The sequence below is a fragment of the Rhinolophus hipposideros genome (genome assembly GCF_964194185.1).
Source record: "Rhinolophus hipposideros genome assembly, chromosome: 22".
Lineage (NCBI taxonomy): Eukaryota > Metazoa > Chordata > Mammalia > Chiroptera > Rhinolophidae > Rhinolophus > Rhinolophus hipposideros.
Genome location: NC_138068.1, coordinates 26852259 through 26974154, shown reverse-complemented (window position 1 = coordinate 26974154; position 121896 = coordinate 26852259). Strand labels below are relative to the sequence as shown.

The window sequence follows — 121896 nt, the reverse complement described above, 5'->3', positions numbered from 1 at the left end:
ATACCTAAAGTTTCCCCAAATCTAATTGAAGTGTTGCCAGCTTCTCTTGTTGTACTTCCCCAAACATGTGATGTAACCCTTTCTATGAATGTAATTTGGAGAACTGACGAAGTAGGAATTCCTGTGAGGCTTCCAATGACAGTTTCAGGGTACTTGGTGCCAGGAGATGTCGTTCTACCAACTGAGTCTCAAACAGGGGGTTCAGAACACAGCTGCAGAACAGAGCATCTGCTAGTGCAAGCCTGGACTGGTGAGTTATAGCCACAGGGAACATAGTCACTAATATTGTAATAACTATGTACAGTGCCAGGTGGGTACTAGATTTATTGGGGGACCACTTCGTAAGGTATATAAATGTCTAATTACTACATTTTACTCCTGAAACTAATATAATATTGTATGTCAACTGAAAAATAAAAAAAGAAATTATTCCCGGGTGAAGCCAGGGTAGGACAGGAGTGAGGGGCCAACTGTTCAAAGGGTGACAGAAGGTGCTGGCTGCAGGGAGGCAGAAAGCAAAAATAATGAGAGGAAGGAGGCCACTTGGGCAAAGGCTTCTTTTTCCTCTTCCACCACAAACTAACAAGGCCGCATGGCATCTGCCTAGCCTATCATAATTGAGCTTACGCATACTTTGGTGGGTGGAGCACATTTGTTTTCTCCTCACCTTTCACATTTGCAATCTGGTGGAGATGAAGAGACTTTATTTTTTTTTTAATTTGTGAATTTTAGCTGTTATTTTAGATGGTTCAAATGTTCCTTCCACACCCAGTTAATATTATAAAATAGGCAATTCTGGCTTTGGTGAGGCAAGGGTATGACTAAGACGTGATGCACTTTTTGGCACCGTATTTAAATCTTTATATTATTCTGGGACATATGTTCTCAATCACATGGTTGCAGTTTTACAACTTGGTATAATTCTTGTATTTGATTCAGCATAGGGCTTTGTTCCCTTTAAAAATTCACCTAATGGAGACTTGTTCTCTTAGGTCAAGTTTTCCTGGAAATGGACTCTGAGTCACAAATTCAGGTACAAGAGATTTATTAAAGAAAGGCTTCCAAGGGACACCAGTAGGAGGACCGGGAAAGGGAGGGAGTCAGCAGAGTGGGCTATCCTGCGAAGTCCCAGCCTCAGCCTAATTCAGAGGGGAGTTCTGGAGCATAAATTATGCCTCAGAGCATGTCTTTCCTTGAGACAAGGAAGCTAGGCTTTTGATTCCCAAACCCGTCAGTCATTGAGCTCAGGCCAAGGGGAATGGTGGGCAGGGTGGGAAGGAGCATGGCCTGGTGGCTATAAAGTTTCCGGACATTGATGGCTCTCTATATGGGCCGAACTTGCTCTAGTATTTGGTCACAGTACTTGGCCTTTGACTGTAGAGCACTTAGCTGGGGGCTGGGCACACAGAACTGACAAGAGAGACCTAAGGGGGCACCAACAGTGACACCCATGGGGCTAGCCTCCATACAGCTTGCTTTCACCACCAGACACCTGTTATGGGTCTTTCATCATGTTCTGCTGCAAGAGGAAATGAATAACATCTTTGGAAAGTCCTGGAGTTGGCGTCTCGTTATCCAAAGACTCACTTCCTTCTTCCAGTGGGTAGAAGTGGGTGTCCCTGGAATGCTTCTGTAAGACTGAGCAGCCATCCCGGTTGAAGATGACCTGGGCCATTTGAAAACTTCGAAGGGCATACTTCTGGCTCTCCTGGCCCTTCAGGTCATTGATTTTCTGAGACAGGCACTGGCAGACAGATGCGGAGAGTGGATTTCCAGAGGCAGGCTGTGGATGGCCAAACAGTTCATAGAATCTATCCAGCGATTTCTGGAGTCCGTCATCCTCTGTCTTGGTCTCTGGTTGGCCTTTCACAGAAGGGTCAAGGCAGAAATTCTCAGAGGTACAGGAATCTCTTTGTGCAATATTTAGGTTACTGGTGTCTGCAAGACAAAACACATCCCAATACTCGAACACATATTTGAAAATACCAGAAAGTCAACAAGAACAGATGATGTCTCTTTTCAATTCAACACACTTATTGGTCCTGGGTAACGGGCAATGGGTAGAATCAGATGATCTCAGAATTCATGCCCACCATCCTTATTCCTCTTGTTTGCTCAAAACAAGAACATTTTATTTGCCTATTACAGGGGTTCTTAACCTTGTATAGAAGTTTCAGGGTAACTGTGAACTTGGACAAGGAAACAAATCATGTCTTTATTTTCACTAACCTCTACCTGAAATTAAGCATTTCCTTCCATGATGAATATAGGCTATAAACCCATTAGCAGCAGTACCTGTGACTTTTCACCAATAGATCACACCTATTTTCAAACAATATTATGGTATGTTGAAGATAGTTTGAAATGTTATTTACGCCTATCACTATGCTATGGACTGAATTATATTCCTCCAAAATTCATATGTTGAAGCCCTAATCCCTAATGTGACTATTTGGAGATGGGGCTTTTAGGGGTTATAGTTAAATGAGATCATAAGGGTGGGGCCCTAATCTGATAGGATTGGTGGCCTTATAAGAAGAGCAAGAGAGAGCTCTCTTTCTCCATACACACACATCAAAGATAGGCCATCTGAGGACACAGAGAGAAGCCAGCTATCTGCGAGCCAGGACAAAAGACCTCACCAGAACCTGACCATGTTGATAGCCTGATGTCTAACTTCCAGCCTCCAGAACTATGAGAAAATAAATTTCTCTTAAGCCACGGGTTTATGGTATTTTGTTACGGCAGCCCACGTAAACTAAGACACACTACTTTGAAATCACCATAGTTATTAGTCCTGACACAAGATCTTATTATTTAAGCATTAATTTCAGAAAACATATATTCGTTACAATATCACACATTTGTTCTTTAAGTATTTTAATAACTACATTTCAATATTTTCCCTTAGTAATGCTGTGTGTTTTACTTTATACATTTAAAAACTTTATTCTGAGAAAGGGCTGATGGACTTCACCTGATTCCAAAGGGATCGATAGCACACAGTGAAGACCCCTAATGCAGACAATTCTGGGCATCTATGCAGTTCAGACATTTCTTTTTCTACTCCCTACAATAATCCTAGAGACTCTTTATCTCTAAATTGAAAGCACCACCTTGTGTTATTTATTTAAACAAACAAACTAAGTGATTTAATAATAAACAATAATAAACCAGAATTCGAGCCAAATCCTAGTTCTTGATCTAACTTTCTGTATCTCTCTGGGCACGACTAATTCTTAACACAGGAATCTCTTAGGTCTTATGAAACAAAGAACTTTCCTATAATTGTGTTCTAGAAAAGATTTTACACAAATAATTAACTTGTAACTTGCTGAATTCCTTATACAGCCACAAGTTTTATGCTTTAAATTTTTATACTTTAAATCAAAATAGTATATTTTCCTCTTTTTCACCTTGATATATGCTTTAATAAATTACTAGCTTTAATTCCACATACCCACTCCCAACCCCTGCTAACTCAATTACTAGTTATAATAAAAATATCTGTGGTTGTTAATGATGAAGAAAGCTGCATGATGGAGTGGGTGGAGTTTTAGAAAAGGAGCTGAGATTTGGGGTTTTGATTCTAGTTTTGCTAGTAGCTAGCTATGTCACCTTGAATGAGCCATACCACCTTTCTGAGCTTCAGCTTTCTCATCTATAAAACAAGAGTTCTACTAAACAATGTCTCTTCTATGGTAACACAGGGAACAGAAGAGCATATAATCCAAAGCATTAGGGCATCCCAAAAGAATGTGGATATATGCTCTCTGAGACACACAGACTCACACGTGGACTAGCATTCGTTAATCCAATACAAAATTAGCCCCAACAGCAAAGCACGGTGCTAGGAAACGACAAGATGAGCGCAGAACATCTTACTGTTCAAAAATGCTCAAAGAATGGTGGGGGCATGTCAAGCGAGGGGGTGGGGGCACAGAGACCAGTTTGAAAGGGATCCTGTGGCCAAATCTGAAACAACTTGGGCATCAAAATAAATAATGAGAGTAACATATTGCAAACCACTTATTAAACCACGAATCCACAAAATAATTGAAAGTTTGATGAGGAACAGGATATTTACAGTCTCAGAGCAATTCCCCATACAATACTTACTAATTAAAGAATAATGTTATAGAGGAGAAGCCTGGCAAATATCACCTTAATCAAGTGATCTAGGTGAACAGCACCAGTTAATGGGACAAAACAAAATCATGTGCCACCTGACCAGATGCAACAGGAAGACCCAGAATCACTTCTCTGATAGTACTAACAAAGATGTATCATCTGAACCCAACTATGAGGAAGTGTCAGACAATATCACATTGAAGGGCATTCTACAACATGACTGGCCTGTGCTCTTCAGAAGTGCCAACGTTATAAAAACAAAGGAAAGACTGAGCAACTGTTCCATACTGAAGGAGACTAAAGAGATAGGACAACTAAAGGTAACACATGATTTTCAACTGGATCTTTTTGCTGTAAAAAACATTATTGGGACTACTTGAATGGGGGCTGAGGATTAGATGGTAGTAATGTTATAACTATTAATTTCCTGATTTTGATGGTTGCATTGGGATTAGGTAGGAGAATGTCCTTGTTTGTGGGAAAATCAGGGGTGGTGGGCATCAGATTGGCAACTAACTCTCAAATAATTAATGAAAACAAGTTATTTGTATTGTATTTGCAAATTTTCTATGAGTTTCAGATTGTTTCAAGAAAAACATTAAAACAAATCTCTGGAGGAAGAATCTTTAAAACTTCCTGTGATGGCCTACTTTAATAAAAACAAAACCAAAAATAAAACAAAACAACAAGAAAAAACCTAGACGAGGGCTTGGCGAACATTATTTGCCTAACAAATGGTACTGCTGTTAGAGAGCTGAGAGGGGAAGGGAAGGGGACCTGAAATGGCAGGAGGAGGTGTCCCTTCCCACTCCCTTTCCCACAGATGATCTGGTCCTGAGGTGGTAAGGCAGGAAGATGGGGGCTGAGAAGAGTCAATGGGAAGAGTGGAAAAGCGAAGTGAGACGCTTGGCAGTAACACTGGGTACGGTGGAGAGGTCTTGAAACTGCCCACCCAAGGCAGCCATTTGTACAGAACATGCCAAGTAGCATAGCATGTACTTATTAAGTAACTGGTCAATAACTTTGATATGAAGGGTTTTGAATTTCCATCTGAGTTTAATTTTTATATTTAATTTTTGAAATTCAGTATCCTAAATTCAGTGTCCAAAGAAACCCTAAAAACTAGTGTGTCTCCTCTATTTTTCATGCAAATATCAAGCCAACTGCAACTCATCTTCAAAGAAACCCTCCTTGCCCTTTCCAGAAGAGCAATAACAATATGGGTTGAGTCATTCACTGCGTCAGTTCTTTGGCACTTCTCCAGTTCATTTCACTCTTTGATTTCCTTTTAAAATTTGCTTTACTACCAACTACAAAGCCATCTCTCTGAACACATGGTTGGTGTGGCCTTTTGGACATCACTGTTCCTTCACCAGCATATAAAACTAATTACTTCTCTTCCTGATGCACCTATGAAAGTCTCACAATTAAGTTCGTGAACTCATTCTTGAAAAAGTGCTACACATCTCACTGCTGAGTATCACTACGGTCACCTTCAAAATATTCCCCTTGGGAAGTTATGCACTGATGCTAGTGCCTAGTCAACCCTTCAAAGCAATTTTGGAACTCTTCTTCTGGAATGGCCACCAGAGCGGTCATCGTATTACCCTTGACGTCCTGAATGTCATCAAAATGTCTTCCTTTCAATATTTCCTTTATCTTCGGGTACAGAAAGAAGTCATTGGGGGCCAGATCAGGTGAGTAGGGAGGGTGTTCCAATACAGTTATTTGTTTACTGGCTAAAAACTCCTTCACAGACAGTACGTGTGAGCTGGTGCATTGTCGTGATGCAAGAGCCGTGAGTTGTTGGTGAAAAGTTCAAGTTGTCTAACTTTTTCATGCAGCCTTTTCAGCACTTCCAAATAGTAAACTTGGTTAACTGTTTGTCCAGTTGGTACAAATGCATAATGAATAATCCCTCTGATATCAAAAAAGTTGGCAACATCATTGCAATAAGTTCGTGAACTTAATTGTCAGACCTCATACATGTGGACAAAAGGATGACTCTTTGATAACTCAGCCAGTTCCTCTTAGTGGTGCACTCTCATAGCTATGTTCAAACCCCACCTTATTCTACCTGTTGATATAGCCCAGACTTGTAACTCGCACTAGAAGACAGTAATGTCTACTTTAGGGAGATGTTTTGTCAGTGATTGGAAAGTGCTATGTGCACTTAGTGAGCAGGGTCGAGGATGTAAATATCTTACAATGTAGAGAATAGTCCCATACAACAAAGAATCATCCTTCCCCAACATGTCAGTAGTGCCCCTTTCCCCTGCAGGAACTCTGGCTCAAAGAATGGATTCTGGAAGAAGTAAATGCTGAATCCCACTGCATTTTGATGTATTGATTTGTCTCAAGCTCCCCTTTGCAATCGATCCCTGTACCATGCTCTTGTTGCTGGCATCCATTGGTACTATGCATTCCTGCCTTCTCAGACCTCGTTATTTTCTCAGCAAGATCCCCGGTCCCAGTCCCAATTCTGGCATTATCTAAATTGGGTGGGACTTCCCTTTTTATTTCAATATGTTTTCTATCGTTAATAAAATTTCTTTAGGAATTGGCAAGAAGAAATGGAGGACAGAGCTTCCTGTGGTAATACTTTTGCATGCATTGTTTCAAGGTCCCCTATCTTCCAGAGCATCTGTTTGTTAAATTTTCTTTTGACCAAAGAGAGAAAACATAGAGATGTTTGAGATTCTTATAAACCTAAAAATGCTTCTATATCTTTAGGAGTTATAGATGGTAATTACCATCTAGAAATTACCATCCAGCCAATTAGCATGGAGCATTTGAGATTAATGGTTGTGTTCTGTGAGAGATGCTATTAGCCTTTAGAAACCCAGATATTTAATAGGGGTTTCTTCAGAGAATCTTCATGGCACTTCTGTGGTTGATAAGTGCACAGCAGGATTCTATCTCTGTGAAACATTTTAGCTTCAACTTTAACAAGTTTCCTCTAAATGGATTTGATATTTAGAATTCTGTCTCCTTTGTGCATCAAAGTCAATCACTGCCCACTCTGCCTTATTTGTCCAGAATTTCTTTTACTAGCAATTGCTAATTGGGAGGAGCTGTGGTTTCAAGGCTGTGCAGAGCTGAAAGAAATCTAAGATTTAATAAAAAAGAATATGGAGAATTATCAGGATTTAAGGAAAGAAAGAATATGTGTCTTTTACAGTCTCCTTCTACGTTGGTCAGAGGGGAAGTTGCCCCTTTATCTGGGCAACGCAAGGCACACTCCTAAGTGTGGCCCTGCTATCTTGGTTTATCTGTTGGAGGCTACCTGGGCCCCATGTGGCTCTAAAAAGTCATGGACATGAGAAGGACATGGTGAATGGGGTGCATGGCATATCCTGGTCATCAACGGTCACTTACTAGCGCAGTTTGGATGCACTGACTCATCTTTATGCCAGCAGTCAGACCTCAGAGGCCTCATATGTTCTCTACATGGGTGACTACCATTTTTAGTATATGAGGGGCAATGGCCCATGGATCTGGGGGCCCTGTTCTCCTAATTTGCATCTTCCTGCTCCAGATCTCACTTTCTTCTCCTTCATACCTTCTTCTCCTCTCACTCCTGTCACCCACTCCTGTGGAAGAGAAAAGGAGTGAATAGGATCACTGATTCGACAAGATTAAGCCCTATCTCCATCCCTTCGGGCTGTGTGGAAGTCAGACTGGGGCGAACACCTCTGCATTGTTGCCTTGAAAAATCTGACCTCTTTCTGAACCTGGATTGCATCAAGAAAGCTACCTCTTCAGAACCTTTGCACTTGCTGTTCCTCTGTGTGAAACATGCTTTCCCCACACAGCTGCATGACAGGTTCCCTCCCCTCCTTCAGGCCTCTGCTCAGATGTTACCTTCTCAGTGAGGCCTTCTGTATCTTCAGGATGGATTAGGTTACACAACCAGCAAGCCCCAAATCTCAGGGGTATAAAACAACAAAGGTTTAGTTCTCACTACTTCCAGCTCTGTGTTGTTATGTTACAAGCAGATTGTCATCATCCTTGTCTTCTTAACCTGGAACCCAGGCCAGTGGGGCAGCCACTATGTCAGTATTGCTTAGCGACTGCAGCAGAGGGAAGAGAGCATAGTGAAGTAGGCAGTGATGGGGAAAGCTCTGTCACTTCTGTTCACTTATCATTGGCCACCGTTAAATCATAGGACCACACCTGATTTCAAAAGAATGAGGATGAAAAATTCTCCTGTAGGGAGTGGTAGAGAATATTGGTGAACAATAATTCAGTCTACCATAACTGCCCTGAGCACACTACTTGAAATTGCATTTCCCTCACTTCCCTAGGCCCTGGCTATCCCTCTCTCTCATTTGTCCTACACTTCTGGGTAAACCTAACAGAATCTAATAATATATATGATTTGTTTGTTTACTATCTATCATCTCCTACTCAAGGTTTTGTCTCTCTTATAATCTGTGGTGGCCTCAGGGCCTAAAACAGTGCCTAGCACGTGGTAGATACATTTTTCAAATGGTGATATTTTATTTGATGAGTTTCATTTTCAAAGGCATAATAAATCTTTAATACACAAAGCTCTCCTTATTGTATGTTTAATAAATTCAGAACCCCATGCACTCAATACATTCGTGGAATGAACAAATGAGTGAATGAAATCAAGGTTAATAAGCTTTGGAATGAGACATGTAAGCAACGCAAGTATGAGTTAGCCAAATACCTATCTACTTCCAACACCCACACTACTCAGGGATATTTCCTAAAGACTGACAAAGTTTAAGGTCACTTAAAAAAACTGTATAGTAGTAAAAAGCAAGGAATTGCACACAGTATAACGAAAGGTGATCTGAGCAGCACATCCATCTAGATCTCTACTATCTAACACAGGGGCCACTGACCACATGCAGATATTGAGCACTTGAAATCAGGTTAGTCTGAATGGAGACGTAGGCATAAAATCACACCAGTATGAACAAATAATACAAATCTCACTAATAATTTAAAAATATTGACTACAGATTGTTGTCTGTTGTCTGTTGTCTGTAATAATATGTTGACTACATAAGGTTAAATAAAATATTTTATCACAACGAATCGTTTCTTTTGTGCTTTTTAAATGTAGCTACTAGACCATTTCAAGTGACTCCTATGGCTTGCATTATATTTTTATTGGCTAGCAGCTGGTCTAGTCTTTATAGCTATGATTTAAGAAAGCTTTGGCTCTACCGTTCTCTTCCTGAAGGCTCACATTGAAGCTCCTGGAGACCAGATAACATAGTGAAGGCAGCCGGGATGAAGATTTCCTGTACTATGATGCCCTACACTGGTTAGAGAAGCATAAGCTGTCCATACCCGGTTGGTCTGGTCGGGGCTGCGCTGTCTTGCCTCTGTCAGCTACCCTGGGGGGACCACTCCTACAAGGAAGCGAGGATGAGCACCCTAAAGTGGCCCAGTCGTTTCTACCTTCACACTAAGTCATTATGAACCATCTAATACCCAAGTCACAGGGTTCAGCCCAGTGCTAGACGGCCAAGGTCCAGGAGGCAAAAACTGAGTAAAACTGGGACGGCAGGTTATCCGTGGACTGGTGGACTGGGAAGATGGGTCCTCTCCAGACAGTTGAAGTGGAGGGAAAAAGCTATACCCATAGGGGAAGGCCTGGAGGCAGGAATGCCTGTGAGGGTAGTGTGGGGAGGTCCAAGGGTTGGGAATTCTTATGAGAGGAGAGGCCTTAGGTTGTAGAGGACGTGCGTGCCTGCGGAGAAGCCAGGCAAGCCCTTCTGAAAACCTCCAGCTTTGGACATTCCCTACTGTAAATGTGCACTATTACTAGGGTGACCAGTACTCCCTAGGGTAACTGGGAGGTTTGCCTAGGACAACCCTGGTTTATGCCTGCAGTCTCAATTCATTATTAATAGCACCCTCTTCTACTCTTAAATGGGTGCTGGGTCACAGGATTCATTACATGTATACATATATCATGAAACATTACATATATAACCTGATGCTGGAAACGTGGGGCAGATGTACCTGGGTCAACCGTGAGAAGTTCCTGCCCCATATCCCTATGTCCTGGGGGGTTGAGTTTTGATACCAAAAACATCCCTATCTGTGGTTGAAATAATAAGGTATCTACAGTCTTTTGTTTGCTTTGTTTTTTCCTGAACCTTCCATAGGTTTGTTCTACTGTCCTCCTCCTTTCCTTTCCCGTCTTTTACACATAAAAGTATTTCTCCTACCTCTTGCTGTCCGAGAACCTTTGGGTTTCTGTTCTGCAAGTAAAGGGCCTGGATTCGCTCTGTACCATCAGCAGCTCACTTTGATTCCTCTTTTTCTCACTTGCTCCCCCACAACCACCCCCACATAATAACACCAGCGTTGGAATTCTAAGGCATCTTCCTTCCTAATACCATAAAATTAATGAACAAAAAAATCAATAAGTGTAAGCTTCCTGCTGTCTTATAGCAACCCTGATAGTTTATACATTTTGGAATTTGCAACTGTTCCTTTAAAAGACAAAAATCCACACACTTACAAAGGGGGAAGGGAGCAGGGTGTGGATATCAAGATACTAATACTTCAAAAGGATGGATGGTCTGAGTTAGGTGCTTTTGAAACCTCAGTCCCTGTCCTTCCGTACTTGTTAACCTCTAAAGCTAAAACTGGGTGAATCACCCTGAGGGGAGGTGGGATATGCTGTCACCTTCATCCTAACGACAAAAAGACGCAATAGGCAGAGGAAAGGGTCTTCTGAAAAGGCAACAGTTGAGAAATAAAATGAATGCTGGAAAAAAAACAAAGGTATGTGTGATTGGAGAATCATCCTAAAATTAGGTACCCAGGACAATTATATTAGGCATATCTCTAGTGTGCGATTTGTAAGCCATCTTCCTTTTACCTTGGCATTTTATATTTTTCTTAAGAAATTAAAATGTTCTGAAATTTACAAGGAACTATAATACCCAAGTTCACGTCACTCCGAATCAACAATCAACGTTGTCATATTTGCTTCAAGTCTTTTTTCTTGTTAAAGAATTAACATTTCAATTAAAATTGACCATTTCTACATAGAAATTTATTCCTTCCAGCCCATTTTTATACCTTCCAGACAGATGTATCCATAAGCAATACAGGATGTTGCTTTGTGTGTGGTGGTCATTTTCATTGTAATTTCAATATACAAACTTTTGCTTTTTTTCACTCAACTTAATGATTTTTTTACTTCTAGCCACTGTTGATATGTATGAATCTACTTCATAGTATTCTAATGTAGGAACATACTGCATTATTTTTCATCCATTCTCTTGCTGATGGTATGTAGGTTGTGTCTAATTTTTCACTATCACAAAGACTCAGTGAGCTCCCTGGTACATGCCTCCTTATATACTTGTGTGAGGCTTTCTCTGGAAATACACCCAGAAGTGGAGTTGCTGAGTCAAAGGGAACACGCATTTTCAATGTCACTAGATTCTGAGGAATCACTCTACAAAGTAGCTGCAGCATTTACACTCCCATCAGCTGTGTCTGGGTTTTCCTGTTTCTCCGTGGCTTTGCCAAACCCCGATACTGTCAGATGTTTCAAATGGTATCTTCTTATCTAGGTTCTCATTTCCCTGATGACTTATACAGCTGAGCTGCTTTTCATACACTTGTCGGCCATTTGGGTTTCCTGTACTATGAACTGTCTACACATATTCTTTACCATTTTTTTTCTATTGGGTTTTGTATCTTTTCTCTTCTTTTTAATGGCACAAAATGAATTACAAAAAAACAATATCTTTTCTAACTTTTCTTCATTTCATCTCAGTCTGAAGGGGATTAAAAAGAATGTGAGAGTGAACAAAAGACTTCATCGGAAGCCTCATGGTTTGTTTGGAGTGGCAAATCTTCTCAAGCAAAACAACCCTCACAGTGTCAGTTTATCACTTCTAAAAAGTGATACTGTATTTCTACTCCATTTAGTAAAAAAGTCATGCACCAAGTTAGATCCAGGGGCAGGGAAAACATCCTGGTCCTATCCAGACTAGAAAATTGAGACCAAGTCTCCAGAATTACTTGATGAAGGGGTTGGCAAATAGAATCAGAAAAGGCTAATCTGCTCATTAATTTTCTTTAATAACATGATCTTCATTAATTTTCTTTAATAACATGATCTTCATCTGGCTATCACTTGCCATAATTAGGACCAGTGATGGCTCTGCATGTTGGGGATGAAGAGGTAGGCAGGGGAGTTCAGAGCCTCCCTACGAGATTCAGATAATGAAAGTTTAGGAACCAAAGGCTAGAATCCTGAAACTGCTTAACAGTTCTTTTCTTTGCTATGACTTTGAGGCTTAGCCTGAGGCTTGATTTAAATCATCTTGGTTTTGCATTTTGTTTAGTAACAAGTTAAAGGATCAGAACCTGACCCCTTTACAGGTAGGAAAGCCATGGGGGAATTATCTGATTCAACTCTCTCACGTTCTGGACCAGAACTTTACAGCTAGAGCTAGAACCAGAAGTAGGACCCCTGACCCCATCAATCCCTGGGAACGGTCGATGAGGCCAGGCTGTCAGACAAGGGAACTCAAGATAAAATCCCCTTCAGTAGCTGTTTGGAATTAGGAGCTTCACTGTTAACACCTGAAGCAACCATTTAAAAGATTTTCCCCAACATGGTTTTTTACATTTCATTTTACATGAGAGGTCTCAGCAGATTTGTTTCATATCCTGGCCTAGATAGTAAGGAACACTTGTGAGCAGAAAGAAAAAGCAAATGATTGGGATCTAGGTTGCTATGGCAACATTGCTTTTTTTTTTTTTGAATATGACTGTTTACTTCAGCAGAGTTAAGTTAAATGTGAGCAGCTAATTAAGGTGATGCTTGAATCTTTAACCTTAACCTCCACTATAAGAAAAAAGCAAGCACTTTAAAATGCTGCTTGTAGTGTTGCCGGAGATAGATGTAGCAGGAAGATCATACTCTGCTGGGGAAGTAAAAACCTCAGCCCTCTTCCTTGACAAGCATTGAGGGCCTGCTCACAATCTGGCCACATCCACAAGTCAGTATTCATCAATTTACGATTTAAAGAGGAACAGAACAGAATTCCTATCAAAACAAAGCCCGTTCCAGGGTTGACGTCAGCAATAAGACTTTCTGAGACTGTAATAGATAAGGAAAGTCTGACGTTTTTTTGCACACAGAATTTTTGTTAGATGCTTATTTGTGTCAACAGATTTCACTCCACATCAAATCGACGTTAAATACATTGTGATGTAGGGTCTCAGCTCCCACTCCCCACACAAGAACGCAGGATATGGTGAGGTCAAAAAGGAACAACAACGGAGCCATAGATAGGGGAGTCATACCACTATATTCTCGATGGCGGCTGGTCGAGACACAAAAAGTCGGATCAACATGATCCGCAATCCACAACCCGCTTGCTAACCACACTTACTAGCCGCAATCTGCGCTTGCTAGCGTAGCCACGGCAGTTATATTAGTGGCTAATGGCTAACTGGTTACAGCTGATGGCCATTTACTACTTGAGCCAGCACCTTTCCACGTGAGGTCGAGAGCCTGGAAACTGCTCTCTGGGACTTCATCCCTACATCTATGAAGTAACAGATTGAATTGTAAACCAATACACCAGAATGTAAATATATAGCTGAGTGCTCCCTCTTCAAAATAATCACTCCGGGGGCCAAGCTCTTATTTTTAAAATGCTGCCATTGCTGAGAGCATGTTGGAGCCTCTTTAGGAAGTACCTTCATGCCCTCTGGAAGCATTTTCTGGATGACCTCATTGGTGGCAAATCTCCTTTTTGGAAATTGTCAGGACACATTAGGAGTGAAATCTGATAAATAATGTAGGTGATCAAGCAGGGTAACATGGCATGGGGTAAAAAGCAAGATTTGGAATATAAATGTCTAACCATTATGCTATACATAAAAAAGTAATATAATATGGACTTTCAACTGTAATTAAAAACATTGTGGGGACAGAGCCCCAGAGAGCAGTTTCCAGGCTCTCGACCTCACGTGGAAAGGTGCTGGCTCTGGTAGTAGATGGCAGTCAACTGTGGCTAATTAACCATCAGCTGTTACCAGTTAGCCAATTAGCCATTGATACAACTGCCTTGGCTGCACTGCTTGGGGAGTCAGTTGGTTGGCAGGCAGAGAAGCGGACAGCAGGTTGCTGGTCGTGTGACTCTAGCCTCCAGTGAGACTATAGTGGTATAACTCCCCTATCTATGGCTCCGTGGGTGTTCCTTTTTGGCCTAGCCATATCCTGCATTCTTATGTGGGGAGCAGGACAGGAGGCCCCGCAGGCGGCCCCACAGGCCACCCCACACGACAAATGGCACAACGAGCAGGGTGCCCCCGCACGACAAACATTTTTTTAATTTTTAAATAAATAAAATAAGTTAAATAAAAACAAGGTTTATCTCCAAAAGGAGATTGCATTTCTTGTTTCATAAGCTGGTCCTGAAAGCAGTTCTCACAAAGGAGTTCCAAAACCAGTTCTGTGCTATAACAGGCAGCATGTTTTCGATGTGTATATATTTTCAAATTTGTGACTTTGAAGGACAGAACTAACATGGATATAAGTTCTCACCTTTGTAAAAAAGCTCTTAGCTGTAGATCAGCAAGCTGAATGTTTTTGTCCTGACAGATGAGATCCTTGCAGGCATGGACTTTTTGCCTTTAAGAAGGTTTGAGTTCGAGTCCTAGCTTGGCCACTTACTGGTTATTTGACCTTGGGCAAGTTACTTAATATCTCTGACTCTCCATGTCCTCACCTGTCAATGGGCTTAATAACAGCTCTTACTTCACAGGACTGTTGTTAGAATTAAATGATTTATTAGCATTAACGCCTAGCACATTGTCAGTGCTCAATAAATAAAGCTACTTAATAATGATTAGTATCACAGTGACAAGAGTAGTATCAACAGCAGAGTTGTTACATGTAGGTATTAAGGTATTTGTCATTTAACATCTGGGATTTTTAGAAGTGAGTTGTAAATGCTCTAATATGTCTCCTATACAGTGACAGATGCACAGCATAAGGAAAGTGCAGATGAACAAGCATTTATCCCTCACTAGAAGGAGAGCCACCTTTACCAAAAGCTACTGCCCCAACCTGGCATCAGAGTGGATGGGATGAATCATTGCACACATTACCCATTTCACAGCAGTAGGATTATGACTACAGAGAGGTCCCAAGTGCACGCTCTGCAAAGCAAACATGATCCCAGCGTGGGTGGAAACAGCAGGAGCCTCAGTGTGTGGGAGTGTCAAACACAGAAGCCCAGGCTGGTAGAGCCCTCCAGCTGGCCCCCAGCACATCTCCCCAGGGAAGACCAGCACCAGCGTGTAGGTGGGACTGAAATGACTCAATCTCCAGGAAGCCTGACTGCAGTGGTGGTTTTGGAAGTTGATGGAAACTATAAATCAAGCAAAGACCTTCAGGGTAAAGTTTGGGTGAATAAATATATTGAAGAAGAAGAAACAGGCTACATTAAAAAAACATAGGGAAAGTAGGCAGAAAAGATCTAGGGTTCACAAAATGACTTCTGGTTGAGTCAGAATTGTACTGCTGAGTTAAATTTAAAAAGGTAAGATGAGACCAGGAAATAAAATAAGAATACTTATAGGAGATAATTTTCAATCTCCTTCCCTCTCCCTCTCTTCTCCCAGTTACAGTTGGATCTGAAGAAGGGCAAAGATTTGCACCTTCTCTTCTGTAGCAACAAACTTCAGAGAACATGGAAAATTCAGAGAAACTGGGAAAAAATCCACAAACAAAATTTAAAATAGCATAATACAATCTATTCAGAAAAGGCCTATAACCAGCAGAGAAGTGAAAGCTGGGGCTGACTGAATTACAGAAAATATGGGACATGAGGGGTTTAGGATGTATTTGTGTTGAAAATGTTTCTAACACAGATTATTAAGAGCTAGAAGTGAGTGCAATTGTGGAATTTAATTTCCACTTTTACAAGGATACCTCTGGTAGGATCGCAGAGAAAAGAAAATGGTGGATAAGAGACTATGAAAACTCTCCTTGTTTGCAAACATCTAAAAATGCTGGGTAAAATATTTTTAAAAATTTTTTTAAATGCATGACTGAGTTGGAATAAAGTAAAGAAAGTCATAAGAGACCAAAAGTAAAATGAGAGTAGGTGTTCCAAGAGGTAAGTGAATCCCGAGCTGCTTTCTAGACATAGGACATCAGCCTTAATGGTCACACAGGCTCAGTCCATAAAGTCTAGGGTCACAGTAGGATGAGGTTCTTGAAAGGAGATCACTGCATAAAGCAGAGAGCCCTGAAGTTACTATACATGAACCAGATGAACTAGAAAAAAGAAATGCCTTGCGAAGAGTCAATGCCTTGCAAACAGTGCGAAAACTTGTTTGTCTTGGCTTTGGCTCTGCAGTGAAGAGAAAGAAAAAAAAGAAAGAAAGAAACATCTGTGCAGAGATTTAACCAAAAGCCAGACCTCACAAATGTTTGTGGCCTGAGTTGAGACTACTTTTGTGGTCTAAAAACCTCCAACCCAGGGGCGTCTGGATGGCTCAGTTGGTTAGAGTGCTAGCTCTGAACAACAGGGTTGCTGGTTTGATTCCCACATGGGCCAGTGAGCTGCGCCCTCCACAACTAGATTGAAGACAGTGAGCTGCCACTGAGCTGCCAGAGGGGCGACCAGATGGCTCAGTTAGTTAGAGCACGAGCTCTCAACAACAAGGTTGCTGGTTCAATTCCCGCATGGGATGGTGGGTTGCGCCCCCTGCAAGATTGAAAATGGTGACTGGACTTGGAACTGAGCTACACCCTCCACAACTAGATTGAGGGACAATGACTTGGAGCTGATGGGCCCTGGAGAAACACACTGTTCCCCAATATTCCCCAATAAAAAAATTCTTAAAAATAAAAAAAAATGAGAATCATATTTTAATATGGTTCTAGATTTATGTGTCCTCTTATGTTTAGAAAACCCAAATGCAAATCCTCTTTAGAGAAATGTACTCTTTAATCCAAACCTCAAAAGAAACCCTATACATAAAGTTCCATTGAACATGAAGTCACAATAAAAACAATATTCACAAAATACACACTGAAACAACACATCTTTATTGAAGAGTAAACAAAAAGAGCTAGCACCAAAACACGACTCACAGAAGCATTAAATATTGGAGTTAACGGACACATATAAAACAAATGTGCTTAATATGTTTAAAAAAATAAAATAGAAAATAGAAAGATTAAGTATGAATAAGAGACTACAAAAAATGAACAGGTAAATTAGAAAAAGAAACAAAAATAATTAGAAAAATGAAAAATTATAATAATAGATGGGTAAAACAGAAGATTAGACACCACTGGAAAGAGAATTAGAAAACAGAAATTAGATTTAAAGACATTGCTCAGAATTTAACACAGAGACACAAAGAGATATAGACAACAAAACAAAACAATTAAGAGATGTGAGAGATGTAAGTCAAAGTGAGATGGTCTATATGCATCTAACTGGAATTTCCGAAAGAGTTAATAGAATAGGAGAAAGGCAGTGCACAATGAATTCATGGGTAAGAACTTCCTAGAACTCATGAAAGCATAAATTCTCAAATTTAGCAATCACAGTATTTTACAAGGAGGATAAATAAAAAAACTCTATGGCGAAGCACAAGATACAACTGCAGACTATCAAAAGCAAAAATAAAAACCCTAAAACCACCCCCTCAAAAAAATACAGATTACCTATAAATGAATGATAATAAAGTTGACTACTCATATCTCAATAGTAGTGCGAGCAAGTAGGCAATAGAATAATATCTTCAAAGTTCTTAGAGAAAATAACTGCCAACCTAGGGCCACTCAGGAAATGATAAGGAAATTAAGACATCAGTCTCTTAACTTGCCAGATCAACAAAATGATAAATGTCATAGTCAGATTGCCCTCATATCCAAAGCTCATTCTTTAAGAATGCTTGTAATGGACAATATTCACCTAGCCTGACTTATAGAGATTTTGCCTGAAGGCAGAGGAATGACCTACATAGAATTTTCATGTGTTCTATCCCTTTGATGACGTGAGTCTGTTTAATTTACTAATATGGTCCAGCTATCCTTGAATCAGTATTCCAATGTTAGACTTTGATCCCAAATCCCATGTGATCATCTTAAAAGTATAGTTCGTGTCCACCCTTCATGTTGCTTCTGAAAGTTTCATTCCATAATAAGTCAATTATGCAAAATCATTCAACATCAAAGTTGTTCTAGTTGGTTTTATAAAAAATACAGATGCTGGTAATGTCTTACAGATGACATTTTCTTTCTCTGTAATCAACTATTTTTATTTACTTTTCACATAATTGTAAACTTTATCTTCCTAACTCAGCTCATGCCCGCTGTTCTAGTAGCTTCAGCATTGCAATACTAATTGTGCACCAATGGCCCACAGACCAAGAAATCTGCTCCAAATACTCTTTTTGGGAAAAAAAAAATGATTTTTACTCTCTCATGATATTCACTCTCTTTGAAAAGATCACACAAAAGTATAGTTTAGTTTTAAGAAAGTAGTTAAACTCTCTTTTAGCAAATAAACTATGCCACTTAAGAAGATAAATAGAGTCAAAGATTATGACTCACAAAGTTATTACTGGTAACATTTACTACCTTATTGATATTTTGGAATTTTCTGTTATCTCAAGTCCTCCTTAAATTCATCGCATTTCACATATAAATGAAACAGTTTTCTTGCAGAAACCTAGAAAGGAATACAAATTTTTAGGGGACTATAAAAAAGTAAAAAAGAGACAGATGATTGAATTTTACTTGTTATTTCAGATAACAATTTTTCTGACTTCTGAGTGGCAAAACCTTAAAAGCATTTGAAACTTTAGCCCTAAAAGTAACCCCCAAAACTCATGCACACAGTAAATCTTTCATGCACATCTGTTTTTTCTATGTCTTGATTTGGGTAGTGGTTAATCGAGTACATACGTATATAAAAATCCACCAAGCTGTAACACATAAAATTTGGGTACTTTACCATATGAAAATTGTATCTCAATTAAAAAAATACCTACACACACACACACACACACTTCCTATCTTCAATAAGTTGTGGATGTGGTATAGAAATTAAGTTTAAAAAAAAGATTCCAGATGGTTCTAATGTTCAGTTAGGTTGGTTAACACTACACTAAGGCAGTTGGAACAAGTCTTGATTAGAATAGACGTTCAGAAAATATTTGTTTCAATGAATGGATGAATGACTGAATTAATGAATCAATTAATGAACAAACAAGCTAATAAATATCTGTGTTATTCATGGTTGTAGGTATGCCATTGAGTAAAGCCCAAAAAAGCCCTAAGAATGTTTTTTATAAAGCATGCCAGATAATGTTTTAAGCAACTTAAATGCCTATTGTATTAACCCTCCCAACAACTCTATGAGGTAAGTTGGCTATTCTTGGTCTTCAGTTGCAGCCAGCATAAATCACTGTGGTTACTTTACGCAGAAAGAGAGGCATTAAGAAGTATAACATAGTTCACATCATTGTTGGGAGAGCTGCAGAAAGAGACTCGAGGCTGAGTTTTCAGGAAAAACTACTCAAATCAATAAGCAGACTTGCACAACCAAAGGGGCTACTGGCTCTATCACAATTAGGAACCTAAAGAATTAGGAAGCTGCTGCTCCAAGTTAACAGTTTCTGCTATAGTCTGGAAGCTGCCTGCTCAGAGGACATAAAGAGACATTTTTCTAAAGAGGACATACAGATGGCAAACAGACATATGAAAAAATGCTCAACCTCATGAATCATTAGAGAAAAAGAAATAAAAACCACAGTGAGATAACACCTCACTCCTGTCAGAATGGCTATCATCACTAAATCAATAAAAAAGTGCTGGTGAGGATGTGGAGAAAAGGGAACCTTTGTGCACTGTTGGTGGGATTGCAGATTGGTGCAGCCACTGTGGAAATCAGTATGGAGGTATCTCAAAAACTGGAAATGGAACTACCTTATGACCCAGCAATTCCACTCCTAGGTATCTACCCAGAGAAATCCAAAATGCTAATTCAAAAAACTTTATGCACCCCTATGTTTATTGCAGTGTTATTCACGATAGCCAAAAGTAAAGCTCAAAAAAGCTTGGGGAACAACCAAAATGCCCATCGGTAGACGACTGGATTAAGAAATTGTGGTACATTTATACACTGGAGTATTACTCGGCCATAAAGAAGAATGAAACCTTACCATTTGCAATGATATGGATGGACCTAGAGAACATCATGTTAAGTGAAATAAGTCAGACAGAGAAAGACAAATACTATATGATCTCACTTATATGTGGAATCTAAAGAAAAGAATAAATGAACAAACTAATCAGAAACAGTCTCAGAGATATAGGGAAAAACTGCGTGTTACTAGATGGGAGGGAGTGGGGATGAGGGAGAGGTGAAGGGAGTAGAAAGCACAAATTGGTAACCCCAAGATTGCCATGGGGACATGAAAGACAGTTTGGGGAATATAATCAGTAATGTAAGATTTTGTAGGGTATCCAATGGACACTTGTCTCATTAGGGAAACCACTTCAGAGACAGTTTAGATGCCTGACCACTGCACTGTACATCTGAAGCTAAAGCTGAATAATAATGAATGTCAAATATATAGTCACAGGATGTGCAGTACAGTGTAGGGAATAGAGTCAGTGGAACTGTAACAGCTATATACGATGTCAGAGGGGTAGTAGATTGGGGGGGTATCACTTTGTGAGGGGTATGAATGTCTAACTATTACATTGTTTTGTACACCTGAAACTAATTTTTAAAAAAAAACACACACCACACACACAAAAAGAAGCTGCCTGCTGAATCAGGAAGGTATCTATCACTATAGTCGCCAGTTCCAAAACCATGCTGCCTCTGCCATTATCCACACCAGCTAAAAATGAATATACCATGCCCCATTTCTCTTCCAACAGAATCTGGGTCTGAATTCAAAGGTTTATGGGAATGCATTTGATTACCAGGTCATACTTACATCCAGAACACTAGCTGCAAGAGATTCTGGAAATGGAAACTTCCACCCTCTGTGAGATAAGAAATAACGGAAGCAGGAGGTTGGAATAGGCATTGGGTGGGCTAATTGACAGACTCACAGATAATGAAACCGAGGCACAGAGATTAAGAAACTTGGTCAAAGACATACTGCTAGTAAGTGGCAGGGGCAGGATTCAAACTCAGGAAGAATGATCCAAAGACTCATAAGGCATATTAGAGAATAACAATAATACAGTATACAGGCAAGCTCATGGGCGTGAGGTCTGTAGTCCTGACATAGAAATTTCTGTGCTCACAAAGAGCTGCTTACTGTACTCATTAACCCTGACATCCCCTCTAGAATTAAGTCTCATAGTTCCTCATCTTCAAAATTCAAAAATAAATCATTAATTTACTTGACCATTTTGTTTTTGGTTTAGCAAGTGTTCTCAAGTGTTTGGGGTGGTAGAAGGATTGAAAAAATTTCTATGATTAAATAGTCACTGAAGACAGCCTTACCCAGACTTCGATAACCACCGTTCAGCTTCAGCTTCTCACGTTACTGCCATGGTACAAATTTAAACAATATTTAAAGGTATCCTCAAGTTATTTTAGGACTTTCTAATGGAACAGATTCCACTTTCATCAAAAAGTTTGGGAAACTGTGTTGGATGCAATAGAATGATGATTATTTAACTTCTGCTTGGAAAGCCGACCATGATATAACTCTTATGGACTGGAAACCTTGAAACTAAAGCTTGTATGTATCCTCTGTTATTTGAAACTGTATTTCCACACATTCTTAGTATAGTTTGGCCTGGCAGTTGGTCTGTCTATCTACCATCTATCTGTCTGTCTGTCTGTCTGTCATCTCCATCCATCCATCAATCTACCCCTCTCTCTATAAGAATGACTCAGATAGCAAAATAAAAACATTAACTACATCCAAAGTAAATATATCAATAAGTACAGACTAAGGTTGAAATGAGTGAGGAGGGTCAGTTCCAAATTATAGGATGGAAATGTTAAAAATTCCCCACAAAGGAGAATGTGTCAGCTATTTTTAAAAGACTGTAATTCTGAACAGAGATCCTTCTGGAGGAAGGGGAAAGAGAAAATGTTTCATTCGACATGACAAGTTATGAACTGTAAATCTGCCAGTTTGGGAAGGGTAAATATTTGCTGAAGATTAAGTAAATGGCAAAGGTACCTCATTAAATATAAAGTAATTAAAAAACTCAATTTAGTATCACGTGCATCTGCTCCATTTTTAACGAGCATACAGTCTGAACAAGCATGAGCCATAGTCCAATCTATCTCCATGGTGTAGAAGGAAATGATAAATGTCTTCAGCATGACTTCCAACAAAGTGAGTCTGACTTAATTACTCCGTGTGCAAGTGAAAATGGATTTGGTTAAACAAATGAGCTTGTCAACCAAGGACATCAGTCACATGCTGAACTAAATTTCATATTAATCAAATGTACATCAGACTTTATCAGTGACATGTGCACAGAAGAAGGGCTGCTTAAAACTGATATATTAATTCCCAATTTTTGTTTATCAAAGTAATATATGCTCATAGCTTTTAAAAGTCATCAGATGAGATTAAAAATATTACAATGAATAATAATTCCCTGGCTCCTCCATCCTCCTTCCCACTCCAGAGTCTATATTTCAATTTGCTGTTCCTTCTGATTTTAAAAATCTTGTATGTCTAATTAATATAATCACATATGATAATTTATCAGTTTGAGACATTATATGTTGATATCCTTAGGCCTTAGGCACACCCACGTACAGAGGCTTACCTTCCCCCATTCTCTAAATACGGTTATGTCGATTTTTTATTAAATAAATATTCAGTGTTTATATTACTATAATTATATAAAGTTGATCACTGCTAGATATACTAAGAATATGTTCCCTTTATTGTATGATATTACTGTTTTTGTGGTTAGTAGTTATGTTTGCTTGCTTTGCTTTGTAACTATCTTTAACTGTACCCACACCCTCTAAGAGCCTTTCAGAACAGTTTTCCATATCTCAAAATGACAGGATAATCTCAATTCCCCAGCCCTCCTGGTCACTTCCGTCTGAGAGCCCTCCACACTCTTGCTGCCGTCAACCTGGTTGCTCTCCAGGCCTGCTCCACAGCTGGTGACCTGGGTCTCCCCTCTGTTGCTCTCCTAAATTCCTTGTATTATTTCTGTGATTATTTCCTCTACCCCATTTGCTGTTTTGTTTTGTTTTTGTCGATTTCATCTGCTACATCATTATCTCTATTTCTTTCAAGTTCTTTCGTTTTTATTAGTCCTGGTCTCTATATTTTGTGATATAGGATTTTCCCAAATAGCTGGTGATCATTGGCTGTGAGTTCATAATTTAAAGGAGAGGCATTAAAGAGCTAATTGGAAACTCTTGCCGTGGGTAGGGCTTATAGACTGATAGACTTCATATAGAGTGACTGATATTCGTTCAGTTTTTCCAGCAATGGCTCCTCTCATCTCTGAACTGGCCAGAGAGTGATGGATGAAGATGCTGTTTTAGACAGGAAGGGATAGAAAGTCCTCTTTGAGGAGGTAGCATTTAACTGGAGCCCTAAATGCAGTGAGGAGGGAAGAAATGCAAATATCTGAGGCAGCCGGGTTCCAGACAAAGGAAAATGGCAAACGCAGAGTTCCTGAGCGTCTGACAGTTGAGCCACACGGTACAGTGACCACCCAACCATGACAGTATCTTAAAACCGAAAAACAATGCAGGCAACTCCATAGATTATAATCAAATTTATTGTAGGATAAATTACTTACAAAGGGTAGGACTGGAGCAGACAGGCTCTCCAAGAGTCTAAGTCTGAGCAATTAATCTCTGCCGTTTGGCCGGCGTTATAGTAATGTTTTGTAGTATAACTAAAGTACAAAGTGATTGACACGACAGAGACAAAGAATGCCGTACGTTCCAGGAACCATACGCTCTGGTGGTCTTATGATGGCTAATTGCTTACAATTGACACCAACACTTGGTTTGATGTTTATCTTGGTCGCTGTGTCACTCTGGCCATTACTGACAGGAATCTCTATGGTTACCTGGTGTAGCTTACCCCTCAAAGCTAATCATTAACTATACGGCTTTGGTGTGCTTGCTGGGAATAGTTCGATTAGTCAGAGTTCGTAGCATGAAAACTTAAACAGAAAAGAGATCAAGGGGGTACAAAGTTGGAGTCAGTCTTATTTACATCAACATCAGTGCACTGATGTGGGAACAGATTTAGTGAGTGAGAGCCCACCAGGAGACCACTGTGGCTGGAGCAGAGTAAGCAAGAAGGAGACAGAGGAACAATGCAATTTACAATTTATGGAAACAACTCTCACACAGACACTAAAACGCCAAATACTAAAACATTTAGACATAGTTTATCAAAATGATTCTGAATCATTGCTACAGTACTTGACAGTGACAAAACAAAAATCACTTGACTTGCCTTTGGTTAATCAGGCAGGCTAACAGTTACGTGAAATTATGGATCCCTGTTCAACCTCATGAAGACCTGAAAAATAAGAAAATCTGTACCTCATAAACATGTAGTCTAGAGACTCTCTAAATAAGATATAGACCTGTACACCTGAAACTAATAAAAAAGATACAGATTTGTACACTCTTCTGAGCTAAATTTTTTTTAAAAAGCAGCTCATGTTATTGAGAAAAATCAAAAGCTTTAAAAAAACCTAGTTGCCAAGGCAACAAGAAAAAAAATCATACCGAAAATAGTTTCCGTCTACAGCACTATCACCTTCAGAAGTTGTATTTAACCTTTATTCAGTCACTTCTGAAGATGGGGCAAGAACTGAGAGGCCACAGCACAGGGTCTTTGTCAGAGCTGGGCAGTGGGGCAGCTCGCTAGGAAAGAACCCTTTAAGAGAGTGAAGAAACCCTCTGGCTCACGGGCTAAGGCATAAGAACTATTTTTTTTTTTTTTTACTTGGTTTTATTCTGCACCTTTCCCCGTGTGACAGTTTTACAGACAACTTACACTTACGAGTTAGATACCAAGTGGTTAACTACTGTGAGATTAGAAGGTCAAATAACTTGCTGGAGGGTTTCCAAATCCTTCTCCTTAAATTTCTGTAATTTCAAAGAGTGACTCGGAGCTGACTTTAAACACCATCTGTGCTTCTCCACCAGTCACGCTGCCAAAAGCCATGTCATTTGCACACTGCCAAACACGTTCTTGACTCTCCCCTTACTGGCTTTCTCCACCGGGAGACTCCACTGCTCCTTGGGGATCTTGTGCCCATTTTCCTGCTTGATGAGACCTCCTCAGTTTGCCAGGTAGAGCTGGCTGGCTGTCCCCTACCCCAGATCCTGCAGCCCTCACATTCAGTGTACGGTATTCAGCAGCATCTCCATCCTACTAAAAGTTGGTACGTGGCTGTTTTCTTCTCTGACTGACTTCCTAGAGGCAGGGGCCCTGTCATCTATAGTGGGACACCAGTGCTTGGTACAATGCCGAGGTAACTGGTTTTAGTGAATGAGACAGGATGAATTAATGTACTGCTCTAGCTTTTAATGCTAAAGGACAATCCCAAGTCACCATCAACACAACTAATGGGAAGAATCTGGAAAACTGGTGGTGGGTTGAGGGAGGCAACTGTGTGTGGTCCTATCTCAGGCCCTAGATGCCTGTGAGATGACTAAAATTGCTCTCATTTTCCAAACTGTGTCCTGTAGATGGTAGCAGGTGTTCCATGAAATACAGCAACATCGTTAAGCAGAGGCCTAGAGATAATGTAAATGTCACATGGCCCCAACCACAGCAGAGCTGAACAAACAAAACAATGCACCCATTAAGGTATCTTAAAGGTCAAGAGAAAGTCTGTAAGTGTTACACTAGTGATTTTCCTTCTTACCAATGAATAATCTCATTTAAATGAATATCATTTAAATACTTCAGAAGTCTGAGGAGAAACTAGGGCCAAAGCTCAAAGTCGTCCTGAAGAAAAAAACTGAAAAACATCAGGAAAGAAGCATAGGAGTCTATTATAGGACTATTTTAGGTGGAAAAGCAAGAGTACAAACTCTGTGGTATGTGTACCAGGAAGTACGACAAATCTGCAGCTCCAGGTCATGACGAGGAAGATAGGCACATCAGCCACACAGCACTGGCGTAGGGAAGGTTTCAGAAACACAAAGAACAGTGCAGACTTGGATAACCGCCCAGAAATCTCTGCCTGGAGAAGCAAATCTTCAGTTAAAATTCTCAGGCAAAGAACTAGAAATAATGGGATTTTAAGGTTTAAAAGATGTTAATGTCTCCAAAAGATCTCATCCTGCTTTCAGGATGAGGTTCAGGAAAATAATATTAGTAAACAGAGTAGTCCTATCCTGGAAGAACTCTTGGCCCTATCCTGGAAGTACGATGTATACACCAGCAAAACTAATTGAAAAAAATGTAAGCAGTTAATTAGAGAAGCTTGAGTTACATATCATGTTAAACTATTCGATAGCAAGGCATGAAAGCTCGGCTCATATTCTAAGTTAACGCCTTCACACATGGATAGTAAGGAAAACCAAGGCAGTAATACATATGGTTTCTATTCTCCACAAGAATCCTTTACAAATATGGATTAGTTTCTCTGTTAGATTCACTTTCATTATTCTTAACAAATAAAAATAAAAAAACAGGAGACAGGAGAGAGGAGGACAGGGGGCATGAAAGCAATGGCATTACAGGAAAAGGAAAAGGAAAAATAGCAAAATAGTAAGAGTTTCTCTCTGAGTAGAAGGATTATGGGTGTTTCTCTTTTCCTTCTTTGTGCCTTTTCTTATTTCCTAATCTTCTACAATAAACCCACAAGAAAATTTTTAAAGTGAGGTGGAGAGAGAGAGAGAGAAAGAGAGAGAGAGAGAGAGAGAGAGAGAGAGAGAGAGAGAGAGAGAGCAAAGGATTAGAGAAATCAAACAGAAACAATTGAAAGGAAGCAACACAACTATTACCACTTCAAAGCAAATGCTTGCTCTGCCTCAGGCAGAGCATCTGTTCATTTCCTGTTTCTTCAAGGGCAATAGTCATTTGTCAAATATTTATTAAATGCCCACCAAATGCCTGACCCTGGATGGGGAATTGAAAGGTGGGGCTGTTGACCTTGATAACCTTGCAGTCAAGGAAGAACCAAAAGAATAAAACCCCTAGAGCATTATTAATCGCTAACCCACGTTCTTCTGACAATGGCTGTAAACAGAGCCTACAGACAGAGAACAGAGATCAGAGGTGCCAGAAGACGTTCACTGAACCGGGAAACCAGAGCTGACCCCTAAAGGAAATGGAGATTTGGATGAGCTCCCAGGGTTCTTCACAAAACGATCACAGCTAAATTGAGGTGTCTCAGTGGTTTCTTTTGGTAGATAACAGGATCTGCTTAAAGACAATGCAGTACTTGTGTGCCCTTTAACCTTTCATCAAAGTGTCACTGTTAACATCTTCCTTTTCTAATGAGTCTCCCTGGAAAATTATTGCAATGCTCTGTTTTTAAATTGATATATTTTAAACTTTTTATTAAATTGTAATATACACATATGAAAGTGCCTAAATCATAGCTCTGTCAATTTTCACAAAATGGAACATATTCAGTATAACCAGCACCGAGATCAAGAAACAAAGCAGCACCAGAACCCCAGGAGCCCTTCGAGTGTCCTCTTCCAGTTACTACCCTTCCAAGCGTTACTGTCATTTTGACTTCTAACACCTAGATTGCTTTGACATGTTTGTACTGAATACAAACGGAATTATACAGCAGGTACTCTTTGGTGTCTGGCTTCTTTGACTCAGCCTTGTGAGACTCATCCATTTTGTTATGTAGAGCAGTGGTTTGTTCATTTTCAATGATGTATGTACAATTCCACTGTATGAATAGACAAATCAACCGTTTATTTATCCATTCTCCTGCTAATGGGCATTTGGGTAGTTTCTAGTTATGGCTGTTACAATTGGAGCTGCTATGACTATCTCAGTGCATGTTTTTCCATGAAAATATGGATGCATTTCTCCTAGGTAGGTACCTGGGAGTGGAACTGCTCGGTTGCAGGGCATACAAATGTTCAGCTTTTAGAGATACTACAAATAGGTATAATAGCTTATCTGAGAATTAGGGTCCATTTCTGCTTTTGCCTGTTCCTAACTGTATTGGTGGCACCCTGCATCACACCTGGCTCGAATCTGATCTTCTGTTACCAAGATTGAGAGCCCCCAAACCATTCTATCTACCTTAAAAATATTATCTTCTTAGATATTGCCTATGTTTGGGGTTGTTTTTTTTTCCCTAAAGAAGAGGCTATTGACCAGAAGGACAGAAGAAATTATACTGTAGTTAAAGGCCAATTATATTATAAAGAACAAACTGTCTAGTATAACACACTTATAATTACAATTATCTTCCAAATATATCAAATTATCCATATAAACCCAACCACTCACTGGTAAATTAATGAAAAATATGACAATGTCGAGCTTCTAATTGCCTCTATTGCAAAACCCCCAAACTTAAACTTTGGTTATCAGGCAGAAAAGAGGCAATTAGTTTGCAACAGATGCAGCAGTAAAAACCTATTACAATTTGGGCCCAGAGTTAATATTCCCCATGTTTATGAAGTCCATCTGTCTAATTTTTTTCATGTTTTCATTTTAGACAATCCTACTCAGTCCTTCCAAACTAATTGCTTTTTATTGTTTTGTTGTTCTTGTTGGGTTTTTTGGGGGGGTGGAATGGGTGGGTCAGGATCTTTTTCTGATAACTTCAGTATGTTAGCTTCATAGGACCCCTGTTATCTCAAACCCCAACTTTAATTTCCTTTCCAAAACATTTTTTTCCAGAATATTAAACCTCAGAAAAAATGGCAGATGAAAAGATGATTGAGCAATGATAGGACTTAAATAAATTAAGGTTTCCAGACTGGGTTGCTATTTCCTGTTTCCAAAAAGTAAAATCTTTTTTGAGGATATTAAACATCCTTTGTGACCTTTAAACACAACCCCTGAAGTCATTCATTCATAATCAAATCTGGTTAGACTATCATAATAGTGAATAATATAAAATGATGCCAATTTTCAATTATAAGACTTCATACTGCCTATTACACATTTTCAAAATTATGCAATAGGTTTGAAATGGTCCAAATAACGATCAAATATATTTTGCTTGGCAGCATCAGATGAAGAAGCTACAAATAAACACAACTGGGGCCCAGAAGTGGGAAGTAGAATAATTTCAGAAAAATAATTACCCAAATATTATATGCCCTATGGAGACTGAAGGGGAATTTGGTCTTGGTACAAGACCTGCTCCCTTACAAGTGGAAAGGGGGGCTGCTCTGATGATGGAAGCGTGGGGTCATAAAGAAATGACCCCTTCAAGCAGTAAGGAATGACTTGAGGGGCATAGGAAAGAACATCATGGGCCCTTCCGTCGCACCTACAAGTCCCACTCTGCTGGCCTCCTGAGGTTATGACGTATCATGTAGCATTGTGAGCGACATATTTATTCATTCAAGAAATATTTCTGGAGGATCTGTTCTGTGCCACACACTGTTCCAAGGGCTGGAGCTTCGGTGATGAACATCACAGATACAGTCCCTGTTCTCATGGAGCTAAAGTTTCGAAGAGAAAGTAAAACAAGGAATAAATAACTGCATAGATAAATTCTAATAAGTGCCATATAGGGTGCTCCCAGAGAATATGATAGCAAGTAAATCTGGAGATGGGGAGGAGGAGTGTCAGAGAGTGACTTGGTTATGTACAACACGCAATATAGTTAATCAGTGTTACATAAATATGCTGAATCCATTATTCATAACTAACAGCATCTTTAGCCAGGTAAGTGATATTTATTGCACCTTTTCATTAGTCATTTCAACACATTTGGGGGGTGGGAACTTGTTTTTATTTCAACCACAAAGGAATGCAGAGATGGATATGGTGTCGTCTGTCCTCAGAGTGGATGGTCTGGCCTACAGAGGAAGCGGTCCCATGATTAACCCTCCAGACCACAACACGAAATGCAGCCTAATGAAGTACACGCACAGTCAGCTGTAAGGGAACCTAACTGCAGGCAGGGAAGACTGCAGAGAACAGGGTATTGGGGCTGGATTGTATGAGTATTAGCACTTCTCTCGGCTGAAAACGAGGGAAAGGAACTCCTAGGAAAGGGAGTGGGCATGAAAAGTTGAAAAGAGGTCATGAGGTGTTTGATGAGCAGCCTGTACACTGGCTGAACGGCTGGGGAGGAAACCAGAGCAGTGGGTATGGGGGCAGAGACAGAGGGGGCCTGTGGGTGGAGAGATGGCTGTGGACCACGCTACAAGGGGCGATGACTCAAGGCTGCATGGGGACTGCAGAGCAGGTACCACGGGGCACTGTGCAGACATTTTCCACCTACTCCCTGGACTAGATCCACGGGGCTCCACCCTGCTCTGTGCTGGGAGGCTGGCTAGATGGACAGCATGGGTGGGCACCCCAGCCCTCTGTCTTGGAGTTGGGAACCATGGAAACGCTGGCAGGAGATGCAAGGAGGGAGAAAGGTGAGGTTGGACTATTTTCTTCTCTGGCTCCCTTCCTGGGTAGTTGCCATTAGCAGGCTGCATGCCTCCACAAGCTCATAGCTCCCATCGGGCAGCCCACTCAGCACAGCTGCTGTGAGCACATGCTCTCAGGGTTTCTATGCCCAGGTACTGTGCTTCCCCTTGTGGTTTCCTCACAGCTGCTCACACCCTTGTACATAATCTCGTTATTAAGCGTTCCTCAAATTGCCTGGTTGGACTGTGTCATCTGTTCCCCACCAGGACCTGAACTAATCCAGTCATGCAGCAAGGAAATCAGGGGGGCTGTGAATGCATCGGAGGCAAATGCAGAGGGGGAGATGCCTATGGGAAAAGGAGGGAACTGGGGGCCGGAAGGTCATGATGATGGTGAAGAGCAGGGTGGTGGGGAAGGTGGAATGACAAACTAGCCACAGACCACAGCACTTATGTGAAACCTACCATGTGCTAGGCACTATTCCACAGGCTTTAACATGACTCATTTAACTCTTACACCTTCCTTATGAGACATTCTATTTATTAGGTGAGGAAACTGAGGCACATGGAGATCAGGTGATTTGCTCAAGGTCCCAAGCTACTGGAGTAAGTGGTGAAGCTTGGATTCAAATTCAAGGAAGTCTAGTGCCAGAGTTATATACTCAGCCTCTGTGCTAAACTGACCCCTCTGGCAGGGGCAAAGAAGGGGACTTCAGAATTCAAGATCTTGTCGGCGGCAAGGCACTGGTAATGAGAACTCTTGGGAAAACCATTTGTATAGATTGCTGAATTAAGGCTACTTGAAGAAAATCTTATTACCTTGTACAAACTCTGCCTCAATGACAATATACAATTTTGTACAGGTATCAGAATGGCAGAAATCCTCAAAAAAAAAAAAAAAAAAAAGAAAGAAAAAAAAAGAAAAAGAAAAAGAAAAAGAAAGAAAGAAATGATCACATCCAAATAAATATATTGGTTCTGCTATAAAACCATAATTATGTTCCTAAGAAACGTCACATCATCAAAAGAAATCATGTAGTTATTTCAATATGGGAAAAAGAGAATTGTGGTTACAGAGAATTGATAAAACTTGATAATTTTTCCAGTAGGACCTTAGACCATAGTTTAATTCTATTTTGTTACCATATAAAAATAATAAATGGCAGCACAGAAAAACAACGTGCAGCCAAGTGCATATCCACTGATGGTAAAGGAAAGCCCCTGAGGCCAGCTGGCCTCCGTGGCAGCGGCTTCCTTCCGCCAGGCCCAGGGCTCCTTCCAGTGATGCTCACATCACTACCCCCAGTGGTCCAGAAAAGGCAAACTGTGCTTCCCACATAGTCAGATGCATAACAACCAATTCTCAGAATGAAAATGTATACCGTCGGGGAAACATTGATCAATAACATTTGTTTAAGGTCTCTTGCAGCAGAGAAGATCGCGAAAACAACAGTGCTCTGAAAAATGAGGAGTGCTAGAGACATGGAACAAACAGCACGGCCCCTCCCGTTAGTTATTTTCAATGGCATCTCCCCATCTTAACTCAGGCTGTCTTCCTTTGGCCAGCAGAGCCCTGCCAACGTGTTCCTATTAATGTCGGAAATAACTTCCACAGCAATCACTTTCTTTCCTTAAGGAGAAAGAGGAAGGGAAAATGCTCCCTCGTCAGACTCATGTAGTTTTCATTGGCGCTGTGGGTTGCCCAGCGTGTCAGTCCAGCCGAAGTTATAATGAGGAATCCAGTAAGGAACTCTTAAGAAACGTTGGCTGGGGGTTGCAGCCACACGGTGGGCGTTGGATACTAGCTATGGGCGGTATTGACTGGCCTCTGCCTTACTGTTCGTAGCCTCATGCTGGGTCCCTGGACAGTTAAAGATGGGATTATAGCACATGGCTTGTTTCTGCAGTTGTTCACTCGAGATCAAAGACAGGTTGCTATGATTATATAATATGCACATTCTGCGTTTCCTTACAAGAAGGGATGGCCGGTGGATGACACTTGTTAATCAGTGATGTCCCATATATTCATATTAACAGAAGCCAATAAAAGCTGACACTATTGTGAATATTTATCCTTTCAGGTTCAAACTGCTAATTTGTCTTAGAAGAGTACACCCTCTCTTTGGGTATACCACAGGAGAGAGTTCATAAAGTACTTTGGAAGGGACATGGTTTAGCTAAATGTATTGACAATCTTTAAAACTTTGTATTTTCCTAGTGCGTCAACCTCCCCACAAACAGGCTATGAGCACCATTTCTAAGGAGAGAAAACAGTTGAGAGAATCTGATTTAGCAGCCAGGAAGGGGCAAAAAAGGGCAAATTTCTCAGGATTCAAGAGCAGGCAGAGAAAAACCACTAATCTTTTAACAATACTTGAAAAACTAAAAATACTTGACCTGTTCACTCTCAATTTTCCTGGTGTAGTCTTCCTACTCAGTGAGAAAAATACTAATGTCCCAATAGGGAAAATAGGCTAAGGACATTTCCAAAGAATTCATAGGTAAAAAAATGGGAATGGCCAATACATAGAAAAAAATACACATTGCATTTCATCCAGAAAGGCAGAAAGCAGCATGTTGGTTGCCAGGGGCTATGGGAAGAGGGGAGTGGGGAGTTAGTGTCTAAGGGGCACAGAGTTTCAGTTGGGAAAGATGAAAAAGTTCTGGAGATGGACAGTAAGTGACGGCTACATAACAATGTGAATGTACTTAATGCCACTAAACTGCATACTTTAAAAGGGTTAAAATGATAAAATTTATGTTATGTGTGTTTTACCAAAAATAAATTGTTTCATTGGCGAAGAGTGCAAGTTAACACAATGAGCTGATACTGGGAACCCATGCTGTATCCTCAGTGAGGACACACAGTGGGCAACAATACCTGTGGGATGAATGAATGTTACCTGTCTCGGGACCCTCTTAGGAGAAAATCAACTGCCATGTGTTGAGGACAGTAAGCAATCGTGTGGAAAGAGAGGCCCTTGTGGAGAAGAACTGAAGACTCCAGCTAAGAATCAACGAGTGAATATTCTTGGGAGCAGATCCGCTACCTTTAGTCAAGGCTTCAACTTGACGGCAACCTCCTGAGACTCTGAGCAAGAACCTCTAGCTAGGCCGCTCCCAGATTTCTGACCCCCCAAAACTGTAAGACAATGAAAACTTGTTTTAAGTCACTGAGTTTTGGGGCAATTGGTGGTTATTTCCAATAGACTTTTAAACTCCCTATCCCTCAATATCCAGCATGCTATAACAAAGTTTTTGCCAAACTATATTTTAGAGGTTAAAAAAATGTTGGTTATAGACTTCCACATAATCTTAAAGCCTCTTACTTAATATAGTTATAATTGATGGATCTATAATCTTTTATTTTTTTCAGTTGATTAAACTCAGATAGTAAAAGGTTTTTCAAAGAACTACAAATTGCTGTCATAACATTCAATACCCAAGCAAATTGTATATTTCAAAGAAGAACTGGGAAACCCTTTATTTTATGGGGCTTCAGGGGAGCTGTCTTCCCAGCAGGCACTCGCTGCATGGTCTGCTGAAATCCTCTGTGTAGCTCGAAGCCAGTTCCAAAACTAGGTCAACTCATCAGGCTCTTAGGTAGGGCCTGGCTGGCTTTGTCATCCCTGGCTTCTTTCTCCAGAGCACTGTAAATCAAGGGCCCAGGCTAAAGCTTAGATATCAAACCTGGAGATGAAAAGAAGCCGAGACCAAAGGAGACACAAATAAAACCTTTCTCTCGTGTGACAGTATGGCAGCGGGCTAAGCTATCATCTAATATGTCAGCCTGAAGTAACATTTTCTCTTCTTGATTTTGTGAACTTTACCTGGCCTTTCACAACTATTCTTTTTTAAACCTCCCCACGACAATCAACCTGAGTTTGCCTGGTAAAAATATCACTGTGGGAGAATGTCTTGTAATCTGAACATTTCAGAGGCCAGTTTCTTGGGTTTTCTATCACTGGATGGTAAATTCCAAGAGGGCAAAGATTGCATCTAGTTCATATTTCACCCCAGGAGCTAGCACAGTGCCTGGTACATAGTAGGTACTCACTGAATATTTGATGAACAAATGCATTGAATTTACTTTCCATCCTGAAGGTCTATCAATCAATCAAAGGGTATCTGTTGAGTGCATGTGGGTATAACATGGTGCAAGGAGTTGTAAGAGCCATGAAACTTAACATGGCATGTAGGTAGGTGAAGCACTTAAAAAGACTATCAAGTCCTCATCGTGTATCCATTGGAATCCAGTAGTTCTTTAGGCATAGACACAAAGGTGTGAGTGTCTTAGCACGTTACGTGATGTTTTAAATATTCTATGTAGTTTCTACGGTGTCGGAAATCAATCAGCATGCATTGAGTACTTACTATATATGAAAAAGGCAAAGCTGTTATAAAGGTGAGCATTACCATTAATAAGCAAAGCTTGGGATTGGAAATAACAGATAAGGGTAAGGGGTATAGATGATTTTTTTTCCTTCTAATCTTCCGTATTTTCAAATTCTCCTTCAGTGAGTATGCATTGGTTTTAAAGTCAGAAAAAAATAAATGGTACTCCTGAAGGGGTGGAATGAGGTGGGAAAAACATTAGGCAAGTCAACAAAAATGAGTCAGGAACAAGTAACCCCTGATGGGAAACCATAATGAAAGAGCACAAGCTTTGGAGTCTGCAGATCTGGGTCAAATCTCAGCACTGCTGAGATATTAGCTGTGTCTCTGGGTAGATGACTTTGCCTCTCTGAGCTTCAGTTTCCTGATCTGTAGAACAAGGATAATAGTGTGTTCTTTGATAGAGAAGGAAGTTAAATGAGATAATATACTGAAGGCTCTCAGCGCAGCGGTACGGGTGGAGTAAATGGTGGCTATTATTTCAGTACCATTATGGGTGACAGAGAGTGATACCTAATGCAGCTCCTGGGGTTATTATAGCTGCCCCAAATTTCTCTCCTAATATACAGCTGTAGAGCTTTCCCCTACCCCATTCTTCTATCACTTTTTTCACTGTCTTCTTTCTGGCTCCGTCGCTTTTGTCTCTGCCATTGATAACCGGTAACATCCACTGGTGTGCTGAGGTCTGCAGGCGGGATCTAGTTTAATGAAGCAAGAGCCAGATCATGGGATCCATGGTTCCTGCCATCCTACCAACTCAGTATGTGCTTTCAGGCTTCCTCCTCACTCCGGCGGCTCTGTGTCATCTAACCTATAAAATGGGGACAGGATCCCTGCCTTGACTTACTACAGAGAAATACTGGGAGAAAACCATCTAAATAAATAAGTCTCTGGCAATGACAAGGTAAGTGGAACCAGACTCACCCTTCTGCTGTACACGACATGAAACCAGACTAATGTATGAAACCACTTTTTCAGACACTAGACATAGGGAGTATAGGACTTTGATCCCTGGGAAAAGGGAAACAGGTAAGATGTCTGTGAATGCCAGCCCAGCTTTCTGCCTGGAGGTACTTTCTGGTCCACAGTGCAAGGAGGGGGGATCCAAGCAGAGGACAGCAGTCTCCTCACCAAGGAGACAGAGATTGGAGTTTGAGGTGCCTGGAATTTGTGAGGCAGAGTCCTGGAGAGGAAGGAGCTACACAGAGAAAGAGCTGCAGGCATTGGCATGGGGCGGGGCGGTGGGGGGACAGTTCTGTGCATTGTAGGATTCTTAGTGGCATCCCTGGCATCTGCCTCCTCGGTGCCAATAGCATACCCACTGTTGTGACAAGGAAAAATGTCTCCAAACATTGCCAAATGTCCCCTGGGGGGGGGGGCAAAACCACCCCTGGTTGAGAACCACTGGTGTAGAGTAAATACTTCAGTTCATTTACACAAATGAGGGAGGACGGAGGCAATTGTTGTAAGATATAAGATAACAGTAGTTAAAAGAAAAGTTGTCCTGGGCTGGAAATGGAGCTGCCCAGGGCCAACTGCACTGGGTCATTCTTGGTGGCAGAGTGACAGTCCCCCCAGGACTGAGTAAGCTGGGCTGTGGCACTGGGGCCCACCTCATGCAATCAGACAGCTTTCCCTACATGGACACTGCTAATCAGCCACCTGACCATAGGGATGTGCCCATAAAGGGAAATAAAGATTTAACCGTGTATTCAGAGCAAACGAATCTAATTCTAAGGATCTACGAGGAGAGTCATATCTGTTCATGGTCTCAAGATTTACTCTAAACAGTAATTATTCATGTCATGGAATTAAATTGGGTTGTCTACTTTGTGTAAACATGTACTTTCAGATCCTTTCTACTATTCAGTCATACGTCTAGTTCTTTCGTGATTTTTAAAAATCTGTCCTTTTAGTCACTTATGAACACAGTTTTAGAAAGAAAAATCCACCCCCAACATTTCTCACCTCCTCTTAATGAGAAATTATTCTTTTTAGTTCCACCTCTGGAAGTACATTCTAATGATGTCTGTGTCACAGTTCTGTATCTGCCATTATGGCAACTCATTAAAAATGCCACCCCCTTAAACTCCGTGTATACATTTGATGTTCTAAAACAAATATTTTACCATGAATTAACCCTTAGAAAAAAATTAAGATTAACCTAATTTAAAACTGGCTTCTATAACATTCCACCATCTGTAAATATGTTTCCTGTACACTTTAAAGAAAATCTTCTGTTACTTAGTCATTGGGCTTTGTTATAAATAGTCCATAACACTAAAAATACGGCAATATAATTCTCAAGATCTGATTCAACTAATGAGAATAGTCACCGAATACATCAGGTAAGACATGGACAAAGAGATCGACTACAAGATAGTTTGTGAGAGTAAAAAAGTGGCAACAATCTAAACATCCATCAATAAACATCATGTTGAATAAATTATGGTCCAGCTGTACAATGGAATACTATGCAGCCACTAAAAATATGAGAGAGCAACACGTACTAACTTAGCAAGATGCCTTGATACAGCATTAAGTTAAAAGAGTAAGATAAAAAATGATATGTATGGTAAAATGCCATTTGTATTTCTAAAACAATAGATATATGTGCTGTTTCTGTGTGTGTGATGTGTATATGTATATGTGTGTATATGTATGCATGTGTATGTATAGCTGTATGTATGTATACCTTTATAATTGCATAGAAAAATATCTGGTAAGATATACAAAAGTTATTTACAATGATTACCTCTACGGAGAAACATTAAGGAGACCCAGAGCTTCTACATTTCATTCTATACCCTTCTGTACTATTTATTTTATAGCTTTTTTTTTAAAGGAAAGGATGACTAATGCTTTCATTACAAGCATCGTAACTATCATACATGTACCAAAGTGGGACAATCCCCCCGAAGACTAGTAGCAGTAAGTCTACGATTAAAACAAAGATATATATTGGGTAACTCTACAGCTCATTTTCTGAAACCACCAGTGACTTCTAGGGAGCATGAATCCTGAGACTTAACAAAGAAAGATCATATCCTCAAAAAGGAAATCTAAGGAGTGTCTCTTTTCCAGCAATGTTAAAATAGTTCTAGGGTTTGGAGCTTGCCTATTCCACAGAAATAGGACTCTGGTACTTATGAAACTGCTTTGAATAACTGGGATGGATACTATTTTCAGAAATATTCTCAGAAGTTAGGAGTTTACACTGTATTTCTGGATTTTAATTTTTGTTTTTAAACCAAAGTGATATCACTGTGCCAATTTTGAATCACAATGCAAGCACAATCAAATGGCAGAGAGCTGCCCTAGGCCCAGCACGGGAGACGGACACAAGGCAAAGGCCGGTCGAGGAGAAACACTACTCTGCAGAGCTCCAGCTGAAAGCAGTGGGCGCTGTCCTGGCCCATGGCTGCTAGCCGACTGATTTCTAAGGCAGCATGTTCATGAACAAAATAAGAATTCAAGGCAGAAAATTGTAAGTAATGGTTATAAGACCACTCGCTTACTCTCAGGTGCTAAAAGCAAGTCTTGCAGTGGAAAGATGTAATACATGGCATTCTAGTGGAGACGGTGGTGACAGAGGGCTGGCAACCTTCACTGTCACTATTCTGCACCTTCCCCCACCCCAGGTTGCTCAGTTCACATCCCCTGGGTGCACAGAAATAAAAACATGGGATGTAAATAAGGAATGCTGGTATTATAACTGATCAGCATATCATGGACAGGCATGATGGCTAGGAAAGCCAAGTCTCCAGTCATTGTGCAGTGACATGGTGATGTTGAATGTATCTGTCCATGGCAGAAAGCCGATGCCAGTAACCTCACCAGCTCCTGGGACAAAGCCATGGGTCTCTGTTCCATTTGTATCAAAATTCAGTTGTTTGGTTTCTTTTAGGCCTCAACCTAATTCCTTCAGAATTTGGAAAAGAGTTTATCAAAACTGCATGCCTGACTGGTAAGAGTGGATATGGACACAAGGCATTTATAATTCGTTTCCTCACAGGAAATTCACTTCTTCACAGGAAAATGATCTGTGCTTCTTAAACATCACAAGGGATAAGGTAGATGACAGAAGAAAAAAAGACAAGCAAGTGTTCTAATTTTCAACAGGGAGAAGAAGATACAATCCATAAATCTATAAATTATAAACCATCAGGCTTGATGCTTAGACAAGAGGTAAAAGTGTGGGGGTGGAGACTGTCACTTATGACACCTGCTGTGTACAATTCCATTGGACAGGTATTATTATCCCCATAAAACAGACGAAAACACTAAGGCTCAGAGAAGTTCTTTAACTCATCTAAGGACACCAAGTAAAAAGTGACAAAGCCCCTCAAGTCCCAATGGCTGTACTTTCTCCCCATTCAACAGACAAATGAAGGCCACCAGGCCCAGCTATCAGCTCTACCACATTTTGCCCAGTTCTGTCTGATCACAAATTTAGCAGAGTGTTCAACCATTTATATTCCTATTTTGCTATCTGCCTCAAGTAATCTTTTTACCCTTTCTAAGAAATTGAAAAATATAGCACTTATATAAAGGCCTAATTTCTTAATTTAGAGAAACCAAAAGGGGGATTGGGGCACCTATTGATAAAGGAGAGTAAAAATAGAAACAATTATATCACTGCAAGTTCATGACAATTAAAGCATGAGTTGAGCATTAAGGTAGAGCTTTCCTGGGTCAAGACAATATTGTCTTCTGGAAGAAAAAAGGGGCATTTGGGGTTAGTGTTGTAGGATTTTTGTTTTGCCCTCAGGTGATGACTGTGGAATATTGCCAGGGTTCCTGCTGCCTGGACTCCACCAAGATTTCCTGAGTACTTCAATAGGACATTCTTGAAGGCTTTAAGACATTTGCTCTTCACCTTGTTTTTCTGCAGATCCCAAAGTCTGGTTTTCTTCTGTTACCATATATTTGACCCCATTTGTCCTCCCCCACCCCCTTTCCCTCTGGTAGCCACCACTCTGATGTTTGTACCTATGAGTTTATTTATGTTTTGTTTTATGAGTTCATTTGTTACTTTTTTGTTTTATATTCCACATATGAATGAAATCATATTGTTTTTGCCCATTCCGTCTCACTTATTTCACTCAGCCTAATACCCTCAGGATGTATCCAGGCTGTCACAAATAGCAATATTTCATCTTTTTCTTTATGGCTGAGTACTTCAATAGGACATTCTTGAAGGCTCTAAGACATTTGCTCTTCACCTTATTTGACTCCAGATCCCTTTGAGAATCTGATAGAAAGAGTGAAAGCTATGGGGAGAGGGGGGGGGGTGGGCTTCAAATGTAGTGTGTGGTTTCAGGAGACCCTCCCCCCCAGAATCCTAAACACTGAAGCTTTTATTTCACCACCAACATACAGCCTGCTTTTCAGTAAACAAAGTGTCAAGGAGTCTTTGAATGTATAGACTCTCTTGGGTTGTGTTTTTTTTTTTCCTACCCCTGCCTTCAAACACTTCAAGTTTTCCAAGTCAACAGGAAACATCTCCTGCAAATTTGAACAAGATCCTGCTTCTGAATTCAAGTTCCTGTTTGATGTACCAGCATGTTTCCAAGCCAGTCACAAAATGTAAAGTGGCACTGGTATACACACTTAGGTAACAGAAACAGCAGCTGGATATCTGCCAGTGCAACTTCTGTGATGGCATGCCTGGGGTACATCTTGGGTTAGGCCAGAATCGAAATGTTCTTCTATAGTCACAAATCCTTCTAAGACAAAGATCACAGGATGTGACAACAACTGAACAAACAAAACTGGCCTGCAGGTTGAAAGTCACGTTAAAAACATACAGGAAGCTGAGAAAAAGCTAGATTATTTTTTTCCTGCTCTATACTAATGTTTCGGGTTAATGTTATTGAGGCAGCCATAGGTGCAGGCAGCTTCCTCTTCGGAATGAGGAGGTGAGACAGTCTTCCAACACCCAAAGAGCAAGCACATCACCACCTCCTCTTATCATTCTTGTTTTATTCCTTTAAATGTTAAATTCAAGGTCAAAGTTTCACATTTGAAGCCCATGCCTCCCCACTTCCCTCCCCCACCCTTGCTCCCCCGTAGCTTTCATTCTATCAGATTCTCAAAGGGATCTGGAGTCAAACAAGGTGAAGAGCAAATGTCTTAGAGCCTTCAAGAATGTCCTATTGAAGTACTCAGCCATAAAGAAAAAGACGAAATATTGCTATTTGTGACAGCCTGGGTACATCCTGAGGATATTATGCTGAGTGAAATAAGTGAGACGGAATGGGCAAAAACAATATGATTTCATTCGTATGTGAAATATAAAACAAAAAAGTAACAAATGAGCTAACAAAACATAAATAAACGCATAGGTACAAACACCAGAGTGGTGGCTACCAGAGGGAAAGGGGGTGGGGGAGGGCAAATGGGTAAACGGGGGTCAAATATATGGTAACAGAAGGAAACTAGACTTTGGGTGGTGAGTGCATAATAGAATATACAGACATTGAATTATAATGTTGTATACCTGAAATGTATATAATGTTATTAACCGGTGTTACCGCAATAAAAAAAGAACCATCACCAGTGCCCCCAGAGCCCATCCCCCCGGAAAACCAATGTCCTATTGAAATACAATCCTCCTTGAATTGAGTGTTGTGGACTTATTCAGTGTATGCCAAGGACGAGAGTAAGCCCAGGACAGCGAGAAGGGAAGGCCAGGGCTGGCAATCAGCCAGATGGGAGCCAGAGCAAAATATAACCCATTTCACTTTGTCCTGGCACTGGTCCCAGCCCTGTAGTGTATGTGACAGAATTCTATGGTGTAACCATTAGAAGAAACCTCGAAAAGCATTGCTACATTACAAGGGTGCAGCTTGAAGAAACCCTTGGTTTAAGGGGCAGTATTGCCTATGGTGGTCACTGACAGAGCACTGCCTAGTTCCACCATAGCCTTGGCTAAATAACCAAGTTGGGCCTCAGTTTTCTCAACTGTAAAATGGGGATTAAAACAATATCTCTTTGTTTATTCAAGGATTACCTGGGGTAAACACTCAGAAAATGTCAGCTATCATGATTACTATTTGCAGGCAACTTTATGCTCCCCTTTGTAATCATTTTTGTGCATGACTTTTGAAGCTGATTTATTATGATCTTCGTAGTAATTCTTCCATTTAAAAATGTCTGGCTACATGTGCTTAAAGTATATTTTTAGCTTTGCAATCTAACTATTTCAGAACTTCTATCTTCAAAGGACCAAAGCATGTTTATCTCCTCATTTTTCTTATATCCTATTTCGTGGAGGTATCACATAAAGCCTACAATGATTTGCACATTTCTAAGCTCAACAGACATGATGACGAGGTGGGTTTTCCAATATCTGCCACTGATAACACTTACTGGCTAAAAATGTCTTGTATATGTATGATGTTTTGGCTTCTTTCATAACTACTCTTTATTTTATTTATGTGTTCCCTTATTGATTTATACACCTACCTTTCCATATCAAGGACTGAAGGTGGCTTTAATGACGCATAAAAATTGACAAGTTGGCATAAAATATAGAGTCAAAAAAGAAAGAAAACTAAAATCCCTGGGACTTGGAAAGAAAAAGGTATAATTCCTATTTCACACACAGGGAAACCAGGGCACAGAGCTGGTAAATGACTTTCTGAAGCTATGTGGGTTAAAAGCTAGAAATAACCTGAGACTAGGCCAGCCCTAAAATTGATATCCTGGGACTCTGGAGTATTGGGAAGTTGACTTCAAACACACTAATGTCAAAGAGACCACCATCCAGGTCAGCAAAGCTGAGCAGAGACATGGAGACTCCTCCCCAGAGAGTTCTGAGCTTGGAGGGAGGTAATGCTGACAGCTACAGTGATAACCGATACCACAGATCAGTTACTCAGAGGGCCAGGCACCCTTCTAAGAACATTCTAAGCATCACCTCATTTAATACCGTGGCACCTTATGGTATAGGTACTAGCACTGAGGAAAATGCACAAATGAGGAAAATGAGGCCCAGAAAGATGAAGTAATTTGCCCAAAGTCATAGAGTGAATGTGTGGCAGATTTGGACCCAGGCAATCGGACTCCAGAGCCTGTTCCTAACCTCTAGTGTCTCCAGAGACCCAGGGCAGAGGCTGCCAACAGGAAAGCTGGGCCTGGAAGACCAGCGACATCTTTTCACAAAGCTGAGAGGGTGAGAAGAGCAGGCATGGTGGGTGGCGTTAGGAAGTTGCAAGACAAAATAAGGACTCAGCTGAAAAACAAGGGAAGCCAGGATCTAAATCCCTAGGGCTTTTCTGTGGATGCTGGCGGCTTGCTGGGCAGGAAAAGTCCTCAAAGTGACCTCACAAGGGGTCAGGACACTGACTTGTTTCCAAAACCAACCTTAACTGTGAGGTAGGATAACAAGACGACGACGATGATGGTGATGATGATGTTGATGATGATAAAAATTATTTTTAAAAGTGTTTGCTTTTTCTTATGGTAAGGTTAGAGCCATCATTCAATTCAATGAGTATTTATAGAGCACATACTATGTAACCTGGCACGACACTAGGCACAATGATTTTGAACAGAGGACTTTATAGAGATGATTTTATAAATTTTCACAGCACATTACATGTTTAAACATTAAAAAATTGCTAAATTTTAAAATAGAGCATTACTAATTCTTCCATCTCTGGGATAGGTGGGCATCAATTTCCCAGGCTATCATGGTACTCTATTACTCTGTTTTGTGCACAGAGTCCCATCCTCCGTTTACCTTTAGAAGCTGCTTCCACCTTCCTCAGTTCTTCCCTGTGCTCACTTCGAGCTGTGCTCACTTCCTTCCATCAGACGTCGGTAAAGCTATACCGAGGTCTGACAATTAAGTTCGTAAACTCATCCTAGAAAAAGTGCTCCATACCCTCATTGCTGAATATCCCTACGGTCACCTTTGAAGTACTCCCGTTGGGAAGCTGTGTACCAACGCCAGCACCTAGTCCACCCGGCAAAGCAATTTTGGAACTCTTTTTCTGGAATGGCCATCAGCGCTGTCGTCGTATTGCCCTTGGTGTCCTGAATGTCACCAAAATGTCTTCCTTTCAATATTTCCTTTATTTTTGGGTAAACAAAGAAGTCATTGGGGGCCAGATGAGGTGAGTAGGGAGGGTGTTCCAATAGTTATTTGTTTACTGGCTTAAAACTCCCTCACAGACAGTGCGTGTGAGCTGGTGCATTGTCGTAATGCAAGAGCCATGAATTGTTGGTGAAAAGTTAGGTCGTCAAACTTTTTCATGCAGCCTTTTCAGCACTTCCAAATAGTAAACTTGACTGTTCAGTTGGTACAAATTCATGATGAATAATCCCTCTGACATCAAAAAAGTTTAGCAACATCATTGCAACAAGTTCACAAACTTAATTGTCAGACCTCATATGACAAATATTTCTAATTCTCCCCTCTCCAGGCTACTGACAGGTTTGTACCTCCTGGCTGCTTTATGGAAATGGGGTCATGTAAATAGTTCTGGGCAATGAGTTGTGAATGGAATTGATGTTTGGATGCTTGTCACTTCCAGGACTGGTCATTCAACTACTGATGCAAGACCCTCTGGAGTTCTCTTTTTTCCAACATTTGAGATGGTCCCTGAGAGACTACGCATCCTGACAGCCCAAAATGAACATGGAGGATGAGTAAAAACTAAACTGTATAGCTTTGAATCACTTAGTTTTAGGAGTTGTTCGTTACCACAGTATAACTTAGCCTCTTCTGACTGACAGCCTTCAGTGAGACTCAAAATTTCTGGTCCATAGTGATCACGCCTTTTTCTTTTCCAGGAGATATGGAGACAGAGATAGAGATACAGGGATAGAAATGGAGATGGAGATAGAGAATAAACATATATATAAACACAGATATAATTTTTCTAGTCATTCCTCAGAGTTTGAGGTGGGAGGAAAAAGGTGGAATGTGTGCCCTACCGGCCACCTTGCCAATCCATGTATATAAAAGTATTTAAATATGAAAGTAAATAGAAATGGCAGCCTTAAGAACTCCTAGAGAAATCTTAAAATTTAAATCTGGAAATATAAGGATAAACATTCTTTAATGATAAAAGGCACAAATGATGTTTCAGAGTATAAAAAAGCAACGTACTTTGTATGACCTAACAAGACACGATGGGACGAACCTTTGCTCTAGGGTTTCTCAACCTCAAAACTATTGGCATTTTGGGCCAGAATATTCTTTATTGTGGGGAAGGGCTATCCTGTGTATTGTACAATGTTTAGCATCATCTCTGCCCTAAACCCACTAGATGCCAGTAGCACTGGCTCCCTGCCCCAGTTGTAACATCCAAAAATGCCTCTTGGCATTGCCAAATATCATCTGAGGAACAAAGTTACCTTCAGTTGAGAACTGCTGCACTAGTTATAATCACAACTAGATTTAAACCTTCTCCTACAAAATTAGATAACTATTTTCTTTTATAAGCTTAGTCTCTTCCTGAAAGGAATTCAGAGAAGTGGAAGTCCAAAAACAACCCCGGTGGCAGTACTTGTTTTAACAGCAGCAGTAGTAATGATACCTAGCATTTATTAAGTGTAAGAAGCTCCAGGTGCCTCACTCAATTCTCATCACAACCAAAGAGCAGACAAGATTATCATTCTCATTGTACAGATAAGGAAGCTGAGCAAAGCAAAGTGTAGCAACTTGCCCAAGGTCAGAAAGCTAGTAGGTATAGAAAAAAACATGCCCCCCAAAATTACAATGTTTCTTTTCACTATAATCAGAGAAATGCAAATTGAAACAAGAAATGATTTTTTTCTATCTATATCATTAGCAAAATCTTAAAAAATTATAATACGAGTGTTGATAGAGTCTTGGAAAAAGTGGTTTTCATCCCTTTTCTGGACGACAAACTTGAATATGTACTAAATTACTGTATATAAAGGTCTAATCACTCTTTTGTACACCTGAAACTGATGTAATATTGTATGTCAACCGTAACTGAAAAATACATTTTTAAAAAGTTAAAAAAAAGAAAACATTTTCCATGAAACAAAAATTTTTTTTCATATGTGATAGAGCAATTTTTCTTATAGGAATTTAGCTTGAAAAATAATTTGCTACATACAACAGTTTAACCAGAAGGATGTTGGACACAGCCCTTTATAATAGTAAACATTAGAAACAATGAAAATTGATCAAAGAGAGGAAACTGTTTATTTGTATAACGATTTTTAAAGTTGTTTCAGAGAAAAATAAAACTATTGCAAAAAAATCATAAGGAACAGGAAAAAGATGATCTGGCAAGCATTTTAAAAGAAAAAAGGCCATTATTTATTGATGCCCAATGGATTTTTTTAATGGAAAGTTTTATTGAAATAATTAAAGATTCACATACAGAGCTAAGAAATAATTGGACAGATTACATGAAACTTTACCCATTTTCCCCCAATGTACTTCAAACTATAGTATATTGACACTTACATAATCCAACAATCTTATTTAGATTTCTCCAGTTTCACTGTACTCATTTGTGTCTATACAATGTTATCATATGTATAGTTTCACGCATCCATGACCACAGTCAAGATACAGAATATTTCCATCACTCTAGGCTCTCTCACGTTGCCCTTTTATAACTATACCCACCTCCCTCCTGCCCACCCAAAACACACCCTGACATCTGCTAATCAGTTCTCATATTTCTAAAAATTTTGTAATTTCAAAAATATTATACGAGTATAAATGGAGACATACAGTAAACAATCTTTTGGAATTGGCTTTTATCCCCCCATGCAGCATAATTCTCTGGAGATTCACCCAAGTGTTGCATGTATTGATAGTTCATTCCTCTTTATTACTGAGTGGTATTCCATGGTATAAATGCACCATCATTTGTTGGAGGATATCTGGGCTGTTTAACTTTGGGGCTATTAGGAATAAACCTGCTGGTACAGGTTTTTGCATGAACGATAAGTTTTCCTTTCTCTCAGATAAATGCCCAGGGGTGTAATTGCTGGGTCATATGGAAGTTGTATGTTTTGTTTTATATGCAACTGCCAAACTGTTTTCCAGAGTGGCTGTGCCATTTTATATTCCCACCAGCATTGTATGAATAACCAAGTTTCTCTACCTCCTCACCAGCATTTAGTGTTGTCATTATTCTTTATTCTAGCATTCTGATAAGTATCATTATGGTTTTAATTTGTATTTCCCTGAGACTAATGATGTTGAACATTTTCTGAATATCCTTTTCAGAAGAAATGTCTTTTCATGTCTTTTGACCATTTTCTAATTTATTTTATTGCATATTTATTGCATATTTTTATTAAAATATAGCTGACATACATTATATTCATTTCATGTGTACACCATAGTTATTCAATATTTATATACTTAAAGAAGTGATCACCATGATAAGTCCAGCAACCATCTGACACTGTACCACGCTATCACAATATTATTGACTATATTCCCTATGCTGTACTTTACATCTCCATGACTATTTTGTAACTACTAATTTGCACTTCTTAATCCCTTCACCTTTTTCACCCTGACCCCCAAGCCCCTCCCATCTATCACTCCAATAAATCTAGTACCCATCTGACACCATACATAGCTATTACAATATTATTGACTATATTCCTTATGCTATATCCTACATCCCCATGACCACTGTGTAACAACCAATCTGTACTTCTTAATTCCTTCCCCTTTTCCACCCACCCCACAGTCCCCTTCCCATCTGTCAACCATGAAAACATTCTCTGTGTCTATGAGTTTGTTTCTGTTTTGTTTATTTTGTCCTTTAGATTCTGCATATAAATGAAATCACTCTGCATCTGTCTTTCTCTGTCTGACATATTCTACTCAATACAATACCCTCCAGGTCTATCCATACAGCCGCAGATTGCGAGAACCCATTCCCTTCCATGGCCAAACAATATTCCATTATATATATGTACCACCTACTCTTTTTCCATTCATCTATTAATGGACACCCAGGCTGCCTCCACTTCTTGGCCACTGTAAACAATGCTGCAATGAATATATGCACATGTCCCCTTGAAGTAGTATTTTGGGTTTCTTCAAATAAATACTCAAAAGTGGGATGACTGGGTCCTTCTTTGTCTCTTGTTATATAGCATTTGTTTTAAAGTCTGTTTTGTCTGGTATAAGTATTGCTATCCCAGTGGTTTTTTTGTCTGTTTGTTTCCATTTTCATGAAATATCTTTTCCATCCCTTTACTTTTAGTCTGCTTGTGTATTTTGATCTGAGGTGAGTCTCTTATAGGCAGCATACGTAAGGGTCTTGTTTTCTTATCCAGTCAGCCCTCCTATCTTTTGACTGGAGCATTGAATCCATTTGCATTTAAAGTAATTGTTGATAGATATGTAGATGTAGTTATGGCCATTTCATTATTCTTGTTTATTTATTTATTTATTTATTTATTTATTTATTTATTTATTATTTATTGTCTTCAAGAAGTCCCTCTAAGATTCCTTGTTATATGGGTTTGGTGGTGATGAACTCCTTCAGTTTTTTCTTGTCTGGGAAGCTCTTTATCTGTCCTTCAATTTTAAATGATAGCTTTACTGGGTAGAGTAATCTTGGTTGTAGGTTCTTGGTTGTAGGTCCTTTCTTTTCATCACTTTGAATATTTCCTGCCAATTCCTTCTGGCCTGCAAAGTTTCTGTTGAGAAATTAGCTGACATTCTTATGGGAGCTCCCTTATAAGTTACTAGTTGCTTTTCTCTTGCTGCTTTTAGGATTCTCTCTCTGTCTTTAACCTTTGGCATTTTAATTATGGTGTGGGTCTCTTTGAGTTCATCTTGTTTGGGACTCTCTGTGTTTCCTAGGCAAATTTAAATCCTTTGGTCTTATCTTTGTTAAAAAAAAAAAAAAAAGCACAAATTTTACTTGGCAAATGCTCTTAAGAAAACTTTATTCCTATCACATTTTATAGCAGTGTGAGTTTTTTTTCTGCTTACAAAATAATAAAATTGAATGGAAATTTTAAATAAATTTAAAAAACAAACAAGAAAAATAAAAATAGTTTTATTTCTTCACAATACACTCAGTAAACACGTCCATATTTTTTTTTTTTTTTACAAAGAACTCTTGGAAAATATTAGGGAATGTTAGGCACAATATAGATTAAAAGATCATATAGACATCATTCTTTATGTCTGTATTCTAGCCTGCAATCAATCAAGCAAGTAAATTAAAAGGTGTCCTCAAGTTATAGAATGCATGTGCAATAACTAGACCTAACATTGCTGGCCTTAAGACAAGTTAGCTTCTCAGATTTCAAAAGAGTAAAATAATCTCTAACAACTTTAAGTCTGATCCTCAGTAGGCACAAAACTTCAAAGAACGCATTATAATACAAAGGCTTAACACATCTGGTACATTTAAAAAAAAAATTTTTTTGGTAGGGCCCAGGAATGTGTAAAAACTAGTCACTAGAGGGCAGTAGACTCAAACACTAATCCATAGCAGAAGCTTGCCAGGCATATCTCAGGCTCTAGACCCAAGATCCTGTTTATGTATTACTGCCTAAAAACATGGGATATTATTTTAACCCATGTTCTCCCAAAATCTACTTCAAAAATGGCATTAGCCCATGGGTAATTAGCACATGGGTAACTTCCCCATCTTTTTATTTACACTGTGTGTAATATTCCCTAATATTTTCCAAGAGTTCTTTGTTTTTTTTTTTTTTAAAAAAAATTCTAGACATAACTACTGAGTATATTGTGAAGAAATAGAACTAAATCTCTTTGTTTGTTTGTTTTTAAAATTGACTTAAATTTTCCACTCAATTTTATTATTTTGTAAGCAGGAAAAAAATCTCACAATTCTATAAAATGTATAGGAATACAGTTTTCTTAAGAGCATTGCTTTTAAGAAAAAGTTTTTAGGGGTATCCTTACAGCCACAATTATACATGATAGTTACAGAAATATTTGCTGAATAAATAAAGAAACAACTTAAATAGGAACATGCTTTCTTCATAATTGGGAAATGTAATGATAATTTTCTACTCTCAGTAGCATTATACCTCCTCACAGATGTTCATTTCTCTGATGTTTTTTTTTTATCAAGGAAAAAAGCCAGGGGTTTTGCAGAGAGACCAGTTTGGACGGGACTGAAGACTTTCTAAATGAGAGTTGAGCAAATCTGCAGTGTTTGCATAAGAGCATAAACTATTCAACTTAGATACTTTCTCATCCTATAGTACACATAAGATCAATCACAGTGTAAATGTGATAATAAAGTTATAAACTAATAATCAAGGTACTATGATACTTTGTATCTATTTTGAGATCTTATCAAGTTTCACTTATATGTGGTTTCATTTATTCATTCAATCAGCCTTTACTGAGCACTTACTGTGTACCAGGCACTGCACCCTTATTCTCTACTCACATGTCAGCGTCTCCATCTAGAAGGCAGCAGCTGCAGACACTGTGACTAGATGAGGCAGAGAACAGAACATGAACCCTGTCAGGCACACAGGAGGGACCCAATAATAAACTGAAAAGGATTTACCCTTAAAAGTTATGTTTTAATAAGCTACGTAACATCAAACCCGTTAGCAAAACTCAGCTCTATCAAAAACATCAGGGAGTTTGCTGGTCTGCAAAAAGCAGCCACTCAGCAGACAAAAAGCAAGATTTACAACTTCAAAGGGCAAAGAGCGAAGGATAAGAAGAGTTCCTGGCCAGATGAGAACATTTCTTCTAGATAGAAAAAGTTATCAAGGGTTTCATTCATTCCAGCAAACACAGTTAAAATTCCTGACTTGTGTTTTTCCCTTGATTTTAACATAAGAAGTTGGTGTGAAGGTGAGGGGATTAGAAAGCACAGATCGGTAACCACAAGATTGCCACAGGGATACAAAAGACAGTTTGGGGAAAATAATCAATAATGTTGTAACAATTTTGTAGGGTGTCAGATAGGCACTTGTCTTATTAGGAAGACCACCTCAGGGAAGATGTAGGTGCCTGACCACTGCGCTGTACACCTGAGGCTGAAGCTGAATAACAATAAATGTTAACTATAATTTAATATACACATGGTCACAGGATGTGGAGTACAGCATAGGGAATAGAGTCAGTGGAACTGTAATGTAACAGCTATACTCAATGTCAGAGGGGTAGTAGATTGGGGGAAGAGGATTATCACCTTGTGAGGGACGTAAATGTCTAGTACATTGTTTTGTACACCTGAAACTAATTTAAAAAAAGCAAAAAGAAGTTGGTGTGAGAAATTTAACTGAGAAGGCAATGCCCTCTCTCAGGTTAGTCTGTAGGTAGTTAGAGCTTATGCAGCAATGGAAAGACGAGGTTGAAAGGGGAACTCAGTGGGCAGTGGACACACACTGGTCAAGTGAACCAGAGTCCTGGTCGTCCCTGAGAAAGTCCTGATATTGAAGATATTCAGAGTTAGCAGAAAGAAGCTAGCAGAGACTGAAGGAGGTAACTGTAAATATTTAAGACTTAATACTTAACTGCTCAGGACTCACTCATACCTGGATGTTTGTATTTCTTTAAAGTTCTCCTTTGAAGCCAGCCTGACCCAGATTTGAGTCTTAGCTTACCCACTATTCTTTGGGTAACATATTCATATGTAACCTCTCTAAGGCTCTATTTCCTCACAGGTAACATGGAGATTATAATAGTAATTATTTATTGGGGGTAGAAGTGAGAATCAGAAGGAATAGTGCATATAAAATGCAAAGCCCAGTGCGTGGAATGTAAGTGGACAATAAATTATAAACTATTCATCTTCCTGTTTTCTCTCTTAATTGTGCGTAGTCTGCTTTGTCCTACAAATATTTAACAGTGAACGATACTAGTGATGGGTATGTTTGACTATGTTAATCCAGCTGTTTTCTCATATTTGAAGAAGACACAGCTGAGTGACAAATCGTGACTAAATGATCAGTGGGGGAAGCCCTTGAGGAGAGCTATCGGGTCAGACCATGTGGGCACCACTGTACACCTGAACTGAAAAGATAAATGCCAGGAGGTGTGGCTCTTGGCAGGAACACAGCCTGTTTTTCAACTCAGTTGGGATTTCTTTTCAAACCTGTCACTGCAGGCAAAGTACACAGAAGTACACAAGTCTCTTCTCCCCTAGCAGGTGCCCTTGAGATTCAAAAGTAAGGAATGATAAGAGACGTCACAGATGGCAAATAGCATTCTTGAGCCTTTAAAAATAATTCTACTCTTAAACTATGATCGTCTATAATGACTATTTACTGTTATCTACAGTCCAGAATGGAGAACTGCGTTTTTTTAATTTTTTTAAAGGGATAGAAAAGGCACAGTTAGGAGTAGTCCGTACAGAGGGTCACTTAGGAAATAGGAACCGCCAGGCTATTCTGTGACCTGCATGATTTTCTTCATTATCTTGGGGTTCAACTTTCTCTTGTAGAAAATGAGATGACTGGGTGAGCTTGGTGGTTTTCAAACTCTTTTTGGCCCTGACCTCCTTGTTTCCAATGAATGGTCATCTGAAAGCCCATAGGGTAAATAAGCTAATATGGATGAACAACAGTGGGGAGTCCAGGATCCCCATAAGCTCACTACTTCCTCCCAATCCTGACCCTGCAGCTCCTAAAGGGCTTCCTGGGGCAGTATGAAAACCACTGACCCAGAAGCTAACTCTGTGGGCCTTAGGCATATATTCTTCTAGTTTATCCTTCACTACTTGGGCCACACAATTAGGACACATTACTGCCTTCCAACAGTAGCAGACAAAGAGTTTAAAATCCCATTCTGGACCTGAAAATTAAGTCTAGGTAGCTGAATTTAGATAACTCAAGTCTGCATAATTCAATCCAGGATGTGGTAACAAATGAAGAGAGGCATTGCTACACAGAATACTGTAACTTTCCAAATAAAACCTATCAACCTGATATGTGATAGGAAGTACCAGATTTTGTTGTATGATTTCTCAGAGAATCGATTCATCAGATTCCTCCTTTCCCTTCCTCAGGATCTTAGGTCCAGTTTAGAGGGTGCTGGGTCATTAGCCAATAGGTTGGATATCATTTAATGCACCTTTTCAGATAAAGAAAATATCTTTAAAATTATTTGCATGTCTAAAATATACCCTGACTTTTATTTAAAACAGCAATAACATACCCAGAATTACATAAGTTCTACTTTGAGATTTTGGATTTAAGAGCTTATAATTTTTTATGAAAATAAAATTTTCTAGAATTACAAATTGATACCATATCAATCATTAAAAGGAAAAAAAGACGTATTTATCTACTCTTAAATATTACATTCCTTGGATGAAATACCTAAATACACAGGTTCTAAAATGGCCTTTGAAGATGAGAGTGTTGACAAATTATAAAAGAAAAATAAGAGGGCATTAAAGCACTGCTGCCTTTAAACTGATAGCAGTCTGTCAGCTCGGGCCTTCAATCATCAAAGACTTATTGTGTTTAACATTCAACTTGCTGTATACCTTCAACCAATTTCTTCAACAACTGATCCTAGAAGTTCAAGTTTGGGGAAAGGGCTGAGATTTTCCACCTCCATATTGTAACGTCTCAGCAGGAACTTCAGAGAAACTCTTTGTCCTGTATTAGAATGCATCTTGGGTGTCCAGGACAACGGTTTCAGAATGCCCTGATAAGAAGATATGCCACATGAGCTGCCCAAAATTTATCAAGCTATAGTAATGCACACAGGACTGGGCGCCTCCAGGAAACCTTTGTGACCTGGCTTTCAAGAGGCTTAATCTAGGACCATTTGCCAGTGTGTTCGGCACTTCCATCATTTTACTGTATGCTTTCCTTGTGCCTAGCAACAAAAGAGAAAGAAAACAAGTATCTTAGAGGCAGGGAGTTCAAAATCCCAAATGTCCATCAACAAGAACGTATTCAGCACTAAATGAAGGATTCAATTCAGGAGTCTCTGGAATGGACTGGAGTTGACCAGGACAAAGGGAGCACATTGCAAGTTGGGGAAAAATGCAGCTCATCGGATGCATTAAGGTCTGACTCAGCATAAAAGTGGGCTCAGCAGGAGAGGCAGGCCTTTATCAGACACCCACAGGGGGCTCTGTTCAGCTGACATGCACCTGTACAGCCTTGCCAGTCGTTAAAATATTGTAATACTGCTGAATTGGTTGTTAAATACCCCAGACACCAGATAACAGAGTCCTGAAAACAAGGCACAAGAGCTTTGACGAGAGTTGGCAGGAAAGTGGAAGCATACAATGAAATCTCAAAGACACTTAGAGGAATAGAATGGAAATGGTGTTTCAGGAAGACCTTTTTGGGGTGTGGGTCTCCTGCCTTATCTCACCAGGATAGGCAGAGGGAGGGCATTTTGTAATCCTGCACCTGGCTTAGGTGACAAGTTGTTTACTCCACTAGCACTTCATGAAAATTGGTTAGTGTCATTTCAGGACAGCTGAGCTCTGTTTATTTAGACAAATATAGCCTGGCCTCACCTACCTTTGGGTACCCAGACTGAAATGACTAAGGCTTCTGAGCTTTTTCTAATACTCTCAGATCCTTATCAACCCATTAGTTTCTTAGAAAGTACTCTTAAGTCCCATGTCCCTTGCCACTAATGTCCTCCTCCGGGGCATGAACAGTGATATGGCACTGAGCATGCAAGATAAGAGCAGAGAAGTGTCCATTAGGTTTAGCTCCTTGGGAAAGTCACTGGCAGCTGAGCAAGAGAAGGCTCAGCTTAGTGGGTAGTGGTGGTGGAGGTCTTGGGCTCGGGAATGAGGAACAATTGTGAGATGAAGGTGAATGAAGGCATGTAGGCAACACCCTCAAAAAACCTCGTGGGGAAGAGCAGGTCAGTGACAGGCCCATAGCCAGAGGCAACTACAAAGTAAAATGAGGAATCCTTTACAAAAGTGAGGTTTAAGCTGGGGCCCATGGCCTTCTACCCTGGCTTTTGCAGTGGTCACTGTTGCCACTATCAAATATATAGGGTGCCCGATGGCACTAGTTCTGCCAGGAAAATAAAGCTGGGGGAGGATACAATGAAGGAACATCAGTAGGTGCTGGCTCTTACACAGAAGGCGGGGTGGGCCTCCCTGAAGAATGGGCATCCAGGACAGAGCGACACTCTTGGTGTGGCAGAGGCCCCCCTCCAGGAAGGGCAGGGAGAACTATAGGACGTGAGATCGGAGCAGCAGCAGGCTCAGGGTCCAGAAGACATGGATGCCAGGTAAGTACTTTTGCTTTTGCTCTGAGTCATGCGAGGTTTTGTACCGAGGACTAACATAATCTGATTTATATTTTTAAAGGATCCTTCTGGTTGCTGTGCTGAGAAGAGATTGTAGGAGGATACGGGCAGGTGTGGAAAAAGCTAGTAAGGAGACTATAGAATAATCCAGAAGACAGATGATAGTGGCTTGGACCAGGGTGGCGGCAGTGGAAAAGGCAAAAGCTGTGTAGATTCTAGATTTATTTTGAAGGTAGAGTTGACAGGATTTGCTGATGGACTGGATGTGAGGTTTAAGAGAAAGCGAGAAGTTGAGGATGACTCCTAAGTTTATGCCTAAGTGAAAAGAGGATGCAAGGCTTGTTTAAGATGAGAAAGCTGGAGCTGGGTGATGGGGTAGGAGTATTAGGAATTTGGTTTAGGATGTGCCAAAAATGAGAAGTCTAATAGAAATTGACGTGATGATGTCAAGTACACAGATGGTCTAAGTGTTCAGCTGGAGAGAAAAATCTGGGGTTGAGCAAGGTTCTTAGGGCATTTAAGGTCCCAGACGGGATAAGATCATTGAGGAAGTGGGTAATAATAGAGAGAAGATCTGAGAACTCAGCCCCGGGGCCCTCAAACATTAAAAGGCCGGAGAGGCAAGAAGAAATCAGCAAAGGAGACTTGGAACAAATATTGACAGCAAAGTAAGAAGACAACCACGGTGGCTACCTCCCAGAAAGCCCAGTGAGGAAAGAATTCAAGAAGGAAAAGTCAACTATGCAAATGCTCCTGGTAGATCAAAAAGGATAAGGCTTGAGGACTGCCCATTGGATTTAAGAATGTGGAGGTCATCAGTGACCTTGCAAGAGCTATTTCCATGGAGTGAAAGAAGCCAGGTTGGAGGGATTTTAGGAGGAATTGGGAGGAGAGGAATTGGAGACAGCAGCTGTACATGACTCTTTTAAAGGTTTTTCTATAGGAAAGAACAGAGAAACAAGACCATAACTAGAGGACTTGGGGTCCAGAGTAGACTTTTTTTTTAAAGATGGGAGATATTACAGCATATTTTTATGATCATAAGAATGACCAGTAGAGGGGGGAACCAGTGATGCAGGAGAGTGCCAGAGTGACAACCTTGAGTAGGTGAGACAAGACAGGATCCAGTGCAGAAGTGAAGGGATAAGACAGGGATGGGAGGGAAGGAAGCTGGTGGATGTGGAATGTAAGTGGGTGATCCTCTTCTGATTGCTTCTGTTTTCTTAATCAGGTCATCCACTGAGAGAAAGGCTGAAGAAGGAAGTAATGGAGGTTTGTAAAGAGAGGAGACGATATGAAACAGTCATCCGGGAGGGCAGTCGAGTGAACACGCTAGGAAAATGGTGTGTGGTAGGTGGGCAGCACAAAGGGTCCACTTGAGGTGGGAGGTCATGAGTGTAAATGGAGCCTGGTCAGAGTGGTGGTGTGTTCTTGGCCCAGATGCTGAACTCATGAAGAGTTGGATTTGCATGACCTCACCATGTGCCGGGCACTATGCCTCACACACATTCATCCTCATGATGCCTCCACATAATGAGGTAGGTGTGATTATCTCTATTTTACAAATGAGGAACCAACACACAGAGGCCAAGTGACTTGTCCAAGGTCAAACTACAGGAAGAAGCAGAACCAGAAGTCAAGCCAGACAGTCTCACCCAGCCACCACCATGACCCATACCATGCAAAATGGTTGTCTTAGCAGTGTGCCTTCCTATGTTTAGACTTTTATAAGGATTTCCAAAAGAACCTTTTTGCATGAAATGTCTCGGTTTTCAACAAATACTCCAGTATAAATATTTCAACATGCTTCTCATTTTTAGAACTGTCAACCAAATGTGAAATAACAGTTGCTTTCCTATAGATTATTTACCCAATAGCCAATAAAAAAATAAAAACTGAATCCACACTGAATTCTCTGGAAGAATAGAGCCATTGCCACGAAGTATTTCAACAGAACAACACTTCTAAAGTTCGGTTCACCCATTCACTAGTTCCAGGAAATGCTGCAATAACCAGAGATGATGAACAAAATCAGTTTTAGGGATAGAAAGTAATACAGAGGCAGCAGGATTGGAGGGGGAAGAAGAAAGATTAAATGAACTAAGACTTTGAACCTAGAAAGAAAATAGATAAGGAATGATCTCTTCTTGGTCAGAAAGTAAATTAAATAGGAGGCTCACTGATCCTGAACAGAATCACAAGGGAGTTTACAAGCATTTTTTTGCCCATAGAATTCTTGAAGACAATGACAGGTACATACCCTACTTATTGCCAACACTAAATTCATCATCAAGGCCTACATAACTCTAGTACCTGAGTTAAAATATATATATTTGGGTTTCTTAATATTAATAAAAACAATAATAACAGCACAAAAATAATAATTGAGCACGAATGCATGGCAAACACCATGACAGGTACTTCATATTGTTCCTGGAATTAACCTAACTCCATGAGGCAAGCATTCCAATAGCCATTTTGTAGATGATTCTGGAGCTCAGAGGGGTTAAGAAACGTGCCTTGAGGCACACAGCCAGTAAGTGGCAGAGCCCTGAATCCAGGTCTGTGGACCTCTAGAAATGCTCACTATGTCAAAGAATTATCATAAAGCTTTAAAAAGAGAGGTTTTTTGGTAATTTAGTCATGGAAACTTGTAGAAAAGTTGTTACCTAAGCCTAGAATATATTTCCAAGAGGAAAACTAAAGTCTTTAGTATTCAGAATACTAAAGACTTTACCTGTGACACATAACTAGCCCACATTGCTATTTTCCGAAGTTTTAAAAGAACAACAAACAAAAAACCAATTCTACTTTCTTTTCCCTGTTAAACCAAGTGTTCCCCTGCCTCTGAATGCCTTTGGAGGGAGATCAGAAAGGGACTCAGACAAAAAAAAAAACACACACAAAAAAAAGTCTTTAGGAAACAGCTTCTTGTGGTGATTCTACCAGGGATACTGTCCTTTGAAGTCTCTCCCCACAGTTTTGTTTAGATAAGATGTTTTTCTGCCTGAGGCAATGAATCATTCCTCGGAGATCTGCTATTGGAAGAGCGAGAAACAAGCTATCACATACCTATATATGTTAAGGATTGTGTGTGTGTGTGTGTGTGTGTGTGTGTGTGTTAGTTTAGTTTAAACTCTGCTGCTTACCTGGATCCACATCAGAAGAGGAAGGAAGGGAAAAGGTTTCCACAGAACTAAAAGCCTCGCTATGGGCCTCCTGGCTGGGTCTTTGCATCACGTAATCTCTTATATCACAAGATGATGGCAGGTCCAAAGCATTGCTTTCCTCTGCCTGGCTGCCTGGCGGGACTTCCTGAGTCGCCATAGTCCTGCCACAGAAAAAAATAAAACAATTCAACACAAAAGACATTGCATAAGAGGAGCCACCATGACAGCCAATCTTGGCTTGAAAGACTGAAGTCCCAACATCTTAAAGGCCAAACCACAGTAGGACCAGGATAAATTCCTTTCCCATTGTTAATGGTCTTCCTTGTCTTTACTTTAGAGCCAGTATTTGTTTCTCATGTTTTCTTCATCATGAGAAACAAATACTCTCGTTACAAAAAGTAACCATTAATAGTATAATTTCAGCTAGAAAATAAGCTGAGTTTCTAATAAGGGTAAAATATTGTGCAGCACTACAAGTCAAGGACTATAAGAATGTTTAATGAGAAGGAAAACTGTTCATGAGGTATTCAATGGAAAAAGATTTCAAAACAATAGGCAGGATTTGATCCAAGTTTTATAAAATAAAATATTGTGTGTGTGTGTGTGTGTGTGTGTGTGTGTGTGTGAGAGAGAGAGAGAGAGAGAGAGAGAGAGAGAGAGAGAGAGAGAGGAAGAGAGAGAGAGAGAGAGAGAGAGAGAGAGAGAAATATATAGATCTATAGCTAGAAAAACCAAATTTGGAAGGGTATATCCAAAATTAATTTCAGTGGTAATTAATTCAGTGGTTTAATTTCTGGGTAGTTTCCTCTGTGGTCTACTCAGACATGCATTCAGGCAATTATTTAACATGCCAGCCTGGTGCCAGGCCCTGGGGATACAAAAGTGAATGTGATAAACCCTTCCTTCAAGTTGCTCACAGCTTGGGGTGATCCAAACACAGAGATATACCAGGTTAACACAATGGCAAAACAGAGCAAAACCCAGAAAGGGGCAGCAGGCTTTCTGGAGGAGGTTATCCCCAAGCATGGGGCAGGCTAGGCCATGGCCAGGGGACAGTGTGAATACCATGAGAACAAGTTTGGGCAACCACAAGTGGCATGGGGTGTCAGGAGTTTAAACTTAGCGTCAAGGAATGGTCACACTCTGGGTAACTGGGGAGGGTCAAACCCTGCGGTCTTGGCTGGGACCCTCTCCTTTTCCTGGCCATGTCTGGGAAGGACCAGCTTTCAAGGCCTGGCTGCTCACACACTCTCTAGCTGAGCTCCGAAGACCATGAAGCTGGCTTATTGAGTTTCATGTTTGGACATCTCTTGTTACAAATGAGGTGTTCCTGACCCGGTTCTATATTCACCCACAGGCTGGGTTTTTTAATGGGGGGCTCTTTGCAGTGCATCCAATCCTGCCCACCTTTCTGTAAAATAACTATGGGCCTGGGAGATCCTGGATCCTCTGCTACTCTCTGTTTCACAAACTGTTGTCATCAATAAATCTTATTATAGACAACACCACGTGTCATGCATTCCATCGGCCACCATGCGCCAGGCAGAGGACTTACACAGTCAGATCTGCAGATCTGACTGGTGGGTTTGCAGGATCTAAGCCCAGTGGCAGACAATTCCACAAGCAATGGGAATTGGTTCATCTGCAGTGATCCCGGCCAAAGAGGAAGAGTAAGTGAATGAGGGCAGGGCACTACCGGTCAAGAGCAGGGGGCATTGTAAGAACATATTTAGGAAGGAAAATCAGAGCAGAATTTAATAATTGAATGGATAACGAAGCTCAAGAGGAACTGAGAGGCAATAAGGAGTGGCAGCTTTGGTGGCTGGGTTGTATTATCAACTGAGTTAGAGAAGATGGAGAAGGAATGGGTTTGGGAGGAGGCTGTATTCCAAATAATAGAATACTATGCAGCTATTAAAATGACGTTCAGAACTTGAAAGATCTTAAAGCTGCATGTTTGAATGAAAAAAGCAATTTCAGAATAGCATGAACAGTATAATAACAAGAGTTGTTAACATTTATCGAGTGCTTGTTCTTAACCAAGCATTGTGCTAAGAACTTCATCTGCCACAGCCCTGTGAAGCAGGTAATCTTATCATTCCCCTTATTTATAGTCAGTCAGACCCAAACACAGAGAGAAGCAGGTAACTTGCCCAAGGAAACCCATCTAGAAAGTACCAAGCTAGGATGACCCGATCCAAGACCTCCCAGCCTCCTACGTCTGCGCAGTCTCTATGCTGTGACCTGATCAGGCAAAGCCAGGAGGTAGATGAAAACAAATCAACAGGGAGGCCTGGCAAGATCCTTCTTGTTTGAGGACACCCGGTCACATGCTGTTTTGAACATTCGGGTGGGCAGAGAGTGAGCCAAGACATCAGCTGATTGCTTCTGAAAGGAGTGGAGTGATCGGAGTTCCCAAAGAAGCAAGAACATCCTGTCTTTTCACATGTGCTATATTAGCCAACCAAGCCTGAAGTTTCAGCAAACACCTCTGCTGCAGGCATTGGTGACTCCTCCTTCTCCCCTCATGTTACCAAACACTGCTCTGGAGGCTTCTGGAAGGGAACAAACAGGTCAATGAATAACATGGCATGCACTACAAAGGTACCTTGACACCAACCATCAACCCAAAGTGTCATTAGGGATATGAAACAAAAGGAATCCTTTTTGAAAACAAATAGCATGTTGATGTGATAACTATCTTTTCTTTTAGAACCACTTATATTAAATGTCAAATACATTCCAAAGTAGGCATTTTAACAAAAAAAGGGGGGACAAAAAGCCTACTGACAGGCAGACTCCTTTTTATTATAAAATAAGTATCTGTGCAGGTAAAACACATTATTTGGGACTCAGTGAATTTGTACAGGAGAAAGCAAGTAATAGGGACAAACAAGACCCTTCTTATGGTTTGAAACCACCTACGCTGCAAATAGAATATAATGATTGTCTTTTGCTCCCAAATTTTTGACATGTGGTTCAACTTCCTTCTCCAGAAGTGTATAGTTTCCTCTCTTAAAAGTGCTTTAAATATAAAATCTATTCTTTTCCAGTACTGGAGAGAAGAAGATACCTGGGATTATAGACACAAGAAGTCTCTTAGTACATAAAAACCTGCTCACCATGAAAAGGCAGCCATTTTCCATTACTCTACAGATTCTTATACAAGTCAACCAGGGTCCAAGTAAAAGTGATTTAACATCATTTATTTTTTTCAATTAGGGTTCTTCTCTCCCAGTATTTTACATGAAATTTTTCAAGCACAAAGTAGAAAGAATTATCCAACGAACATCCACATACCTACTGCCCAGATTTCACAATTAACATTTCACTATGGTTTTCCTTATTATGTAACTATCCCTCTAACCAACTCTATTCATCCATCAATTTATTTTTTTTACACATATTTTTTTTACACATATTTCCACTTAAATTGCAATATAATAAAAGCTTCTGAGTTGGTGTGTGGTATAATCAATTTGCATTTTCAAACTTTGTTAGCTGAGTGAAGCAGGGAACACAGTTGGGAAACTCTGCAGAAATGTCCAGACATGTGCAGGGTCTCTGAAGTTGGAGAGACTCAGGGCTGAACCTGTGCTGTCAGTTTTCAGCTGTGTCACCTAACCTAAGTGGCCAAGTCACTTAACCTGTTTCCTCATCTATAAAAATGACTTGATGACTATGCTTGCTTACCTTATAGGGCTGTTGTAAGAATTATATTAAATTAATGCGTGTAAAATACTTATTATAGTATGCGTGCTCTGATGGCTAACTCCAATAAATGAAAAAGTAATAATTAGAAAAACAAATTACAGGCTTCTATCTTCCCAGCCTAACTCCAGTCCTTTTGCCCCTCTATTTCCCATCCAATAGCCATCTTGCTTCTTTCATCATTATTCAGTATCTTCTATGGTCCATAATCTGGTTAATACTCTAAACGTCCTTTCCCTGCCCATTCCATCTTTTCATCAAACCCTTTTGGCAAAACCCCAGCCCAGATGAACTCAACTATCTACCCAGCCTCAGTGTGCTGGTCATAAGAGTCACTAAATAGGATGGAACTGGCTTGCTCGAAATGAATGAGCACCAATCTGGAATGGGCTATCTGGCCAAAGGAATCCTGAGATGTTTATCTCATAACCCTCCCTTTCCCCTCCTTGATTCTTTCATGTTTTCTCCAGTCTTCTTCAACTCAGATCCTCCCTATCACTCACACACCTTCCTCCTTTTTTCAACAGAATGTCTCACTTCTTAGTTGACAAATGGAAGCCAGCAGAAAGGAACTTCTTCAACTCCCTTATCAAACACAAGGTTCCCACATCTGCACACTGTGTCACCTCTCTTCCCCTCTCCTTACAACAGGTTGCTGTCCCTCCTGTGGCAAAGGCCAACTCCTCTACCTGGGCCTTAGATTCCACTCTCTGGACCTGTCCATAAGCCTTCAATGATGACAATCCCTTCTCTTGCTTCTGTTCCACTGAATCTTCACTTATATTTTTCAACATGCCCAAATGGCTCCCATTTTTACCAAAACCTGGTGCATAAGGGAATGTCCCTATTCTTTGGAAATGCCTTTCAAATATATATTGGTACGCAGACATGATGTCTGCAACATACTCTCAAACGGTTCTAAAAAAGTGTGTGTGTGCGCGCGCACACACACACACATAAACAAAGAGGGGAAAACATTGAGCTAAGCCTCAAAAAAGTCCAGTTGGAGATGGAGGATGAGCTGCCGAGCTCATGTATTTCTATACATTTGCAATAAACAACCACACTGAAATTAAAAGAACATAATTCCATTGACAATAGCATCAAAAAATAAAGTATTTAAGAATATATTTAATTAAAAAATATGTAAGGCATGTACACTGAAAACTACAAAATAAATGTTGAAAGAAACTGGCGATCTAAATGAATGGAAAGACATACTATGTTCATGGAATGGAAGACTTAATATTTTATGATGGAAATATTGCCCAAATTGATCTACAGATCAATGCAATTCTTATTAAAATCTCAGTTGGCTTTCTTCTTTTTCGCAGACATTTGACAAAACTTTCAAAACTTCATATGGAAACGCCAGAGACCTATAATAGCCAAAACACTCTTGAAAAAGAACAAAGTTGAAAGACTCATACTTTCTAATTTTAAAACTTACTGCAAAGCCACAGTAATCAAAACTGTGTACTACTGGCAAAAGGTGGACATATGAATCAATGGACTAGAACTGAGTCCAGATGTAAAATTTTACTTTTATCGTCAATAGATTTTCTTTTTTTTAATGAAGTATAGTTGATATACAATATTATATTAGTTTCAGGTGTACAACATAGTGATTCAGTATTTATATACCTTATGAAATAATCACAATAAATCTAGTAACCATCTGTTACCATAGAGTTATTACCATATTATTGACTATATCCCCTATGCTTTCCTTACATTACATCCCTGTGACATATTTATTTTATAACTTATTTTATAACTGAAAGTTTGTATCTCTTAATCCTCTTCACCTATGCTTCCCATCCTCCCACTCCTCTCCCCTTTGGCAACCATCAGTTTGTTCTCTGTATCTATGAGTATGTTTCTGTTTTGTTTTGTTTTTCAGATTCCACATATAAGTGAAATCATATGGCACTTGTCTTTCTCTGACTTATTTCACTTAGCATAATACCCTCTAGGTCCATCCAAATGGCAAAATTTTGTTCTTTTTTATGGCTGAGTAATATTCCATTATATATATAACATGTTCTTTATCCATTCACCTATCAATGGACATTTAGGTTGCTTTCATATCTTGGCAATTATAAATAATGCTACAATGAACATAAGGTATATCTTTTCAAATTAATGTTTTCATTTTCTTCAGATAAATATCCAGAAGTACAATTGCTGGATTATATGGTACTTCTTTTTTTAATTTTTACAGAACCTCCATACTGTTTTCCACAGTGGCTACACTATTTTAAACTCCCACCAACAGTGTATGAGGGTTCCCTTTTCTCCACATCTTCACCAACCCTTGTTATTTATTGTCTTTTTGATAATAGCCATACTGACAGACATGAGATGATATCTTGGTTAGTGATGTTGAGCATCTTTTCATGTGTCTGTTGGCCATCTGTATTGTATGTCTTCTGTGGAAAAATGTCTTCATCAATTGATTTTCCACAGGATGCCAAGACAATTCTATGGGGAAAAGACTGGCTTTTCAACACTGAGATAACTAGACATCCACATACAAAAAAGTAAAATGAGGCAGGCACTTTGGAAAACAGTTTGGCAGTGTCCAAATGTTGGTCAGAGTTACACTTTGGGCAATTCCACTCTTACATATATGCTCAAGAAATAAAAACATGTTCACACAAACTTTACACAAATGTTTATAGCAGTTTTATTCATAATAGACAGAAAGTGAAAGCAATTCAAATGTCCATCAACTAATAAATCAATGGATAGAATGTGGTATATGCAGACATGGAATATTTTTCAGCAATAAAGGAATGAAGTTCTGATACATGCTACAAGGACAAATTTTGAAAACATTATAGTTAATGAATGAAACTAGTGTTAAACAAGACAACAGGCCCAAAATTGGGTCGCTATGCTAAGCCCTATGTCCTTAAACCTTTAAAATGACAAATTTTATTGTTTGTGAATCATATCCCAACAAATCTGTTTTAAAAAAGAAAAAGAACCTAAGCTCATCCAGACACGATGCTGCAAATTTTCAAGATTCTACAAAGACAAGGCTGTTGAGGCTGCAGAGGCCGCATGTTGGAGTGGAGGAGGGGGTGGATGGGCAGGAAATTGGAAGTGTGCCAGGGAAGCGGCCATAACTTCCCAATTGTGAGAGCAGGATCTTAAATGTTGAGAACACCCCTTCCCAGCTCCCAGTCCCAAAGCACTCGTAAGTGACAGAGACAACCCGCCCCAGAAAGTGGCCAGTTACACTCACCGCCCGGCAACAGCAGCACACCGGAATCCAGGAAGTGGAGGCGCCATATTTGTTATGGGAAAAGAGAAGTTTGAAAGGAAGTCACTGGAACCATCTTTGCTGAGGGCAAGCAAGGGCAATAGAAGGTAGCTGTGGCCATCTTGGCTGAGGGCATTCGCCCAGCCAATAAAGCTTTCCGCAGGCACATGGCTAGTTTGGGCAATTTCCAGAGAAGACTATTGATAACATCTGCTTGGTGGACTCTAAAGGGAACAGAAAACTATTTAAAATTTTTAGAAAGTGAATGTCTACATTAAAAAAACAAAAACATAAAAAGTAGAGAGAAATTAACAAACAGAATGAAAATATTTTAATATGTTGCATGCAGGTAGCTGGACACAACTGCCAGAACTGAAAGACCACACCGAAGGGACTGAGGCGTATTGTCCCATTTCACCAACTTCTTGAAAGAGTGTTGTACACTCACAGCTTGGGAAAGGACCTTTCACACCTACCTTGGGAAAGGACCTATAAATTAAGCGTCCTGCATTTCAGGCGAATATTTTTAAATAACAAAAGCGGAGGTTTTGCCAATCACATGTCAGATACTGTGAGTTTAAGACACTCTGGGAGAGGTCCAGACCTTCTGAAGACAAATTTAAAGATACAATGAGAAGTAAAACTAACTTTCCTTAACTTTCAAACAGACTTAACACAGCAACTGCAAATTTCATTTTATTTGTGCTGTGAACAAAAAAAGGGCCATATATTAAATGTGACAAGCTCGGGTGGGGGATGGCACATGAAAAGCCTTACAAACTCAGTGACTGAAAGAAACTACACAGGATGTCGGATCATAAATTCCTAACTGGGCAGACCATGGCGGAGAGTCACGTTCCAGGCCTACAGTTTCCTTAGCAAAAGTCAATCTTTAAGTGAGCTCTGTCCATTGTACTTACTCATCTAGACTAACATACCTTTAAAAGGTCAGCATAATTTTCTTTTCTAGACCCCTCGGAGGCACAGCTTCTGGCACCAGAGCCCATGACCATGAAACTCCTCATTTTTTCTTATTCCCTGGATACCATCACTATGTGCTGTAAATGTTAATTATTATGTTTTGCTCATCATTGTAAAAGAAGTATGTGTCTCTCCGTTTTGCTTTTTATTCAATCCTAGAGATTTCTGAGCTTTACTTCCTCCTGCCCCCTTAAACTACCACTAATGGATTTCATGGAACTCTCTTTATCTCTTCTCCTTTGAGTCTAATGTATAAAATAAGCTTCAAAACTGCCATGATCTGGAGCATTTTCTCAATCCATTGAGAATTTGCTTCTGAGCATGTCATCAAAATTTTGGCTCAAATAAACTTTTATAAAGGCTGGACATTTTTTTGTTACCAATGCACTAGCAATCAAAGTGTATAATTTTTTTTTTTATTGCTGTTTTGCTGGCATGGTACAGTCACTTTTTTTTCCCAAGGATTTTTATTGGGGCAGGGGAACAGGACTTTATTGGGGACAGTGTGTGCTTCCAGGCCTTTTTTTCCAAGTCAAGCTGTTGTCCTTTCAATCTTAGTTGTGGAGGGTGCCGTTCAGCTTCAAGTTGTTGTCCTTTCAATCTTAGTTATGGAGGGCGCAGCTCAGCTCCAGGTCCAGTTGCCATTTTCTAGTTGCAGGGGGCACAGCCCACCATCCCTTGCAGAGTCGAACCGGCAACCTTGTGGTTGAGAGGATGCGCTCCAACCAACTGAGCCATTCGGGAGGCAGCTCAGCTCAAGGTGCCGTGTTCAATCTTAGTTGCAGGGGGCGAAGCCCACCATCCCTTGCGGGAGTCAAGGAATCAAACCGGCAACCTTGTGGTTGAGAGCCCACTGGCCCATGTGGGAATCGAACTAGCAGTCTTCAGAGTTAGGAGCATGGAGTTCCAACCACCTGAGCCACCGGGCCAGCCCCAAAGTGTGTAATTTTGATTTTCACTTTTTACTATGTAACATATCATAAAAAACACTCTTCCAAAGTAACATAATGGGTTGTGCTTAGAAAAAGTCTAGAATGACATTGTTACTTTCCTGTTTCAGAAAATGACAAACTCAAATATAATTGAATGAAATTAGTAATCTGTATTGTTATGCAGCCATTAAAAATGGTAAAAGATGTAACAAAAGAAAATCCTGGATCATGCATTTCAAATGAGTTTTCATGTCCTTTAGACTTCTTTAATCTCTGTTTCTTAGTATCTTCTTTGTATTTCTCAACATTGGCATTTTTGAAAAGTACAGGTCAGTTATTTTGTAGAATGTCCCTCTATGTGAGTATGTCTGATGCCTCCACATGATTCTCAATGGTGTTGAATATTATTGAGCACTCCCTCCCTCTGGAAAGCTCTTGTCCCTGGGTTTCCCTGATACCACCTTCTTCTAATTTTTTCTTACCTGTCTCAAAAGTATATCTAAATCTCCTTCACAAGCTCTTCTTTCTCTTCAATGTCTCAGAGTCCTCCTATCTTGAATCTTCTCTTCTGCCTTTTATGCAGATGGTTCCCAAACCTCTAAGCCTAGTTTCCTTTCAGATTCAACTCAACGTATCCTCCAGCCACCTTTAATTCAACCCTCTCCCACCTTCTAATCAACCTGCTCCTACCTCAGTGTCTCCTGTCTCAATAAGTTGGCTCATTTAGTTGCCAAAGCCAGAAAATGTTTCTCTTCCTTTGTCACCATGTAGCATATCTATCAATAATCAAATTCTCTCCTGCTGTTTTTTTTCTCTTAAAGATCTATTGATTTATCTCTTAATTCTTTCCATCCTCACTGCAACTTTCTGAGTCCAGCCCATCATTATCTGGCACCTGGATGATGACAGCTTACCAAGTCCCCTGCATCCAGAATGTCTTAACCAAGTCCCCTGCATCCAACTTTTTTAAATGAAGATTGAGCACACAACTCCCTTGCCTTTGGGCTAATGCTCAAACTTCTTAACCAAACTTAAAATACCCCCACCCCTATCTCCTATCACTATCCTCTAGCCCTCTACCTATACACTATTTTACTTTCCTTAGAGACTCCATGCTTGCTTTCTCTTGCCTCTGAGCTTTTTACCTAAACAATTTTCTCCCTTGGGAACACTCTTCTTTCCTGTTCTTTGGTCACTCTCATTCTTATTAAGATCTCAACTTTAGGGACTTCTTCCAGGGAACTTTCTCTGACTTGTCAAAAAGAGTTAGTTGTCCCTCCCTCCTAGGAGTGCTCACATTCCTTCATTTACCCAAGTATCCTAATTCCTTTGCCCTTTCTGTTTCTCCCACTAGACTGTAAGTGCCTTGAGGACAAGCACCATATCTATTTCAAACTGGTAGTCAGAACCCAGCCCAGTAAAGAACATGTAAATGCTCAAAAAATGCTGTTATATGCATGAATGGATAAGTCTTTTCCCAGGTTTCCTCCATTCCCCACTCCATCTACACTCTCTAAGATGTCTCAAAAACCTGACTTCTGCCTGACTTATCAGAAACAACCATTGGAGTCTTTTGCCATTGTCACCCTTTCCTTGAAAACCAAGGCTGTTTGCTTATAAACTAATTCTCATTTGTTCCCCTGTGGCCTTTTTATAAGGTTTATCTTTCTGATGGGCTTCCTGGAACAAATTTCTGAAATCTGGAGTAACTTCTTTGCCATATAGCATGCCTCTGACCATCTTTCTTACCACTTTCAATTGGTCAGTACACCAGAAGTGAAAAGTAACTGAAGTCATTATCAAAACCAAAGAGTTAATAATTGGGACCTTAAATCTACAGAGCCCACAAAACAAAGAATTTGTTGTGTTTCAAAAGTGAAGTGTAAATTATTTTGAATCTCCTACTGTTTTGCCATTGATTATATAATGACTGTATAAATTGTATTATGTCACCATTTTATGAAACTCTTCTATTTCATGGTTGGTTTTTCTACCATCTGCTAAGCCAACTACGTCAGCCAATTTCTTTCAGCAGAAAGAAGTCACTTGAGGTGAAAGACCAAAATAGCACTTTTAAACTGGGGTGATGTTTGCAATCACCTTATCTCTCTTATCATTCTAAACTTTGATCTAATTGTTCTCCCATCTGGGGATTTAGCTTTAAGAAAGAAGAAAGAAAAATTTACAAAAAGTCAAGGGTTCAGTAACTGACAAGTCTCAAGATATCTTATTGCTTTTCATTCATGCAATGTTCTAAAACCAAGGGGAAAATATCAGATAAATTGGAAGCTCCCTCACTGGACAGAAGATCCATGAAGGTGGAGGTGTGGGTTTTATTTGCCAATGAATACCTAGCATCAAAACAGTAGCTCACTCAATAACTTCTAGTATATTATTAACATAAAAAATGTCTAAACCTGTAGAGAAATTTTTTAAAAGTTTATTTGAGCTAAACTGCTGATATGCCAGGAAATAAGATCTCAGAGTCTCTGGAGGAGGATAATTTTTTTCAGTTTCTTTTATACATTTGGAATTAAGGAGGGAACATAAGAAAGATTACATAAAGGTGGGAGAAAGCAAGGTGGGGATTGGATTACAAGATAGTTCTCCTGAGGATGGTTGTACTTCAGAGAGGTCAGAAAAAGCGTCATTTCAAAGGTGTGTTAGTCTATGTATATAAACAATGGACAGGGCTTGCTTAAGGTGAAGATAAACCTTTTATAGGCCAGGGACGTGACTACTCACCATGACCTGCCCAGTTAGGAATTTATGGTCAGATCACCATGTGAGGTTACCTTTTGTTAGATTTATCACAGAGTCCTCTTTTCATCCACAACATTTATTATGAACATAAACTTGGACCTTAAGATCTGAAATCAATACTAGCACAATGGTAAGCAAATGTTGAAGACCTTAAGAATACTGCTTGATGGACTTTCCATGATACTAGGGAGAATCATTCATTTCCTGCAACTCGAGCCTGTTTTCATGATGCTACAGACAGATATGTCTGACCTGTGGCCAAGAGTCACCCTGGATTTTTTATACTCAATGGTGGAGCAACAAGCACCCTGAATGTGGAGTTAAGAGACAATTTCAATTTTAGCTCTCTTACTAACCAATTTTATGACTGTAGCCATTTAACCTCTGTGACCCTTATTTTTCTCATCTGAAAATGCGAACAATAAATGCTTCCAGGACTACCAAAACAAACAAACAAACAAACAAACAAACAAAAAACTGCTTGATGGAGTAATTGACAGACTGATGGCCAGCAATTCTAAATTCACCTTCCTCACAAATTAATGAGGTGAATGCCAGATATAATGAAAATATTGCATGTCAACAGCAAACACATGCAACTTGAAGATGCTTTAGCTAAAGAAACTGATAATGCTTCTGAATACTAAAAAATAATTTAATTATTACACATTTATTGGAATGTGATATCTCAGCTCTTATGGGAATTACCACAAAGCTTAGAAATCAGCATGTACAATATGGCAATGAAGTTTTTATATGCTTCTACTCTGCCTACTTCTAAGAACTTAAATCAACAATAATCATTTGGTTTCCGCGGGTCAGTTATTATCTCATAGTTTCTGTGGATCGGTTATTAGGTAGTGGCTTGGCTAGACAGTTCTGGCTCAGTCTCTTTCATTAGGAGACGGACTGATATCAGCTGAGGCTACAATCCTCTGAGGACAACTTTCAGTCTTTACTTTCAAGGTGGCTCACTCATGGCTAGCAAGTTTGTGTTGCCTTGGGTGGGAGGCTTTAATTCCTCTCCATATTGACCTCTCCATAGGGCTATGTAGATGTTCTCTCAGCAAGGTGCCTAGATTCCTTAGAGCAAGGGTGGCAAACTTTTCTATAAAGGACCAAATAGTAAACATTTTAAGCCTTATGGGCCACCTCCAGTCTCTGTCACATATTCTTCTTTTTCTTTTTTTAAACCATATTTTTAAAATATAAAAACTGATCTTATCTTACAGGTCATACAAAAAGTGTCTGTGAGCTAGATTTTGCCCATGAGCCCTCATTTGCCATTCTCTGTCCTACAGTAAGCAATCCCAGAGACCAAGATGGAAGCTGCCATATCTAGCCTGAGACATCACACACTGTCCCTTCCACGGTATTCTATTGGGCACTTAGGGCTTGGTTTATTGTGGTAGAGGACTACACAGGATTTGAAGACTATGCCTAAGGCAAGGATCATCCTAGGCCACCTGAGGTTGACTGCTACATGGTGCCTTTGAAAATAATAGTAACGTCCAAGGAGCATCCCAATTGGTTAACATGACAGACCACAAAGAGAATTGTCCTTGCCATGAAATATTCTGCTCCCAATTGCTTGGTGTTCTTCTAAAGTTTTCCCTGAAAAGGTCTAGGAAATAGTAAAGAATATAAATAACTAAATTGTGAGTGAAGACTATCTTTTTTATTTTCAAAACCCCACAACTCCTAACAAAATTATTTTGAAACAGTAGGCATTAAATAAACATCATATATATATATATATATATATATATATATATATATATATATATGTCTTTTTTCACGTATGTAACATCACATATACATATATACATACATACATATATATATACATATAAATATGTATATATAATAGCCCTTCTTTTTCTCAATTGATCCATCCAATTATTTGGCACTCTGTAAGTCAAATATTAAAAATTATTTAATTATCTATTTTTCAGCCAGTGTACTGACTTAATGTAGACACGGTATGTGTTATCTGAGGAAAAAAGTGTAGAAAGAAATTAGTAATAGGATATTCATAGAAATACCTTACTGTTAAAAATTTAACAATCACTTTTTTTCTTTCAAATATCCACTTGTCTTTTTGACAAATACCTTTGTGTGATGTTCTCAGAGATAGTGTCTCAAGTATACATAACACTTAAAGGAATTTGCCAAAAACTACTTGCTTCTGCTAACTTTATCAGCAGCTTTTGAGTATCCAAATGATTTTGTTGTCATTATCTTTGACAATGACCTTCTAAAATAAGGAGATAAGGTAAAGCCATTTTCTTACACTCCATGCTGGTTAAACCATAGGTTTAACATGAAGCATCAAATTAATGACCTCCCCTCTACACCCACCATGACCTATAGGAAGTCTGTGAGATGCAATGAAGAGACCTGTGCAAGTTGTGAGGTGTCTTCATGCCTGCATTTCTCTTCATAAGCTGAAGGTAACACTTCCCATAACACCTAAAAGGGTTTCCATCATTTGAACTCCTCTAGTAAAAAGCACAATACACTTACAATAATGGATCACAAAGTTTAATGTACGTTCCAAAATTTCTCTTGAGTTGCACAAGTCTTCATTTTCTGATCCTGGGAGGTGTATTTCTAAATGCTAGTGATTGGGAAGGTCTCTCTAAGCATTATATAAAACCCAGTCGATGTAAGGAAGAGTGAGGATTTGACTACATACAAGTGTGAAAGCCACCCTAAACACATACTGGAGCCACATACAAATCAGACAAGGAGTTAATATCCATATTATGTAAAGAGGCGGCTCCAAGAGAACTTGCTCTGGAAGCATGTCCATGATCGGTTGTCAGATGGGACAAGGCAAAGTTCTGAGACAGTTTCATGAATGTGCATAAAAAAATTGGATAGACCGGTGACTTCATAGGAATGGTCGCAGTGGGGCACACTTTTTGAGTTCTCCTCCGGATCTTATCACAAACGGGACATCTATAACCCATCAAAGGACTCTCTGCTCATCACTCAGAACAGCTAAGAGACTGGTGCAAGGATTACCTGAAGGTAGGCAAATTGGGAGAGCAGGGGAAGAGGGAAGGGAGCGGAGTGAAGACGTGGCCGTATCCGCAGCTGCAGAGACGCAGGGGATCCCAGGACAGAACAAAGAACACAAAAGCCAGGAGGTGAGCTCTTTCCCTGCACCCCACAGATGATCTCTCCTGCCGAGGGGGCAGCATGTCCAGCATTTGAGGCAATAACCTCAGCTGAGACCTCCAGTTGGGCACTAGGCTGGACAAAGGACACAAACTCCATACCTGGTCCCCCCCCCCCCCCCGGCTCTTCCAATCCTACCACCGCCATTCCAGAGACTTAAACTGGCCTCTGAACTGAGGAGTAGTGTCAGATTACAGAGGAGCCTTAGTGCTCAGGCTCTGGGAAGACTGGCATGCAGTTCTGACCCAGGGAATAGGGTGGGAAGAATGTGATTTTTTTGCTGGGCTAGGAGAGAAGAAACTCCTCCACCTCCAGCCACCACCTTTTCTGGCCTGCGGGAAGAGTGTGACATGGCTGTGCTGGGAGAGAGAAGACCCCTCCATCCCCAGCCCCCACCCTTTCTGGCCTGCCTAGGGCAGGGCAACTACAACTGCAGAGGCACTTCCAGGGATCAGCAGTAAGCGGCAGATGCAGCTCTGGGCTTTCAGCAGCTCAGAAATCTCCCACCCGCCACACACACAAAAGAAGTGCCCTAAGACTCAGGAGAACTGGACACAGGGCTGGTGGTGCTACTCTCAGTGCACATATGTGCAGGCAAGTATAGAAACTGCACTGACTTTGTAGAAACTACCATCCAGACTCCTCAGCCCCACGCATCTGAATCTGCAGTCCCAACGTCACTCTGAGCACCAGGTGACCGGCTCTACCTGCGCAATACACAGAGGACTCTTTGGTACACAGCAGAGGACAACCTGAAGATTACTTGGTGGGCTTAAGCCAAGACTGGCGCTGCTTTTTTTGTTTTGTTTTGTCTTTATATCTTTGATATATTTCCCTGTGTTGAGTGTGGGTTATCAGTTGTTTTTACATGTGAATGTATTTGATTTTTTCTTCGTTGTTGTTGTTGTTCTTGGTGATTTGCTTTGTTCTGAAATTGCCCTACCAGGACCCAGCTTAAGAGGCACAAGATTCAAAACACCCAGAGGCCAGCTCCAGACCAAATCAGAGTACTACCGGGTTTGACCTACAAGTGACACACCCAGAGGGAATTCCCTACAGGCAGAAGAGCCCATAGAGGTCAAACCACATTTAAGTGGTCAACCCTCACACAACAGAACACTCTGCGGTGGGCAGAGCCAAGTCTCACAACTAGTCAGCCTAGGAGTTAACCTCACCTACTCACAAGCGAAAAGCAATTAAAGATTTTTAACAGGACAATATACACAATACAAAAGTCACCTTTGGAGCACATGCAGAGGAGAAAAACGAAGTAGTGCAAGTCAAATATGAAGGACACATACTACATAAGATAACCCAGCAAGAACTAAGAACTCTGGGGGATCCACCTAATACATCGAAGCAAACACAGAGAGTCAGCCAGAATGGGAAAACAAAGAAACATGTCCCAAACAAAAGAACAGAAGAAACCTCCAGAAATGGAACCAAATGAAACAGAGGTAACCAACCTATCAGAGACAGAGTTCAGAACACTGATGATAAGAATGTTTAAGGAGCTTAGAGACTACATAAAGAAGGATAGAGAAATCATAATGAACAACCAGTTAGAAATAAAGAACACAATTACTGAAATAAAGAACTCATTTGAAAAAATTAACAGCAGGTTAGATGAAGCAGAGGATCTAATCAGCAACTTAGAAGACAAATTAGCAGAGATCACCCAAACGGAACAACAGAAAGAAAAAAGAATAAAAAACAATGAAGATGGTTTAAGAGACCTCTGAAATAACCTCAAGTGCAACAACATGCACATCATAGGAATACCAAAAGGTGAAGAGAGGAAGCAAGGGATTGAGAACATATTTGAAGTAATAATGTCCAAAAACTTCCCTAACCTGATGAAGGAAACCAACATACAAGCCCAGGAAGTGCAGAGAATTCCAACCAGGATAAACCCAAACAGGTCCACACCCAGACACATTATAGTTAAAATGGCAAAGGTTAAAGACAAAGAGAGAATCCTAAAAGCAGCAAGAGAAAGACAGAGGGTTACATACAAGGGAACTCCCATAAGACTATCAAATGACTTTTCTACAGAAACATTGAAGGGCAGGAGGGAGTGGCAGGAGATACTCAAAGTGATGGAAAACAAAGGCCTACAACCTAGATTGCTTTATCCAACAAGGCTATCATTTAAAGTTGGTGGAGAGATAAAGAGCTTCCCAGAAAATAATAAGCTAAAGGAATTTATTACCGCCAAGCCAGCATTGCAAGAAATACTAAAAGGACTTCTGTAAATAAAAGAAAGATGAAAACAACTTAACTACAAATTTAAAAATGGCAATAACTATGTACATATCAATAATCACTTTAAATGTAAACGGATTAAATGCTCCAATCAAGAGACATATGGTGGCTGAGTGGATAAGAAAGCAAGACCCTTGTATATGCTGTATACAAGAGACTCACCTCAGATCAAAAGACACACACAGGCTGAAAGTGAAGGATTGGAGTAAGGTATTTCATGCAAATGAAATGAGAAAAAAGCTGGAGTTGCAATACTTATATCTGACAAAATAGACGTTAAAAGAAGAACGTATTAAAAGACAAAGATGGGCACTATATAATTATAAAGGGATTGATCCGACAAGAGGACATAACCCTAGTAAACATCTATGCACCCAACGTAGGAGCACCTAAATATATAAAACAGATATTGACTGACATAAAGATGGATATCAACAGTAACACTATCGTAGTAGGGGACTTCAACACAACTCTGACAACAAGGGACAGGTCTTCCAGACAGAAAATCAATATGGACACAACAGCCTTAAATGACACATTGGACCACTTGGATTTAATCAATATTTTCAGAGCATTTCACCCCAAAGCTGCAGAATACACGTTCTTCTCAAGTGCATATGGAACATTTTTCAAGATAGACCATATGTTAGGCCACGAAACAAGTCTTGATAAATTTAAGAAAATTGAAATAATACCAATTGTCTTCTCTGACCACAGTGCTATGAAATTAGAAATGAACTACAGGAAAAAAACTGGAAGACACACCAATTCATGGAGGCTGAATAACATGTTACTAAATAATGAATGGGTCAAGCAGGAGATCAAGGAAGAAATAAAAAAAATACCTCAAGACAAAAAAAAACGAAAACACAATGCCCCAAAATCTATGGATGCCGTGAAAGCAATCCTAAGAGGGAAATTCATAGCATTGCAGGTCTACCTAAAGAAACAAGAAACATCACTAATCAACAGTTTATCTTCACACTTAAGGGATCTGGAAAAAGAACAGCAAAATAAGCCCAAAGGAAGTACAAGGAAGGAGATAATAAAGATCAGAGCAGAAATAAATGAAACAGAAACCAGAAAAATAATACAAAAGATCAATGAATCCAAGAGTTGGTTCTTAGAGAAGATAAACAAAATTGACAAACCTTTAGCCAGACTCATTTGAAAAAAGAGAAAGAGGACCCAAGTTAATAAAATCAGAAATAAAAGAGGAGAAGTGACAACAGACACCACAGAAATACAAAAAAATTTTAAGAAATTATTATGAGCAACTAACTATATGCCAACAAATTTGACAATCTGGAAGAAATGGACAATTTTCTAGAGGCGTACAACCTTCCAAGGCTAACTCAAGAAGAAACAGAAAGCCTGAACAGTCAGATTACCACCAGGGAAATTGAATCAGTAATCAACAATCTCCCAACAAACAAAAGCCCTGGACCAGATGGCTTTACAGGTGAATTTTACAAAACGTTCAAAAAAGAATTATCACCTATTCTCCTCAAGCTCTTTCAAAAAATCCAGAAGGGAGAAAGACTCCCAAACACTTTTTACAAAGCCACTATCACCCTGACCCCAAAATCAGACAAAGACACCACACAAAAAAACAAAAAAAAAACTACAGGCCGATATCTCTAATGAACATAGATGCAAAAATCCTCAACAAAATATTAGCAAACAGAATTCAGCAATACATTAAAAAGATCATGCACCATGATCAAGTGGGATTCATCCCTGGTATGCAAGGGTGGTTCAACATCCGCAAATCAACTGATGTGATACACCACATTAACAAAATGAAAAATAAAAATAACATGATCATATCAATAGATGCAGAAAAAGCATTTGATAAAATCCACCAGCCATTTATAATAAAAACCTTTAAGAAAGTGGGAATAGAGGGATCATATCTCAACATAATAAACCCACAGCTAACATCATACTTAATGGGGAAAAACTAAAACCATTCCCCTTAAGATCAGGAACAAAGCAAAGTTGCCCACTTTCTCCACTTCTATTCAACATAGTACTAGAAGTTCTAGCCACAGCAATCAGACAAGAAAAAGAAATAAAAGGCCTCCAAATCAGTAGGGAGGAAGTAAAATTGTCATTATATGCAGATGACATGATACTATGTATAGAGAACCCTAAAGACTCCACCAAGAAACTATTAGAGCTGATAGATGAATTTAGTAAAGTAGCAGGATACAAAATTAACATTCAGAAATAAAGTTGCATTTGTATATACCAAGGAGAAATTAAAAAAAAAACAACACCCATTTACAATTGCTTCAAAGACTATAAAATACCTGGGAATAAATTTAACCAAAGAAGCGAAAGATCTGAACTCAGAAAATTATAAGACACTGGAGAAAGAAATGAAAGAAGATACAAATAGATGGAAACACATACCATGTTCATGGATAGGAAGAATAAATATCGTTAAATGTCCATACTGCCTAAGGCAATATACATATTCAACGCAATTCCTATCAAACTACCAACGACGTTTTTCACAGAAATAGAACACATAATCCTAAAATTTATATGGGACCATAAAAGACCCAGGATAGCCTCAGCAATCTTGAGAAATAAGAACAAAGTGGGAGGTATAACAATACCTGACATCAAATTATACTACAAGGCTACAGTAATCAAAACAGCATGGTACTGGCATAAAAACAGACACATAGATCAATGGAACAGAATAGAGAGTCCAGAAATAAATCCATGCCTATATGGCCATTTACTCTACGACAATGGAAGCAAGAATGTACGGTGGGGTAAAGACAGTCTATTCAATAAATGGTGCTGGGAAACCTGGACAAACACATGCAGAAAAATGAAGCTGGACCACCTCCTTACATCATATACAAAAGTAAATTCAAAATGGCTCAAAGACTTAAATGTAAGATCTGAAACCATAAAATTTCTAGAAGAAAATATAGGAAGAAACTTCACAGACATTACCTGGAGTAAGATTTTTACTGATATATCTGCTTGCTCGAGGGAAGTAAGAGAAATAATAAACATGTGGGATTACATCAAACTAAAAAGTTTTTTCACAGCAAAGGAAACCATCAATAAAACAAAAAGGTATCCTACTGAATGGGAAAAGATATTTGCCAATGATATATCTGATAAGGGTTTAATATCACAAATTTATAAAAAACTCATTCAACTCAACTCCAAAAAAAACAAACAAACCAATTGAAAAAGGGGCAGAGGACATGAAGACACATTTTTCTAAAAAGGACATACAGAGGGCAAACAGACATATGAAAAAATGCTCAACCTCACTAACCATCAGAGAAATGCAAATAGAAACCACAATGAAATACCACCTCACCCCAGTCAAAATGGCTATCATCAATAAATCAACAAACAACAAGTGCTGGCACGGATGTGGGGAAAAGGGAACGCTTGTGCACTGTTGGTGGGATTGCTGATTGGTGAAGCCACTATGGAAAACAGTATGGAGGTATCTCAAAAATCTGAAAATGGGACTACCTTATGATCCAGCAATTCCACTCCTAGGTATCTATCTGGAGAAATCCAAAATTCTAATTCAAAAATCTTTATGCACTCCTATGTTTATTGCAACATTACACACAATAGCCAAGACATGGAAACAACCAAAATGCCCATCGGTAGATGACTGGATTAAGAAATTGTGGTACATTTATGCAATGGAGTATTACGCAGCCATAAAGAAGAAAGAAATCTTACCATTTGCAACAACATGGATGGACCTAGAGAACATTATGTTAAGTGAAATAAGTCAGACAGAGAAAGACAAATACCATATGATCTCACTTATATGCGGAATCTAAAGAAAAGAGTAAGTGAATGAACTAATCAGAAACTGTTTTGGAAACATAGAGGAAAAACGGAGGGTTGCTAGATGGGAAGGGGGTGGGGATAAAGGGGAATGTGAGGGGATTAGAAAACAGTAAACACAAGATGGTCATGGGGTTTTGAAAATTAATTTGGGGAAAGTAATCAATAATGTAAAGATTTTGTAGGGTATCTGATGGACACTTGTCTCATTAAAGAGACCACCTCAGGGATGATGTAGATGCCTGATCACTGCACTGTACACCTGAAGCTGAAGCTGAACAATAATGAATGCCAACTATAATTATATATGTGTGTGTGTGTGTGTGTGTGTGTGTGTGTGTGTGTGTGTGTGTGTATGTATGTATATATATGTATGTATATACTTACAAGAAGTGGAGTACAGCATTAGGTATAGAGACAGTGGAAATGTAATTGCTCTGTGCGATGTCAGAGGGATAGTGGATGGGGGGGAGTGGGGTTCACACAGTGTGAGGGATATAAATGATAAACGTCTAAGTATTTTGTCTTGTGCACCTGAAACTAATAAAAAAAAAGTTTAAAAAAAATTGGATAAAAATACAGTGTCTATGTCTATGACTGGGAGGGGCTGGGTAAAGAATGGGCACTATCATCTATTACTTTATAAACCTCTATATTGTTTAGATCTTTTTTTCTTTTTACAACAGCACATATCACTTTTGTAATTCAAAACAATAATAATATGCTCATGATAGTGTGAAGGTCATTAATGCCATAGATTTCCTCATTTAATCTTTATAACAATTCTGTGAGAAAGGTACTATTGTTATGCCCATTTAACCAGTGAGGAAACCAAGGCACACAGAATGTAGATAACTTGTGGCAGAGCTCATAAGTGGCGGGCTAAAAAGATATGAAAATATATGAGCTGCAAAGTATGCTAGTATACTAAAAGGAATCACTGTTACTATTACCAGCTTTAGAAAATAATTTTAAAATAAATTTGAATTTTCAAAAATTGAAATCATAAACTATTTTTTAAACATTATTAAAATATATAGACCAGAGACAGCCCTGTACCAGATATATGTGACCCAAAGCCTTTGTGGATTTTGGAAGCAACCCTCCTGTGTGCTATAAAAAAACCCATATCATTAGCCTCATTGCTAAAGTGGCTTGTTTAAAGGCTCAGAGAAGGAAGAATCACTAACAAAAGCATAAATGAGGAGAAATGTGTGACTACAAAGCTCAAATGCTCCAGATTGCTATAGAAAATAAAAATGTGAAGGCATCTCTTTCATTGGGATTTAAGTTGGCTCCGTCCTTTGTTGTGGATGGCCGGACAGACTTGTGAGGGAGGCAGAGTGCTCACTTCATGTCCACGGTGACACTCTAGAAGTCAACAGTCTCACATTTCCTGGGATTCCTGCTGTTCTGGTTCTGTAAAAAGGAGGTAATGAAACCCCTCTCCCCCAAGCACCTGAGGGCATGCGAAAGATATTCTTCCTTTGCTATCAAAGTGACTGTCATGACTCATTCCTTTTTCTTTGATCGAAGCAATTACCTACTTACTATCTACTGATACAATCAAGTTATAAATACCCATTATCACTAAGTCCTCAGAGCTCCCTGAAATCCAGGGGAATCCCAGGAAGACAAAGAACCAGATGTTGCTGAAGTTCCAAAGGGCAGAACCAACCTCTCAGGAGGGTGAAGTGGGAGGCAACCTATTAGGTCATTTGAACAACACACAGTAGAGTATCCTGTGCCAAAGTATCTTTGTCACACTTTGTACTTGAAGTTTCACCATTAGAAATGTACTTCTTTGAATCACTGGCATCCTCCTTCAGAATGAAAACACATTCACGTCAGCTCTTCATATGGGCAGTGAATTCAAAGTTGAGCCATTGGGACTACAACCTAGAAGCCCCTACCTGCACCCCCACCCCTTGAGTCAGGGGATGTGAGGGGACTGGCCAGGAGACACAGACCTTCTTGCTTTGGACCAGCCCTAGGACTCTGAGGGCTCTAGACCTTCCTGGTTAGTATGTCTCACAAAACAAGGCCTGGCTTACAATCTACTTTCCAACTGCAAGGAAACCTCAAGCTTTGGCTGGGTTCCCTCTTGTGGATGAAAAAGGGGTTCTATGGAAAAGTAACCTCACAGGGTGATCTGATCATAAATTCCTAACTGGGCAGGTGGGTGGTCACTCCCCAGGCACATGACTTCTTAGCAAACGGCTTATCTTTGCCTTAAGCAAGCCCTGTCCACTGTCTCTGTGCATCTAGTTTAACACACCTTTGAAAGACTTCCTTTCAGACCCTTCCTTCTAAAGTGCACAATAATCTTGTTAACTATCCTGTAATCCTACCCTCTACGAGCTTTCTCCCACCTTCGCTGTAATCTTCCTTACATTCTCTCCTTATTTCAAATGCATAAAAGAAGTTGCAAATTGTCATTTCTTGGAAGAATTTTTCTCAGTCTGCTGAGACCTTGCTTCCAAGCACATCCTCTGTTTAGCTCAAATAAATTCATAAAAATTATCTACAGTTTTGGAAGATTCTTCTATGGGCAATTTGAAGTCACCTCCCTCCTAACCTGGGAACATCAGTTTCCCAGCAAACAGCAACCAAACAAAGCAAACAAGTGATGCATTCAGATTTCTCTTTTCTGGTTTGAAGCCCCATGGACCCATAGAGCTGTGCTCTGGCAATGCTTAGATGCAGACACGAGGTTTCCAGGCAGGACACCGGGAGACTTTTTCTTCCTTTTAACCCCGGAAGGCTGGCTTTTTTTACTTTTTCTTTGAAATTATATTGTCATTACAAAGTGTCTAATCTTTTCCATGGAGAATGAGTCACTATTCTGCTCTGATTAAGGACCCCATGGTCCTAAACAGGAACACCTTGTTCTCTGCGAAAAAAAGGACTCATATGTCCACGTTCTTTCTCTTATATAACCTACTATCCCCTAAGTTCCAACCACATTAAACCAAGGGTCATTCCCATCATCCCTGAGCATGAAGAAGTTTTCACACAGAAAACTATTAATGCATATTTAATCTACAAACTGCCTGGGGTTGGGAAGGAAGGATCAAGGAAGGAATTAGCAAATTGCAAATGCTTAGGCGTCAACCACATTCAGTCAGTAAGTCAGTTGAGAGGTAGACACACCCACATACCCGAGAATCATCTCAGAAGTTAATAGCATTAGGAAGCATTAGGACTTGGAGCTCTGAGCAAGGGATTATTCCCCCAACCATGTTACAAAAGACAGAGTATGTTCTGAATTAAGGTAATAAGATAAACTTATCACTAGCCTTCTAACAGTTGTCCCTAAAATTCCTCAGAAGCTTCTGTGTTTCTCTGCCTCTCTGTGTCTAACATAAATCCTGCCTGTTCTATTTGACAAACTTAACGAGTTGGACATAATATTTTTCTTATAAATTAAACTGCTTCTTGCTGACCATTCCTTCATTTTCTCCTCATCTTGGATCTGTAGGAAAAAAGTCCCCACAAAGATAGAGTTAAATTAGAAGGAACTTCTTTGCCCCTCTTCCCTGGAGAAGACAATAGAAAGTCAAACAACTCCGTTTTCAAGGACTGCCAGGAAAAGTCACTCATGGAGTCACAATGGTTCCTTTGTAAATTCACTCTTGCCAGCTGCAAGTCACTCAACAGGGTCGGGTCTTGCAGTGCCATTTCTCTGGTCAGTGCCGACTCCTCTCCTCCATCATGATTATTTCAAATTTTCCTCCTCTCCCTGTTGGCTGCTAACTTACTTCCTAATGCTGTCAAACATCCAACCCCATCCAGATCTGGACCCTGCTCCTCTTTCCCTCCATCTAACACAGAAGTTGCTGATAGTCCCTTTTTGTCTTTCTATGCCCTGTCCTCTCTCCCAGCATATTCACAGGACAGTGACACTATTGATCTTTCCTTCCCTTCTTTTCCCTTCCCTTCCCTTCTCTTCCCTTCCTTTCCCTTCCCTTCTCAAGCCAAGTGTTCCCTCTCAAATGGTTCTTTACATCAATATCCATAAATCCATTCCTTTTATGAGTAATACACCCACACACACCCACACACACATATTACATGTTGCAAATATTTCCAAGTTCGTCATTTGTCTTTTACTTTATGATTTTTTTGTTTGTTTGCTTGCTGTTGTGCCATGCAAATGTTTGCCACGCAAACATTTCTTCTTTTTAAATAATCACATTTACCAATCTTTTATTGTATCTAGATTTTTAATTAGAAATACCTTTCTCCACCCTCAAGAAATAAAGGAATTCACACATGTTTTCTTCTAGAACTAGTATGGTTTCATTTTCACATTTAGATATCCAATCCATTTGGAATTTATTCTTTTATATAATGTGAGTGTGGGTCCAATCATATAATTTATACATGGCTATTTAGGTATTCCAATACCATTTATTGAAAGGTCTTTGACCCAGAGTTTTGAGATGTGACCTTTATCATACTATAAATTTCCATGTGTATTTATGGATTTCTTGTCTGTTCTGTCCAGTCATTTGTCTGTCATTAAAAAAAAAAAATCTTTCCTCAACCCTACATCTTTCTCTAGTTTTTGCCCTAGTTCTCCCCTCTCCTACACAAACTTTTCAAAAAAGTTTTCCATACTCTTCCATTTTGTTACAATTTACTCTTCAATTTGATCCAGTCTGGCTCCTACCTTGATCATTCCATCAGAACATTTTTCAGTTTGAGTCATCGCCATGATACTACATTCCCTGGGCATTTTTCAGGCCTCATCTTATGTGTTCTCTCAGCAGCTTTTGACATTGTTGAACACTTTTTCTTTGAAATGCTCTCCTGATTGGCTTTCAGGTCTGTACCATCTCCTGGGTTTTTTTCTTTCTTCCTTAGCAAGTCTAGCCCAATTTCCTATGCAAGCTCATGCTATCCATCCTGGCCATTCAGCATTAATGAGTTGAAGGCTCATCACTTTTTACCGTTCTTTACACATTCTCTTTAGGTGCTCCCATTCCTGCCTATAGTTTCAGTTATAACCAACCCCCAGAAAACTCACAGACACCTATCTCCCACTTAGTTCTTACTTCTAAGTGAATCTAGACCCATTTTTCCCACCCCGTTTTTGACATTTTCATCTGAATATTTCAAAAGCATCTCAAAGACAGGATGTTGAAAACTGTACTCAAGAATAACTCATTTCATCTTACCCTCATCCCCAAATCTGGTTTGTCTTCTTCCTATATCACTGAATAATATGACCATCCATCAGGTGAAGAAACCCAGAAACCCAAGTGTCATCTTCAGCATCTTTTTCCTCACATCCCAGTTATGAACCTTTGCCAAGTCCTCCTAAAGACTTCTCCTATCAGTCTATTTCTACCCACAACCCACCCTAATCTGGGTTATCCTCACCTCATAGCTGGATTCCTGCCATAGCCACCAAACGGGTCTTCTTACTCCCACACTTACTTCTATCCCTTATGTCCACTCTTCACTCAGCAGCCAGATAATTCTATTTGAGATCAAACCACTTCACTTGCTGTCCATTGCTCTGAAGATGAGCTAGAATTGTAACATGGTCTAGCCCCTACTTACCTCTGCCCGCTCCTCTTACATCATACTCCTTTCTTCTTGCTTTCTGAGCTCTACTGAACAAGTTGACTTTCAGTGCCTCTGGTATTCTCCCCTATTGAGGAACTCTCCTTTACTAGGCTACCCTCAACCTCCCTTCCCGAGCCGAGCCTCTTCCACGCTCTCTCTAACTAGGACAAATGCTTCTGGGTATCATGTACCTCCTCTTGGAAATATTTTAATTACAGTTAGCATTTTATTTAGCATTTACATGGGAGATTTATTTTTAATATCTATGAGGACAGGACCACATCAGTCATTTGTTACCATCTATCCCAGCATGTACCTTTGTGCCTGACACGTGGTAAATAAATGAATATACTTAAATCAAAACCTTCTTCTTCTGAAGCCCTAATTTTCTACACTTCAAACTTTTAAATAAATAAGACTTTGTTTTTCAACAAAAGGTTTTTTTTGAAACAGGGGGTGACAGCCAAGTGTAGAATTTGATATCATGACTAGAATATTGGGAATCAGAAAATTAATTCTAACTTCAGTCTTATAAACTACAGTGATGAATTCAGAAAAAGGTTTTAAATGCTGCATAATTCCCCAAAGTCTAAAAAATATGGCTGCCTTGCTTCTATTTTGATTGTTAGTTGCTTTCATATTACTTTCTTCTGATGGATTGTAAAATTCTTGATGGAATACCCAATGCTCTACAGATTTTTGTGTCTCCATGATGTCTATCACTTCAAAGCACACAGAAAGTATTCAGTCAATGTCAAATAAGCGAATTAATAAATGTGTTACATATCATAACATGGTTATTAACAGCATTGTGAAAATAATTCAATACTAAAAATGATTGAAGAATTGAGATTGCCACTGCAATTTATTTATTTATTTGTTTAAAGATTTGTATTAAAATATAGCTAACATACAATATTGTATTAGTTTCAGTTGTTCACAATAGTAATTCAACATTTATACCTAAAGAGGTGATCACCATGATAAGACCAACAACCATCTGACACCATACCACGCTATCACAATATTATTGACTAGATTATTTATGCTGTACATTACATTCCCAGACCTTATTCGTTTTATACCTGGAAACTTGAACTTCTTATTCCCCTTCACCTTTCCCCCTCTTTTTAACTTTTCAATTACAGTTGACATTCAGTATTGTTTAATATTAATTTCAAGTATATAGTATAGCGGTTAGACATTTATATAATTTAAAAAGTGATCCCTTGACTAGTCTAATCCCCACATGGCACTATACATAGTTCTTACTATATTATTGACTATATTCCTTATGTTGTACTTTACATCCCCATGACTATTTTGTAACTACCAATTTGTATTTCTTAATCCCTTCACTTTTTTCACCCTGCCCCAACCCCCTCTCATCTATCACCGCAAAAAATCTAGTACTCATCTGACACCATACATAGTTATTACAATATTATTGACTATATTTCTTATGCTATACCCTACATCCCCATGACTGCTTTGTAACAACCAACTTGTTCTTCTTAATCCCTTCCCCTTTGTCACCCACCCCTCAAACCCTCTCCCATCTGTCAATCATCAAAATATTCTCTGTATTTATAAGTTTGTTTCTGTTTTGTTTGTTTGTTTTGTTCTTTAGATTCCACATATAAGCGAAATCACATTGCATCTGTCTTTCTTTGTCTGACATACTCTACTCAGCACAAGACCCTCCAGGTCTATCCATGCCACCAGGGATGGCAAGAACTCATTCCCATCCATGGCTAAGCAATATTCCATTGTATATATGTACTACCTCCTCCTTATCCATTCATCCATCAATGGACACCCAGGCTGCCTCCACATCTTGGCCACTGTAAATAATGCTGCAATGAACGTAGGGATGCGCACGTCCTCTTAAAGTGGCATTTTGGGTTTCTTTAGATAAATATCCAGAAGTGGGATTACTGGGTCCTTCTTGTCTCTTGTTTTAAAGTCTATTTTGTTGCTGTAAGTATTGCTACCCTAGCATTTTTTTGTTTCTGTTTTCATGAAATATCTTTTCCCCATCCCTTTACTTTCAGTCTGTGTGTTTTTTGATCAGAAATGAGTCTCCTGTAGGCAGTGTATGTAAGAGTCTTATTTTCTTATCCATTCAGCCACCCTGTCTTTTGCTTGGAGCATTTAATCCATTTACATTTAAAGTAATTGTTGTGTGCTCACTTCAGCAGCAAATATACTAAAGCAATTGTTGAGAGATAGGTGGTTATTGCCATTTTATTATTCATATGTTTCACCTTTTTTTTTTAATCTTAAAAAAGTCCCTCTTAGAGTCCTTGCAATACTGATTTGGTGCTGATGGACTCCTATAGCTTTTTTTTTTTTTTTTTAGTCTGGGAAGCTCTTCATCTGTCCTTTGATTCTAAATGATAGTTTTTCTGGGTAGAGTAATCTTGGTTGTAGATCCTTACTTTTCATCACCTTGAATATTTCTTGCCAATCCATTCTGGCCTGCAAAGTTTCTGTTGAGAAATCAGCTCACAGTCTTATGGGAGCTCCCTTGTAGGTAACTAACTGCTTTTCTCTTGCTGCTTTTAAGATTCTTTCTGTCTTTAAGCTTCGGCATTTTAATTATGCTGTCTCTTGGTGTGGGCTTTTTTGGGTTCCTCTTGTTTGGAACTTTCTGTGCTTCCTGGGCTTTTATGTCTATTTCCTTTGCCAGGTTAAAGAAGTTTTTTGTCATTATTTCTTCAAATAGGTTTTTAATTTCTAGCTCTCTTTCTTCTCCTTCTGGTATCCCTATGATGCAAATGTTGGTATGCTTGATGTTGTCCCAGAGGCCTCTTAAGCTTAAACTATACTCATTTGGGGGGGGGGGGGTTTCTTGTTGCTGTTCTGTGTGGGTGTTTTTTACTACCTTATCTTATAAATTGCTGATTTCATCCTCTGCTTCATCTAATCTACTATTGATTCCCTCTAATGTTGTCTTCATTTTAGTTATTGTATTCTTCATTTGTGACTAGTTCTTTTTCATGTTCCTATCTCCATTTTTGTTTCCTATCTCCTGTTGACGTTCTCTCTGGGATCATTGAGCATTGTTGTAATTAGTGTTTTGAACTCTGTGTCTGGTAGATTGCTTGTCTCCATTTTGTTTAGTTCTTTTCCTGGAGATATGTTTTGTTCTTTTAGTTGGGACATGTTTCTTTATCTCCCTGGTTTTCATATATTAGGTAGGGTAGTTATGCCTCCTGGCCTTATGTAGTAGGTGTCCTGTGAGGCCCAGTGTCACAGTCTCCCTGTTCACCTTAGCCACATGATCCAGGTGTGTCCTTTGTGCATGTTGTGTGCTCTCCTGTTGTAGTTAAGCCTTGGTTGCTGTTTGCACATCAATTGGAGGGATTGACCCTCTGGCTGGTTGGTTGTGAAGACTGGCCATTACTACAGTGGAGGAGCTGTTGTGGGGGGGTTGACCCTATGGTGGAGGATTCACTTTAGCAGAGCTCTGGTGCCTGCCAAGTCTGCCCTTTGGGTGTGTTGTGCTTGGAGTTTGCCAGGTGATGCTCTGGCTCAGATATGAAGCTGGCTACCAGGCATGCCAGCCCCGGGGCCTTTTGGGAGGGCCCCCACAGCTTGCCAAATTCAATCACAGGCCAAGTTTAGCTGCAGGCTGTGCCCTGCCTGGAGCCACGTGGCATGAACCACACAGCAATCCACAGATAGCCACCACCCATGCTGGGCTTGGAGGTGCCCTGAGAGGCCAAACCATGAACCAAGGCTGGCTGCTGCTAGTGCTGGGCTTAGGACTGTTCTACAAGAGGTATGGGACATCCTGAAGCCAAATTCTGCTTGTTTGTGTTTTGTGAAACTTTGAGAGATTTTTGGAAAGTCTGCAGCACAATCGAAGACAGGCTATTTGTATGGAAAAGCTACTGGAAGTAGGTTGGGTATTCCTAAAAGTTGCATGGGGCAGAGTCTCAGGGAATCACCAGGGAAGATCGAATGGTCTTAGCCAGGTTGATTGCAACTCAAATATGGCAGCCACGTGCATCTGCATGCTGGGAGGGGGTGGGTTCAATAAAGAAACACTCAGTTCTACTAGCACTTCTGTCTGGGAGAAAGCTGCCCCTCCAGCCCTTGCCCTGAAGCCAGACAACTCGGTTCCTCACCATATGTCCCTGGTACCTTTCGAGGTGCTGCCCCAGCACTGGAACTCAGAGTGAGTGAGTCTGTCTGCAGGTAAATTTGTGCATAGGCCCTTTAAGAGGAATGCTGGGACTCCAGAACCCTCAGTCTCACTCAACCACAATCTATGCTGGTTTTTACAGCCAGAAATTATGGGGAATTCGCTCTCTGGCATTGGAACCTTGGGCTGGGAACCTTGGTATAGGGCTGAGACCCCTCACTCCTCCAGGCAGAACCTCTGCAGTCGAGATATTTCTCCTGATTTTTAACAATCATGTGTGCATGTGGGACCAGCCCATTCCATGTCTCTGCCCCTCCTACCAGTCTTGAAGTGGCTTCTTTTGTATGTCCTTAGAGGTAGGAACTTGGTTCAGCTACACAGCATGCAATTCTCAATGATGGTTGTTCTGCAGGTTAGTTGTAATTTTGATGTGGTCATGAGAGGCAAGAGCAGCATTTATCTACTCTGCCATCTTGACTGGAAGAGATCCACTGCAATATAATCAGAAGTATAATATCCACAGCAGTGCTCCAAATATGAAAGCCTTTGGTCAGAGATTTGAACAAGTGGAGCTGATGTGAGGTCAAACCATGATGTAACTGTTCAAAAAGAGGTTAGAGGATACTTAAACAGGCAATTGAGGAAGACATAGGCATGTGGAATTGACAGAATATCAATATATGTGAGGCTCTCCAAGAGACCAGAGAGTATGGAAAGTTTAGAATTAGCTTCAGTTTTATATATATATATATATATATATATATATATATATATATATATATATATATATATATATATATATATATATATAACAGAAAATTTACTTAACCATGATAAATAATTGTTCTTTATGCAAATAAAGTCTAGAGGCATCTGGTCCAGGGTTGATATATTGGCTCCATTTATCTTGTTGTTTTGCCGTTTAAGCCTGTGGCATTTACCTCATGATCGAAAATAGTTTCTTGGGTTCAAGCCATTGCATTCCAGTCAGAAAGAAACAGGAAGAGAAAAAAATGGCCATACCCAGTCTTTTAAGAACATTTACTGGCACTCATATGTCATTGGTCAGAACCTAGTCACATTGCCACATCTAGCTGCAAGGGAAGGTTGGAAATGTAATCTTCACTTAGGAAGCCACATGCCCAGTTAAAAGTTAGGGAAAATGAATAATGGGAGTCAAATAACAGTCTTTGCCCACCATTTAGTCAGAAGAATTGAAAAAGAAGTTTGTGTTGTAAGGAATGAAATTTGGAGCAAATCCGTGGATTGAGTCAATCTTCACATTTCTAGTCCCTGTATACAGACTGCTGAGCCCTACACAACTGCGCAGGTAGTGGCCAAATGAGTGATCACCAAATCTCAGGTGGACCTCAGCACCCCAGTTAATCCTGCACTGGTGCCCAGTCAATACCTTCCCCTCCCACAGATCTTCACCACTCTTCTACAGCCACTGTCCTGGCCCCTGACTTTTGACAACCCAGAAGAAATGGATGCTTTCAAGCATCCCCATACCTACAGCCTTATTTCTATCATTCACCCTCACAACACGCATCCTCTAACTTTTTATTTTCTTTTTTGTTTGTTTGTTTTATGGTGCCCTTTTCCTGGTTAAAATAAATCCTGCTTCTCAGGAACCAAGCCCCAATGATTATTATGACTTTTCTTATCATTTTCTCTGTCCTAACACTTTCTAAACATTTTCAAGCCTCCCTTATTTAAAAGAAAAAATAAGGTTCAGATCTCCATTGGCCATGTGCTTTTATCTAGCTACCACCCACCCTCTCTCTATTTGCTTACACAACCCAAACTCTTAGGAAAAATGGTCTACTTCCCTACCTCCCACTTACTCTTTAACCCATTACAATAGAATTACATCCTATTGCAAACTGACTTCTGACCTCTGTTGTCTACTGAAACTGCTCTGGCCAAAATCCATAATGACCAACAAATTGCCAAATCCGATGTTCTCTTTTCAATTTTCATCTTTCCTAACACTTCTTGGCACAAGATCCTGTTGTAACTTTTCCTCTTCTGGAAATTTCTCTCATGGCCTTTACAGAGATCTGTGCCTATTCCTTTTTCATTTTACCTTCTGCCTCTCAATGGTGTTTCTGAGATTGCCCCAAGGCATCTCATCCCTTTCCACAACTTCAATTACTCCTTATGTGCTAATAATCCCCAAATCTTTATCTCCAGTTTCAGATCAAAAAGTTCAGTTAGCTCCTGGACATTTCCACAGGATATTGATTTTCTCACAATTCTGTGAGGAGCAATTTGGGCTGGACTCAGCTGAGCAGTTTTGCTGATCTCACTGGAGTTCATTTAAGCAGCTGAGTCATCTGGTGGTTCATCTGGGGCTCACTGGTTTAAAATGGCCTCACTCGCATATCTGGTGGTTGGTGCTGGCTCCTGGCTGGGGCACTTCAGTTCTCCTCTATATAGTTCACCAGGCTTATGCACAACATTGTCTTAGTGTTCCAACTGTGGCCAAAAGAGAACAAGCCTCAATGAGCAAGTGCTTTTCAGGGCTCTGCTTGAATCACCCTTGCTAATACTCCATTGGCCAAAGCAAGTCACACAGCCAAGCCCCAATTCAAAGAGTAGAGAAGTAAATTCTACTTCTTGATTGCAGGAGTAGCAGAGTTGCATAGCAAAGAGTCATGTATACAATGATGGATGGTATTATTGCAGTAGACAATCTACCACCATGTTCTTCCCATTCTAAACGTGTTTCTTCTCATGTCTTTCCTATCTGAGGGAATGGTGCCAGTGTCTCCCCATTCACTCAAGCCAGAATCATTCTAGTTTTTTCCTTCCTTCCTTGTAGATACTGTAAGTTGGAGCGCTTACTACCAACCCCCAACCTCTTTCTCTACTTGGGAGATATTGATGATAAACCTTCTGTCACACTATTTTGTAGCTACAAATGGTTATGAGACACATTTCTGACCAATAAATAGAAGTTTGCAAGTGGCTTTGCAAAAATTTTTACTTTCTTATTAAAAGGAACAGTCCCCGTCTTTCTTATTTCCTCCTACTGACCCTGAACACAGACAAGATACCTGAAGAAATGGCAGCCATTTTGTGACCATGAGGTGATAAATTTTAAGGAAAGACCAAGAGAATCACAGACACTAACCTTGATATTGTTGAATCACTGAATCAAAGGCAGCAGTTGTCTCAGTCTAGACTTCTTGTTATGGGATAAAAACAAACTCCTCTTTGTTTAAGCTCCTCTACATTAGGATTTTTTGTTACTTGCAGTTAAAAGAATTCCTGACACACCTTCATTCCCTAATCTAATCAGTCACATCCTGTACACTCTTCCTCCTGAGATCTTTTTCACATATACTTCCTTTATTCTATCTCTGTTGCCTCTGCCTTAGCTCACATCTCCACAAAGCTACCTCAATAATCTTTTCTCCAACCTAATCCTGTTTATTGCCAGAACTTGAATCATTCAGAGATTTCCAGTTTTCCGTCACATAAAGTCTTAATTACTTAGAATGGCCTCCAATATTTTATTGATCTGGCCTCTACATACTTCCCCATGATTTAACAGGTCAGGGGTAGGACCCAAGAATTTGCATTTCTAGCAAGCTCTCTGCTGATGCTGATGCTGCCAATAGTAGACAAACCACTTTTTGAATAGGATTGGTAAAGTTATTTTTTCATCAGCATGTTGGCCTCCACTTGTCGTAATAGATTACTTCATTCCTTAATTCAGTGGTTGTCAAACATCAGTGTGCAGCAGAATCCCCTGGAGGCTTGTTCAAACCCATAGTGCTGGCTTCTATCCCTAGAATTTCTGATTCAGTAGGTTTAGGGGAGGGCCTAAGAATTTAGGAGATACAGATGCTGCTTGTCAGGGACCACAATTTTAGAACCACTGGCTCAGTACAGGGTTGGCAGTATTGCCATCCTGGGCCAGATAATTTTTACTGAGGAGGGGTTGTTCTGCACATTATAGGATGTTTAACAGCATTTTTATCTTCTACTCAATAGATACCAGTAGCAACCCTGTCCATTGAAAAATGTCTCCAGAATTCCCAAATATCCCCTGGAAAGCAAAATGGCTCCTAGTTGAAAACCACTACCTTGGAGTGACTATTTGGTCTCTACCTATCATTTTCATTACTCTCTAAGTTTCATAAAAGCAGGAGGCTGTTTTTTGTATTCTTGAATCCTAATGTAGGCACTCAGATGTTTATTCAACAAATGAATCTAATTTCAACAGAGTCTAAGGTCCTTTAATGCTTCCTTCTCCAATCTCTTTCTTATATCTCCTCTCCAATCACCGGGAATCAGAAAAAGAAATCTTCCTCCTACCACCCTAACCTAAACAGTAATGACAGCCTTCTCAGTTTCTTTGACCAGGAATATATGGATTGAAGACACTCCCCAGTCTCAGGTATTTGTTTAAAAAGTCTGGTCTCTCAGGGGCATTATATCAGTTGTCACAGAGAAAGAGGTTTTATTTTTCCAAGATAAGGTGGAGGGTGATGTTGGATTCCTGATCCTGGCCACACTCATCCCACCTTCCCACTAGGAAAAGAAAAGGAGGTGGATCGAGTTCCTGCCCCAGCAATATTTCCTAGGAAGAGGCAGGACCTCAGCAGGAGAGGTCTGTGAATGAATGTCTATGGAGGTTGGAATGGCAGTGAGGATTTTGGTGACCTGGCAGTGAGGATTTCGGTGACCAAGCCTGAGGTCACTGAGCTGCTCGATGGCCCACCCAAAGTAGCAGAGCCCAGTTTCTTATGACTATGTTTCCAGTCTTTTTTCTCTACTTTTATATGTCTGTGCTTGCACAGTGACATCCTGGAAAGCATATCTTAACCAAACGCACAACTCAATAATGAGAATTTCATGAATTGAGGCAGGCTGGTTAAAAAAAGGGTACTTTTGGTCAGGGTGCTGCTGTGCCCCAGTAACAGAATCACATGAGAAGCTGCATATGAACATCCATACATTCAGGTGACCCAATAAAAACAGGGAAGTTGAAGATTCAGAACCCTGAAAGGCAGCAAGTAGGCATTGGGGAGCTTGCAGAATTGGTGTCACAGTCTGTTCCTGCTCATGCATATTTGACTTCCTCTGACTCCCTCCTATTGCCACATATCTTTAAATCTGGGGCAACTTGGTGACTTTACACTACTCCAGCTAGGGTAATTAGGGAATAAATTGTTCCATTCTGGGTTACCATAGACCACAAATACCTTGCTCTATGTGGCACCAGGTCTTCAGGTGAATGTCGGAGGGTAGCTGAAGATTTGTTCATTCACCTGTGGGGAAATTGATCATCATTGTGCTTTCAGGGCTGCAAGAAGGAAATTCTTACAGGGAGTATAGTGGAGCAGAAGTCTCTGGCTCACTGAGAGTGTGAGTGTAATTTTATGATGCTTTTCCGGATTAATTGACTCTTTGATATTATGTTATAGAAGTTACTAGAACTGGTTTGAGAGACAAGGGGGAATGCAAAATTCACAGGCCAAGAATTGGATGTAGGCGGGCTTTAGGAAGACAGGGAGCCTGGAACAGGAAGTCATCTCTCTGATTCTCTGGCCCATTCTCTCTCTCTCTCTCTCTCTCTCTCTCTCTCTCTCTCTCTCTCTCTCTCCTGCCCCACTCCTACCCACCTCCAGTGCCATCCTGCAGACTGGTTTTCTGTGCTTCTACACATGTGATACATTATGACCACACTGGTCAAAATCCTCTGTTCCATTACAGATTACAGGAAAGGGAATCTGATGGATGCAGTTTGGGTCCAGTCAGCCATGGTTGGTACAAGCAAGGCTGTAGAGGACTCTCCTGAAGATGGGGGCCTTTCTCAGATATCATGCTGTCTTAGATTAGATTTCCCCAGAACAGATCCTGAATCAAAGATTCAAAGGATTCGAGGAGAAGTTTATTTAAGAAGAAGCTGGAAGAACATACATATACTCCTACCTCACCCTTCTGTTTGGTCACCTGCATGGGCTCTGTGTTTGCCAAACTCTCAAGACAGAAGGCCAGGAAGCCCAGGGAGCCTACTCAATCAGCCCATGTTAGGCCAGCAACCCAGGGCACAGAGGAGGATGAAGAAGGGCAGCAAGTAAATCTGAAAGGGCAAATGAAGACATGATTCAGACATTTATCAAGAGAATCTTGTTATTTATACACCCTGACTCAGATATAAAAACAAAAATTATTCCATTTTTTAGTTATAGGTAATTGTAATATTTAAGTGTGCCCAACTCCACAATATGACTCATGAGATCTGAATAGTGTATCAACACTTGGCATTCATCATTCTTTTATACATCCTGGTATCAGAAGTGTCAGTAAATTCCTGGACTAATTTTAAGCATGCTTTGATTTACATAAATATAATCCATGCCTGTCATAACAAACCTAACCAGTTCAAGGGTCAAAGGCAACATGTTTATGTTATACTCCAGGAGTAGTTATGTTTAAGCAGAAAGAAATTTGACTTTAGAACAATAATCTTGGATTTTGATCTTCTCCATAGTTTCATGTGTTGCTCCAGAAGTCACTGTCCAGGGCTTCATTTAAACTACAGTCACGTTGATCCAACCTCAATCCATAAAGATTTATAGAAATTCTTTCCCAAACAGCTCTCGCCAAAAGCCTCGTATATTTTCTGAAGCAAACAACAGCAAAAAAAATTTGTTTGTATTAGTTTCCTATTGCCGCTATAACAAATTACCACAAATTTACTGGCTTAATAAAATAAATTTATTTTCTTATAATTTTGTATGTCAGAAATTTAAAATGTGTCAGCAGGACTGCATTCCTTCTGGAGGCTCTAGGGAAAAATCTGTTTCCTTGCCGTTTTCAGCTTCACAACGCTGCCTGCATTCCTTGGCTTGTGGCCTTTTCCTCCATCTTCAAATCATTGCAGCATAGCTTCCCTTCTTCTTCTTTCTTCTTCCTCCTCTTCTCCTCTTCCTCCTCCTCCTCCTCCTCCTCTTTCTCCTTCTTCTTCCTCCATCGTCATATCTCCTTCTCTGACTGACGTTCCTGCCTCCCTCTTATAATGACCCTTGCGATTACATTGGTACCCCTCAGACAATCCAGGATAACCTCTCTACTTCAAGATCTTTCATTGAATCACCTCTGCAAAGTGCCTTTTGCCATGTAAGAAAATGTATTCACAGATCCCAGGGTTAAGGACATAGATATATTTGAGGAGCCATAGTTCTGCCCACCACATTGATATTAGAGTCATTTCCTTGATACCACAAATTATAAACACCCAAACTAAAAAAAGAGGATATTTATTATTCTACACATTTTCATAGCAGACACTCTCTATAGTAGTCAAGTCTACCAGCAGAAATTTATAGAGATGGGGTGGAAGAGCACTCTCTCCCAGCAATTCACGAGAGGTGCTTGCCCTTTTGGAGTAAAGACTGAACTTGAGATAGAGCTGGGTGCCAGAGAAAGCAGGAGAAGAAAAAGGAGGAGGAGAAACTGGGGAAGAGAAATCTTTTTAGGCTAGCTGCAAAGAGTGGTTGCATTGAGTCTTCTAAACCCAAAATTTGGTTCTGGGAGAGGGAAAAAAGATGTTAGCCATTAGTGCTACATTAAACCCAAGAATTCATTTGTTAGTTTGAGGCTGATTCTCCAGGGAGACTTCCTGCTTCACTGATACTTGGCTTTGCCAAATGAGGTTTTTTTCCAAGCTTCTCCCCAAGGCTGCTGTTGGTCTGATCAAGCATCTTCTTCCACTCACTCTAACCCCTCTTTGTTTAGATTTAATGTATTCTTGAGGTTTCAAGGAGGACTCATTATCAAAGTATGTATACTTACCCATCATTCTCACTTGCTCTATCTTGGATCAGTGTTAATAAGCAATGGATTATTTTGCCTTCTCACCAGTCTATAGAGCAAAGGATATTAATTTATTTTGTTTAAACTAAGCAAACATATTCAAAGCCGAGAGATATTTTTATTTTCTACTCTGTCATATAAGAAAAACTAGAATGTATTTTATGCCCAATGTGGCACCTTGTATTTTCCAAAGATGGCCGCAGTAATCTCATTGCCTGCTCTTTACATACATATGTATACATATGTATACCTATATAAAATGTATTACATATGCCATGTTTGTAACTGGCATGGAGATATGTAGCCTGTGTTCCCTCCCCTTTAATCTGAGTGGGTTTGTAAATGATGCAAATGGTGTAAATGATACTATGTGACTTCCAAGGCTAGATCATAAAAGATAGCATAGCTTTGTCCAGATTCTCTTGGGATACTCACTGTTAAAACCCAGCATCCTTTCTGTGAGAAGCCCAAGCAGAGACAGGGAGAGGCCATGTGTTGGTGTTCCAGCTAATAACCAGCAAGCACTGCCAGACCTTTGAGTAAGCAAACCTTTGGATGATGTCATCTTCAAGCTGTCAATTCACTCTGCTGTTTGAGTCTTCCCAGATGAGGCCTCACGGAGCCTCACGGAGCAGAAACAGGATGTCCTCACAGTGCCCTTTCTAAATTTCTGACCCACAGGATCCATAGTCATAATAAAATGATCATTGTTTTATGCTACTAAGCTTGGTGCAGTTTGTGTTGCAGCCAATGCCAACTGAATACTCAGGTAGATAAAAATGTGGAAGCACACAGACATTCCTTCCAGGAAACACAATAATCTTAACAAGATGCCCGATTCTTGCCATTATTTCCCCAGCTAGTTTCTTATGAAGAACAAATGTCTCAACCCCATAAATCTAATCCAGAGCTGGTTTTCCCTTCCTCTTCCAATGCACTTCATCTTTTTCCAAGCAACTCATGTGTCCAGTGCTCAATGTTCTAGAGATTTCATGAAACATCATAGAACCTGGAAACAAATCCCACTTAAAAGGACAGACTTAGTCTTTTTCTTAAAATTTATTTTAAGAAAAATAAAATTCCACTCACTCTAACAAACCTCTTTTGGGGGGGCAGGGAGAGGAGATGGGCAAAACAAATTACAAAAGTGGAAAGGGAGGTCGCAAATGATTATACCCATTCGATAGAAAAAAATAAACCTTATTTTCACTTCTCTGAGATTTTTCCAACTTTAGAATATTGGTGATAATAGATCTATAGGAATGGATCCCTTTTCTGAGATAGTTTTCTGATCTATTTTACTAGATTAAATTCCCCTTCAACTCTGCCCACCCTTCAAAAATACCTAGATTCTGAGCTCAGGGAGTAATCATTTCCTGATAAAGTGTTTTGTGGGGTCAGTGATATGGAGGAAGTCATTTATTCTTTCATTCAGCTAATATTTGTTTTGGTTCTGTGGACAGGAGCAAAATAAAAAGAGATGATGGTTGAGATGGGCATTTGGGGTGCGGCAGACGAATGATTTAATAACTTAAAAACAAAACCCATGTGATTTAATTAAGTATCCAACGCTGACACCAAGGAATTTGCTCATTCCTCTGTATAGCCATTTAGAGAATGGGAAGTAGACAATTGACTTATTTTATAATATTTCTTGAATAATTCTATTAGATACTTATCCCTTTAAATGTCAGTTTCCTACTCTTGAATGTCATTGCTTTTTTGATGGATAGTTCAAGAAAACAATGGCTGGCTTACCTATGTGGATGGACAAATAGAGGCTGTGATTTTTATAACACTTTATTAATGTTTGACTTCACTTAAAAACACAACTTATGGAAAAAAGATAGATGGAGAAAGGATAGATGGAGAAAGCATAGATGACTGAAATCCTCTGACCTTCTCTGAAGCACTGTATTGGCACTGTACACTTCTTTCCCCCAGCCTTATGTGGCGGACAGCAATTTCCAAATAGATTGACTACTGTCTCACTAACTTCCTCTCCCTGAGCTGGTGGTGCTGTTAATCAGCAAGAAAGAGGTGATAACCATTTTGATGATGACTAGGGACAGAAATATTCATCCTCATAACACACTGATATCTCGAAGATGGTGTCTCATTGGCTCTATCCCAAGCAGGCATCAGAGCCTCAGAATAATTAACTCATTCAGTCATTGCAACAGTTATTAAGGGAAGATATTGCTATTAAATCCCCATTTTAAAAACAAGGAAATTGAGACACAGATAGGTTGAGTAACTTGTCCAAGGTTACAGTGAGTGGGAAAGTCAGATTTTGAACCCTGAATTCTGGCTCCAGAGTTCATGCTCTTTGCGTCAGACAATGATGCTATTGAGGGACGCTGTTTCTCTCTTTATTAAAAAAAGCAAAAACAAAAAAAACCCACAAACAAACAAAATGCTCAAAACAAAAATTCTAACAGGCTACATTGCTGGTGCATTATTGACTCTCCTATCCACTAATTGATATTTACAAACAATAATTCTAGTTTTTTTGCAGTTAATTGTGACCCCAAAAACATTAGGACGTATTGTTTTGGAGAACCTATTCTTGGAAAGGACATGTTTATGACCAGCAGACAGCAGGATCTGGTTTGCACAACATTTTCCAGTGAAGCAGTTGGATTTCAAAAGCTGTCAAGGCTTCTAAAACAAAACCTGGGACAATGTCCATACCAGAAATATAAAAGGGCAGAAAATATCTAACTTCTCACAATCTGCTGAGAGAAGCTAAGAGGACTTAACTGGTCACTTACATACTTTCTACCATTCCATCCTATCTCTATTTATAAGTTTACATACCACCATCTTTGTGGTTGTGCATTTATCGCTAAGGCCAAGTGGGAAATTCACGATAATTGAGGTAATTGTAAGGAATTTGGTTCATTTATATTGTCAACAGAAGTTGACTTGTCTACAGTACTTCCCTTGAAAATCTTCACCATCACGTCACCCTATACACACACCATGTGAGAGATTGGTGGGAAGCACAGTCTTGCTATATTGCTACTTCTCCCATCAAGAGACGGAATTAATATTTTTGGTGATTTAAATAAGGGCTTGGCTATGTAACTTGATTGTCCAATGCGACATTAGTAAATTGGAGACATACCAAGGCTTGAAAAATACATTACTTTGAGGCTCAACTCTAGTGCTGGAATCTTTTGTGCCATCATGTGAACAAGCCCAGGCAGGCTAGCCTGCTGGATGATGAATGACATGTGGCCAAATCATCCTGTCACCCTAACTGATATCAAACTAAGTGCCAGACATGTGAGCAAACTGTCTTCCCCTTCTCCCCACTCCCACCCAACCTATCAAGCTACCAACCACCAAACAATTGAGTGGGCCATTCTCAACCACCCAGCCCCAGCTTATCAGACCAGGCATATAAAATGCTCTTTGACCAGCAGAATTGTGAGCCAATGAAGTGGTTGCTGTTTGGGGTGGTTTACAATATAGTAAAAGTTAACTGATACACATCCTGACCTGCCCACATGCTATTTGGGAACCTGCTTTTTCTTACGTGATTCTCCTCTCCTCCCCTCATTCCTTATTCAGTCACAGTGATTGGCTCAGGGATAGTGATTGACCCAAGGTTGGCCAATCTGATTCCATTTCTGGGATTTTTTCAAACTGTACTTAAGAAAAAGAAGAACGTAGTCTCCCTCCAATAGTAGAATTTGTAAGATGTGAAAGTGGGAACCTCCCACCTGATCTTAGCAATAAACACACAACCACAAAGATGGTGGTATGTAAAGTTATAAACAAAGATCTGAATCAATGATAGAACGTATGTAAGTGATCAGGTAGACAAGTTAGACTGTAGTGAGTAGTAATGAAGTCAACATAGACAAGAAAATAGAAATGAGAGATGGAAAGAAAATGCATGTGGCATTTAAGTACTTATACCTCATCCCTGATACTTGCAGAGTTGGATGAGTTAACTCTTCCTAGGGTTTCATAAGCCAAAAATTTCCACCTTTTCCCTACGCAGTTTGAATTGGGTTTTTATCACTAGCTCCTAAAAGAATACTGATTGATATATCCTATTCATTTGCATACATAACTATTATTCATACAAGAAACATATCAGTGATTGTTCCCATCGTTATGTCCAGTATTACATTAGGGATTTCTCTGATTATCTCTTGCTATAGAACAAATTACCCCAAAATTAGCAGCTGAAAACAACAACCATTTTATTAACTCTCATGGATCTGTTGGTTGACTGGGATCAGTTGGGTGATTCTTCTGCTGGTTTCATTTGGGGACTGACATGTGACTATAGTTAGATGGTACCTGAGGCAGAATTATCTGGAGGCTGAAAGCTCACTTAGCTGGAACATCCAAAATGGCTTCTTTAGTTACGTATCTGGCATTTCAGGACTCCTCCTCCTGGCCTTTATCTCCATACGACAGCATATCGTCTAGGGCCTATCCATTGTTCCTCTCTTTCCAGCTTATATGGTGGCTCAGGGCTCCCCTGAGCTTCTTCTCAGAGATTAAACCTCCTTATGACCCAGGCTTGGGAGCCACACAGCATCACTTCTGCTGCATTCTATTGGTCAAGCCAGGCACAAGGTCATTCCAGTTCCCAAGAGAGGGAATAAAACTACTTCTTGATGATAAGAATGGCAAAGAAAATGCAGCCATTTTAACCTACCAGAATAGTTTTCTGATTTTAACAGGCATTATTTAAATTTCACCTTCAAGGTATGCCATATTTGGAGGTTCAACATATAAGAAAAATCTAAACTTGAAAATATGTTAAAAGCCAATAAAAATAATCTCTCTATAGCCTGGTAATTCCATGTCCAAAGGTTTTATTGTAGAACTGGCACCTACTGAAAAGATTATTCAGATCTTCTATTAAATATAACTTTCTCCATAGAGTGGGTTATTTGTGTAATCACATGTTTAAGTTGGCCTTCCTTACTAGACTAGGAAGTTTGAGAAAGCAAGTACCACAACCATTGACAATGTCCCCCCTTCTTCATGAAGCAAGGCATGGTGTCTGTACATGATGAATGCTCCTTAAATATCTCTTGAATGAATGAATGCAGCGATTTTAACCAAAGGTGATTTTGCCTCCAGAAGACAACTGAAAATGTCTGAAGAAGTTTTTGGTTATCACAGCTGGATAGGGTATTGCTACTAGTATCTTGAGGGTAGAGACCAGGGTGCTGCTAAACATTCTACAGTGCACAGGACAGCCCTCCACAGCAAAGAATTATCTAGCCTAAAACGTCAGCAGTGCTGAGTTTAAGAACCATGAATGAATGAATGAATGAATGAATGAGATGTGAAACTGATTGTGTTGTCATAACCTAGTCTATTGCGAGTCTACTGAGCCGTAGATTTCCCAATCTTGTCTTCATTATCCTAGTTGATTACCCCTGGTTTTTCTAGTCAACAACATTGGTTCCACAGTGGGAGAGGAACCAGGACTAGAAGCTTACGCCTAGCCCTTACATGCCAGCTCCTCCAACGGTCCTCACTGTCCTCCTTCTGCTCCAGCCTCAGAGTGTTATCCTGAGTTAGATGTGCAGATAACATGGTGTATTGGGTATCTGCCATTTGCCCCTACAGGTCCAATCTCGACCTTTCTTCATTCTGTTCTGTGCCCTGGAAGGCTGGCCTTTGTGGACTACTTCATTGGGCCCCTCCCCTCTGGCTTCCTTTTGGATTCAGCCAAGAAAGGTGATGGCAGAAGGAAAGTAAGGCTGGAGAATGTATTTTCCTGGATTCCTCCCTGGTTGCTATAGAAGGCTGCATCCTTCTGCTGAAAGCCAGAGCTTCTACCAACAGGCTTCAGCTCTCTTTAACTGTAACTTTTACTGCCTGTTGCCCCTTCAGCCTAAGGGTATGAGTGGCTTCCCACTCTTGCTAGCTTCATTTCACTGGACCATCCATTTTGGTTTCCCTTAACCCTCCCACAACTTTGTAAATAGTCTATGAAATTTTTTCAATTATCCCATTAATGTGTGACATCATTTTCCTTCTGCGAAACATACTGGGAATTACAAGGCTGCTTTATGCTTTATTTCAAGGAAACTTGCCTCTATAAAGACCTGCTGCCTTATCTCATCCATTGACTTTGATGACCTTGAATACGAACAACACTAAGCAAGCTGAGGCCACCATGCTCCTTTGGATAATGATTAGTTTATGGTGTTATTCCATCTTGAGTTGCATCCTACAATCAAGCCCCCCTCCTCTCCTTAATAGCCACTATGCATCTCAACACTCCAGGTCCCAGGATTAACCCAAACTAGGTTCTTCCCTTTACCCAAGTGCATCATGCTACTGAGGCTGGCAAGCACCAGGGACCTGCTGAGTTGTGACATGTTGGCCCCGAATGACTTATCCTTTCCTGACCCTTTGTCCAGCTCTGTACTCTGGGAACCTGCCTGTCAGCATGGAATCTGCTATAGTTATGTCAGCAATGACCCCTGCTTCCCTGCCTCTCTCTGTGGCATATATGTAACATAATATTTATTATAGTTACTTTCAAATTTGTTGTCCTTATAGATCCCCAACACTATCAGATGCTATTTCTGGCATCTTAATAAGTTATCCAGAGTAATCTAAGAAAGGGAAGAAGAAAATAATTCAATTCTATAGTTATGTGTCGCATTTTGTTTTAGCAATAATTATTGCTGCATAAAAAAGTATCTCAAAACTTAGCAGTTTAAAACAACCTTTTTTATTCTGTTTGCAGATAAAATTGCATGGGTCAGGATTTCAGGTGGAATGCGAGTGGTTTGTCTCAGCTTTATGATGTCTGGAGTCTCAGCTGGGAAGGCTGAAGACTGGTGATGCCTTGACAGCTGTTTGACTTCTGCATTGGGATTGTCAACTGGAGAGCTTACACGGGGCCTCGCTACGTGCTACACATGGCAGCCACAGTGTTGACAGACTTCTCACATGATAGCCTAGGGCTCCAAGACTGAATGTTCCAGTGAACAAGGCAGAGACTACGTGGCCCTTTATGAACCAGACTCAGAAGCCAAACAGTCTTTTTGGTTGTATGCCATTGGTTGGAGCTGTCACACACCTACCCAGATTCACAGGGAGGGGAATTAAGCTGCACCTTTTGATGAGGGAGTGGTGAGGTCACATAACAGAGAAATAAGTGAGATAGCAAATATTGTTCAGTCATCTTTGGAAAGTGCAATCTGCTCAAAGAGCCTTAAAAATAATTGTTTCTTTTAATTTCAACAACTTGTAGAGATAAGTGGTGGTTCTCCCATTTTACAAATGAGGAAACAGAGGCAAAGAGAGCAAGAAACTTGCCCAAAGAGAAAGTGGCAGACAGGAATTGATTCTGATCATTAAACTCTTGGGGTGGCCGGTTAGCTCAGTTAATTAGAGCGTGGTGCTAATAACACTAATGTTGCCGTTTGATCCCCACACGGGGCACTGTGAGCTGCGCCCTCCTTAAAAACAAAACAAAAAACTCTAAAGCCCACTATTTTAATATACCAAGATTATATATATACATATATATGTATATATGTATTACATAATATATGAATATGTGTTCAAATTAGGATGTCTCCTATAAAGCAGAAGCACTTATGTAATATTGAAATCATGTTTAGGTCTTTCTCCCTTTAAATATAGTGTTAAAGATCTGGATTCCATATTTCCCCTGGCTTCCTGAATAATGTTATAGCAAATTTGTATTTTCCAAAAGTGGCCAGAACAATATTGCCAGTCCCACATGCTCTTCTAGAACTTGCAACTTGGCCATCAAAAGGTAGATTCTATTTCCCCTCCGCTTAAACCTGGAGGGCTTGTGACTGTAGTGACCAATTGAGTACAGTAAGTCCTCACTTAACACTGACAGGTTCTGTGACTTTAAGTGAAACGACATGTAACAAAACCAATTTTACCATAGGCTGATTGATGTAAACAAGAGTTCAGTTCCTCTGGCATCTCATCAACGTGATAACAAAATGAGGTCTGTCAAGGACCTGCTGTACAGCGGCAGTGGTGCCATGTGACTTCCAAGACTAGGTCATAAAAACCCATTGCCTGGCTCTCTCTTTTGGGGTGGTTACTCTGAGGAATCCAGCCACCATGCTGTGAGGAAGGTCAAACTAGCCCAGTGCAGAGGGACAAGGGTTTCCAGGTGGGAATTCCCGCCCATTCTCAGGAACTTTTTTCACTTTCCAGTTCCCAAATCCCGAGATATAAACTGGTTTCTGTTCTCCACGATGAAGCGTTTCCACAAAGAGACGACCGATACTACCAACCACCTTGGTTCAAGGAGACAATTTTCCTGATTTCCCAACCAACTTTTCTCGGGATTCGGGAATGGAAACGCGAAAAAAAATTCCTGAGAATTGGTAGGAATTCCCGCCTGGAAACCCTAACAAGGACAACATGGAGAAGCCTATGTGGAAGAAACTGAGATCCCCTAGCCAGCAGCCAGCATCAAGCTGCAGAGATGTGAGTGAAGGAGACTTCAGGTGATTCTTGCTCTAGCCTTTGACTCTTCCTGCTGAGGCCCCAGACACTGTGGAGCCATCACATTCGGAATTCCTGTCTGAATTCCTGAGCATAAGAAATTGTTACTACCACTGAGTTTGGGGGTAATTTGTTACACAGCCATGATAGCTGGAACACTATATGACCCCCTAATAACTTGTACTCTATTGGCTTGGGCTGAGGTTTGGTATTGCCTCTTAAAAATCAATTGAATTCCCCAAAAATCATTAATAAAATGATTCTTAACTCTTACATTGATATAGGATATCGAGATATGGAAGACAGAAGATTGTGGATTAAGATTCATGACCAATATCAGGATATCCCTAAAACTTCTTTTTTTAAAAAATTTGAGATATAATTGACATATAACATTTTATTAGTTTCAGGTATACAACATAATAATTCAATATATGCCTATAGTGTGAAATGATCAGCACACTAAATCTAGTTAACACCCATCACCACATGTAGCTACAAAGATTTTTGTGATAAGATCTTTTAAGATCTACTCTCTTAGGAACTTTCAAATATACAATATTATTAACTATAGTCACCATGTTATACACTACATCCCTAGGACTTATTTTATTTTGACAACCTTCACCCATTTTGCCCATTCCGCACCCCCTGCCCCTGACAACCACCAATCCAATTCTGTGCATTTATGAGTTCTTTTTCAGAGGTAGATTCCATCTTTAAGTGAGGTCATGTGGTATTTCTCTTTCTCTGTCTGATTTATTTCACTTAGCATAATGCCCTCAAAGTCCTTATTGTTACAAATGGTAGGATTTGCTTCTTTTTTGTGGCTGAATAACATTCGTGTGTGTGTGTGTGTGTGTGTGTGTGTGTGCATGTGTGTGTAACATTTTCTTTATCCATTCACCCATCGATGAACATTTAGGTTGTTTCAATGTCTTGATTATTGTAAATAATGCTGCAATGAACATGGGGCTATAAGTACACTTTTGAGTTAATGTTTTCATTTCCTTCAGATAAATACCTGGAAGTGAAAATTGCTGGATTATATGGTAGTTCTATTCATAATTTTTTGAGGAACCTCCATATTATTTTCCACAATGGGTGCACCAATTTACATTCCCCCTAACAGTGCAGGAGGGTGTCCTTTCCCCCACATCCTTGCCAACACCCATGGTTATCTATTATCTTTTTTATAATAACCATTCTAACAGGTGTGAGGTGATATATCATTGTGCTTTTGATTTGCATTTCCCTGATGATTAGTGATGTTGAACACTTTTTAATGTGCTTGTTGGCCATTTGTTTGTCTTCTTTGGAAAAATGTCTATTCAGATCCTCTGCCTGTTTTTTATTCAGAGTGTTCAGGGTTTTTGCTATTGAGTTGTATGAGTTCTTTTATATGTATTGGATATTAACCCCTTATCAGAGATATGATTTGCAAATATTTTCTCCCATTCAGGAGGTTGCCTTTTCATTTTGTTGATGATTTCCTTTACTGTGAAGAAGATTTTAGTTTCCCTGGAGCTTCTTTATGACTGAAGGACAGAAATATCTGAATGGCAAGTTTGATTGGCAGGGTAGAAGCCAATAGCAGATTTAACCAACAGGTTCATATGTTGAAGCCCTAGCCCTGAGTGTGGTTATATTTGGAGATGGGGCCTTTAAGAAAGTAATCAAGGTTAAATGAGGTCTTGAGGGTTGGGGCCTGATCTGATAGGATTAGTGTCCTTATAAGAAGAGACACCAGAGCTTGGGTTCTCTCTCTCTCTCCGTCCCTCCCTCACTCTCTCCCTCCATGCACACTTACTGAGAAAAAGCTATGTCAGAACAAAGTGAGAAGGCAGTTATCTGTCAGTCAGGAAAAGAGCTCTCACCAGAAACTGAGTTGGTCAGAACCTTAATCTTGGCTTTCTAGTGTCCAGAACTGCAAGAAAATAAATTTCTGTTTTTTTAAGCCACACAGTCTATGGTATGTTGTTATGATAGCTGGAGCCAAAGTCCTGTGCTATCTTTCATTTTTAGTGATTGAGTGTGGGCCTTCAGGGCATTGCAGGTGGCTGGGGGTGGGAAGTCGTTTCAGTACATACAAAACTTTCCACTTTGGCTGCAGGTGGCTTCAGAGGGGAGCAAAGGAAACTTGTCAAGCCCATACAATGTCTGCTATACCATTGTTTCCAATCTTCGACTTTTACAAAAAAAAACAACACTCCTGCATTGACTATCCTTGTACATATGCCATTTTGTCCATGTTGACGAAGAAATTGGGGGTAAATTTGCTCTATCAAATAGCACATAAATTATAAATTGTGACAGATATGACCAAATTGTTCTTCTAAAGATTATGTTAATTTACATTATACCTGCAATGTCTGTTTCTCCATGACCTTTCTGACAGTTTATCAGACATTTTGATCTTGCCAGCCTAATAGGTAGAACATAGTGTCTCATTGTTATTTTTATTTGTGAATACCTGTTGAATAAATGTAATAGAGTGTGAGACAAAGGTGGAGAGGAGGAAGTTTTCCTGCTTCATTAGCAACCTTGGCTCATAGGTAAGTTCTTCATCAAGGTCATGGATACACTTAGCAGCCTCAATGTCATAGGTAGTATCTTTGGCCTGGCTGGGGCAGGAAGGAAATCCCCTTAAGTTTAATGTGGTCCAGATATCACTTGATCTTAGTGGTAGCCATGGTAACAATAGCAGCAGCAGCAGCAGCAGCAGAGGAAACAGAAGTAGTTTCAAAGCACCCAGGGCTTTGGAGAAGATTAAAGCTCAGTAAACCACAGTGAACATGGGGTTGGGGAGTGATAGTACATACTACATGTTAGCAATGTTTGTGAGCTAACCTAAGTTGCCTCTACCCACTCTCAGAAGAGGTGGGATCAGAGACAAAGAAAAGCCATGTGTGCTGTTACGGCATTCTTGTATTTTTATCTCCACCTTGGGTCAACAGTTACTTTGCTGGCCTTCATAAAAGAAACTATATGTCTCCAGAAGAGAGAAGGACCATAACATTCAAGTAGTTGAAAACATTTGCTGTCACCTCCACTATTTCTATAGACGAATCACAAATGGGATGACTGTGAAATGCTGGAGAGAAGTCACAAGGCCATGCTAGCCCTTTGGGGAGAGCTGACACACCAGATATCAGTGGCATTTCTGAGCCTGCTGCCTACTTATTCCTGGAAGTCTCTGCAGGGTTGCCAGCCAGAGGTATCTTTTTCTCTCTGTCCTCCCCTCTCTGATGCAGAGTCTTTGTTCCATGCTGATCACATTACTGGGGTGCTCTATTTTAGGTTAACCTTGAATGACTTGGGTTCTTTTGCTAATACAGAATCGAATAATTGGTTTGCTTACAGCAGGCCTTCTGATTTATCTGTTCCATCAGTGGGGCAGACTGTCAAAAGGATACCCACGGCATATGGTGAAAAAGCCAAAAGGCCCAGTTTTACACCCACGTCTGTGCACTACAGATGCCCACACCCCCAAAATCTATCTGCTTGTGCTGTGGTTTAAAATGACTGCACATTGCCTTTTTCAATTTTTTGAGTTGATTCCAAGCACATATCACCTGACTGGGAGTAACAGCAGTAGAGAAAGAAGTGAGTTACTCTTGCAGTTCAGCCACATAAGGGAGTAGACTTCTCCAGTTCATAAGCCTTCTAGAGCTTCCCTCAACAGCTTTAGGACAGTTGGCTTCTCAGTCGTTCCCGCCCTTCCCCCGCCCCTCCCCGCCCTTTGCCTATTCACCGCTGTGCTCTAAGCACTCTATGCATATGAGCAATCCACTTGCCCAAAGCCTTCTAACATCCCTGGACATCCCTATTTTTCTAAGCACAAGTTCTAACACTGAGGTTTAGGGATCCCTGTGAAATTGCAGCCTGAGAGGATGGTGGTGGGGTGATTTATTCAGCAACACTTCCTGTGTTGTTCCCTTTTCCCACTTAAGACCTTTAAAATCTTTCTGTTGGGGAAAAGATTTAGTCCCCAACTCTTTGGTCAGGATGAAGTCAACATTTTTCGAAAAATAGTTCAATGTTTTTTATTTGATTTAGGATACACTTAGATTTGTTTGTCTTTTCTAAGAATAATGGATTGAATTAATTACAATACATAAATCATTTTAGGATTCAAAGAAGAAAAGTTTTGTCAGTTAACGCGACATTGAATTTGTATCTCTGTTGTCACAGAATAGAGTTTGGATTTCCAAATTGTTAACAACAATAAATTGATTCAATCATACTCTGAATAAAATCTGTATTACAACTTTGTCATAACTGCTGTACAACTGCACATAGTAATAGTAATATAGTGTAATATTTATTATTACATATGGTAAATATGCAAATATAAGATAAAGTTGTCATGGGAGAATCAGAGCCCGTAGGTTATAAACCAATCATAGAAGAGAAAGCCAGAACTAAGGGAAGACAAGATGCCAAGGAGAAAAAAAGTCAAATGTGTCAATTCCTTAAACCTTCATATTTTTTAGGCTTCCTACGATGGTTCACCTGCAGAGGTGGATTAACCCACCGAGAATGTCCCAGCACAAATCGTTCTGCAGGCTTTCCAGCAAGGATGCAGCGACAACTGTAATGTCATCTTTGTTTCACCGATCAGGTAACTGATAGAGAGGAAGGCTGAGCAGATCACCTAAGGTTTTACACTGTGAGTCAGTAACAAAACCAGGATTCCAACCAAGTGGCATCTGACACTCAGTGGGATGTGCCAGGTATGTCTTCTGTGAATTGGCAGCCTTGCAATATTCTTATACTTTTTTAAATGCCTCAGTTTATCTTTTAACAGTTCTGACCTCCAGAACTATAAAACAAATTTGTGTTGTTTCAAGCCACTAAGCTTGTGGTAATTTGTCACAGCAGCCATAGGAAATAAATACAGAAAGGTACGTTAGGAATAAAAAGAGCAAACATATAATATTTCCTATGAGCCAACACTAAGCTTGTTAAGTATCTTAACTCCTTTAATCCTTAAGCCAACTGTAGGTGCATTTGCTCCATGGACTTTATCTCATTTTACCATATTAAATGTCCTTTTATACCACTTCTCTCTATAGCTTAATGATAAAAAGGTTTAAATTACGGTTTCCTTACGCATACAACCAATTCTCTTCTGGAAAAACATCTGATGGCAAAAGCTTCCTCTTCCTGCCAACAAAAGAGTGAAGGCTGACACCGGTTCCCTTGAAGCAGGTTGAATGAAAATTGGCGTCGGCCCCTTTAATTCCCTCTGATTACAAATGGGCGCTTTTTATCCTTTTCAGTTTGCTCTGGCTTAGTACAGTCATTATTCAAGGGAAGACTCCATAGTATTTTCACTGTAGAACTTGCAGCTTAGACTAAAATCTTACTTCCATCGTCTCCAATGATGAAGTTTCCAGACCGAAGTAATGGAAACCTCAGTGGTGTGACATTCCTGGAAATGATTCTCTTTGTTCTGCAAGGAAAGCTAGACTTGGGCTTCGGATCGCACAGCGTGAAATTCCTCACTCACTAGAGCTGCATCAGCAGGAAAATCCACCACAGACTTCAGGACAGTGACTGTATTGATGTGGATATAAAATTACCATGACTATAACAATGACAGTTTTTGTGTTCTGGGAAAACTCTTGGAGTTTGGAGAAAGAATCTCTATTAACTTGTGGGTCAGTAGGCTATTATATTAGTCTCTCTTTCTGTGTCTTCCTTTGTTTCCCATTTACTTCTTAGTGGTGGTAGATGTAAAGAGGGAAAGGCAACTGGTCTATTGCTTCATTTAAGAAGGAAAGAATGATGGCTTAGTAACAGGAAAGTCACTTAGCCAAGACTTTTAGGTGCAGATTATCAACACTGCAAAGAGGGGAATAAAGGTTTATTTGACTTCGAATCTTCCTTGGAGCTCATAAAAGATTCAAGCTCTTGACATTTCTCATGTGGATTATTGCATCAGCTTGCTACCTGTTACTTTGTCTTTTTTGGCTATAAATTCGTTAGGGTGAGCCTCCAGCTTTATTCAGTTTTGTTTTTCCAAATCCCAGGCAGTTCCAGATACAAAAAAGGCATTTAGAGCTTACTGAGTGGAATGAGAAGTTAACTGACTCTATACATTCGTACCTGAGTAAATAAAGTTCATACTTTTTCATTGTTGAATAATTCCAGGTTGCTGATGAATGTCCAGTGCAGAGCTGGGGTGAGCTCAGTAATCACTGGTCACGTATCAGTGAAGGTAAAGCTGTGAAACCTGAGCCTTATCCACCTGCTTCTCCAGGACTCTCCATAGCCAGCCCTACTTTGGTGAAGTCATTCCCCACGTGCTTGGTCATTGCAGTGCAATTCAACAAGATTTATTTCTTGCGCTCTGATGGAGATGTTAAAGACAAATACAGCAATACCTGCACCTTTATTCAGTTCACAACCTGCACAAAATAGTTCAACTTCAACAACCAAATGACACTGCAGTTGCGTTCTGGTCCACTTCATGCATTCCTGCCTTCACAGATAAACCACTCTCAAGACAGGTAAAACACTCTCCAAATCACTCTTAGAGCAAGAGATACAGTCATCACAAAGAAACAAAGACAAAATTAAAGAATGTTTGTTTAAAGTTGGAGAACAAAACAATGGAATGATAAATCTGAGAGTGGGGAAATCTCACAGTGCAAGGAATTAAACTAAAATCAAAAGGAGGAAGAGAAAACATGCTTTGTCCTTAAGCCCAGAGTAAGAAAATATTTTTTAAAAAGAGAACTACAGAAACAATTGTACATCTGTGATTTGGGAAGGTCACAATGAAAAGAGAAGAGGCTTCTTGAGTTTTAGAATCCAGGGCTCTCTGATATCCTTGGGGCTGGTTCTGAAATGCTTCTAGGTAAGGTCATTATTTCTCAACTGGCCAGAGAGATGCCTCCTGACTGGGTGACCTCGGGTAAGTTACTTTACCTCTCTATGCCTCCATTTTTGCATTTCTATACACCATGGAGTTGTGAAGATAAATGAATTGTCAACTTTGCATAAATGAATCAGGAAGTTTGCTAAAATTTAAAATAGCAAAGTATTTTGAATGTTTTATATCACAACATTTTATTCAAGGGTCTTACCATTTGCAAATCTAAACATTCAGTGTTTAGATTTGCAAAAAAAAAAAATTAAAAACAAAACAACAACAAAAAAACAGAATGTTCTGAAGAAAAAAGTTGAGAATCCTTTTGGTGAAAAGAATGTTGTTGAGGTGAATCAGTCCTGCATTCTTAGCCTCTGGATTGGTCAGAGATGGTAGTCTTCCAGATGTCCCGTGATCTAGATAATGGATGTCAAGTGGTCTGAATGATGAATGCCAGGTGGTCTGGATATGTGAACATTCTTTCCTGAACTCTTCAGAGGGTCATCTGTAGCATTGATATGTCTCCAGGCACTGATGCACAACTGAAAGTTAAAAATTTTCGGTCCTCAGGCTAGTTAAAGTAAAAATCTGTTCCTTATGTTTCAGCCCGTTTGGTCTGAACCAGTTTTGCCAGCTTGATTATACAGATTCCATTTCAAGTCAGCTTAGCTGTACTGACTTCATCTTATTTTCTTCACTCGTCCCTCAGAGTCAATATCTCTATATAAAGGGCCTAGAATGATACCTGGCGCACAGTAAGTATACAATAATTACCATCTATTATGATAACTTTTGTTGTTGTTTGAGCAATTCAGCAAAATAAAATTCCAGCTAATTGTTGGACAGCATTGTTTCTCATCAAACAGGCCCAACAAACAAATAAATAAAGAGCAACTACATTGACAAAAGGGGGAGGGGAGCAAATATTTAATCTTTGGCCTTTTTAATCTTCTTATACAAACCAACTACTTAATAGTACAGCTAAGTACAGTGTAGGGAAGAAAAACTTTTCTTCTACTCACTTAGCTTCGGTACCTAGAGACTGTGAATTACACTGACACAGACCAGATTACAGGAGAACAAGGTTTATCTTATATGCGTACAGGAGCCAACAAAGGAAGTAGCTGGCTTGTCAAATGGATAAAGTTAAAGGCTTATCTAACCTAACTTGGGAGGGGAAAGGAGTAGAGGAGAAGGCTTCTATGGGAAGAATAAATAGGTTTCTTTAGGAAAGACAAATAGGGTTTTAGGAGAACAGATGGGAGATAAGTTTGTGATAATGTTTGTCTATACAGGTATGAATAGTCTGTCTTCTTCAGAGCCATGAAACTTCCCCCTCCTAAAGGATTTATGGTAGCCTCATTTCTCAGAAGTTACTTCTTTTAGTAAGATAAGGAAGCTTAAGGAGGCTTTTTTCCTGCATCTGTTGAATCTCTAGTGTCTTTAGCTTAAAATAATCTTTATGCCAACTCTGGGGTATGCAAGTGGATCCTCATAACATACACACACACACACACACACACACACACACACACACACACACGTTAATGAATGCTCAGAATAAGATTTCTTGCTGTTGTTTTTCTTTTTACAAGTTTTTTTGTTCATTTATTTGAGTTTTCTGCTCCTTTGAGATTATAATGAACGTGGTCGTACCACATATAAGTCAGAACTAGGACAGAGAATGCTCTGAAGGCTTGTTTGATCTGAGATCATTAAACAAGACTGACCCCTAACAAAAATATAAAGTGTAAATTAAAAATACCCCCCTACCCCAAAACAAACCTTTTCCAAGTACTTTAAAGGAAAACAACAAGGCCTTGGAACTTTTTGTTCTTAGTTCCTCCCCTGTTGCAAATACATGTTGTGGTTTTGGTTACGTGGTGGAGAGCATTGTCACCTATGTGTGGGCCTGCCTACAGTGGGCAAACAGGTGGGAATCTACTCCAAGGTGATTACATTTCGATTCTGAGATGCAAGTGGAAGCTGAATAAGTGGATAGGTCACAGTGGTGTCTCTCTCTCTCTCTGCCTCTCTCATGTTTGGCTTTTCATATTTTGCTATCCTATCATCTTCACCAGTGTCAACGTTGTCATCCTGTTTGCCCACAGTGGCCTTGGCCTCCTCACCTTCTCCATCTCTTCCTCACCATTGCCTTCCTCTTCTTCCCCTGCCTGGTGGTCAGTCTCCTGCTTCTGGTTTCCATCGTTAGCATTCCCGTTAGCAGTGGTGTCCCACTCACTCTCCACTTCCTCCACAACTCTTTATCTTGTCTTTTTTCAGTCCTGGGCAGTAATCTTTGAGCTGGTGGAGCACACCGAGATCCAATGCAGTGCATTAAAAAGAAGTGCAAGGTTGGTGACTCTGGTGACAAAGCTGCAGGAGTCCGCAGTGGCAGGGGAGACTTGCAGAGGTGACTCCGGGAGTGGGACCCAGGAATATTACAAAGATGGCTTTTCAGAGCAGCCAGTCTAATACAACTATTTCTTAGGGTGACATAATCACCAGACCTCATACCAGCCTCATTCAGAATCTTTATATCTGAACTCCTTAATTAAGAGTTTCTAGGTCAGTGTTGTTGCATATAAGGCCCAGCCCATAACACCCAGGAAGGAATGTCCAGGATCTGCAAGGTGAAAGCAACTCTTCCTATTTCCAGAGGAGGCTGAAGGTCACCAAAGATGGGGGTGAGAGGTGAGTGCCTTTGAGAGACGGGTGGGGGCAGTGGTACTGGGTGAATGGATGCTCTGGTGACTTGCCAAGATCCCCTCTTCAGAACCAAGACACTCACCCCCTCAGCTGCCCGGACGGTTGGCTTCTGGTGGCTGCCTTAACCAAGGCTACATGCCCTTCCTGGGGATAGCCTGTATCCAAAGACCAGTTGCCTCAATTCAGGACAACTGTGAAGGGCCACTCCTGCTCCAGACCTCCTAGTGGGTGAGTAAAGGCCTATACAGTGACAGTATTACAGCCTAACTTCACCATTTGCCAACACTAGGAAGGGAATGCCAGGGGTGCTCAGAGTGCTGTACCGCATTCTTAACTCTCTGCCAGCAGCTGGGGGAAAGGGTAAGATTTCATAGGAAAGTGGATGCATGCTGCATCTTGGGGGAAAAGGGAGTGTTGTACCACAAAGAGATGATAAAAGTCTGCTTGAAATCTGCGTCTTTGCCTTCTACCTGATCTCCCTCTAGTACATCGATTAAATGATGTTCACATTAGCCGACGAAGAATGCATAATTCCCTTCAAAAGCAACCAGGCATTTGTTTTGTCTACGACAAGTCCCTGGTGTCTTCCTCTGGGTTCATGCCTGCTGTCTTATGTTCAACAAAGCACAATCTTTCTGGAGTCCACTGTCCTCATGTTTCCCTTGGCACCTAAATGAATTCCCAGGATTATTGCCAGAATTCAAATAAACAACCCTGACGTCAACCTGAACTAAGGAAAAAAAGGAAAAAAAAGACAACCTCAGATAACCTTTTCTCTTCACGTTAGGTATAAGGTGTACAGACCTTTTAGCACATGGCCCGATAAAATTGCATCTTAAGCTATTTATATTCCCTACCCACATGTCTTGAGCTAAAAATCTCATAACCAGCCAAGAAGGACGTGTCAAGGATGGTCATTTATGTTATGGTGCTGACAGACCTCATTAGTGGCAGATGACCTGTGTGGCATGGGCACTAACCAATCCAATGGATGCCAGCCAGTCAGAACAGAAGCCTATAAATAAGCAGTACTGGCTTGTACAGGCAAGGTTCTACTCTGCCAAGACCTGAACCATTAACTCTCCATGACACATCGGTGATAAGTGCTATCTTAGTTGGGTCCCCCTCAAAGCAAAATGTGAGAGAAGGACATGGGTGCAGTAGTCTATCTAGGAGGTGATTTCAAGAAGCAGAAGTGAGGGAATGGGGAGAATGAGACAGGGAAGGGAGAACAGCCAACGCAGGGATGTTAATGAGCTGCTTACCGCTGTGGGCAGCCAGGCTCAGTCCCTCTGGGACCATCTGAAGAACCTTGGAGAAAGCACATTAGAAGTGTTCCACCAGGGGATGGAGGCTGTGGCGTTTTACCATTGATCTCATTCTGCATTCAATGAACATGGCTCCCTGGGGTGTTAACTCCCTTGCACTTTCAAGTTACCTGAATTTGACTAAAATATCTTCCACTGTCTTAGAGAAAGCAAAGAGTTGTTTTTATACATGCTTTTTGAAGGATGTCCACAAAGTTTACAAAATGACGACCAAAGGTGCAGTGAAGTCAAGTGCATTGAGCGGATGTGACATAGGACATCACAAACGTCCACTACAAATGCTTAACAAAAATATAAATGAAGTGCACCCAGCTGGATGTCCACACCCTCTTAAGTCTTAAATTATGGTAGAGGACAGATGTTTTTGTCTGCCCAGCATTCCTTCCTTTGGGAAACTGCCTTTCTCTTCATCTCATTGTAATTGTGTTTGTTTATGTAATATGAAGAATAATGTAGCCCCCTCTCAAAGATGTCACCGTCTCCGGAACCCATAAATATGTTAGATTGTGTGGCAAAGGGGAATTAAGGTTGTAGAAAGAGCAAAGATCAATAGTCAGTTGACCCTGACATGGGAGATTATCCTGGATGATCTGGTGGGCCCAATATAATCACAAGCATCCTTACAAGTGGAAGACGGAGACAGAACTGGAACCAGAAATATGACAGCATGATTTGGGTGTTGCTGGCTTTGAAAGTGGGCAGATTTCAAAAGCCTAGCCTGGAAGTGACGCACTTCACATCTACTAACCTTCCCTTAACCCAAACACAGTCCCCTAGACCTGCCCACCTGCAACAGAGGCTGGGAAATGTGGTCTATAGGTTCCAGGAGCAAAAGTAAAAGGATTTCAAGAACAGCTAGGCAACCCAGCCTCATAAACTTGGCTGTGAAATTCCTTCCTTTATAATCTAACTGGAATTTATACTCATGCCAATAGATTCACCATGAACATAATCCCTTATTTAAATAAGTCTGCTCAAATTCTACTTTTCCAGAAAGAGCCCATGATGACCACATTCTCTTGAGCTCCTAGACCTACAGTATTGTGTATCTTTACTTTTGTTTCTCAAGGAGAAGGAGAGAAGGGCAGCCACTGAGGGTGAAGACAGTACTATCAGATAACCTGAGGAATTTTTTGCACCGACACACCCATTGTCCCACAGATCTGTCCCCAGGGAAGCCTGGCTCTGGCTCACAGAAGCTCAGTGCCAGGGTAAGCCACAGCTGTTGATGGGAAAGTGTGAGGTAGAAAAGGGACTAGGTACCACTGATGTACAGTTGTCACCCCAACATGTACATATGGTCAGAATCCTTACTTGTATGAATTTGTTATTAGCTAGAAGCATATAATGCTGTAAGTCAAATCATGACCCCTAGACTAGAGCCACATTTAAAAAGCAACTATAGCTGTAACTAAAGGTGTTGATTATGCTTTTTACCTTTGTGTATATGTGTGAATGTGTGTGTATGCACACCCATTGACAGTCTGATGAAGTGTGTGGGCCTTCTTTTTTTTTTTAATTGAGGAATATTGGGGAACAGTATGTTTCTCCAGGACCCATCAGCTCCAAGTCATTGTCCTTCAATCTAGTTGTGGAGGGCACAGTTCAGCTCCAAGTCCAGTTGCCATTTTCAATCTTTAGTCGCAGGGGGCGCAGCCCACCATCCCATGTGGGAATTGAACCAGCAACCTTGTTGTTGAGAGGTCACGCTCTAACCAACTGAGGCAGCTGGCTGCCCCTAGGCCTCCTTCTTAGAATAATGTTTTTGAATTCATAAAATAAAATACATAGGGATTCAAAGCAAACCAATTATACTGGAATGCACTTATCAAAATATTTTTAAAAATTAACAAAAGTTTGATATATATGCTTTTTTATTAACTTATTGAATATCAAAATCTAACTTCAGGTCTAAAAACCAAGATTTTGAAGTAATGATGGGTTCGCAAGGTGGAAATATCTGTGCATTTTACTAGTGATTAAGTCACAATTCCTGCTAATAGCACGGTGGTTTGTTGCCCATTTATCGTTGAAGGGTCAGTTTCAGTTCCAAGTTAGTGAGAATAGAGATAATTCATTTCCTATCCCAGTGGACCTCTTGAATTTTGTCCACAGATACCTTAGGAACCACAGACCCCCAGATTCAGAAATCCTGGGTTATGTTTCCATATTCCCCAAACTAAGCCCCAAATTTTAAACATAAACTAGAAAGGTAACTCATACTTGCTACCACCTTTCTGGCCTGATTCCTCCATTGGACCCCCCAGTTCCCCATGCATTCTGTACTTGGGCACAGTCAACTAATCAACATTCACATGTAGCGCAACAACAGTGCTATTGTGTATCATTATTGAGGGCTGACTGGACACCATAACTTTTTAAAAAAATTCTTCTTCTTTCTTTCAATTTTTTTATTGTGGTAAAATATGTATAATAAAATTTACCGTCTTAACTATTTTTAAGGGTATAGTTCAGTGAAATCAAGTGCATTCATATCATTGTGCAATAGTCACCACCATCTATCCCCATTGCTTTTTTTTTTTTTTGATATGAATAAGTTTATTTTCATTTTCTTTGACATCTGCTAAAGTGTGGAGCCAGGCTCCGTTGGATAGGGCTGTGTGGTGCCTTGTATCTGTCTGCCTCCTGAAGTTCTGTTTACCATCTCCAGAAGGCTCAGCTTCTCAAGAAGCTGACAGTATATTTAGAAGGGTATGTTCCCAGGATGAGAGATTTGGAGCCCAGGCTGATGACATCAAATTTATCTCTTGGTCCATTCTGTTCTGGCTTCAGAGAAATAAGACAGCTGTTAACGAGATTGGTGCCATTTGGTGTGATTTCTGTACCTTGAACTCCCATGTCTCAGAGATTTCATTCCTGGTCTTGTTTCTGTTGTAAGAGCTCACCACGTTCTCTTTTTTTCTGTACGTGGAACCTAGATCTTCGATTTTGAAACCAAATTTGGACTCTTGACTCTGGAACCCCAATTTGCTTAGCAAGTTACTCTCTGGAATCAATCCCAGGATAAGGGTTGTTTGTAAATGCTGTGATGAGGGTATGTAATTGGGAGGAAGTATAGCTGGTACGACACCGTCTATCTTCTCTACCATGAATCTTCTCTTCAGGGTGATCTTGGTCTTGGCTTGCTTCTAAGTCCTTCTCAGGTTCTAATCTTTTCTGAACTCGGTGCCTAGCTCTTTGATTCTGAAACCAAATTTGGATTCTAGACTCTTCAGTGTCGATTTCTAAAGCAAGCTTTTGTTTGGTAGCATAACCTGGGTAAGGTGTTCCATTGAATGCTTTGATGAGGATATTCAACTGGTCTTCTGTGAATTTGGTGCGGCTTCGTCTATGATTCCTTGCTGTGATCTTGTTTGAAGAGCTGTTTTGGGCCATGTTGTAATAGTCTTGAAGCTTTTAACCGGGCCCCATTGCTTTTTCATCATGTCAATCTAAAAATCTGTACTCATCAAACGATAATTTTTCTTCCTCCCCACTCACTCCCCAACACCTGCAACCACCATTCTAATTTCTGTCTCTATGAATTTGACTGTTCCAGGTAACTCAGCTGTGTGGAATCAAACAGTATTTGTATTTCTGTGACTGGCTTATTTCACTTAGTATAATGTCCTCAAGGCTCATCTATCTTGTAGCATGTTTCAGAATTTCATGCCTCTTTAAAGCTGAATAATATTCTATTGTATGTGTATATCACAATTTGCTTATCCATTAACTTGTCAATAGACTTGTTGGTAGCTTTCATCTTTTGACTATTATGAATAATAATGCTAGGAAGATGAGTGTACAATTTTATCTCTTTGAGAACTTGCTTTCAATTCTTTGGGGTATATACCCAGAGATAGAATTGCTGGATCATATGGCAATTCTACATTTAATTTATTTGAGGAACCACCATACTACTTTCCACAACAATTATATCATTTTACATCACCACCACTAGTGCTTAAAGGTTCCAATTTCTCCACATCCTCACCAACCTCTGTTATTTATTTATTTTTATAGTAGCTTTACTAAATGGGCATAAAGTGGTACTCACTATGGCTTTTATTTTTAAGATTGTAATTAAAATATAGCTAACATACAAAATTATATTAGTTTCAGATGTACATCATAGTTATTCAACATATATATACCTAAAGAAGAGATCTCCATGATAATAAGTCCAGCAACCATCTGACACCATACCATGCTATCACAATATTATTGACTGCATTTTCTATGCTGTATGTTATATCCACAAGATTTATTTGTTTCATACCTGGAAATTTGAACCTCTTCTTCCCCTATACCTTTTCCCCCCTTTAAAAATTTTTCAATTACAGTTGACATACAATATTATTTTATATTAATTTCAGGTGTACAGCATAGTGGTTAGACATTTATATATTTTAAGAAGTGATATCTCCCCGCCCCCAACTAGTCTAGTACCCACCTGGCACTACACATAGTTATTACAATATTATTGCCTATATTTTCTATGCTGTACTTTATATCCCCATAACTACTGTGTAACAACAAATTTGTACTTCTTAATCCTTTCCCCTTTTTCACCCACCCCAACCTCCATCCCATCTGGCAACCATCAATATGTTCTCTGCATCTATGAGTTTTTTTCTGTATTGTTTGTTTGTTTGTTTTATTGTTTAGATTCCACTTAGTGAAATAATATGACATTTCTCTTTCTATATCTGACTTACTACACTCAGCACAATAATACTCTCTAGGTCCATCTTTGTTGTTTCAGATGGCAAGATTTCATTCTTTTTCATAGTTGAGTAATATTCCATCGTGTATATGTACCACCTCCTATTTATCCATTCATCCATTTGGGGACACCCAGGCTGCCTCCACATCTTGACCATTGTAAACAATGCCACAATGAACATATGGATGCTCATGTCCTCTTGAAATAGCATTTTTAGTTTCTTTGGATAAATACCCAGATGTGAGATTACTGGGTCCATCTTTGTCTGTTGTTATATAGCCTTTGTTTTAACATCTATTTTGTCTGGTATGACTATTGCTACCTCAGCTTTTTTTTTTTAATTTCCATTTTCATGAAATATCTTTTTCCCATCCCTTTACTTTCAGTATGTTCGTGTCTTTCGATCTGAAGTGAGTCTCTTGTAGGCAGCATAGGTATGGGTCTCATTTTCTTATCCATTCACACACCCTATGTCTTTTGATTGGAGCATTTAATTCATTTACACTGAAAATAACTGTTGATATATATGTAATTATTGCCATTTTATTGTTCATAATTTTTATCTTTTTGGGGGGGATTCTTAAAGAAATTCCTCTAAGACTCCATATGATACTGGTTTGGTGGTGATGAACTCCTTTAGCTTTTTCTTGTCTGGGAATGTCTTTAGCTGTTCTTTGATTCTAAATGATAGCTTTGCTGGGTAGAGTAATCTTGGTTGTAGGTCCTTGCTTTTCATCACTTTGAATATTTCACGC

General features: G+C 39.9%; 1 protein-coding gene and 1 pseudogene across 3 annotated transcripts; both read right to left on the bottom strand.

Moving 5' to 3' along the window:
* Positions 1-730: 730 nt before the first annotated feature.
* On the bottom strand, positions 731-65495 carry SHLD1 (shieldin complex subunit 1). Of its 2 annotated transcripts, none has more exons than XM_081033797.1 (3): positions 65446-65495; positions 58461-58642; positions 731-1938 (listed from the first exon to the last, which is right to left on the bottom strand). In XM_081033797.1, exons 1-3 carry the CDS (start codon positions 65490-65492, stop codon positions 1496-1498), a joined length of 672 nt encoding a protein of 223 aa, XP_080889923.1. In that variant the 5' UTR covers positions 65493-65495; the 3' UTR covers positions 731-1495. The 2 variants fall into 2 exon arrangements, with proteins under 2 accessions (XP_080889923.1, XP_080889922.1); XM_081033796.1 differs by lacking the exon at positions 65446-65495 and adding an exon at positions 60726-61037 and having other exon boundaries at positions 1031-1938.
* Positions 65496-119286: 53791 nt separating this feature from the next.
* On the bottom strand, positions 119287-119811 carry LOC308490979 (double homeobox protein A-like; annotated as a pseudogene). Its single transcript has one exon. The product of its transcript is annotated as a double homeobox protein A-like (transcript).
* Between the last annotated feature and the right edge of the window lie 2085 nt (positions 119812-121896).

What these genes read in the sequence shown, in the direction of transcription:
- SHLD1 (XM_081033796.1), bottom strand. Translation starts at nt 60,856, where the DNA reads ATGTCTTGGCTCACTCTCTGCCCACCCGAATGTTCAAAACAGCATGTG. An exon ending in TCCTGGCTTTGCCTGATCAG is followed by an intron (nt 58,643 to 60,725) that starts GTCACAGCATAG and finishes TTTCTGTGGCAG; the next exon opens with GACTATGGCGACTCAGGAAG. An exon ending in CTCTTCTGATGTGGATCCAG is followed by an intron (nt 1,939 to 58,460) that starts GTAAGCAGCAGA and finishes TTTGTCTTGCAG; the next exon opens with ACACCAGTAACCTAAATATT.